Source organism: Camelus ferus, chromosome 6, assembly GCF_009834535.1.
Source record: "Camelus ferus isolate YT-003-E chromosome 6, BCGSAC_Cfer_1.0, whole genome shotgun sequence".
Taxonomy (NCBI): Eukaryota; Metazoa; Chordata; class Mammalia; order Artiodactyla; family Camelidae; genus Camelus; species Camelus ferus.
Window position 1 is genome coordinate 15,035,076 of NC_045701.1, and position 144,179 is coordinate 15,179,254.

A 144,179-nucleotide genomic window follows, 5' to 3' on the forward strand; every position below is an offset into this window, starting at 1 on the left:
CAATAATAGCCCAGATGTGGAAATAACCCAAGTGCCCATCAACAGATAACTGGCTTAAGAAGATGTGGTGTATATATAATGGACTATAACTCAACCATAAAAAGGAGTAAGATATTCCCATTTGCAGCAACATAGATGGACCTAGAGAAAATTATGCTTAGTGAAGTAAGTCAGACAGACAAAGACAAATACTATATGATATCACTCATATGTGGAATCTAAAAAATAATACAAATGAAAGCATATACAAAAGAGAAACAGACTCATAAACATGGAAATCAAATTTACAGTTACCAAAGAAAAGAGGGAGTGCAAGAGGAACAAATTTGGGGTATTGGATTAAGAAATACGATCTATTCTATACATAGAATAGATAAGCAACAAGGATTTACTGTATACCACAAAGAATTACCCAACATCTTGTAATAACCTATAATGGAATATAATCGGCAAAAAACCAAAAAAACACAGAATCACTATGTCATAACCTAAAACTAACACAATATTGTAAATCAACTATACTTCAATTTTTTTTTTAAAAATGGATGCTGGGACAATGATTGATTCATAAATAACTGCTCAGGGGGGATTCCTAAGGCCCAGAAAAACAACTGCCAAAATTAATTTAGGGAACTCAAATTTATTGAGGGCCTACCCTGTGCTACGCTGTGTGCTAAGGGTGCTATGTACCATTTCATTCATCCCTTGAATAGGCCCATGAAATTGTACCTTACTATTCCCACCTACAAGAGAAGAAAACAGGTGCTCAGAGAGGTTAAATAAGTTGCCCACAGCTGTACAGCTCTTAAAGGGTGGAGTCAGGATGTGCTCAGGTACAAGGTTTCTCTTGGGGATGATGAAAATGTTCTAAAATTAGATCATGGTCTTCAGATAATACTACAAAGCTACAGTAATCAAAACAGCATGGTACTAGCATAAAAACAGACATATGGATCAATGGAACAGAAAAGACAGTCCAGAAATAAACCCACACATCTATGGTCAATTAATCTTTGACAAAAGAGGGAATAACATACAGTGGAGAAAAGACAGTCTCTTTGACAATGGTGTTGGGAAAGCTGGACAGCCGCATGTAACTCAATGAAGTTATAACACACCCTTATACCATACACAAAAATAAACTCAAAATGGCTTAAAGTCTTAAGCGTAAAACAAGACATCATAAACCTCCTAAAAGAAAACATAGGCAAAACATTCTCTGATATAAATCTCAGCAATGTTCTTTTAGGGCAGTCTACCCGGGCAATAGGAATAAAAGCAAAAATAAACAAATGGGACCTAATTAAACTTACAAGCTTTTACACACCAAAGGAAACTATTCACAAAGCAAAAAAGAAAACCTACAGACTGGAAGAAAATATTTGCAAATGATATAACTGATGAGGGCTTAATATCCAGAATATACAAACAGATTATACAACTCAATAACAAAAAAATAAATAACCCAATCAAAAATGGGCAGAAGACCTAAACATTTATCCACTGAAGTCATAGCCAATAAGCACATGAAATAGGACAATGGTGAATAGGCACATGAAAAAATGCTCAATATTGCTAATTATCAGAGAAATGCAATAATGGCCATCATTAAAAAATCCACAAACAATAAATGCTGGAGAGGGTGTGCAGAAAAGGGAACCCTCATACTCTGTTTGTGGGAATGAAGTCTGGTGCAGCCATTATGGAAAACTGTGCAGAGATTCCTTAAAAAACTAAAAATAGACTTACCATACGATTCAACAATCCTACTTCTGGCCATATATCCAGAGGGAACTCTAATTCAAAAAGATACATGTACCCCAATGTTCAGAGCAGCACTATTTATAACAGCCAAGATATGAAAGCAACCTAAAGGCTCATTAATAGATGAGTGGATAAAGAAGTTGTGGTATATATATATTCAATGGAATACTCGATGGAACCATTAAAAAAGAATAAAGTAACACCATTGGCAGCAACATGGATGGACCTGGAGATTGTCATACTAAATGAAGTAAGCCAGAAAGAAAAAGAAAAATACCATATAATATCGCTTATATGTGGTATCTAAAAAAAAAAAAAGACACAAATGAACTTATTTACAAGATAGAAAAAGACTCACAGACATAGAAAACAAACTTATGGCTACCAGCGGGGGAAAGGGGTGGGGAGGGATAAACTGGGAGTTCAGTATTTGCAGATACTAAATAATATATAAAAAATACGTAAACAAGTTTATACTGTATAACACATGGAGCTATATTCAATACTTTGTAATAGCCTATAATGAAAAAGATTATGAAAAGGAATATATACGTACAACTGAATCACTGTGCTGTATACCAGAAATAAATACAATAGAGCTGTTTTTTAAAAAAAAAAAAAGTGCACCAGGTCTATCACACTCCCAAGCCAAACCTGTGTAAAATATTTTCCAGTTTAATAAGTGCTTTCACCTGCATCATCTTGTTAATGTTCAACCTACCCCCCTTCCCACTCCCAACACCACAATGTAGATGTGGAAATCCCACAGGCTTACAGGGAGGGGAGGGGTGGATAAACAAAGCCAAAACTCTTGTATGGGCTCTCAGGCCAGATGGTCAGCAAAACCATAGGAGCCAGAGTGGGTATCAAGGTCAGGTATCAGAGTAAGAATGTGAGGGAGAATGGGGCAGCCAGGGCAGCTGGTGCCTTCCGAGGCTCACCAGAACTTCCACAAAAATATCTTCAGTCCACTTACAATGCTGGCTGGCTAGCCTTTATTTAAAACTCAAATCTTATCTCATGGATCCCACTAAAAGCCCTCAGCTGTTCACCTCTGCCTTAGGATTACACGCCAAGACTTGAATGCAAATCCAAATCCTTTAAGACCCAAAGTCACACAACACCCTCCTCTCTAGCCACACCAAAGACAGCATGGTCAGTCCCTGGGTGCCAGTGAGAGCTCAAGTCTTCATGCTTCTGCCCATATTCCTCCGTGTCTGCCTGAAGGATCTCACTCAGCATCAGAGTCAATTTTAACTCTTCTCTGTGGGCCCCTCTGCCCTCCCTCCCCCACAGCCCACACCTTCCAGTTCTCTGCTTATATTTCCTTCATATCTTTGACAATTGAGCACACTCAGTTGTCACTATTTGTTTCTTGCCATCTTCCCCTCACTCCATAGTTTTATCACTACAGATCCATAAAGCCAGTTGCCCACTTACTCCACTTGGAAGGAGCACAAGGCATTGTTTTGGACTGAACTGTGTCCCCACAAAGAGGGGAAGTCCTAACCCCAGGTCCCTGTGAGTATGATCTTATTTGGAAATAGGGTCTTTGTAGATGCAATTAGTTAAGATGAGGTCATACTAATTAGAGTGGGCCAATCAATATGACTGATGTCCTTATAAAAAGAGAAGACACAGAGAGCCAGACACTCAGGGAGAATGCCATGTGATGATGAAGACAGAGATTGAAGTGATGAGGTTACATGCCAAGGAATACCAAATGTTACCAGAAACCACCAGAATCTAGGAAGAGGCAAAGAAGGACTTTCCCCTAGAGGCTTCAGAGGGAGCATGGCCCTGCCAACACCTTGATTTCAAACTTCTTGCCTCCAAAACCGTGAGAGAATATATTTCTATGGTTTTAAGCCACCCAGTTTGCAGTACTTTGTTACAACAGCTAACAAACTCATACCAAAATTTTAAATCCATCAAAGTGAAGGACAGCAGAATACGCCATCCAAAATATGCCACTCTGACATAAGGATTCATGAGCTGAAGGCAATTGAGGAGCAAATAAAAGTTTCTGCCCTCCATCTGTTTGCCTAAAAGCAGGACATAAATGGGTAAAGGTGTCCCCACACCCCTCTCTAACAGGAAGGACAGAAGTTAGTCACATGGGAAGGGATAAATTTCAGAGTTTGAGATTTGAAAATGTTAGCCACTATACATAAAAATAGATTAAAAAACAAATTTCTTCTGTATAGCACAGGGAACTATATTTGATATCTTATAATAATCCTTAATGAAAAAGAATATGAAAATGAATACATGTATACATATATGCATGACTGGGACATTGTGCTGTACACCAGAAATTGACACATGAAGTTAATCACCAGAGACAGCTCTAGACCATTATCAGCCCAGAGGAACACCAGAGGAGTCTACAAAGTTTACTAACTAGCCCTCATCTTGCATTAGTCCCCCATATATTTGCCTCCATAGGAAGGAAGATAGGCCAAAACAATATTCTTCTCTCACTTCAAAGAGACTTTCTAGGAGCTGCACAGGACACTTCCATTTATAGCTCATTGCCCAGAACTTAGTCATATGGTCACACCTAGATACAAGGGATAATGGAGAATGTATTTTTCACCCTGGTGAAAATGCAGCCAATTAAAAAGTAGAAGAGGAGAAGTGGCCTCTTCTTATACAATTATTCCAATAAATTAACGAAAATGAAATGATAGAATGTCACCATCTTACAACCTCCAACAAATTAATGGATCAAAGCATTGAACATCAATGACTGCTAACGTTAGAGAAAAAGAGTGAGAAGCAGACATTATGCGCCTCCTGATGAAAGAATACATAACACTAATAATCCAGTTAAACGATCAGTTATGAGTTTGATCAAACCTCTGATAATCGGCAAAATCAAGACTGAGAAACTCTACAGGTCAAATAAATCAGGTTCTTCAAAAGACAAACTGTAAAAAGAAAAAAAGGGATGGATAGAAATGTGCAGTTTAAAAGAGATTTAAGAGACAGATTAATTTTTTTAAGAGCAAAATTAAACCCTGGTATCTAAAGATGCACAATCGGGGTAATTAAACTGTAAAGCTATGCAAGTAAGTGATTACCATAAAAGCCATGACTGTACTTACTTTTGGAGAGATGGAGGAGTTTGTCATTGGGACAGGGTACATGGAAGGGCTCCTGGGGTAGCTGACAGAATTCTGACTTTACCTGGGTGGTGGTTGGAAGGATGTTTGCCTTTTAACAATCCACTAACCCATAATTTGTTTTGTGTGGTCTTTATATTTGTGTTTTGCTTTACAATGAAAGGGTTAAAATGAGCAAAGGAAATGTTTTTCATCAAAAGGCACCGCAGCCTTCAATTAAGGATACTGGAAGAAAATTTAGAAAGGCAGGGAGATACCCACTATTATCAAAGAAATAACTGAATAAATCTTTCCTAAACTGAAGGTGCTCTCAACAAGGCAATGGAAAGGATCTATAGGCTGCTACACAAGAGTACTCCTTACAGAAAACAATTTCTATAAGACCTTTCCGCTAAGAAGTCTGAGCCCTTAATTCATTGCCAGGGAGTTGCTCAGGGCAACCTCAACTCGAGCCAGGAAAGACTCTGTTTCCTAATAGAGAGGAGGTGGCCGCCTGGCGCAGCCAGTCGCCCTGTGAGTCAGGGAACATGAGTTCCCAGTTTAGCTCAGCCACTGCCTCCCCGTGTGACCTTGGGTGAGTCACCCGAACTCAGTGTCTCTGCCAAGCAAATGGGGAGTGAGTGTGGCATGAGGTAATCTAGAAGCCCTTCAGTCTCTACCTTCATGTACTTTCATGATTCTAAAGCAGAACCTCAGCCCCTCTTGCTCCCTCGTCTTCAGAGAGGGCCTGCACTCTACGGCGTGTGCATCTACTTCTACTTTAACCTGAGCACTCAACCCCGACACCTCGTGGCCTTTCTCTCGCCTTATGAAACAGCCTACACTCTATGTAGTATGTCTCTCTAAATAAATCTACCTTTACTAAAAAAAAACAAAAACAAAAACTAATAAAAGGCAGGATCTCTCAGAGGGCGGTTTATCAACCACCTGCATTAGAATCACGGGTTATTGAAAAGGCGCCTTCCAGACCTAGTGAGTCAGACTCACTGGGGATGGGGCACTGGAATCCATTTTTTCCCCAGGACCACACATGTTTCTTATACATATTAGTTTGAGGGCCGCTGTTCTAAGATATTGCTTACATAGAAAGAGAGTGGAAAGGATTTCACATCTCTTAAACTCCTCCTATATGCCAAGCACCCCGCCGAGGGCATTTTGATTACAGGAATACATGAAGAGGGTGGTATCCGCGTCCTACAGCTGAGGAAAGGGGACCGGGTGACTTCCGGTCACACAGCTAGTAAGTGATGGGTCTGTCTGACTTGCACGGCTTCTTCACAAAACTTTGGGAAGGGAGGGAGGGAAATAAATTCAAACTGAGGTGTCCCAAGACTGGAAAGATCCTAGTTAAGTGGCCCTGTTAAGCTTTTGTCACCGGCAAAGCCCATTAACAATTCCCCGAAAATTAAAAACACAATCTGGGTAATACCATGAAGTCTAACCTTTTGTCGTCCTTTGTGCTTCCTCTCGCTTCGCTTGTGCATGGGGTACCACGTGCAAGAGGTACTGTACCAGGCACTTCAAATGAGACTTCCTCACGGGAAATGACAGCAATAGCACCTCAGCTTGGCGTTCTGTGTGTAGAGACGCTGCTGACGCAGGAGACAGGGCAGCTGCAGCTCAAGATGGCGGCGGTGGCGGGCGTGTGAGGAGACGCTGCACGTGGCACCTCGCTGGGCTCCGCTCGGCGGGCCGTGTGCAGAAGCGCTGCACACGACACTGAAGCTCAAGATGGCGGCGACCACCCAGGGAGAACCCCGCGCTGCTGACAAGAACCGTTTAAAGCCGCCTTCTGGTAGAGAGCCTTTCTGGTGAATGTGTATCCCAGAGCGATAGCTCACATGTCTCTATTATTTGATCAAAGAATAAACTTATTTGCTTCCAAATCAAATTCAGTCTTGTTCTGTTGGTGTGAGGGACACATAGGGCAGGAAGACCCTTGTTGGGGACTGACTCAAAGGGGCCCTAACACTTTCAGCACAGGCACACACTATACAAAACTTTCTACCTTCCGTTTAATATTATAAAGGCGGCGGCGGCGGCGGGGGGGGGGGGTGTGAGTAACAGGAAGGATGAGTAAAGAAAGGCGCAGTAAAGTCTCTCCTTTGAACGAAATGGAAGCTGACAGAAGATACGTAAACACTTGATATTTGTGGTGCAGAAAAATAAGTAACCAGAAAGATCTTAAAGTGACCTAACCATAGGGAACAAAACAGCCAGGAATAGCTTTTGGTTACTGCATATAAAGGAGGGATTTGTAATAAAATAATATTCTGGCATATTGATTTCTTTAAAAGTTGCTATAAAATATGATCTTTAAGTATAAGGATTATTTAATATATTTAAATGTCTTAATAAAGAAAAATTATTATACAAAAAAGGCTGAAGATGCTATGATGGAAAGATCTCAAGCAGACTTTGCCTTATAGGACAGATCATGTGTTTGAGTTCCCAATGCCTGGGGTCAGCATACCCAAGATTTAGGGAGAGAAGATGGTAACTTTTTTTTTAATTTTATTTTCCTTTTTTTCTTTCTTTTATTGTATCAACATGAGAAGATGGATGTTAGCTGAAACTACAGTGGTAATCATTTCACAATATACACATGTAAATCAAACCATCATGCTGTACTCTTAAACTTATCAGAGATGTATGTCAATTATTTCTCAATAATTGGAAAATTAGTTTATTAAAACTTGGAAAATTGTTTTATTAAAAATGCAAAATTCCAAAAATAAGCAGAGATGATTTGGTCTTGCCATTTTTACTACTCCATTTTGATCCTGCTAATTTTTAAATTTTTTATTGAAGTATAGTTGATTTACAATGTTGTGTTAGTTTCTGGTGTACAGCAAAGTGATTCAGCTTATATATATATATATATACACACACACATACATACACACACACACACACACACACATACTCTTTCATATTCTTTTCGATTATGGTTTATTACAGGATATAGTTCCCTGTGCTATACAGTAGGATCTTGTTTTTTATTAATTTTATATATAGTAGTTTGTATCTGCTAATCCCAAACTCAATTTATTCCTCATCCCCCATCCCCTTTGGTAACCATAAGTTTGTTTCCTATGTTTGTGAGTCTGTTTCTGTTTTGTATCATATTTTAGATTACATATATCATATGATACTTGTCTTTTTCTGTTTGATTCATTTCACTTAGTATGAGAATCTCTAGATCCATCCATGTTGCTGCAAATGGCATTATTTCATTCTTTTTGTGGCTGAATAGTATTCCATTGTATGTAAACACCACATCTTCTTTATCCATTGATCTGTCGATGGATATTTAGGTTGCTTCCATGTCTTGGCTATTGTAAATTGTGCTGCCAGGAGCATTGGGGTGCATGTTAGATGATAACCTTCTTAAAGGTGAAATCTGCAAATATAACATGATCAAAGTCCTAGTCAATGACACAACCATGGGGAAAGGGAGTAGAAAGTGCTTTCAAATATTGGTTAAAATGTTCTAAAGTAAATCAAAGGGTGGAAGGGGATGCAGTGTAAGTAGCACCCAACTCTCTGGACAGGGAGAATTAGAGCTCAGAGAGCCTCTGGCTGCCAAAGTCGGGCAGTGGGAAGTGGTTTAGTCAAATGGGGCAGTCACTAAGATCATGGAAAGGTGTGACGCCCATTAGTGTCAGCCACTGAGGTAGCACTGTGGGGGAGGCACTTCTGCTGTGAGAGGTCAGTCACACACAGGACAAGGTAGCTAACAAGAAGAGATGGTAAAGTAAGAACTACAGAGCAAGATGAGCCAAGGAGTGCTGTAGGTACACAGAGAAGTGAGATACCCTCTCAAGCCTAGGGCTTCCAGGGGAGCCAGTTTTCAAAAAGAGAGACTTGTAAGCCAGACTCCAAGTGAGGGAGAGGTGAGAAAAGGCACAGTGTGCACAGCACACAGCTTAGTTGGGGGACAGTGAGTCTGTCAACTTAGTTAGAGAGGAGCATTCCTACAAGGGATGTAAGGTCACAAAGGGCCAGATTAGGGATGGAGTAAGGGGCTTGAATGATAAGATTAAAGAGTTTATAAGTTATTTTGTAGGCAAAAGGGAGCTGCTGAAAGGTTAGGAATAACATAACCCTTACCAATCCCAGATCCATGTGTCCAACCTCTATATGGAGTTACTATAAAAAAAAAAAAATCACAGTCCAAACAGTAAAGGTTAACAACAAAAAGAATTCCAGTCTTTTACTCCCCTCTCTCCCATTCATAACTCCCAGAAACATTTCTTAGATACTGTTTCTGTTCCTTCTCTTCCTCCAAACACACTACTTTAGAGTTCCATTTTCTGGTCAAGGTTCTTCCCCTTTTCCTCCAACCTCTCTGCCCCAATCTTTCTATATCGTAAAAGTCTCGGAACACTTCTGACAGATGGAAATTCTTCCTAAGCTTTGAGCTGGAGGCAGGGAGGCTGAGAATGAAACATAGGGAGCAAAAGTTGAGGCATAAAGACAGCATTCTCCTAATCAAGATGAAAGAAGGGAGTATTCAAATCTACATATTATTATACCATCACTGTACGACGGGGTGAGGATGAAATATGGAGTTTTAGGAAAATGTCCACAATTACTGATCCGACCCTGAAATGTTATAGATACACATCATGGTCAGGTAGATAGAATATACACAGTTTTTTTTTTGTTTGTTTGTTTTTTTTTTTTTTTTTTTTGATGTTTGGGAAGTCAGTGGATGGAAGGACTAATTCAATGAGAGGAGACTAAGCGTGGGAGAGAGTGGTGAGCTGATTGATTGTGTCACCGGAGCCGATCACGGAAGATGGTGAGTGATCTGCAACACTGACAAAGAAAGCTAAATTTCTGCGATTTTTCTGAAGATTAATGAATCATGAGTCAACCATTTCCAAGTAAACATTTCAGACTGCATATCTAGGTCTTTTGGCAGTAATAAAAATGAAAGAGTTATTTATAGTTTCATTCAAAAAAATTTTTTTTTTAGACATTGTTTCAGACTTACAGAAAAGTTGCAAGAGTAACTAGTTACTTTGTTAGAATATCCTCAGTTGGGTTTGTCTGGTATTTTGTCATCATTAGATTCAGAGTAATGTCTGTTTGGTAGGAATGCCGCAAAAGTGCTGCTGAGTTCTTCCAAATGTCTCGTATGAGGAGGCAGTGTGTCTTCATTTAAAAATAAAATATAACATATTATAAGGAGCGATTGTTCTGAGAATGATTCTGCAGAAACTATGTTTAACTATAAAAGTGAGAACAAACAGCTCCTAAAGGAACCATAGTAAGGAACAACTGTGAACAACAGAGTTGTTTCCCAAGAAGACACCAGAGCCTGTGGCTGATTTCTTTCTGTCTTCAGAAATGTTTATGTGTGCCTAGTCCTGAGTGGGTGTAACCCCAGTTGGCCCTTAAAACATTTAAAACCATGTAATTTAAGGTTACATGGAAATGTTTATGATGTATCCATAAAATGGAATTCTGTGCAGTCATTAAAATGATGAAAAGGTAGGAATCATGTGAATAGACATAAAAAGATGTCCAGAATTGGTTTTTAAAAGTAGGGGGCAAGGCAGTAGGCACAATCCCATTTTTGTAACAAAACCACAAGAGAGAGAAATGGAGATGGGGAGAGAGAGAGAGACAAACCTGAAAAGATACATACCTAATGGTGGTTATTTCTGGAATGTGAGCTCATAAGCAAATTTCAATTTTCACTATCATCTGTCTATTATTTTTGAATAATTAGGAATTTTATAAATATTATTCATGGTCAACACAAGCAATAAAGATGCTTCCACTTTGGGAAAAAAAAATCTGCTTGTAAAACAAGTGTTGGGAGCTTAGCGGTGTCTCTTCAGAAGCACCTCTCACACATCCCTTCTTCCTCTTGTGTCCTAACATATGCCCTCACTGTCTACACCCCTGAAAAGAAAGAGAACTCCCTCCATTTTCCTGCCTTGCATCTTACGATTTCTCTGCATTACTCCCAACATTGCCCGCTGCTCTCGTCTCAGAGAACATGGCTTCCTTTTCCCTCTCCCAGGCCCCTTTCTCTGGTGTCTTCTGTCTCCTTCTTACTCCTGGCCTCCTTCCCAACAGAGAGGTTCAGAACTCTCTCCCCTAAAATCCCCCCACCCCCTCCCATCCAGCCAAACCTCCCAGAGAGGTGTCCACCCTTTGCCAGCTATATTGCCTCTTTAAGCCTTGAAGTCAGTTCCCACTTCCCCACCCTATAACATTGTGCTCTTAAATGTAGATCAAATCCAATGGTGGCTTTTCTTTTCCTTTCCTAGAAGACTCCTCTGCAGCATTTAATACCTGCATTGGCCTTCTTGAAATGCATGTTTCCATGGCTTCTGGGACAGGCTGCAGCCCCAGCCCTTCTCCCTCCCCTCTGACTGCTCATTTCCAAGCCACACCAGATGCCACCTGGAGCCTTCTGCTCTGCTCTTTGACACATTTCCCCTAGATGATCTCACCTATGTCAGAGTGTCATCATCTTCCCTCCAAACCCCCAAGTTCTGTGTTTTATCTTTTCTGTCACATGAGATAGACAGTAGTGACATTTTCATTTCCACAGTCACCTACCTGCAAAGTCCAAGTAATTCTACTAATGAAATGTCTTGTTATGAACTGAATGTTTGTGTCCCCCCCAAAATTCGTACACTGAAGCCCTAACCTCCCACTGTGATGACATCGGAAGGTGAACCTTGGGGAGGTGATCAGATTTAGATGAGATCACTAGGGTGGAGCCCCCCTGATGAGATCAGTGTCCTTCTAGGAAGAGGAAGAGACACCAGAGCTCTCTCTCCGCTGTGTGAGGACACAGCAAGAAGGCGGCCATCTGCAAGCCAGAAAGAGAGTTCCCCAGAACACAGACCTGCCAGAATCTTGATCTTGGACTTCCCAGCCTCCCCAGCTGTGAAAAATAAATGCCTGTCATTTAAACTACCCAGCCTGCGGTATTTTGTTATGGCAGCTCGATCAGACTAAGACACGTGAAATCTCCAGTCCCTCTTCTCCCAGCCCCCTGCCACTGCCCTGGTTCAGGACCCTGTCCTTGTGACAAAACCCTCCTTCGTGAGTCACTTACCTTTACAAACCATCCCTCAAGCTGAGACCGGAATTCCCTTCCTGAAACACCAGTCAGACCACGTCATTTCTCTGCTCAAAACCAAGGTTCGGATTTCCCACTGGCCATTCCACAGGCACTTGTTCCATGGGATGCTAATAGCTGATAGGGCAAATAAAAAAGGGGGAGTGAGATGCCCAAATAGATCTGACTTATTGAGAAACACTAGGTTAAACAAAGTTCAGCAGGTTTCTTCACTTTAGAGCTCATCAGAGTCCTTCGTTTGTTAATGAAAACTTTGAATCTCCAAGAAAGAAGGTGTAAGTGCATTATTTCTCAAATTTACTTGATCCCAGAAGTCTTTTTTTTTTTAACAGAACATTCATACTCAGGAAGGATCTTTGTAGAGGTGCCACAAGATAGAAGGAACCCCTAGTCACTGCTTGGCACTACCCAGGAGAGCAACCCTACCAGAAACACCAGTGATGGACTATTGGGTGGGTGAGAAATAAGTTTTTATTGTGTTCAGCCACTTAAACTTCAGAGTTGTTTGTTACAGTACTTAGCCTATGCTGTCTAGTGCAGAATGCATGCAGGTTTTTAAGTTATCTGCTAAACAATCATCTTTTTCAGCCTGAGAAATTTTTGTCACAAACAGTAATAGGCCACATGGATTGCAGCCTTATTAACTGTCAGGTACTATAATAAGCACTTTACAAACATTACCTCATTTAATCCCTTGACCATCCAGTAGGGTAAATGCTCCTATTGCTCCATTTCACAGATGAGGAAACTAAAGCTTACAGAAGCTAATAGCTCAGAGGTAAGAGGGTCAAGATTTGAATCCAGGTCATTTGGCTTCTTGATCCTTGCTTTTAATCCTGCATCCTAAGCCCATGTTATAAGGTCAGAAAAACTGGATTTCAGGTTCAGTGTGTTAGTTACCCAGACCAACAGAGCATCTAGATGACTGACTGACTGCCAGTCTTTTTATTTAAACCAGTGGTTCTCAACCATGTGTCATTTTGCTTCCCCAGGGGACATTTGACAACATCTGGAGACATTTTGGGTTGTCACAACTGGGGAGGTGCTACTGGAATCTAACTGGTAGAGGCCAAGGATGCTACTAAAACAGCATATAATGCACAGGTCAGCCTCTCACAACAAAAGAACTATCTGGACTAAAATGTCATAGTGCCAAGGTTGAGAAAGGATGACCTAGACATCTCATATGCTTTACTGATAAAGCCCAAAATGTCCAGAATAAATCCACACTCGTGCTTGTAATAAGAAGTATGCTGGAAAACTTTCTGCCTTAATACCTAAAAGAGCAGGAAAGGCAGTAGCCAACAAATGCCTTTTGGCGCTCAATGGCCAAGACTCATTGTGGGAGGGAGTCCGGCCCAGAGAAGGCTGCCACAGATAAAGAATTTGGTTTTGCAAGACCCCAGGAAAAATATATATGGTGGCAGAATAGAAATTCTCTTGAAAGAATGCTGAACCTTTTTGGTTTCCTAGTAACGTGATTTTCCTGAGATCTCTCTTATACTTGAATTTGCAGCATCTCTACATCTATTTTAAATCAAGGCAACAAAAGAATTTTCTTTAATGACATAATAGAATTCAGAGCTTCGTGGAGAGGCAGGGAAACCTAAAAGACATCTGGCCCACCCCCTACCCACATCTCTGGGATGTGGGGCCTCTGTTTCAACATCATATGAGTTCAGGGAAGGGATGTCACCAGAATCCCATTCCATTTCCAGAATATTCTGTTAGAAGTTTCTCCCTCCCAGGCGCAGAAACCCGCTTCTCTGAACTCTCTGCTTCTTGTCTCTAATTCAATTCGTTGTCAGAGGTTGAGGGTTTGGGGGGAAGTTGGGTATAAAGAGGACAAGAGGGGATGGAAAGTGTCCTTCAGTGAAAGCTTACTGAGTCCCAGGTGCTGTGCTCTGGGCTTTACACACAGTATTTCTAATCCTCCAGCAATGTCTCAGAGCAACCTCAGGTAAATGACCATGCACACACACCCCTCCCCCCGCCTGTTGTCTCTGTTCCAGAAGAAACACCACGAGATCTATTTTCATATGGAAATACCGTTTTGGCACTCTGCTCATTTATTCATTCACTCATTTATTCAGCACATATTTACTGAGCACCTACTACGTGGCAAACCTGTGCCAGACATTAGGGATACAACTTTGGACAGGTTGGCCTTTCAGGACAGTGGGACTGCCACATACTGTCAGCAAGGGAAGCCCTCAATCTAAGTGTCAGCAAAAAATCCCTAAGCCAGCACCCTGTAGGTAGCCTATGACATGAGGGACCCATCCCAGAGAAAGTGATGTCTAACCAGGAGATTAAGCTGAGACACAGAGGGCTTCCCCAGGTGATGGGGATGGAGAACATTACAGACAGATGGAGTAGCCTGTGTGAATACCATGAGTGCATGCAGGGCACTAAACATAGGTCCCTGTGGCTCCAATGAAGAACAAGGACTTGGGAGCAGTGAGAGTGATGCTGGAGAGGTAGGCCCAGACTGGGGTCCCTGTGGGTCATGAAAAGGATTTGGGTCTTTAGCTGAAGGGCAGTGAGGACTAGTAAGCTGAGGAACAACTGGATTGAATTCAGCTTCCAGAAACCCAGTCCTAAAGGCTGTGTGGAGAATGGACCAGAAGGAGCAGAGGGACCGGGAATCTGGATGGGAGGCCATGCAGTTGTCCTGCGCCTTACAGTGGGGACAGTGGGGTGGAGATTAAGAAAAGTACCTGTGAAGACAAATGAACTTATTTACAAAACAGAAACAGACTCACAGACATAGAAAACAAATGGTTACCAGTTGGGGGAAGAGGGTGGGAAGGGATAAATTGGGAGTTTGAGATTTGCAGATACTAACTAACACATATAAAATAGATAAACAACCAGTTTATACTGTATAGCATAGGGAACTATATTCAATATCTTGTAACTTATGGTGAAAAAGAACATGAAAGTGAATATATGTATGTTCCTATATGACTGAAGCATTGTGCTATACACCAGAAATTGACACAACATTGTTAACTGACTATACTTCAATAAAAATATATTTTAATAAATAAATAAATATATAAAAAGAAAAGTAATTGTGGTGGTGAAGGGGTGGGGGTACTTTAGCCATTGCCCATAATCTCCATCAACTGACCTCCAAAAGTCACCCCAAGTAAGCAGATACTCAAATTTAACCCAGGATGTTGGCCATGCACCTATAGCTGGAAACAAGCCCCCAGTCCCACCAGTAGATTATTCCTACCTACCCCTACATAATGAATTCCATCCAGCCTGGAGAAATGGGGATATTCAGGGTAGACTAGACTTGGTATTTGGACATGAGACACAGAGAGGGAGGAGCAGCAAGGGTGACTCTGATCTTCTACTTGTGCAGCAGGAAGATGATGGAGTCTTTCTGGAAGCAGGAGGAGCATGTTCAGTGGGGGAGTGGACGATTCAGGGGGGCCAGCTGAACTGGGGCCATCAGTGGGTAATCTAAATGCAAGGAGAAGATTTTGGAGCCCCAGGAGAATCGGGGTGTGAGAGAAGACAGAGGACAAAGGGGTGAGCCTGACAGCAGAGTGAACTCCCCTTTGATCTCCACAAAATCTTAAGGGATGGCTGCAAAACTCATGAAACCCTTGCCATGATGGGCACCTGGTGGAAACTGGAGTGTGGCTGAGCTCTGCATCAGGATGGATGTGAGAGAAAATGGGGCACAGGAGCCAAAAGCTGAGGAGACCACAAGACTGTCACACCCAGGGCTTCATCAGGCTGCAGAAATAGGTAGCATGGCAAAGGGGGAATGTCTAGGGATGTCTAGAATGCAAAGTGAGGGAGCTCCCTAATGCACATCTGAGTTCTGGTCATCCAGGCCTTTGATACCAGAGTTAATTTGCAGAAAGAACTCCATTGCATTGCTCCATCACCCCCTCAAAAAAAGTTTGAAAACATCACCAAGGGGAATAAACACTTAGTGATGGAATTTTAGGTACAGGTTGTTGAGGCCACACTTGATGACAGAGGGGGATTCTGGGCACCTTCCAAATCACACTCCCCTCCAGAAGCTCACTCCTCCTTGTGCCCAAAGATGCCACCTGAAGAAATTATCTCCTCGAAGCACCCCTGGGGACGGCTGGACCCTCTCAGACTGGTCAGGAGCCTCACCAGCAATCCCTGAGGAAGTGGGGAGATCCGAACCACACAGCAACAGAAAACAAATTATACTGCGCCATCTCTAAAGGAACCGAGGGAACCTGTACAATTCTGTTTTTGCCATTACTCCTAGAAACAGGGTGTCTACTTTCCCTACGAGTTTTACATCTGGAGACAAACAAAAACAGACTTACAGAAAATCTCTCAAAGACCCATGTTAGATATATGTGGAAGTTTTCCAAAAAACAAAAACAAAAAAACAGTTTACTAAAGAATAATTTGCAGTTTGAATATTATATGAAAAAAATTTATATCATTTCAGACTCATCTTATTAACACTGTCTTTAACTTTTGCTTTATTTTTAAGCATATAGCTAAGCAAGAAGAAGCACTTTTTTGTCAGCTAGTAGCTTTTTGGGGCACTTATCTTCCATGTACGCTGCTTCTCCCTCCAGTCCCCAGTCTATCTAATTGATGCTTTAAGACTAAGGTCTCATTTCTCTCTATATTCTAAGTAGACCCAAGACCAAACCTCACAGGTAATAGGTGCGTAATAAGTATCTGCCGATCTGAAGGGAATCACGGGGCAAGACAGCAATGTGGGCTTTTCCTCAGGAAAACAGGGGTCAGGGCAGCCATCTCAAGACGTCCTCTCTTTGAGGTGCCTGTGACGGCAGAGACCAAGCCATAATTAGCTTTGTGTTCCCAAGTCTTGGTACCCCGAAGGCCAAAGTTTGATGTAAGAGGTCAGGTAGCAGGGCCAGGAAAAAGAACATTTACACATCAGAAGTACTACAAATGCAGGCTTTTTTCTCTTTGTGATCAGGGAACTCTGGGCCAGAGGAGCAGCAGCATTTTGGGCGCTGGCATAGCAGAGCTGTCACTGGTGAGGGACAGCAGGAGAGTTTCCAGGATCTCCATTCCTGGTGGGTGAACAATGTGGGCAAGATGCACAGATCAGCTCCTCCAGGCCTGGGTGGAGAGCATCCAGGACAGCAGAGCCAGCCCTGTTACAACTATCAATTCAAAACCTCTTTCTGAATACACTCAACTCTGATTGTTTTTCTGGGAGGGGCCTTGGGGAAAGACAGATTTGGTTTCAACCAAAACTTTACCACTTACCAGCCGTGTGACCTTGGGCAAATGTTTTAGCCTTTCTGGGCCTCCATTTCCTCATCTGTAAAATGGGGATTAGATTTAGTAAAACCTGTCTCATTGGGAAATCTTGTCACATGTAAAGCACAATGCCTAGCACATACCAAGCACTTAATGAATTTCCCAAGGGCAGGAGATGCTTACTCAGGGTAGGACCTGGACAAAACTGTGAGGTGGAAGGTGTTTGTTCACAAGCCCTTTCATAGCTCTTTTCCCCTGCAGTGATTCCATGCAAACAGGCCAACCCCAGGAATAGGGTCGGAGGATTGGCTGGGAACATGGGGAGTGCCACAGAAGTTGGGACTCAGCAGGGCTGGGGCTGAGGAGAACTAACCTGCAAGGTGACCTCCTCCCACCCTGGTGTCAGGGATGGGGATGAGGGGTGGCCAAGTGAGAGTGTTAGGGGCCATGGGGGGTGGGGGTGCTACTTGCAGAGGATGGTACTTGCTGATGCAGAGGGGAGGGGCAGTGTTAACAGCCCCAGGGGACCTGGCAGGCAGCTTCCAGGGCCTGGTTCAGGAAAGCTGGGGCTCTGGATAGAGCTCCCTGGCCCTCTGAGAGAGAGGCTGCAGCCTGGCAAGTGCTGTCTGCCAGGGTTTACGCCAAGCCTTCCAGGCACTCGGACAGGGAAGGAGGAGTGACTGCCTCCTGCCCACCACCTTCTCTGTTCTCCTCACCTACTGTTTCTACATGCCTCCCGGGGCCTCTAGGCCCCGGCACACCCTGTGCCCCAGCTGCTCCCTCTGCCTGGGATGCCTTTCCCCGTGTTCCTGGCTCACTGGCACACTCACTGCATACAGCTTGTCACCTCATTCAAGAGAACTTCGCTGTCTCCCCATGTGAAATATCACATACCTTCCCCCATCCCTTTCACTCTCTGGCTCCTTATTTTCTTCATAGCACTCATCACCATTGACCCAGGACACATTTACTGATGAACTTGTCTACCTCCTACACCACTATGTACACTGCACGAGGGCAGGGACCATGTTCACTCCAGCATCCCTGGGGTCAGCCAAATGTCTAGCATGTAGTTGCTCAATAAAAACTGGATGAATGAATGAGTGAATGAATAAATGAGGGAGTGAGTGAGTGAACTGCCAAACCCCATCTGCTGGTAGTGAAGGACACTAACATCTGAGCTGGCTCCAGAACTGACCAGGGCTGAGGACGCATGGCAAATGCAGGTCACACGTGCTAGTTGCTAGTGCACTGGGAGCGGGGAGGAGGGGCTGAGCACAGAGGAGGCAGCAGCTGAGCCTGGGGCTCCCGTGCACCTGCTGCAGGTATCCTTCCAGGGATGTTTTTATTAGGAGGCTCTCGTACACTGAACCCTTTTGGTTCAGTGGCCTGAATCTCTGACGGTGGGACTTTAGGCACCTTGGCCAGCAGGGCAGAAGGTGTCAAGCTGTTCGGCTTACCCAAATCACATCCCTTGAACCACATCATGCTTTCTCAGAAGGTCATTTATGCAGACAAGTCATTAGAGAAGTTTGAGGATTTAAGTCATAGTTTCAGTGGCATTACCCAGATAAACCACAGCAGGTGGCTAGGGCTTGGATGGAGTTCTTGCCCACAGGTCAGGGTTTCTTCTCTCTGGTGCTTGAAATCACCTCCTGGGAAAAGATGCAGCAGCAGGGTATCATTACCATGAATGATTCCTGATGTGAAACGCAAGGGTGTGCAGGCCCCACCCAGAAGCCCATGGGCATGACCCTTACCCCATCTCCTGGCTGAATCCATTGAGAGGAATCATTCCAATACCAAGAAGGCATTTCTCTAGTTTCCATCCATATGTGGGGAGAAATGGCAAATACCTCTCCGTGTAACAGTGCCCAGAAACAAGAGGGCTGCCACACTGGTGTGTGTGACAGAAACCTCACCCACGGCTGTGGCCAACATCGGAGAGGTCTTCCGGGGAGCCTCCTTGAAGAAGCAACAATATTTTCCTGAAGAGGGTGGAGCATGGTGGTGATAATATGGAAGGGGAAAAAGAAAATAAAACACCCGTTCTGAAAGTGTGGGCTCAGAAAGCAGGGATTGTATAAGAGGCTGTCCCTTGCAGGCATGTCACTGCTTCCTCTCCTCCAGCAGCTGGGCCTCTCCTGCCTGCTGTACCCCAGGACACTGGAGCCCTCCTCTGCCACGACCACTTGCAACAAAACCCCATACCCACGAAAGAGATGCGTCTGCACTGGAACAGGATTTGATTTATGCCTGGAGAAGTATCCTAACTCATGTGGGCCTCCAAGTTGTCCTCAACCCCCACTGTAACTGGAAAGGGAATGGAGTTTGAACCCTAGCTCTCTCACATGGCTGTGTGTCTGGGACAAGCTTACTAACCTCTCTGAGCCTCATTTTTTTTTTCATTTTCAACATGAGATAACCTTACGTCCATGGGGCTATCATGATTAAATGTGATTAAATTACATTCATAAAGGATCTAGAAAATGCCTGGGAGCTAGTGGGGGCTCAATAAATACACTTGCCTGTCTAAATGCCTCATTGTTTTGCTTAATAAATGATGCTATATTACTCTGTAGTGGATTAATATTTCTTTTAACTTCTGGTCTAGATGGCCCCTTTTGGCTCTTGTATTTTTGTTTTAGATAATGTAAGATGTTTGATTTTTTAGTTATAATGAAGCTATATGTTGGAACTAGCTCAGTCTAATAACGTAACACTTTCAAATACCAGAGTGATTTGAGGCACATTCATTCCCCCATTAATTCATTAATACCCCACCTTGTTCCAAAAGCATTGTTAGGGGGCTTACAAAAACAGATACAGCAGGATACAAAAAAATTAGATTAGGTATTACAGATTAGTCATGAAGTCAGTCCTGTACTTCCAAAGAAGCCAAAGCAAAAAGGGAAAACTGAGCAATAATAGTATTTGCAAGTGTTTGCAAGACACCACTTGTTTCCAGGAAACACCCTGCACTAAGCTCTAAGTGAACTCTGTCCCATCCTCAACAGTATCTCTGCAGAAGAGCTGCCTCTGATCCTGCCTGTTGGTACAAACGAGGACACCACACCTGAGGGCTGCTCAAGAAAGATCCAAACAAGGTGGGTTTTTATTGGTCTGGCTTGATCCGGGGGTGAGATTTTACTCACAAGAAACAATGAAATGTACATTTGTTCCAGTTACTATAGACGCATAACAAATTCCCCTAAAACTTAGTAACTTACAACTACAATTTTATTTTGCTTATAATTTTATGGGCCAGAAATTTGGACAGGGTACAACAGGGGTAGCTTGTTTCCATTCCACAATGTTGGGGACTCACCTAGGGGCAACTCAAAACCTGGAAAATGAAGGCATCTTCACTTACAAGTCTGGTGGTTGATCTGGTTATTGGCTGGGACAGGAGAGCTCACACACTGCCTCTTCACATGGCCAAGGCTTCCTCACTGCATGGAGTCCTCAAGGTAGTTGGAATTCTTACACAGCGACTCAGGGCTCTGAAGGGGAGAGTGCCAGAGAGCCAGACAGAAGCTGTATCTTTGCATACTTCTTGCTTAGCTTCAGAAGTATACAAAGTCCCTTTCACTGCATTCAGTTGGTTACCAGAAAGCCATAAGCCCACTCAAGCTGTGGGGAGAGGACAAAGACCCCACTTCTTCATAGGCGACCTGTTAAGGTCACATTGCTGATAAGCATGTGGATGGGAGATATTGTTGCTGCCATCTTAGGAAAATACAATCTGCTATAATATCCTTTATGGAATCACCCATAAATACTGTATCTGCAACCAAGCCTTTGATAAGGCTTTAGATCTACTAAAGTAGATCTAAAGGCCTTAAAGGGGTCTTTCTGATGCCAAATACCAAGTGAGGAAGTCTTGGCTTGGTCTAAATAGTATAGAGCAGGTTTGAGAGTCACAGTGACCATACACTAAATGGATTAACAGTTTTGGGTCCCCATGTGCTCAAGCCACATAACAAAATACCAGAAAATGGGTGTTTAAACAACAGAAATTTTATTTACTCACAGTTCAGGAGGCTGGAAGTCTGAGATCAAGGTGCCAGGATGGTCAGGTTCCAGTGAGAGTTCTCTAGGGTCGCAGATGGCCACCTTTTCACTGAGTGTTCACATGACCCCTTCTTTATGTGAGCACAGGGAGAAAAAGAGAGAAAGTTCTTTGGTGTTTCTTCCTACAAGGGCACTAATCCCATTATAAGGGCCCCACACCCATGACCTCACTAACCCTAATCACCTCCAGAAGAACTCGTCTCTAAATACCATCACATCAGAGGTTAGGGCTTCGGCACATGAATGGGGGCACAAACATTGAGTTTATAACACCATAGCTGCAGACATGCTAGCATTTAGTGGAAAATTATGTCAATTCCTGAATATTTTCAAATAACCAGAGTCTTTAATCAAGTAGACAAATCACCCACACATGTGAATTTTTCACTTTCTTTCCAATTTAGTCTTATAGTTAAAACTCAAACCAGAGACTATGACACAGATATAAATAGAGCATCATTATATATAATTTGGAAAGGATTTCACTGGTATACATCTGTAAGCAGTTCAGGAACACTTTCAAGCTGTGTTTACATGATATCAAACATCTGGATGAAAACTGAAAAAAATAATCAATTTGGATTGGAAACAAAACAGAAGTACAAATCTCAGTGCACTGGCCCTTGGAATACTGAACGCAGAGTGAATCCCCAAACCCCATGAATGAGACAATGGTGCACAAGAAAGGCCATTGAAATGGCCCAGGGGGGAATGGGGCTTCTGTGGGAAGGCAGATTTTTAAAAGAGAACTCCATTATGCAAACAGGGGATGGGAAGGGATGAAATCAAAGACTATGAAAAACATGAAGAATACAAATCTCAAAGAACCAAACTGCGGGAACCAGGAGCTTTGAAGCTTGAAAGCTATGATTTTAGTTCAACTGAAAACCCAATAAACCCTGGCTATCAGGGAAAGGGGCATCCGGGAAACTCAGGCATCTAGCGAGCCAATGAACTATTCCTTTCAGCATCACAACCTACTTTTACTATTTCAGGCAGAAACCTTTCTAAAGTGTTGTACTTACTTCCCCAGCCTCCAAGAGAGAATACACTATCCTCAGATCACCACTAGAGCCCTCAGTGTGGCATGCTCTTGTCCCAGCGGTCCCTGCTAAATGAACCCTGGACCCCAATACTTTAGTTTTTGCCTCTGCTTTTTCAAAGGTCTTCTATTTTCTCTTTCCATCATCTCTCGGCCATTTATACTTGCCACGTGATTTAGGGTAGCTTCCTGAGACATGGACCCTGAGAGGAGGATTTGAGAGCAAGTTGTTTATTTGGGAGGTGACTCCAGGAAGCTTCAGCAGGGGGCTGGGAGAGCAACAGGAAAGGGAAGGCAGCCCAGACAGGGGCGTTACTTACAGGTGAAAGTTACCCCAGTGGGCACCTGGGCCCTCTACAGGACTGTGCAGATCTGTCCCATACAAAGGGCGGAAGCCTAGGTTTTTGTTTCCAAATTCTGTCTACCATTCTTTGACGGTTGCTCCCATTAGGTCCCCTACCCTCCTAGAAGCCTGCAGGTGCTTGCAGTGGGGAGCCAGTAGGACAGAGGGGAAGTGAGTGCCCAGGGGATGTGGGTGAGGACAGAAGCTCCTCCACTCTGGCTCTGATGCTGCCTGGAGTGGCCACTCCCCACCACTTTTGTTCTCACACCTAACAGAATTTGGGGGTAAGGAAAGAAAACTAGACAATGAGTGAGAGCCTAAGGGACTCCCCTCTAAGTAAAAGACACCTTTTCTGATAGCTCAAGGGTCTTTACTTTCTGACTTCTCCTGGTCCTTGGTTATATTCTGGAAAGGTGCTGTAAGACAACTGATGGTTTTTAAAAAAAAAATTGGCCACTCAAAAATATCCAATCAAATTCACCTTGAAGCAAAGAGCCTACAAACGGCAGGTGGTACTAGGCAAATGTTCTAGAGATAAAAACTGCCTTGTTTGTGTCACCTCAAGTAATAGGAAATGGTCAGACCTCAGAGTCAGTGTCGAAGGTGGCGCGACCATCCCAAGAAGAACACGGGAGAGCAAGCTGGGAACCGAAGGCCAGACCCAAGTACACTGATTTACACAGTCTGTGAGGCAGAGCCAAAGGAGAAACCGTGGGTCAGTGAATCCACAGGGACCCAGGGCATGCTGGATGCCAGGTCACAAACAAGACTTGTGCCCTCCTTCACCTTATGAGGGGAAAGGGACTTGGTCAGGACAGGCTCAGGCATTAGCAAGGAAGTGGGGGGTATGTTCAAGGCATGCAGGATGGCAAGCTGAAGGTCCTCAGAATTGGCAACTGAAGAGGGCTGGGACAGACAGTCCTGACTTATTTAAAGTCACACATCAAGTTCACGAACAGCAAGGACAAAACTCCAGGTGTTTTCACTCCAACACGGCAGAAATTACCCAACATTTAGTGGTCCAGAGGCAAAGCCAAGAAAATGTCGGTTCCAGAAATACCAGGGCATGCTGGTCCAAAGTTCCCATGAGGGCAATTCTGGGGAGAAGTGCCTAAGGCCAAGCCAGAGAGTCAAAACATCCCCAGCCATCACAGCAAAGCATCCCAGCTGGCAGGAAGGAGACAGGCCTTATCCTGGGGATGGGGAGGAGGGAGCGGGATGCGAAGTGCCCAAACACCAAAGACAGAGCTGCAGCAAACAGAGAGCCAGAGAAATTAAGGCAGGAGGCATGGAAAGACTGAAATGGGGTGAACGTGGAACAAACACATCATTGCTTAGACTCTGGCTAGTTCTTTGTTTTGATACATACTCAAGGCTCTCCTGTGCGTAGGGAGCAGAGCGGGATGGTAAAGACGTAAGCTCTCAGATGAAAAAGAGTGATGGCTGAGGGACCTCAAGCTCTGGCTTGGGTAGAGGGGGATTTAGGCAAGGCTAGCAAAAGTGTTGTTCAGCAATCAAGACACAGGTGGAGAGCTGGGAGGAGGGAGACTGTGGATTTGTAAAGGAAAGGGTGAAATGAAGAGACTTGTGGACGAAATAGCATTAGAACTCAATAGGACTGTGGATGCCAAAGTAAAAGTAAGACAAAAATCACAGAACTAATTTAAAGACTACAAGTCTGGGGAACTGTTGACACCTTGGGTAACAATGGAGATTTTGGGAAAATGCAATTGTTTGGAACTGAGAGTCAGTGTTGTTCTGACCCCATCTCTACTCTGTATCCGGGAAAGGAGAGCAGGGTGGGGTTAGGATCCTGGTGTCCAAGGCTGCCCTCTTTCCTCTGGGCCACCTCCTATTCCTGTTAACTCCTGCAGCAGAACCTGCACTTGTTTTCTGAGACAGAAGCCCAATATTTGATCCTTGGCCTTATCAACTTCACCAAGAGAAAAAGTGTGAGTTACAGGAATGTGAAGGGTGAACTGAGTTCCTGGATTCTTGACAAGTATGTGACTTGACAAAATCCACACTGGAAGAAAGTAACACAAAATTTGGCAGGATAAAAGAGTATAATTAAGCCAACTGGAAATACGGTGTCAATGTGTCTGTTTGGGGATAGGATTAGTTCATTTGAACAAGGTCACTGTGACTCAAATATTGTACTGTAATGATGTTATCCTGAAAGACCCTCAATAAATCTAACCATTCATGCATGTCTAGATAACACAAATTTGGAAAGATCTAAAAACCAGCAAACATTGATACTGACAGCCAAAGGAAAAAGTTGACACTTTGGAAATCCCCATGGGATGAAACGTGTTAATGGTCTGAACTAAAATAAATGTTATGTTCTTGGCTATGGGAGGATTTCTCATCTATGCTATACTGTTTGAGGTGTTCAGATGATCATACCCACAATCAAAAGGCCAGGGAAGTAACCAGGACAGGCCCAGGAGTTCTGCCAAAAGATGACATGAATTTATATTTTTCCTCAGAGAATGATCAAAGGTTTTTGGCAACCAGAAATCAGATCCAGCGCTTGAAAGATTCCTCCCTTAGAAGTGCTGATGGCTTCAACTGGGCAGATTGGCTTTGAACACAAAAGGGAGGGACCAATTAAAGGACAATGCCAAGAGAAGACTTGGTGGGAAAGAAAATGTTGGCTAGAGAGGGGAGAAGAATAGAAAGTTTGAGAATCCAGAAAAGAAGGGGAAGGGGTAAGAGGGGAGGGAACCAAAGGAAGTTGTTCATGAGATAAAGAAATTTAAAAGAGGGGTTGGTAGAGTCCTGCTTTTGAGAATTCCATGCCAAGTAGAGATGGGCTACTAAAACACGGGTAACTAGGAGCTGCAAAGAGGGGAAAGATCAGCACTGGGGAAGAGATCTGGGAACTGAAGGCAGAAGCAGATTGAAAACTGGATGTAGTGAAGGAGAGTAATTGGCCCATAAAGGAGCATGGTGGTATGATGAGTGTCCTGAACTCAGTCCAGAGACCTGGGTTCCAGTCCCACTCCTGCCTCTAACATTGGGCAAACCACTCCATCTTTCTGAACCTGTTTCTTCATATCTAAAGTGATGGGGTTAGACTAGGTGACCTCAAACATTCCCTCCCTCTTCTACAGCCCTCGATTCAACACACATTATGAAATCAGAGACTTACATAAATGGAATCTTCCAGATTGGAACATGTATTTAGCTTTCTAAGTAGAAAATGCTTTGAAAGGAGGCAGAAAAGGTTCCACTCAACACTTGGCGAGCATTATTTGTTCTGTGAAATAATTAGCAAGTAAGCATTATTGAAATAGGCTGTCACATAATTATAAGATTTTTTTTTAAAAAGGATTTAGGAGACTCAATTTTCCCTCCCATAAATCAGAAGAGTGACTAATATAAACCCTGGGTGGATGTTTAATAAAGATATATGCAGGAGGAAGAGAGCTAACATCAAATGAAGAGTGCTGATCTAGGAGTCAGGAGCCTTGAATTCTAGTCTCAACTCTGAAAATGTATAATTTTCAAAGGAGTAACACAGAGAACTGGCTATAGAGGTGATGGAAGAGCTGAGAAGCCAGAGGACAGTAAGAGAACCTAGATATTAGTAACAGCAGGAAGCCACTGCCACCTTGGGCTGGAGGAACAAAAGGGGGGCAGTGCTGTTACTGGAACCCAGAGGCTGTGGTCATCTGATGGAAGCTGAAACTACAGTGGGTCCACCTGGTGGGAGCTGGAGCCATGGAGGAGAGACACCCACTGTCAGAGGTGCTGAGAACTGAGGGGTAGAGGATTGGAGAGAATATCCCGGCTCTCCCTTGCCCTGCCCTCCAATCTTCTGCCAGTGCCTCACATTGTCTGGATCCAGCTGGAAACCAGATTACAGGATGGCAAACACAGCCTGCAAGGGTCAGCCCCTCCTCTATTCAGAGTAGAGAACGGGAAAGGGTGGATCTGATGACAAGCAGGCCAGGACCGGCCCTAGATCCAAGTTCTATTTTCTTATAACATCTACCTATTAGTACTGCATCAGCCTAGGGTCTAGGTCTTCACACATTTGAATACACCCATCCAGTCATGTCTTGTTTTCTTTCTTTCTCAGCCTGAAACTCAAATGTCATACAGAATGTTTTTCAAGCCTTCTTCGTTGTTCTGGTTCCCTTCCTCTGGGAGCACTCTGATTTGTCTCCTTAAAATGTGGCACCAGATGTTCACAAGACCCCTGGTGTCCATAGTACCAGCTCAAATACAGAGGACTATTCCTGCCCTTCTTGTAGCAAGGCAGCTGTTATCCCACTGTTGACTCGTGGAGTTTACAGACAATCAAGACCCATGTCCCTTTTCTATGTGATTCCAAGTCTTCCCTGACCACTCCTAGAAGGGCAACTATATATCTGATAAGCACAACCAAATTCATCCTCTAAAACACTGACTTAAAGGGCAAAAAAAAAAAAAAAAAGAGTAGACTAGACCAGAGCCCAGGACAGAGCTCTGTGCCACTCAACGGGAGGCCTCCCTCCAAGTTGATTCAGAACCATGAATCAAAGCTCACCAGGTAGTGCTGTTCAACCAGTTCTAGATTAATCTACCAGCAAGGGAATTATGCAAGACTTCATCAGATTCTTTACTTAAACCATAACATACAGTATCCACGGCAGTCAGTTCCCTTCACTTTGTACCTGAAGCACAGAGGGTGCTTAACTAATACTTGCTGCCTTAAAGTTGAATAAAATTATCCTGATTTATATACCTAATGACCCTTTAAAAAGTTAACATGGTCATTTTAATGGGACATGATAATGAACCTATGTTGGTTGCTGGTGATCATCGCTTTCTTCTTTGAATGTTTATAAACATGTCTGCTCCAGATTTTTGCTAGAGAACGGCAATCTGTTATTCCTGAATTCCACTCCTTTCTTACTTTTGAAAACTGGGGCAATATTATCCCTATCCAATCTTTGGGCACTCTCTTATCTTCCTAAAACCTGTAGGGACTCTAGTTGCTGCTTAAGACTCGTGGGTCTTGACTTTCTCTTCTCCCCAGTGGGAATAAATTGCCCCTTTCCACATCACAGAGCTAAGGATCCAGGAAGATGGGAAGACAGAGAACACAACTAACACAGTCAACCAGGGTGCCCACAGAGGAGCCGTGGGTTGTTTAACAGCAGCTCCAATACAGCCCCGAAAGTGAATGCCACAGGTGGAACAAGACACCATATGCAACCGGGAAGACTCCCAGCGAGGCTGAACCTATGATCCTGGTCCAGCTGTGTAAAAGACTTACAGACAACCCCACAGGAAGCTGGGACAAACAGATATTGGGCCAGTAGAGTTTACTTCTCTCTCCCTCTTTGTCTTCTTCCTTCCTCTTTCTCAATTTCCCTCTCCCTCCAAATCAGTGCTTTAGAGACACTATTACTGCACTTGCTGCTCAGAAAGCTGTCCTGCAGACAGCTCATGAGCACAGAAGCTAAAAACCTGGGAGAACAGCCTGATATCCAAGTTTCCAGCCTCATCGACCTTTGCCTCCCACAGGGTGCCTGCACATGGATGGGCCTGTGCAGAAGACACAATGCCCACAAAGAAAATGTAGAAGGATGTCCATTCCTCTCCTCAACCTATAGGAACTCCCTGTGGGCTCAATCAATGCTTGATAAAGGCAAAAATGAACCCAACTAACCCACCCTCTGCCAAGAAGGATCATGCTCATTAAAATTCTTGATAAACTTCAAGTTTCAGGATATATAACAATTATTTTGTTAGCTATAATTTTCTGTCCTGTTTCTTTCTCCCAAGGACAAAGGAGGCTGCTGAAGGTTCACAGACACTGATTAAAGATGTATGCAAAGATGTGGACATGAGGATGTTCACTGATGCTGTCTATTTGAGCGGAAAATTGGAAACACCCTGTATGCCCAACAACAGGATTGTTTAAATACCTTATGGAACATCCATACAGTAGAATATTGTGCAGCTATTAAAAATCATATTGTCAGAGAGTAGATGGAATGATCACTATTGTTAAAAGAAAAAAGCAAGTTACAAAAGCAGAATGCTCTACACACAAAGAGGGAAATTTTTCAAAAGACATGTTAACAGTTATTGCAACTGGTGGAATTATGAATGGATTTTCAAATTTTCTTCTTTTTTGCTTTTAAGTGTTTTCCAATTTTTCTACAGTGATGCACATTGCTTTCAAAATAAGGTGGTAGAAGGGAATAAAACTTATTTTTGCTAGCCAGAAAAAAAAAATTTTAAAAAGCTCCCTCTCCCAAGGCTGTCTTCCAACATCTTGTTCTGCCAGATGGATATGAAGCCAGCTCAGACCCGACTGTCCAGCTTCCCTAGAGTCCCATGGAGGGCACCTTGGCTCTGGGCAGAAGCTTCCCTGGTGCCAGCATTTACCTTGAGACAAATTACTAAAAATTGGGCTGTCCTGGCCAAGATCTCATTCCAAAGTACTAAGGGCCACTTCAGCCCAGAGAAGCGAGGGTTCCAGAACCCTGTGGGTTTCTGAAGCAGAACAGCAACCCTGGCTTGTGAGAGGAACCTCCCTCCCTTCTCGAGGCTGCTTGCTGAAGGTTTGCAGACAGCTCCCTTTCCATCCCACAAAAGGAGACAGGCAGATGAGTCATAGCACTGGCTTGGCTTAAAGGAGTATTACTGTGTTAGCAGAAATGGATCTATTTTATTATCTGTTTCTTGACACCTTACAAATAGGTAAGGTATGCTTTTCCCACCAGACAGGCAAGTACCCTAAAAAGAGCCACCGATTTTGTTAGCTGAAGCTAAGAAATGACCCATAAGAGTTAGAAATTTTTGTGTCTAAAGAGTAGCCAGGCTGAAAAGATGTAGTGGAAACATTGAGGAAAGTGGTTTATAACTCTCAGACTCTAGATTCAAATCTGCAAAGTGATGCCATTTTTCTAAAAATACCCAGAGGGACTACAGAAGTCCTTTCCTCTTTTCTAAGAGCTTTCTCTTTCTTTTTTTCTTTTAAAGAAATATACTAGGGTTGGTCTATAAAGGAGATTCACCACCTCAGATTTCACTGTTTTTCTGGGGGTAATGGTTGAGGGATACTATTTTAAGGACTTCCTTCTCTTATACAGATTTTTCCACCCTGGGAGGACAGATAAGGTATGTTCCACTAATGTTCCTCATTAAATACACATGCGTGCCAGCAGTCATTTCCCTTTGTCTTGCTATCCCATGACAACAGATTGCATATCATAGGAAATTGGAATGGAGATCTTATTTAGTTTGGATCTCTCTTTTCCATTGTTTAATTCCACATTCAATATTTCATTCTGTCTGCCTCCTTTTGCAGAAATATACTCTGACTGAATATAGGGACAGATAAATGAATAGATGTAGTTTATTAAAGACTCACCTCATAGACCTTTCAGCCTCCATAGACCAGCCCACTGCCCTCCAGAATTTCATCTTAGGGCTGAAATGTACTAGGTACTCAGCAAAGATCGAATGACTGATGGATATATCTCTGTTGTAGATGTGCACTCCCAGTACGTTGTCTACTTTTGTTACGTTCCAGTAGTGTTTGTACTGAGATGCATAGATGTCTCAGTGGTATTTCTGTCTTCAACCCAGACCACCTGTCCATCAAAACAAACAAAAACAAAAAAAGCTTCCACCAAGTGCCAGGAAAGGAGGTCTAAGGGAACAGAGAAAGTTTCACATTTCCTGTTGTTGAATCTAGGCAAAGCCCTTAGAGGAAGCTGGATGCCTTTTCAATCCAACATGCTCCGTTCTCTGACTGCTATCATCATTGTTTTTCCTTCAGACTGCAAAGCTATGAAGCCAAACTTTATAAATGATCCCAGCTATTTGTTTTTTGAGTTTTATCCAAATGTTGCTGTTACTTTTTTCTCTTTGCTTAAAAATGTGATTTTAAAATATTTTGTGTTTCTAAACAGGATCCATTAGATCTCACTAGTGTTCTTTCCATTTATCAAACATCAGCTGGGTGCCAGGCATTGGGTGGTAGCTTCCACACTCACTGTTTTATTCACTCCCTTACAACCACCCCAAGGAGATGCCCGCACCTGAAGAAACTGAGGGAGGTTAAGCCATTTGCCTAAGATCACATTCCTAGTGTGGGATTCTTTTGACCCCCTCCATCGAAATCCATCCAGCTTTTACCAGCCAAAGTCTATCAGTTTGGCCATCCAGAAAACATTTTCTGAGAACACAAAGGAGAGCTGCATTTGCACTCTGTGAAGCCCATACCTTCACCAAAGGAGGTAGCCTCCAGGTAGCCAAGAGGCCAAACTCACATGTAACCTTAGTGGTCAGGAGTAGGTTCTGACTCAGAGAGCCCTGATTTCAGGTCCCAGTTCACCTATTTACTGGACCTGAGACCACAGGAAAGTTTCTACTCTGAGACTCAGTTTCCACATTTCGAAATGCAGATAACAATTTAGGTTAAATTCTATGAAACTGCCAACTTTCAACCGTTTTAGACCAAAAAAAAAATTTTTTTTTTCAAATGGTTGGACTTAAATTCTTCAATGGGTCGTTGTAGAGATTAAACGAGTGCAGGCAGGAAACAATAAATGGCGCTTTTTAGTAGACTTTTCTCTTCCCGATTTCATTTTGCTCAAGTCAGTAAAGTGAGTTTGTGGTCTCTCCTCACATTTTATGTGTAGAGAAGTCGGCCTGAGGTTATGTGAATGCTGGAGCTGATTATTCAGGGAGAAAATAAGACTGCGTGGATAATCAAGAATTAAACAACAAAGGATCCCTCAGGCCTTACAGTTCCGTGTGTTTTCACCCTCGTTTAGTCTCTCAATTATTAAGTAAATTCACAAACGCTTCCCTCTTTTTTTTCTTTTAGAAAGTGGAAGGAGGGGGATATTGAGGAAGTTTAGCACTGTATTAAAGACAAAGAAAGTTTTAAAATCTGTTCTCGCACCTCGAGTCAGGCCTCTAAGTGGCCTGGCTCCCTGACTGGCAAGTAGGGCGGTCCCGCCTTGGACGCGAGCAGAGCTCCCAGTCCCGGGAACCGGCTCCAGGGCGGCTCGCCCAGCCGGCCGCGCCCACGGCCAGGCCGGGAGCAGCAGCACCGCGGTTAGCACTACCTGCCGTGCGCTGTTTACTTCCTCGCTTGCTAGGTGCCAGGCCCTCCTCTTGGCCCCGCACACGCATTATTTTATTTACTCCTCTCACAGCATCCCGGACAAAATGGAACTCTCATTTTCTCCATTCTCCAAGTGAGGAAACAGACACAGAGAAGTTGAGTCACTTGCCCAAGGTCTCCAAACTGTGGAGTCGGACTCGAGCCTCGGCAGCCCGAAGACTCCCACTCAGAACCTCTCCTTTCCTACTTGTGTAGAGGAGCTTTTTCACCTAAGAAGCCTGCAAATTTAGCCACCCCCAAGGGTAGGGGCTCGGCCTCTCCGACTCGCACGACCTCGCCGTTCTCCCCAAGTCCAGGGTTCCGGGCGTCCGACGCGGGGCGCGGGTGGACGAGCGGCGCCGCCCGGGGGTATTTAACCCCTGTCTTGGAGCCCACAGGGCGCCGGACGTTCCCGCTCCTCCCCGCTCGCGCCTCCCCGCCCTCCTCCCCGCGCTCTCCCGGCGCGCCCCACCCTCCGCCCCGCGCTCGCCTCGCGCGCAGGCACCGGCCAGCGGGCGCGGGGAGCCAAGAGCGGAGCGCAGGCGGCGCTCGCTTCTGCGGAGCGGACCCCTGGCCCCGGCCGCGGCGCCCTGCCCGGACCGAGTGCGACGCGGCAGCCAGAGCCAGCACGCCAGCCCCGAGCGCCCCGCGGACTGGCGGGCAGCTGTGGACGCCCGGCCGGCAGCCCACAGCATGGATTCGGATTCCGGCGAGCAGAGCGAGGGCGAACCCGGGACAGCCGCAGGTACTAGGGGCCACGGCAGCCCAGCCGGGAGGGCTGGGGCGGAGAGGAGGGGAGGCCAGAGCGGGAAATCGCGAGTATTTACCGGAGCTGCCAGGCCGGAGGCCGATCCCCAGCAGCCCCATCCCTTCCAGGCCGGGACTGGGATGGCTCCGTGCCGTGAGTTGCTTTAGGGCTTTCTCCCTATGCACTTGGGCGCAGGAGGGAGAGTAGGTGCATTTGCGGGTGGCTCTCCGCGCTGCCGGGCTCCGGCGGTGAGCTCCGGTCGCTGGGCTGGGTGGGGGTGGGGCAGGGTTCGGGAAATCCGCGTCCTGTAGTTTGTTCCAGAGAATGTTGCAACACATCTGCCTTTTGAAATAACTTTCCAAGCGCCGGCCGGGTGCTCGAACCCCGGGCTCCAGGGACGCTGCGGAACAGGTGATCCGCTCCGAGGGCGTGACAGGAGACTCTGGGAAGGAAAGGCCCCGCGAGTGGGCGGGCAGAGTCAAACCACAGCTTGTGGCTGCGGTTCCCGAGGCTACTAGACGAGCCAGTGCAGAAGCGTTGGCCCATGGCTGCGCCGCACGCGCGGAGCAGGTCCCCGCCGAGGGTCTGGGAACACAGACGTGGGGGCACGCGGGGGACGGGCTTGGCCTTTAAGAGGCCCAGCCAGCTTTTGACAATCGATACTTATCGAAGAGATGGGTGGATGCTTACTTAGATTAAAACGAACGTCCTCCCCCGCCTCTCCCTGATACTGAGCAACAGGAGGAAGCCACCCACAGCCTTGGGTCGACTTACCGCTGGGCTCTGCCCACCTCCACCGGCCGGCTCCGCCCGCCGCCCACCTACACGGGCCCGAGACTCAGTCGCCCTCCCCCGTGCGCGTGGTTCCCTGCGGCCGCGTGGCCCTGCAAGCTAGCACTGGCCAACAGACCTGTGACCTGAGAGCAGGGACCCTCCTGGAACAGACTCAAAGTCCCCGAGTAGTCTCCACTCTACCCAGTGTCAGATCAGTGTCCTGAGGATGGGGACCAAATGACAGGAGGCACCATCAGCCCAGGAGTGGATGTTGGAAAGGTAGGCTCAGGAATCAGGCAGGACAGAGCCAGAAGCTGTGCCAAGAACCCTTCATCCTCACAGTACCTAGCCAGGTGGTTATTATCTCCATTTTATAGAGGTTCAGAAAGGCTCAATGGCTTAACCACGAATCACAGCCAGGGAGTAGTAGCCAAGGGCAGAGTGACTCCCTTTCTACTGCATCATACCCCTCAGCCTTTCACAGGGCGGCTGGCTATGTTCAATACCTTCAGCCAAGTGGGAAGGGATAAGGATGGTGGTAAAGAAAGGTGGCAACGCCAGGATGCCTGTGCGTAAGGATTTCTGTGTGTGTGCAAGGGCCACCTGCTTTGTGTAGGTATGTATGGTCATAATCAATAAACATGAGCCCTTTGCAAAGTTCTATGTTTCTGTGACTATAAAGCGCCAAGATTTTGTTTTACAGGTGGCTTGTGGATCTCTTCACATCATTTAAAAGTTCCAGTGGGTATTTTGTGTATATCTAAGTATATCTCCAGAGCTCAAAAGGAGGCAGGGGGAGCAGTACATTGACACTTACTCTCTCAAAATCCCGGGAACTAACATGCTCTCCCTGCACCCATCCTCAGATCTCTTACGCGGGTTGATGGAGAGGGGGAGGAGGATAAGGAGGCTTAGATGAAGAGGAGGGGAGGAGGAGAATGGAGGAGGGAGGAAACACTCTGAAAAGTTGATACTTGGATGAAAGGGAAGAGAAAGAGTTCTTAAGGGTCCCACAGCCTGCCCAGCAAGGAGTATTCCAGTGTGTGTTCATGTCAGTTTGTGGCAGAAGACCTTGCACAACTAACCACAAACGTGACCACTGAGGTCAGATGGGTGGGTCCAATGAAGAATCGGGCAGCCAGCTCTGTGAGCTGTCACCATTTGTTTGTGCCTTTCTGTTTTCTACAGCCATTTCTTCTTCTCTGTGCTTGAATCTCACAAACTGAATATTTATTTGAATGTCGCCAGCCATTCTGCTAAATGGCATTCAGACTCACTCATTATTTTCAGTGTTAAAGTATTCTTCGTGATAGAGCTTCAAAACTAGATGCTAATTCATCACCTTGCTGTGGCTGCATCCTATCAAATGAAAACTCTTGTTGCAGCCTCAGATACAGGTTAAATTATCCATAGGGCTTGACTGTTGTCCCTGTAAGGAACATGAGATTCATCTGTGGACCTGTATCTGTGCATGCTGGATGGGTTTGTAACTGAGAAGGACAGCAGGAAGCAGGAACTCTTGGAATATTCGTGTGTGTGTGTGCGTGTGTGTGTGTATATGTGTGTATGTATGTGTGTGTACCTACCTCATGGGGAGCTGAGATGAAGAGCTGCTTCATCTCCTCCACGCCCTCCCCTTCCTGAACCTGTGGAAAATCCCTGCCATAAGACAGACCTTATTAAGATCCAGAACCTGGACTGTTGAATCAGAAAGACCTGGGTCTCAGTCTCTACCTGATGGGCAAGTTACTTAACCTCTCTAAACCTCAGTGTCCCCCTCTGTAAAATGGTACCACAAGGGAGTGTGAGGATTAGATAAAATAAAGCATGAAAGGTGTTCTTCCTGGTAATCATTCAATAAATGGTAGCCGCTATTTTTATTATCACCTGATTGGATTACTTGTTGTAAGAATATTAGTAAATAATGTACCCCCGGTGCTTTGTAAAATGTGAATCACTAGTCACGTGTAAAACAGTTAGTGTTGTTGTCATTATTATCACATTAATGTAATTGCCTAAAGAGATTTGTTTTGAATTTTCTCCTTTTCACTCTCATTCTCTCTGGCATGTGAGTGTGTGTTTGCAGATGTGTTTGTTTGCTTGTTTATTTGGGGGAGGTTATTTTTAGGTTATTTCTTCTCATCCTCATCATCTTCTAGCTCAAGACATAAAGATGGGGACATTCAATACTCCTGCTTTCACTATCCTTTTTTTCCAGCTCTAGGGAAAGCTGCACAAACTAGAGAACCCCTTAGCCAGTCCCCCTGCTAACCTGGAGACTGGCCACTTTGTGCTACTTCTAATAGAAGAGCAGGTAGTCCCTCCACACACACTGGTGCACCTTTTCCCTTCAAGGTAACAAGGCACAGGAGGTACTCACCATTCTTCTCCATTTTTGCTCATCTCCTAGCCTTCCTGGTGAAAAATTAGCAGAGGAGCGAGGAAATCTCTGAGCACCACCTACTCTTCACCGTAGCCCTTTTAAGAGACTTTGCCAAAGATCTCCCCAGTAGCTGCTTCCCACCTCTCTCATCGAGCAACAGCCTGCATAGGAGGTGAAGGGAGGGGAGGTGGATGAGATTCGTCTTTGTCAGCATTTTCTGTTTTTCAGGAAGTTCAGGATGGTGCTTCTGTGTCATCCTGCTGCCCCTAGCTCTCCTCTGCTTTTCTGTCATTTTATGGTTCTTTCTATGATTAGGAAAGAGACAGGGTTTATGGAGCACTGGATTCTTTCCAGAGACCCAACTTGGCAGTCTCTCCTTTGACAAACCCACCATCCATCCCTCGGAAACCCCAGAGCTGGGTGTATTAACTCGGCGGTGATTGAGAGTCTTTTCTAAGAAGAAACAAGCGAGTAAACATTAGCAGCGTCAGCTTTTTCCCTTGCTGGCTTGTAAGACCGAGATGGTCTACCCAGCAGAAGGTAGACAAGCCCCTTCCACCCTCAGCTAGATAGTCCAGGGCAGTCAAGCTGATGGGACATCCTCGGGCTGGGTAGCTGCTGCAGAAAAGCACTTCCACACAATGGAGTCAAGATGTGGCGGGGAAACTTCAAGATAATAAAAGAAGTGAGAAAAGAGCAGGCCCCTGACTTTGCCCTTCCTGTCCTTCCCATCCCCTAGGTCCTAAGCTTGGTCCATGTGAACAGAGTGGCACGGAGTGAGTAGGATTCAATAGGTGGCCAAGAGGTGTTCCGGAAATCAGAAACCACTTGACGCCACAGATAAACAGGGAGGCCTCTGCAGAGGAGGGCTAGGGCGTACGAGGGAAATAAAGTTACATGAGTGTAGAGAGGGCCACTTACTAGGAAGTCTTAGTAACTCGGTCCTAATGGTGCTGAAGGAGCCCCCACTGAACTGACAGTACAGCAGTGACGTGACCGGCCGAGAGCTGGGTTTCCAGAAGCCCCATCTGACAGACACGATGTGCGGGCATGTCCTAGGCTTGGAGCCTCGGCTGCCAGGGTCTGGCCACAGAATCAGAAGGGGTGGTAGCACTCTGTGAGGCAGAAGAGGAAGGATGCAAATATCATTTCAGAGATACAAACAACGGACATTGGTGACAGATTGGACACAAGCAGTGAAAGGGGAGGGTGAGTGGAAGGAGGCTGGCTTGTGAGTTGGGCTGCGGGCAGGGGAAGGCAGGAGTCGGTCTTCCCCACCGCCCAGTGCTCCTCTCTTTCCGTCAGACACTTAGCAGTGATTGCTTGCTTTTGCTTAAAGGCGCTTCCCCCCCCCGTACACAATAAATCATGCTGGGGCATCGGTTCCAGGGGATCATGAGGTTCTAGTTTGTTGATTCTAATTATTAGGTTAATTGTGGAGGCCGCTCAGTACCTTTGTTGACTGACAGATTGACAATTGACGGACTGGCCTATGGAGGGCAGGGACTACCTGGGGATGACGTACTACTTGGTTATTCATCATAGTTCCAGGTCTTTTTCTTGTTTCTGGACATTTTCAGGGGCCTCTGCCTCTTCCACACAGTGGGCTATAACTACTGTGAGGGTCAGGACCTTGTCTTGTGCTTTCATGTTCCCAAGATTTTATGGACATAATAAATGAATGGGCACCTTCAGAAGCCTCCTGAGAACTCTGCACTAAAAGACCAGACAGGCAGCCAGAAACCTGTCCTATAAAGTAGAACTGCCAAAGCTTTCCTTCAGTTTTTTGTTTTGCTTTGGTGTTTTAGGATTTCTTGCACTGTCTGGGACGCTATGTTGGGAAGTATGGGGAGTGCAAGGAGAGATGAGGACCCAGTCCATTCTGTCTTCAGGGCTTGGGATCGGATGGGGAGATAGGATGCATGTGCTGATGGCCACAGCTTAAGGCGATGCAGGAAGACTCTGACCCCCCGTCCTGGGATTATACCCTGGCCATGTTTCTGTACTTATGTTCTCTCTTGACGCCAGCGACTGTGCATTGTGTGCTTTACGGTTATTCTGCACGTGTCTCGTCTCTTGTATTGGCCTTAGGTCCCTAGGGCAAGGACAGGGTCTTTTTTACCTGTGTCACCTCTCGCCAATACCATCCGTGTCCCCTAAACACAGTGGTAGGTTGATGGCTGGCTGGCTGGCTTGCTGGATGGATGTACAGATGATGTTGTAGGTTGGTTCCCCAGAAACGAGACTCTGAGATGGAGGTTAACATGCAGGGGGTTTATTTGGGGATACTCTTGGGATAAATACCTGGGGAAGAGAAGAGAAGGGGAGGGGAGGGACACTGAACTGGGCAGAGCAAGAAGCTGAGACCAACAACAGTCTCGAGCTCTGGAGCTGGAAAGCCCTTCAGAATTGAGTTGGGATGAGGGGCCAGGCCTTTATATCCCTCGACATAACAATCAGTCATTAGATGCAGGCCATCCCTGGATCTTGGGCGCAGCTGCTCCCTTCAGCTAAGGGGCAGCTTGCAAGTGCTTGGTCCTTCATTCCTGAAGGGGAACTTGGACAGCACATCACAGCATCCACCACGGGTGGCCTCCAAAGATCGTCAGGGATGTTTTGTGAGGGATGGCAGCCCTGTCTACTGGCAGAGTTCAGGGGATAGTTGTTGAGCTATAAACTTTATCTAGACCTCATTCGGGCAATTTAGATTGCCAGATGAAATGAGCCATTCTAGACCTCATAGCTCTACACGCAACTGTTCAGTCCATGCAGCCCAATAGATACTGGCTGATCATCTGTTTTGTGTTCAGTGCGTGCAGGGTGCTATGGTAGCAAACAGGAATGGAATTAGATGTGCCCCTGCCCTCCAGAGGCTTGCAGCCATGTTAGGGAGAGAAAACACCCACCTAAAGCAATCTGCCGGACTGGGTGTTATCAGCAATAAACAGTGTAGGATTTGGAGCAGGGGACATCATGGTTTGGGGTTCTGGTGGGAGGGCTTCATGGAGGAGGTGGGCCTTGAAGAGAGCCTTGAAGGCATGAAGGATTTAGAGGGAGGAGAGAAAGAGCCAGGGAAACAGAGACGGTGGCAAGGACTGGAGCCTATGAGAAGCCTAGCCGGGCCCAGTGGGGCCCCCTGACTCAGACGACTAAAAGGAGAAGACATACTCAACACGTAAAATTGGGTGTTGTCGTGGCTGTGGCCAAAAATCATGTAAGTTTCTGGAGATGAAGAGAGAATGCGTATGAGTATGTAAATATAAAGCTCTGTTTCCTATGTTATTTTTCTCCTGAAAAATATGGCACCTGCTTTTTTATTTGTCAGCAAAACCAAATTATAGTCACACTTTCCATTAGCGCTTATCACTAACTGGTTCATTTTCCTCCAGAGTTACCACTGGCTCCCATTTGAATTCACATGTAAATCTCTGTAAAGACACTATATACACAAATTTTGTTTTGTTTTTCAGTCACTTGGCTTCCAACTCTTTCTGTAAAATGCCTGTGTAGGTGGGTGTTTGGCCTGTATTTTGTACAAGTGTAGAAATAAAGGAGAGGGAAGAAGAATTAAAAAAAAATAGTAAGTTTCCTGTGACAACCCAATCTAAAAAAAATACAAGGAGAATAAATACCCTTTCCCCCTTACATATATTAAGACATGCCCCCCAAGTGTATATGTTTTTATAGATCAGAGAGGTTCTTTTTAGGCAACTAACTTCATGGCACAAATTCTGAAATTGCTTTAGAACAATCTTCATGTTCATATTGGGTTTCCTAAAACATCATTGCTTGGGAATAAATTTGAGCCTGTTCATGGAAAATCTAGTGTGCAGACTATAGAAGTGGAAGGCTTGGCGGCACAGAAAGTGCTAGACACACCCTAATAGAAACCAGTATTTTGTAATTCAGTTCTCCAGGAAAAAAAAAAGGAGACACTTTGGTGGTGTCCAAATACTGGTTTAAACAGTTGAAAAACCACAGAAGCAGCCACAACTTCTAGATTGTCTTCTCAAAAGTAAAATATGCTTTCTGAGAAACCATTCTAGCCCTGAAAGGAGGCATTTTGGTCGCTTTATGGAGACTCCCAGCTGATATTTTTATAGCAGAGGCATCCAGTTTCATGTGCGGGAGGAAATTCTGTAAAGGGGTGTTCTGGTGAGCACATACATCCCACATTCCTGATTTGGGGCCTGGAGGTTATGCTGGGAAGGTAAACAGATTTTCAGTGAAGAATATGGGAGGGAAATGGTGGGGGCCATCTGCAGGCAAGGCCTCTGCAGCTGCATTTTCCTACCATGTTTGAGTCTGGTTCCTTAGCTTCCTTGGAATAACATTAAGAAAGTCAGGGAGAGAAGACTGGGGTTTGGGTTACAGGGTAGAAAAAGTAGGTTTAAGAAGTTGTGGCAAATATCAAAGAAGATGAGAAATTGTGAGGATGGTCTTTGCCAACCGGAGTCCAGCCCCAAAGGGCTAGTACTGAAGGTAAAATAATAGTGATGTTTTGAATATTCACGTATTTATTTTATATTAAGCACATACAATGTATTTGAGAGTGGGTTAACTGGTTATAGTATTTAAGCCTTATACAGGCCTTCTGAGCTAGGTACTATAAATAGCCCCATTTTATAGACCAGGAAACTGAGGCACAGAGAGATTAAGTAACTTGCTCAAGGATGTGCAGCTTGTCAGTGGATATGAAGTCGGTCTAACTCCAAATATGGTGTTCTTGTACCAGGTAAACTATGTTGTTAGATTGCAGATGCCACATAACTTCACAACCCCTCCCACAGGGCCCTGTGACCACTGGGTTCCTTCATTAGGCAACTTCTGTTCGATTAGGACATCACATCTCCAGAAGGCCCTGTTTTAAGCTGCAGGCATTGCCGGCATCAGCCCAGTGGGCAATCATGGGCTCCAGAACAGGGGCTGGTGAGCGGTGGTGGTTCGGGAGGGAAGATGAGGAGAGCAGCACAAAGCAGCTGCCAGGGAGAGAAGGTTCTGGAAGGACCCTACAGCCACGTGCATGTCCAGGGTCCTGGGAACCTGGTGAGTGATGAACGTGGCAAACACTGAGAGGAGAGAAAGGTTGAAAAGCAGACTTAAGAGATGTGCCAAAGACACATCTAACAGAGTACACTTAAGCTGGGTCCTAAGCTACTTTTTTCCACACCAGCATTTAGAATCATTTCAGATATAGAGTCCCCAGGTCATGGTGACCAGTAGGATTCGAAGATGAGAGAAAACTCAAAGACAAGACTGTAGCCCGGTGACGAGGACTTGAGATTCTGAGTTAGAAGACCTGGGTTTGAGTTTCTGTCTCTTACTTATCGCTTTCTCGTAACATTATTTTCCAACCAAAGGAATGCAAGTTCATGGAAGTATATGTGAAAACAATACAAAGAAGAAAGTTAGATTGAGCCCTAAGAGTAGATGTGCTTTTCCAAAGGAACGAGTGTAGTGCAAAAACAATCCAGAAAAGATGCAAGAGAACTTAATTGGGGAGGGAGGGGGCCTTATAGAGAAAAAGAGTCCCCCTTCTGAAATGTTTTCTTGGGGACACTAAAAACATTGGCTACACTGCCAGGCAGCGTCAGAACTAGAATCGAAGGCCAGATTCTCTGGCTCCTCTATCATTCCCCCCAAACATATGTAATTTTTAAAGAGGATCAGAGTTATTCTGGGTGTTGGGATATCGAAGGGACGCCTGCTCTGTTCCTTCCTACGCCTTCCACGGTGTTCTTCCCGCCCCATCCCCCCTTTTCCTCTCCTGAGCTTTCTCCCTCCTGGCACAGCTGCCCACAGGTAGACACCACAGGCCCACCCTGAGCCCTTCCCTTGTGCCTGGCCCTACATGGAGCCCTCAGAAGGTCTGTACGTTTTTTAATACCCAGAGGAATTTGGTAGGTTTTACAGATGCACAGTGACAACTGCAAAGGCTAATTTGAGTTAATAAATTCCAGCTTCAGGAATAGATTTGTTCGCGTCTAGTTCTCCAATTATGTTTTTAGTCTTTGTTTAGATAGATTTTTCATTTTTGTAAGGAAAAGGGGAAACTTGTTTATCTGTGTTAGCCTCTCTTACTCTTAGGATTTAATCCAGTGATTCAATCTCAGTCAAACGAAGCAAGCAGAGCAAAGTTAACACAGAGTCAACTTTGAGAGAGCCCAGAGCAGTACCTGACGGGAATTAAACCTGAATTTTCCTGATTGTTTTTTTCCTCTTAACTTCTCTGACTGTACATAATCCTGGCTTTCCCGCATCCCTCCTCAATTTCTCCCATGCATCTCTCATTAATATCTTTTTCCTACCTGTGTCTCCTAAGGCTGAGCTCTTGGCCTTTTCTTTTCTGACAATACACCTTTCTCTGGAAAAGACCACCTATTTTTACAGCATGAAGCTGAAGATTCCCAAAGCTGTGGTCTAACCCAGTCCCCTCTCCGGAGCAAGAATCCTGCCTTTCAAAGGACCTCATCTCCTCACTGTCCAGGAGACACCCCAACTCAGCACAGCCACACCTGTTACCTTTCCATCACTTTCTCTCAGCTCTTCTGGTGGCCTCAACAGCCACCAAGTACTGAAAGTTAAACAACTGTGAAGTCATAAGAACAATGAAATATCCTACACACACGATCGCATAGCAAAACCAGGACATGGATAAAGCAGGCGTTAGTCACAGCTTACAGATAAAGAAACAGATTCACAGAGATTAGATTACCCCACATTACAAAGTAAGTGGTAATTTTCACTATTTAACGATGCCCCCACCAAAAGGGGGGCAGAAACAAAAATAAATATCCATCCTAAACAAATATTTAATTAAATGTTCAATTGAATAGTTATTGAATGATTAAATACGTAATGACATTTCCACACAAAGGAATATTTACTCAGCTGTTAAGAAAAATTAATTTGAAAAACATAATGATATAGGTGTTTACATTATAATGTATGAAGAAAACTTGATAATCTATGGTCCCAATTTTGCTATATACATGTATATTTATTTATTATAAATACATACAGACACACACCCTATATACACGTACACCCTTTTTTAATATAAAGAAGGTGAGGAAACTCCCTTCTTCACATTCACACGCATAAACTTTTGTTAAAATGCTGGAACAGAATTAATCACTCTATATGATGAGTTTATAGGTAATAATTTACTTCCTTGTACTTTCCTTCCAAATTTTTCCTCAATGAGTATGTATCACTTTCGCGGGCTGTTATTTTAAACACCACCACCAAATGAGATCCAGTGGCCCTGTCCTCTGCTCATCCTTCTACTTTCTTGCAGTTTTGTCCCAGGTTCCTCCACTTTCTTCCCTGAAGCTCGTTCTTCCCTCTGTTCCCCCGCGATCCTCTTCCCCACCGGACCAGACATGGGCTCCTGCTGACTCAATGGGGAGTCGGAGGAGCATGTTCCATGCTTCTCTCCTCAGTCCTCTTCCTGCTCACCCATTGCCCTGCCTTTGGCTTTGCCCTCCCTCTCGTGTCCACCCCATCACACCCTCCCCTCTGAGCCCACCCAGCCTGGGCCTCATGGGCTCTCATGCCAGGAAGAGGAAGTGTAAACAGTCGGGGCAGGTAATGAGCTGATCTATTTGAAGCCTACAGACAGGCCAAGGGCACCAGAGCCTCATGGGCCAAACGGAGCTGCGGGGTGAGCTGGCTGACTCAGCTGCTGGGGCTCTGGACTATGGCCTTGCTGTTGCTCGCTGACCAGCAGCGTGCGCAGCTGGCATCCCTGACCCTCACTCCCTCCTTGACCCCCATCCCAAACATGACTGACTTTCACTTTGCACTTGTTCACCTACACATTTTTGTGTCTTTATTACTTTTACAATTTTGAAAAAGAAGGGGGCATTTAAAATTATGTTATAAACAGGCTTGTTAGCTTTTAGGAGGTACTGGTCTGCCACCCCTATAATGGGTCTGCCTTTCCCAAAAAATCGTTATTGAAAAGTTGTATGACATTAAGTATTATATGTATCTGTTTCTAAAGGAATCAGACAGAAATGTATTGGAGATTTCTTGTGCATCTTGGAGCTGAAAAAGAGGTATCATGGCCCCAGTATTCTTTACTACCACCCTAGCTCTACCTTATTTTATTCCTGCCAGTCCGGATGCTGGCAGGAAACAGAAGTGCTCACCCTTCAGACTCACATTTATCAGAGTTTTTAATCCAGTTTTAAATTAGTCCCAACCACTCTTAATGACTGGTACTCCCCATCTGCCACGATTTTGTCTTTCTTGATCTACATTATGAAAACTGATTATTTTATCCCTTTTCAGGTATAAAAATATATGTATTATATTAACTACAAGTTTTCAACTTTCCAGAAAAGCTCCTCCTCCCACTGAAAAAAAGAAAAACACTCCAACTTTCTTAATTTTCAAGTGGAAAGCAGTATCAGTTTCCTTATTAAGCAGCCGTACCACCTTAATAATGGCAACTGAGTGAATATAACTGCTATGATTTTTAAAGGAGAGATCAGAGAATATGAGAGGCAGAATGACTGAGATAGAAGTGAATTCTTAGAGAAAGCAGGTGTTTATGCCAAGAATGATGAACGGTACATCCCAAGACCAGTAGGTGTTAGTACACACCCAGGCATCAAGTCCCAAGAGCTGTCACCCTGGCTTTCTCTTCCCCCCAGGAGGTAAGTCAGTGATGGGCTGAGGCTCATGGGTTGAGTGAAGGAGTCTGGTTTTCTTTGTTTCACTTTTGTTAAAAAAAATAAATAAATAAACCTCTTCACATAAAAAGAGCTCTGCCAAATTGTTATACCCCAGTGACAGTGGCTGAGGTCTGAGCCAAGTCTGAAGAGGGATGACAGTAGGTGGTCATAAGGGCCTGAGACTGTCATACAGACCAGATGGAGGCTGGGCAAGGACTAAGAGCAGCTGGTCAGGTGGTCAGGGAGTCAGGTCATGTGGCAGGAAAGCCAGAGGGGCGAGGGGCTGAAGGCCAGGCCTGTTCTCTCCAGAGTCACTTGACCTACAGCGGGTCTGCAGGGACAGCTGGCCTAGTCTTCTTGGTCTCCCACCTGGAGAGTAACCCCTTTTAAAATGAGTCCAAAACTTTGAGAATAGCCAGCTTCCAGCAGGGGCCCACTGACCTCTCACCTCTACCCGAGAAGCAAGTCCTGCTTCTGACCTCCCCTCCACTCTGTCTCCCTGGTCCCAGATCTCGGCCTCATCCTCGATGCTCCCCTTCCCTGCAGCCCCTCCCACCTGGTGCTCCTCTCAGTTTCCTCTGCCTTGGGGCCCCCCACCCACCCACCCCAAGCCCTCCTGGGTGCTAGAGAGATGAAGGCAGTGGAAACTCCGAGACTTGTGGCTATGCCTGGAGACAAGTCATGAAGTGAAAGCTTCCAGAGAGAAAAACCAGACCCTTAACAATGAACTAGTTTTCTAAATAGCAACGCCGAGGGCTCAACAACAGTGGTGCGATGTGTTTGAATTCTCAAGGTGGGTGATTTCTGATGTAGAGTTCTGAACCCAGTCACACCATCAGTCAAAGTGTGGGAGTGGACTAAAGTTATTGTAAGAGATTTCAAAAAAAATTGCCTCACCATGTTCCCTGCTTTTGGAGCTGCTAGATTAGGAGGCCCCCAGGCCAAGTCTGGCAGCCACTTGTTTTTGTATGTCCCACAAGCTAAAAGCATTTTTGATGGTTACGTTGTGAATGGTTATATAGGTACCCTTTGCTACTTTGGCTCTTTATTCTCTGGATCTTTAAGGTCGTTTGCTGACACTGTGCTAGATTAGATGTTCCCTGAAATGGGGAGTATGTTAAAATAGAGGAAGCTGTGAGATCCAAGAAGCAGGAGATGGGCACAGAAGAGAAGGGATGAAGGAGGAAGGGAGACCTGGGATGACAGCCTGGAGCAAGCTTAGAAGGAAATGCACCTGGATTTGAGCCAGGGCACAGAGCGCTCCCAGAAAAATCTCCAAGAAAGACAACTGAAGAGGTAGATTAGTTGATATGTTTGAACCTATTGAGGAGAATTTTATACTCTGCTAAGAACTTTGTGAAAACAGTGTGGGAGATTCCTTAAAAAACTGGACTTCATTGTCAAGGTTATGGAAACCCAGTCAGTGTTCTTACTGGCAGAGCAGCATCATCAAAGCCAGCTCTGAGCCCAGGGCAGGAAATAGAATGAAAGCTAGGGTAGAGAGATGAATGAGGAAACAGACAATACTGCCGATGAGAAATGGTGGGAGTCGGTACTAAGATGGTGTCAATGAGACAGAGAGAGGTGGATACGTTGGAAGATATTAAGGAAGCTGAATTGACAGTCTGATGCCCCATTAGGTAAAGAGGTGAAGGAGAAAAAGAAGGCAAGGATGGCCCCCAGGTTCTTGTCTGGACACAGGGCAGTAGCAGGGCCACACAGTACAAGAGGAGAGGGGAGGTAGGAAATGAGGGAAGTTTTGAACACGTGGAGGTGAGAGGTCTGGCCAGCAGTCATATGTGGGGGTGGGCCTCAGGAGAGGCTCCTGGGCTGGGGGGCATATCAAGAAGGGATCAGCACCTGGGCAAGGGGTGACATCTCACACACAGGGAGAGTGTGTCGCAAGAGAGAAGGGGGCCCTGAGTAAGCTCAGACATCAGGCTTGGACAGAGGGAAAGCAGCCCTGGAAGAGGCTGGGAAGGACCAAGAGGAGGGGATCAGGAAAGCAGAGATGGAGAGAGGCTCCCATGCTCCTAGAGGTCAGGTAAGCTGAGGATGAGGATGCCAGTGGCATCCCCTGTCCCAGAAATCACAGGATAGTTGGCATATCTGGCCGCACCCACTAATGCCTGTAGAACCCTCTACTCCCATGCTGTGACCACAAAAACACCCTCCCATGTTTCCAAACACTCCTCAGTAACAATCAGAAGGTCACTTGGTGACTTTGTGAGAGCTAGTGCCACTGAGTTTGGGGTGAAAGCAAGCAGAGACAGGACCACAGCTCCTCTGCCCTCCTGCAGCCATCCCTCCTCAAGCCTCTTCCTGGGCCCCCGAGCTCTCCTCTCCTCAGTCCCCATCCTCTCCCCCATGACCTCACTTCCTGGGCTGACCAGTCACTGTTGGGTTTTGAGGTTTAAATCTATTATTGAGTTCCTGTGTGCCAGTAGACACGGCAATCCAGGCCCTCCCTTTCCTGAAACTTGTGGTGAACAAACAGGTGACACCAGGGGGGACATCCTTGAACAGACTCCGTGTAGAGAGTCTGTTCTGGATAGAGGGAGGGCTCTGCGGAGGGAGGGCAGCAGGGGTGCTTAGATCTGGGGAGAAGATGCACCAAGCAAAACCTGGTGAGACTTGGGGAAAGGATGAGCCACTTTCTCTTGGAGGCAGAGAGGTGGGACGACAGGGATGCAAGGCCTGATGGGAAGAACTGGTCCTAGCTTTTGGATAGGACTCCCGTTTGCAGCTGCGTCAGCACAGGGCAGCCGGCTGGGGCTAGCTGTCTGCGGCTTGGTCTGTGGGAGCTGAGGTCAGCACAGGGAGAGGCCTTGGGGAGAGCCTGCTGACCGCTGCTCTGTGGCCAGCACAGGCTGACGTCTGACAGGAGTCGAGGGCCCCAGGAAATCGGGGGAGGGGGAGGAGGGGGAGGGGAAGGGAAGCCACAGAAAAGGAAAGCTGGAGGCTCCAAGGTCCATGCCCCAGGTTTTCCGAAGGAGGGAAAGCAGGAGGTATTCCACTGCTAAAGCACTGACAGCTGCAGAGCTGGGAGAGAGCCTGGTGGATGGAGGGTTAGAGCTGGAAAGCTGAGTCCCTCTCACCAGCATCAGCTCACATCTCGTGTATTCCCGGTGCTCTTTTTTTTTATGGATTTAAGAACTCCAGTTTCTGGTTCTGAAGATGTTATTATTAAATTGAGAATATAAAAGAAATTAGCAGAATCATTAGCCCAGCTCCCTCATATAATAGACGGAGAAACCAGGAAGGTGGAGACTTGGGCCCATGGCACACAGTGAGTGCCCTTGGGGGAGACTGGGCTCTCTCCTCTGTGCCTGCTGCAGGCTCAGTGTCTAGAGACAGGACCAGGGGTTGGCTCAGTGGTGTCCCCTGTATTGGGGTTTTCCCTGTATTTGGGGAGTAACTCCATTGCCACAGTCCTGACATCCTGACCCCTCCCAGACAGCCATCATCAGCATCTTAGAGTGACTGCACCCAGGGACTTGATTTGAAACCATGAAACTTTTCGGTGATACTGTCTTATATTACCATGAAGTGTAAATAACTTTATTTGGAGGCTTATACTGCCTTTGAGACAAGAATGGAGAATGTTTAATTTAGAAAGGAAGCCTCCAAGAAAGACACATTTATGAGTAAATTCCAGAAAGGCAAGTCTCCACAGCCACTCCCCCACTCACAGTGGTTCCATCGGAGTTAGGGGTCCCAGCAGAACTACAAGCCCAAGCTCAGTGGGCCTTGCCGGCCGGCAAGCTATCTGCCATCCCACCTCCCATCTGCAAACTACACCCCTCAACACCACCATTCCACTGGGCCAGATACCACCAGTGGATATCCAGAATGTGTCTTGACTCCCATCTCAGACCTCAAATCCATGGACAAAAAACCAGCTACTACAGAATACATGTAAGGGGTATTATAAATGATGTATCACAGAGGAAATGCCCCTTTCCTACTGTTTCACTCTCAGATTGACTGAAATCCAAAAATGTCATTGTACAAAATTCATAATTCACTAAAAAAAAATTAAGTAGAACATTGAGCAAGGCATAGTGCTGTCTGCCAAATCGTCTACAATCCAGAAATACCTTCTGGTTTCTTCTCCCTCATGTGTTCCGACCTCTCTAGTACAGCTAACCGTTTATCTTTTCTTTTAAGTTCACTAAACTGAAGGTTAACACATCAGTGTATTAATCTAATTACAGCACCTTCCCAGAGCCTCAGTTCTTTAGGCTTAAATACCCACTGTCTCAGGCCATATTTGGTTTATTTTTTTCCAAGACAGACTGGAGTTTGTTCCACTTTATTGCCTGCTTTTTTTAACGTTGTAGCCTTTATATCTATCCAAAAATTGGAGAATTCCAAAGACATTTTTATTGCATCGGTCGATTTACTAATTTCACATATTACCAAGCTGGCATCCTCCCACAGCTCTGAATGCGGCCTCCTACTGGTGTTCTTGTTAGCAGTCTGGTGGCCTGGGCCTGGGTTTTTTGAGCGCCTGCCACAGTGAACGGTTTGGGAGCTGCCAGCAGAGAGGATCACCCAGAGAGACAGACGTGGCCTGTGCTATTCTGATCCCCAGTAGCTCCCGAGTATTAAAATAGCTTGTGAGCATGAAGGGACGTGAATGGGGAGGCTCTGGGGGTGGCAGGAGGGACGGGTGCTGCTGCCATGGAGAGAGGGTTCCTGCTGGAACTGAACACTGAGCATGGTGGGGTGGTGCATCTGACCCCCCCAGGTGTTGCTGCTACCTGTGGGGCACAGTCAGAGCCTGACTGGGCCAAGCAGGCAGGAGATGGACCTCATGCTGAATTCAGTACTTTTTTTTTAGTACATTTGGTTCAGGCTGCATGCACTTGTTGAAAGAGCACCTCATTCCAGTATGCATCCCGAACAGACAGAATGCAGGCCTCCGAGAATGAGCAGGGACAAGCTAGCCCATTCATTCAGTCATTCATTTAACAAGACATTTACTGGACTACTCCCACATGGGGACACCACCCTAGTTGTGAGGGTTCACGAGTCCCGGGAGCACCGGTCCTGTAAGAACTCAGCACAGCATGGGGAAAGGACTGTGCTGGAGTCGGGTGCGAGGGCCATCTTCCCTGGGAAGAAGGATGTGAGGGTTGGCCAGGGGCTCACAGTGGGAGGGGGCCGTCAGCTGGGACAGACAAGCTGTCACCGTGCCTCTTCCACCTGGGCAAGGGTCTGTTGGATTCACCTGTGGGCATGAGAGGCCCAGGGCTCCACCCTTAGGGACAGCCATCTGCATTGCTGGTACTGTCTGGCTCTCATCTGCCTGACTATCTTCAGCCAGTTGGGCTAGGGCACAGCCATCCTTGTGAAGGGGTGAGCCGTCCTTTGGCTTCTGATTTCAGCATGACCTCTGACTGATGCGGACAAGCAGGCAGGCCTCTGATGGGATGGTTGGGGTGGGGGTAGATGGAGTTAAGGGGTCTGTTTGTGGGGCTCCCCCTCGTTGTCACCTGCCACCTCCTGGCTCAGAAAGGAGCAGTAAGAGGGAATACTGCCGTGTGCCAAGAAACACCTTTGGACATGCTTTCCCCCTACATGTAGCCTGGCGCTAGGCAATTTGTTACTTTCCACAGACTCTTCATAGCAAAAACTGGGAACAGATTGAAGTCTATCAAGAGAGGACTGGGAGAGGAAATGGTAGCACATTCTGTCATCAAAAAATGATGATGTAATCCATTTACTGACATGGAAAGATATCCTCAGAGTGTTGAGTGAAAATGCAGATTAGAAAATACTGTTCAAAAAAAAAAAAAAAGAAAAGACTGTTCATTGGTCCCATGTTTGTGAATATTAAAGTGCATATGCCTGGGAGAATGTCTGGAAGAATATATACATTCTAACCAGGACGCAGAGTGGGATTCTGGGGGACTCATTTTCTGACTTCAACTTATCTGTACTTTCTGACTATTCTCAGTGCTCATGTATCAGTTTTTATAATAGAATTATCAAAGAAAGCAAATATGTTGAGAAATAGCTCCTCAGTGTCCCCTTTTGAAATAAAACAAGGAGAATAGTATTGAAAATTATACCAGTGGATAGTGTTTGTCTCTTTATTCCTGACAGTGATCTGCCATTCAGAGCGACTACCTACTTTGTGGATGCTCTAGGGAAAGAAAGAAAAATCTAAAGTGCTTAAAACAAGTTGTTAAATTAAAAATTGTTAGGTATGTGTTGTTTTAGGGGATGACTGCTCTTCTGCACCTGAATAAACATTAAAGACATTGATTCTCCACTCATCCCCACTCTCAAAATACACACTGGTCACAAGTGGCTTTATGGGTGTGTTTTACTAAACCTTCAAAAAACTGTTAATCCTTGTCTGACACATACAGTCTCAGAGGATAGAAAAAGAGAAAGCAACCCGATTCATTTTATGAGACTAGTTTACTGTCACATCAAAATCAGACAAGGACTATCCCAGGAAAAAGTTATAGACCAATCTCACCTTTGAGCATAGTTGCAAAATGTTGGATATGATGTTTACTAGCAGAATTCCTCAGTATATTAAATACATATGCATCATGACTAAGCAGGACTTATCCTGGGAATGCAATGAAGCCTTAAATCAAAAAATCTTTTAATATTTGGTTAAATTCACATATTAAGAGAGGTAAACCATATGATCATCTCAATAGGTACAAAGAAAGTGTTTGATAAAATTAGACACACATTTTTACCTTAAAGCAAACAAAGCCTTAGCAAAATAGGAACAGAAGAAAGATTCCTTAACTTGGTAAGTGGTATCCATCAAAAATCCACAACAGACATTATATATGGTAGGGGGATTTTAGAAGCAACCCTATTAAAGTCAGGGACGAGACAGGGATAGCATCCGTTACTATTTCAAATATTGTACTGGAGTTTCCCACCAGTGCAATAAGGCAAGAAGAAGAAATGGGACGCAGAAGGAAACAATCATTTTGTGCAGGCAAGGCAGTTGTCCACATAAAAAAAAATCCAAGAGATGCTAAATAAAATAATTAGAACTAATAACAGAACTCAGGAAAATTTCTTAATTGGAGCTAAATCATACAGGAATCAGTGGGGTTCCTATACATCATTAATAACCATCTAGAAACGATAATAGAAAAAAAAATAACACTTACAGCAGCAACCAAAACCATACGGTAACTCGAAGTAAATCTAATGAAAGATATGCAGGAGCTTTACGGAGATGACGATAAAACATTATTGAGGGGGAGGTTATAGCTCAGTGGTAGAGTGCCTGCATAGCATGCACAAAGTCCGGGGCTCAATCCCCAGTACCTCCATAAATAAATAAATAAATAACCTGATATTTTAACCGAACTGAAGGACATAACTGAAGGACACAGAGGAACATCTCACTAAATGGAGAGATATATCATATTAAAGGATGGGAACTCACTATCATAAAGATACCAGTTTACCCTAGACTAATAGAGGGTGTTTGTGGCATTTAGGCAAATGATCTTAACATTCATTCAGAAGAGTAAAGGCAAGAATAGTCAAGACAATTTCTAAGAAGGATAAAAAAGGGGGAATGTCCCTATGGCTAATCAAGACTTATGAGTTATAGTAATTAAGACAGTGTGGTGTTGGTACTGAAGTAGACAAACTGATCAATAGAACAGGGTAAAAAAAACTCAGACACATGCAGTATGGAAACTTGATCAGATAAAGGTGGCCTAACAGATCAGTAGAATAAGGGTGAACTAGTAAATAAATTTAATTATGGGGAGAAAAATGTATTTCATACAATATCCACAAATAAATTCTGATGGGTTAAAGACCTAAATGTGAAAAGCAAAACCTTAAAACTTTTGGCAAATATATGAGATTCACTTATCACCTCATGGCAAGGAAGGATTTTTTTTTTAACACAAAATACAAAAAACCACTAACCATAAAGGAAAAGATTGATAAATTTAACTATAGTAAAAATTTTAATTTCTATACAGCTAAAGACACCATAAATAAAGTTAAAAGGTAATGCCTCATACTGGGAAAAGATTGTTGCAGCTCATGTGATCAGCAGAGGATTAGAATATATAAAAACCCCTACAAATTAACAAGAAAAAGACATACAATCCAATTGGGGGGGAAAATGAGTATATGAATAAGTAATTCACAAGTGAGAAAAACCTGAATGCTCAATATACACAAAAATATATTGAATCTCAATAGCACTCAGGGAAATGCATATTAAATAAAACAAGATACCATTTTGTACTTAGCAAGTTGGCAAAAATTTATAGACTGGATTATCTGAAGTGTTGATGAGGAAGTGGATCCACAGGAACTAATACACCACTGCTGGGAGTGAAAATTAGTGCAATCTCAAAGTAATTGGCAGCCTGTGGTACAAGCTGGCAGTGGTGTTCTACATATAGAACCCGGGAGACACTTGTGTGTGTGCGAGACACGTCTGCGGACTTGTTTGCAGAAAGTGGGAAGAATGTAAATGTCTGTCAACAGGAAACACGGATATATAATATATTCATATAAGCAACCACGCTGCTAATTCAATAAATCTTGTAAGAACGATGTTAAATGAAGAGATGCAGAAGTGCAATATGACACCTTTTTCTGAAGTTAAAAACAGTATGAACAATATAATGCTGATGCAAGCACACTCCTGAGGCAAACGTGTGAGAACAAGGATGAGACGAAGGCACATCAACTTCTGAAGTGCAGTTAGGTCTGAGGAAATGGAAGGGAAAGAGCGGGAGTTGAAAACAAAGAGGGCTTCACCCCACTCTGTCTCTGAGGACAGCATATTTAGATTTGTTCCATGTGGACAGTGACCACACAAGTAGTTTGTTATATTAGCTTCTGTTTTGTCTCTATATTTGAAATGCTTCGTGGTTTTTTTAAAAAAATTAACTCCTCTGAGGAAAAAAAAACCTGCTCGATCTCCATCTGAAAGTGGGCAGTAATTCAAAAAAGCATTTAAACTAATGGATGTTTATCATGTCGTGAATGGCAGTTTGGCATGGCAGGTTGAAGCACCCGGACTCCTGGGTCTGAGTCCTGCCTGGGTCTGAGTCCAGCTCTGCCACTCCCTAAACGGCAGCTTGAAGCAGGCTACTTAATCTCCCTTTGCCGTGGTTTCCTTGGATGTAAAATGCTGCTGCTGTTAATGATGGTGATGGTGGTGATATTAGTGCCTGCATATAGAGTTGTTGCAAAGAAAAAATGAGTTACTGTGCATAATTCACTACACACGTGGACTCTATTACTACTTTTTTGTTTGTTCGGTTTTTGGGGGGGGGTAATTATTTATTTGTTTAATGGAGGTACTGGGAATTGAACCCAGGACCTCATGCATGCTAACCACATGCTGTACCACTGAGCTATACCCCCCCCCTTACTCTGTTATTATTACGCCTGAGGATGAGCTACCATTCAGAGACCCGAGTTGTTTGTTAGATGCAAGGGAGAGTGGGGGAAGGGGCGAATAAGCTTTGTTTAAAGAAATCATGTGAGTAGATGTTGTTTTTAGTGATAGTTGCTCCTCTACTGCAGTGAGACAAAAATCTCTCTCAGAACTCCAAAATTAACCTGTTGAGTTGGAGATGATTCACCCCCCACCAGTGACTTCACAAGTATCTGCTTCAGTTCGCTCTGGTAAGTAAAATGATCACTCATTCACTTTTCAGAGCTGGCTGTAAAATCAATAAGAAAAACAAAACCAACATGTAACTCTGTTGAAATATATAGAATTCCCTCTAAAAAAATGAAAGCTACATCTACCTTCAAGTTGTGATGAATATGTGGTATTGTTCTATCCATCATGAGACTGGCTTTTTTTTGTATTAAAAAATGATGAGATGTAAATCTCGTTGCTAGCTGGGGATTTTAATTGAGGCCAGTTTAATGTCTCAAGTAAGTGAGAAATCACAGTCATTGGGGAGCCAGAGACAATTTTCTGAAACAGATGCAGGAAGGCAAAGATTGCAGGCTTTGTCTAGAGTTGATTTGAATTTGGGCCCAAGTGCTGCTCTTACTAGACTTGTAGCTTTGAATGAATTCCTTAAATCTGCTGTGCCTCAATTTCCTCATCTATAAAATAGGACTCAGTCTTTCTCTTACGGAACTTTTGTGAGGATCAAATACATGGTATACACTACCTTGAGTATATAATCTGTGCTCAGTAGTTGACATTATCTCTGACATGATTGTTGAGTTATGAATTCCTCAGTGCTAATGGATGAGTGGATTGGAGGAGTCTAAGACAAGATGAGATAATGAGCTGGAAGGTCTCGCAGCTGACCCTGCCAACGTTTCTTTTAATTTTTAAAAATTTTATTTTTATTTATTTTTGGGGAGGAGAGGCAATTAGGTTTATTTACTTATTTATCTTTAATGGAGGTACTGGGAATTGAACCCAGGGCCTTGTGCATGCTAGGCACACACTCTACAATTGAGCTACACTCTCCCCCCTAGATGTTTCTTTACTTCACCTGAAACAATAAGTTATTTCAAACTTAGTAATTTTTTTTGATCTGGTCTTCATCTTGAAGATCATCAAACGCTGCTTTTAAAGTGTAATTATTCACTGTGCGCTATTGCAACAATCTGAATCTGCTTTCCTGTAGGAGGCACCCTGTTTTGACTACCATTGCTTTTGATGCCCTTGCTTGGCACCCTAAAACGTCCAACATAGCTAGGAAATTTCATCATGCCTGGTCCCCCCAAAACACCCAAATCCTCATTCCTCGCTGTCGGATGAATGAATCTCTAGGGTTGAGCAGCTACCCAGGGCAAAACAAAACTCTGTCCCTGTTCCCAGGCCTGAGCCAAAAGCAGGACTTCGGGGGAAACAAGCCCGAGCTGGAGGCAGTATGACTGCCCACAAAAAGTGGGTGGCAGAGGCAGTGAATACTGGCCAATGCCACACCCCATCCTCTGCATTTGGTTGTCTCAGACAATTCAGCCCTTGCTCCTTCCACCCTCCAACCCAATCCTACTGTACTCAGCTAGCCTCTCACTTCCTCCTCTCATTTAAAATAATTCATTCTCTTGGTGGGGAAGGAGGGGCAGTTTGGTGGTGGGCCTCAAGAGGGAGAGAGAATCACTTGGAGTGATACAGTGAGTAGAGACTATGCTTTAACCAGCTAAACAGGAATTTGTATTTTAAAGGAAGAACCTGTTTATCCCTCAGGACCTTTAACTGGCTAATTATTTAGGCAAAGATGGGTCTTTTCACTGTCTCTTGCTTGATGGATATGGACAGGGTTTGGATGGGGAAATGGGAAGCTCAGGGTAGGACACGTTGAGTTGGAGGTGTCTACTGTATAGGCTCACGTGACCATCTCCACCCAGATACCCCCCTGGGCCCACTGAGCTCAGCGTGCTCGGGACTGAAGTCATCTTCCCCCCACACATGTTCCCAGATACCTATTTCAGTTGGTGGCACCTTACTGTCCTCCACCCCACCCATCCCCCAAGCTAGAGGAAGTACTCAGCGTCACCCCTGACTCATCCCTCTCCTGCAAAGTCACCAGGCTGTTCCTTATTGCCTCTTTCTATCACTCATAGGACAAGCTAAGATCAAAATCACAGTGCGTCTGTCTTGCTAATTGACATGGCTTCCGACTGCCTTGGCGACAATCCCAAGGCAAGTAAAAGTGTGTGAAATCTGTATTGCACATCATCTTATTAGAATTTTTGAAATGTCTACGGCCCATTTCTTGTCAGACATGATTAGATCATTACTTTTACCTTATAATTTGGCTGCAGAAAAGCTCTTACAACAAGGGGGCTAATCATCAGCTCTGCCATTTTCTTGCTATTCACTCGTGCTGGATGATTAGCGTATTGTCTTCAGGCCTCAGTTTGGTGTCTTGCAGGAATCTTTTGAAACCATTGGTCTATTTCATGAGGGTTAGTTTAGTTAGAACTAAGTAATATAATCAGTGAGTCTATTTAAGCAAGCACATATAAACATATGCCAAAATAAATCCGAACTGCTGAAAAGGAACAAATAAATGAGAGATACTCCCCCACCACCAGGGTGAGGGGGACCTTTCCCTCTTCCCTTGGAATGCCACAGGCCAGTGGGTCCCAAGGTCAGCCTGTATGTTAAAAATTAATAAAGCTTAGTCTATCTCATTAGAAAACAAGGAAACTGAAACAAAGGTTCTAATGTTTTCACTTTGCATATCCCCTCACGGTGCCGGGTAGAGGTTGCTGCCCTTAGTCTTGGTGACCCCCCCCAGCTATGGGACCCACAAGCTGCTTGCTTCTTATTGCAGGTGGTGGAAATTTGGGGACCTCAGGTCTTCTCAGCAGCCAGGGTGAGCCCAGGGGGTATGTCCTCAAGGCAGGTGGCTCTCTTGGAGGGTCGGGAAGGGGCCAGACCTAAGAAGGCCTCAAGGATGTGCCGGATTAACCTGCAGTCAGAAAAGTATTTCCTAGCCCTCCCAGGTCATCTAAATTTTACGGTGATGCCTTTAAAAGTATCTCAAAATACCTTTCTTAAGCCTCACAAATGCCATTTCATTCAAGTATGAAAGGGATTAGACCTAACGCATTTTTCATGAGCTGGTAAGCTTTGATCATTTTCTTTGGCAGGAGGAGAGGATCAAGATTTTTGTTAGTCTCTAACTCAAAAGGCCCCACCAACCCTTAACAATTTCATTTCAATGTACCAGTGACATTTTTTCCTTACTATTCCGGCAGTATACAAACCATACTTTTATACAAGGGAAGGAAAATTTTTTCCTGTTTGACTCCACTGGAGATGCAACAACTCAGTTAGTCTTTCTGAAAACTGTAAGAGTGTTAGGTTTGCATTTCAAAAACTACTTAAGGTTCCTCAATAGTTTTGTCCCCATAGCTGCACAGAGACCTAGAACTTCAGCAGAGGCAATGTCTTCTCTAGAAGGTGTTTTATCATTGCATGATTATCCCATCCTGCAGACCACCTCACCCCCCACAGCCAACCCCTTCCTTATCATTCACCCAGAGAACAGAAAAGGAAGCAGGAAGGGAGAGGGGAGGGTGTGAAGGATGGAGCATGAGGGTCATGACTGGTCCAATCAGCTTTTCTGAGTGCAAGTGCAGGTGAGCAGAAGGATGGGTGCTCATCATGAAAGTTCACATTCAAAACAGTTTTGTGAGGCTGCTCCATCTCCAGGAGGCTTGCTTGAACTTTTATTTCCAACAGTTAAGTGTAAGTGGTTGAGTGCCAGAAACTTGGACTACTGCAAATCACTCTCTGCTCAGATCTTACCCCTCCCCGTGCCCTGGGGACCCTCCTCTCACCTTCCTTGTGCTCTGGGCCTCCTACTTTGACAGATGATGGTGCTTATTAAGCACCACAGATTGTTTCTCTCAGGTTACCATCTCCACCCCTAACGTCTACTTAACATTTTTAGCTAACAGCCTTCCTTGCCATTTATCCTAAGCTGTTTACAGAAGGGAAGTGATACTGTGATAATTTTATAACTTTGACCCAGCTATCCATACTCATATACAAGTTTTCCACACACTCTTTAACTGGAGGTAGAGAAGTTACCAAGTCCTGAGAGTAAGGAGAGAAGAGCTGAGTCTGGCCCCAGTCCCTCTCCACCACAACACATCCTGGGTTGATGCTCCTAGCTCTTCTCTGGGCAGAAGCTGACAGCTGACAGCTGACAGCTCGTCATCTTTCATAGCCATCCTTTGTTTCTCCCAGAATGTATTACCTTGCTTTTCCCATGCAGAAGCTCATCTGCCTCTTTTCTGCCCACTCACCCTTGGCTTGGTAAGATCTTCCTGCTGGTTTTCACAACCAACTTGGCATTTCACCATCTGGGAGAGCTTAGTGTTTTCTAGAAACGTGGAAACATCACCTGTGCTATGGCTGAACATCATTATTGGAGGATCAGCTCGGACAGGCCCCAGCACTTTTCCACGCAGTGAAGGGCCCACTTAAATTAGCTCTCGCTTTCTTTTTCCAAACAAATTCTCTCCCACTATCACGCCATTTTCCCAACATAGTCCTGGTACTTCTTTTGTTGTAAATGTTCCAAGGGTGATTATTCTCAGAGCACTGACTTCATAATCCTTTCACTTGAGCTCCTATATCAATCTTGGTTTAAGGAAGCCCCTGCTTTTTTCTACAACGATGAACTTGCAGCTTCCTCGGTGCTAGTCAGGTGAGCTGAGTAATAACAGCTGCATAGTCATTTTTTTCCATTCTCGGAGAGTCTCAGGTACTGTAAACAATCCATTACTTTTCATGACGGGGGAATGGGAACTTTTGTTCAAACATGGTTAAGAGAATCCTTGCTTACTAAAGAGCCTTCTTAAGGCTTGTACATGGGGAAAAGAGAACAGTTTTTGCCACAACCTCTCCGAGATCTCTTGGTGTTTCTCCCAAACATGTGCACACTAGCTAGGCTTGTTTCCCCAGATATCCCCAGTGCACTCCTGACCTTGACTTCCAAAGCTCACACTTTCCCTCTCAGCCTGCAGTGTTCCTCCCTGGTGAGTCATCAACATGGTCCCTCTGCAGAAGGAGGAGACAGAAGGATGGATGGAAGGAAACAGGCCCAAGATTTCCATGTGCAAAAAGTCTGCTTCACCCAGGTCTCTCTCAGGGCACACACTCTCCCTTAAATCCTGCATGCATGTTGGAAAGAGCAGTGTCTCCCCAACCCTCCGCCACAGATCCCTGGGCCTTGTCAGAGCTGACCAGATGTGTCTTGATATTATTTCTCTTCATCCTGTCCCAGCACTTCCCATAATGTATACCATAGGATGTTGCAGGGAACATATATTTGTATGTATAAATAAACATGTGAGAACATATTTTCTAAGGTCCAGTAAGTTGGAGAAGTGGTAGACTGAACAAAACCACACAGGTATCTTTATAGCAGGACTACTCAAAGCCTTTTATAAGCTACCTGGTATGGCACATCATCAAAGGCCAGCCACAGTATATAGTCATCTACAAACTCATTTAACTGACCACAAAACCTTCTCGCCTGGAGCGCCTGATAAGACTACTATTCTATAAAATACACGCTGGGGCATGCCTTGATCAGTGGGTCCCACATTCAGCGTGTCAGCGTGGAGCTTGTGATTACTGCCCCGACTTCTAAAGATTTTAATACTGACAGACATGGGGTAGAGTGTGGGCATTTACTTGTTGGTTGTTTTTCCTTAAAGCTTCCCTTATAATTTCAGTGATCCGTAATTCCCCTGCTCTAGCCTCTTAAACGTTAAGGCTTCAGAGATCCAATACCTGTGACCCTCCTGAGCCCTCCCCATGGGAAGCTTGTACCACAAGTCCCTTTGTAGGTAAATAACACGTTCTTTTACAAGAGAGATGGATGGAAATCTATGAGGGAAACCACCCAAGGCCTTTGTGATTTGGGGAAAATTACTGGCCTGTTTCCATGCCTTTAGAAACCGCTTCCTAGCATTGTAGCCAGCCCCACCTAGCCACATACAAGTCCACCTTCGGAGCCCACAGAGCTTCCCCTAGCTGTTTGCACTCATGCCAGTTTGGGCTGTTTCACTTGTTTAAGTATTTTGTTTCATTTGTCTGTATCTTGCCTCCCTGCAGGATCATATTCAGAGTAGGACCCAATTAAATATTCAGGGGAGGGAGCAGGATTTCCCCCAAAGCACTGCCTGCAGAGTTGAACAAATAGTAAATGCTCAATAATTACAGAGAAAACCAAGAGAAAAAAAAGAAACCTTGGCCCAAAAGGGACAAAAAAAAGTGGGGGGAGGGGTTAAGATTGACTCTAGAATTAAAAAACAAGCAGAGAGGAGTGGTAAGCATAGCAACAAGAGTGTACAGCTCACCCTTCTGAGAGGGTACAACCTTCAATATTAGGGATGTAGCATCTTCCTCCTTCTGAAGTTTTCCTTTGGTACTCCCTCCTCCCTCCCTTTTTTTAGGTCAATGATATATGCATCACTTGTGGCTCGGGAATAGGATGACCAACTGTCCCAACTTGCTTGGACTTTTCCAATTTTAGCCCTGAAAGTCAGCCATACAGGAAACCCCTCAATCCTGGCAAATCAGGGCAGCTGGTCACTCTACTCAGAAGACAGAGTTCCCTGATGGGATAAAATTGGGAAATGCTTTACCACACTCTACTCACCTGGACTGGTTTCCTATAGCTGCTGTAACGAATTACCACCAACTCAGTGATTTGATTTAAGATAACTCAAATTTATCATCTCACGGCTCTAGAGACCAGAAATCCTAAATGGGTTTTACAGGGCTAAAAATCAGTGTTTTGGCAGGGCTGCACTTTTTCTGGAGGCTCTAGGGGAGAATGTTTGTTCCCTTGCCTTTTCCAGCTGCTAGGAGCCACCCACATTCCTTGGCTGATGGTTCCCTCCTTCATCTCTGAAGCCAGAGATTACAACCCTCCAACCCTCTGCTTCCATCATCACATCCCCTTTTCTGACTCTCACTCTCTCCCTGTCTCACTTATGAAGACCCTTGTGATTACATCGGACTCACTGGCTAATCCAGGGTAATTTCTCCATCCCCCAATCCTTAACTTAATCTTATCTGCAAAGTTTCTTTTACCAGGTAAGGTAACCCATGCACAGGTTCCAGGACTAGGATGTGGTCATCATGGCGGGGGTGGAAGGGGTCATTATTCTGCCTACCACACCCACTGCTCTCTGAGAGCTGATAAAACACTGAGTACTGAAGAAATATTTTTAAAGTCTCACAGGCAATGAATCTTTCTAATGTTTAACCCAGTGTTTTCCAAACTTATTTGATCAGGAAACTCTTAATTCCCACCCCCTGCAAAGAATACCACTTAACATTTCATAGAATGCTGCTGCTCTCACCAAAGAGCAGAACTCAAACTGGTGTGTGCACCATGGAGAGTCCGGAGACTTTCCACACGATAAGCAGAGGAGGAGAGTTTTGAGGGAATCGATTTATAGATCCAGTTCCTCTTACTCGCTCCAATATGCTTTTCTAAGCTCATCTTCCTGAGAAACAACCTGATGCCAAAGCGTGGTGGACCTCCCTTCTTTGCACTGTTTCAGTCATGGGCTTCCCACTCATAAAGAATCTTACCGGAACAAACACATTACCCTGGGATGCAAAACCTCCTGTTCAAACAAAGGGATGACGTGAAGCTCTGGGTGTTGGTGATGCCTCTTTTAATCAAAGCACCAATACCCACCCCTACCCATCTCATTTAGAGTTGCATTGCCAATAAAACTTTACCTTTTGTGCTTAGTAAGTTTCATCAAAAGTTTAATACTTTGTATTGTACTCAAAATAATTAGAATGATAACTCTCTCCAGAAGAAGTTTTTAGGGATTGGAGCTTTTGGTCACTGGAATCTTCTTTTAATTTAAATTTCAACTTGTATGGATCCTTTGGTTATAGAGAATTATGATGGATTGATCAAATAAAACATTTTCAAGCATAAAAACATATTTGAAGTTGAAGTTCTCTGGATGTCATAGAATAGAGATACAATTTCAAAGAGAAAAAAGAATAGTGTAACAGTTTTAATTTAGAAGAGCTTGCACCTGTCATTTTAAAATGGACAACAATGGATGTTATATCACTGTGGAATGTAGGGTACACAGAACACTTTTGAAAGAATAATTTATCAGGTTAATTTAAAAATATTAATATTTACAATATCTAGAAATTTTATCTACTTAGAAATTATAACTATTTAACCATAAAGTGAAAAATAATTGCTGTGAAGTTTAAAATTGTGCAAAGAGAAGATAATAACTACTATATATTAAATAGATAAACAAGTTTCTTCTGTAAAACACAGGGAACTATATTCAATATCTTATAGTAACCTATAATGAAAAGGAATATATGTATGTGTACGTATGACTGAAACATTATGTTCTACACCAGAAATTGTCACAACGTCGTAAACTGACCATACTTCAATAAATTAAAAGAAAATTTTTTTAAATAAAATTGTGCAAGGAGATAGCTTTCCAGAATTCTTATGGGGAGATAAGAGCAGCGTGTGATGACCACTGCTCTGGAGAAGACTGGTGGTGAAAAGAGCGGGGTTTGGAACCAGGCTAGCAGTGAAGCCTCGGTAAAAACACCAGCTTCACCCAGCTCGCAGGGTTAAAGCCATGAAGTGCCTCACACAGAGCCAGGGCTCCCTCATTCCACGACAGCTGCTGTGGGCCCCCCAGTGCACCGGGCTCGGGAAGTCCGGTGAGGCTTGGACACAAGTAGGTCCATTGCTTCTGTGTAAATGCATTTCTAGAGAGTCTCTCAGAATACCTTCTCCTCAGGCAATTTTGGGGAACTGTATCTACAAAGAAATGACTCATTTTTTGATATTCCAGAACAAATCATCTAGATTCTATTGTTCCTGTCAGAACAGTCACCTGACAAGGCATACACTTACTGTGCTGATAGGACCATTACTCAAAAGTCACTAAGTTTCTACTGTGGAAGAAGCACAGTCCTTTGAACATCCTTAATGCTGGTAAATATTTGTTTTGGAGGACACATTTGATGTTTTTAGAACAAAGGTTATTCACACAAAGGTCTGGTGACCATGGTAGATGATCAGACTGGGCAGGAATATCATTTGTCTGGAACTCGGGAAGGGCATAAATCAGGGTAAAGAAGAATCACTAGTTACCGTTTATTCCCATCACACTGAGGCTGAAGGGAGAACCACGGTTCTCCATGTTGCCGAGGGCACTGGTGAGGCAGCATTTCTTACAAGAGTACGTGTGACTTTTCTCCCAAGTCTCTGGCTCTTACTGTGTAAATTGATGTGCACACAGGTAAAGCAACCACAGCACAACTGTCTTCTGGCAATAGTGACTATAAGACACATCCCAATTTCCAAGATCTCAAATATGAAAATAAAATACACCTTAGACTCAATGGAATATAGATTCTGAGACTCAGTCAAAAACACGACTGTGATCAACCACCCAGGTCTGTCCTGGAAACAGGGTTGGCGTTGGTGCTGCATCCTTCTCATTAAGCAATCAATTCTTCCCATAAATTTGCAAAACTGTATGATTTCCAGTGCAATAATCATTGTAAGGCATTCTCTGAGTGTGAATAGAGTCAAGAAGGCTTTTTGCGTGAAGTAGGTCTAAAAAAGTGGGATTTAGTTTGGACATGAGGCGACCACATCCAGAGAGGAGAGAGCATAATTTAAAAGGTTTAAGAGGAAAAAATGTTTAAAAAAATAAAAGGTTCAAGAGGGTAAACAGGTATGTCATGTGGAGAGGACAGTTGGGTAACCAGGCTGGGGTGAGATTCATTAAGGAGTTGAAGGGGTATGAGGCATGAATTTTTGCTGTAAGAACATGAGGTAGTGTGTTTCACTTATAGAAACATTAAAGAGGTTCTCATATTTCTATAACTTTTATTTTTCTTATTATAGGTCCTGATGTTTTTAGTTCAAAGAACTTTGCCCTTCAAGCCCAGAAGAAGATTCTGAGCAAAATAGCCAGCAAAACTGTGGCCAACATGCTGATTGATGACACCAGCAGTGAGATCTTTGATGAGCTCTACAAAGTCACCAGAGAGCACACCCACAGCAAGAAGGAAGCTCACAAGATCATGAAAGACTTAATCAAGGTGGCGATCAAAATTGGGATCCTCTACCGGAACAACCAGTTCAGTCAAGAGGAGGTTGTTATTGTGGAGAAGTTCAGGAAGAAGCTCAACCAGACCGCCATGACCATTGTCAGCTTCTATGAGGTGGAGTACACCTTCGATAGGAACGTGCTCTCCACACTCCTACACGAGTGCAAGGAGCTGGTGCATGAACTGGTACAGCGACACCTGACGCCAAGGACCCACGGGCGCATCAACCACGTCTTCAACCACTTTGCCGATGTGGAGTTCCTCTCCACCCTTTATAGTCTGGATGGAGACTGTAGGCCCAACCTCAAGAGGATTTGTGAAGGAATCAATAAACTGCTAGATGAGAAAGTCCTCTGAACAGCCTTCTTTCCTTCGGGGCTTGGCTGTACTCAAGTTACAGCACCCAGTGTGTTCCCGGTGAGAATCAGGAAAAGAAGAAACCCTTATTGAAGATACCCATGTTCTATCCTGTTCACCCCTCTGAGGTTGATGCTGGATTGAGCGCAGGTGTGTTTATCTCCTGAACTCTCAATGAGGTCTGTACTTAAAATCCCCCTTGTTTGCAAGTCTAAAGGATACGCCATCTATTTTAAGCAGAAAAGCTGCCCTGCTCATCAAGGTGAGCCCAGTTCCTCTTGTGGAGAGGAAGGAGCCCTGGACCAGGAGTCAGGGGACATGGATTTGGTTCCCAGCTCCACCAGTTACAACTCCATCCTCTGGATCCTGGAACCATCTTGCCCGCCTGCCTACCTCCTCACAGGAGGACTGACTGAGATTATGTATGTTCACACTTTTAAAACTCCAGTGTAAATATGACAGGCATCAACCTGGATCTAGACTATTAAGCAGCAGAGAAAAGAACAATAGTTTCTAATGGGCTGGGTTTGCAATCTGTCTCTAGATGTGCTCTTTCAAACAAAATAAAAATGAATCCAAAGGTGTGAAAAAGTATACCTGCAAATTGGAAAAATGTTTTTCAAGACTTGTGTTTTTTAAAAGGTCTCAGGTTTATAGTCCTGCAGAGGGAAATTTTCCAGGGGGTGGGAGAGTGGAGAGAGGGTTTCCCACCTGTCATGCAGAAGCAGAGAACTGTGCTCCCTCTGTCCCTGCAGGACCGGCCTTCCCCCATCTGAGGGGCACCATCCATGAGACGTGGCGACGGTTTATTCCAGCGCGCACAGGAGAGTCGGGCAGAATGAACCCCTATCCATCTTTCTTGGTCTTTCAGTCATTTTGTGCTGTTTTCTCTGGTTTGTTAATAAATTGAAAGTACCCTTCAAACAAGATGTTTTGGAGTTGTCTCAAAAATCAAATTCCTGGGAGTGAGATACAGTGATAAGAAAAATGGGATTGAAAGGAAGAAGAGAACAAAGAGCGAGTGTTGCACTTAGACCCTAAGGGGGAATAGCCCCACAGGGAGTGTGAACGGGGAGGGGCCTGTGCCCCTGGCCAGAGGGGAGCTAGTTCATGGACACGTGACCCCCTCCTCGGAATGTCTCAAAGCCTTGCTTTCACACAATGTATTCAATATGCCTTCTAATGTTGTCTGGGGGCCACCACCTTAAGAGACTTGCCTTTCCTGCATTACCTCCTGTCCCGCTATGCTTGTCCTACATCTGATGGTAAAGTGAAAATACCACGTTAGCTCAGCTCCATCATTCATCCCACCCCATGGTCTCCCTCTAGCAGGAGCACTGAGAGATGGTTTGTGGGATGGTGTGAAATGACGCTCACTAAACCTACTGTGGCCTTTCAACCCCAGCTGGCTCCCATGTCAACATCAGTGCAAACCAACCAGTTAAGTTCTTTAGCCACCAGCACTCAAAATTAGTTCATTGGAAGGATGTCCAGTGGGAAATAGGGAAGAGTTAAGTCAGCCCCTGTCTCCATGTTTGACAAACATGGCCTCGCCCCTCCTCGCAGACCCCAGGACTGAACAGTGATGCCCTGTGTACATCTGGGCTGGGGAAGTTGCTGGTCATTTGGGCAGTGCCGGTGGGAGGTGCAGGCGGCACCTTCCTTCCCACCTGCCCGCTATGCAGCAAGCAGCCCAGCAGTAGCTGCATTTTTACATACAGAGTCCTCAGTGCCTGCCTTGGTGTACTCATCTGATTGAGGACTGCTTTCTAGTATGAAGAATGGTTCTAGAAACAGGTCCCTTTTTTTTTTTTTTTTACTAAGTAGGTGGACCTATCCAGAGAACTCAGCCCCAAAAGGAAGCAGGGAAGAAGGTGGGATCCCCAGCCAAAGAGGACCGTGGGTTCTCCCCTCTCTGCAGGCACATAGCACAAACCACAGTGACAGCAGAGGGGGGCTGAGCAGGTTCCTCTGAAGGATGGGGTCCTCGTTGTTCTCATCAGACAAGGATCAGCACTTCCACCAGCAGTTCTCAGCAAGTGCAGCACTGTGCCGACCGCAAGTTCTACAGCCTTAGGCGTCCCCAGTGAATCTCATTATTGGTTTGTCCTGAGGATTCTAACTACGTCACATAGTGCCCCTGAAAAGTGGTTTTGGTTGGAAAAAATGTGACAGAGGCCAACAGATGCTTTTAAAAACATGACTCTGTAGATGTACATTTGTGCTCAGAACTCTGTGCTAAATTTTCAGTAGCAAGAACCCACAAAAGCAAAATTAGGATATCTACACTTAGGGGGCACCCTAAAGAAAACTGATTTCAAAAGAAGCAACAGTACAGAAACTCTCACTTGATCAGGCCCCCCACACACTTTAGAGAGCAATGCCTGGCTCAGCAAGTCAAGGGCAGAGACAGGACTCAGCCTTTATTTAAGGGTGGGAGGTGGCAGGAGAAGTTTCATCTGGAAAAACCATCCCTGTTCAACCATCCCTGAGCACTCAGCTCTGTCCCCGGGAGAGGACACCAGGCACTTGTGCCGAAGTCCCTACTCCGCCCTGGTCGTGTCCGTTCTTCGTGTATCTGAACCCTGCAGAAACACATTCCCGGCCGCTGTGCCTGCCATGTGTCTGCATCACTCTTCCTCCCTGTGTTTGCATCTGTGAGTCTTGACACCCTCAGCATCTCCAGGTCTCTGCTCAGTGATAAACCAAAATGGAAAGACTTCTCCATCTGTGCTTCTCCTCCAAACTCCCATCTCCCCCATCTGCACATATTTCAGAAGCAAATCAGTACATTCACTGGCTGCTCCAGTGAACTTCTTGTATACATTATATTAAAAACAGAAAGGAGCTCAAATCAAGCCTACATGCCCTCTGCCCCAGTATCTTTGAGGGCTTTTTTTGTTTGTTTTAAATTCAGCATGGTCCCAGGTGTCAAGAGTAAAACCAAAAACCAAAACAATTTCCACTGGAAAATTCTGGATCAGCTAACTCTGGCTGCAAAGACACTGCATTAGCAGGAACTGTCCAGTAATGGACTGGGATGTTGACAGAGTCATGAATCAGATGGCCTTGAAAGAGAGGATTGTGAAGGAACTCCCAACTCAGAACTATATGGTCAGTGTGTTTCCTTTGTTTTGCCTGACCCTGCTATGGGGGCCACAGCCCAAACCAGGCCACCTGCTGCTGTTTCCTTAGAGGGAGGTCTTCCTTGATAGGGGAAAGACTCTTCCTCTGTGCCTCAAAATGGCATCTAGAAATCCCTGAAAGTTCTGGGGGGCAGGGGTGAGCTGGAGGGGGTCAAAGTCCATGAATTCTAAAAGGAATTTTTAGATTTTTGTTTCATTCTAACAAGTTAAAAAAAAAATCAAAATCAACATCAGCACCTTCTGAGTCATGTAGGGATGACTACCTTATAGCCAGGTGATGCAATCTGGCTTCAGGGTCTGGTATCTTTGTGTTTACAGTGTTGTTCATGCTAATTGATCAACTCAAGTGAAAGAAAAGAATTTAATTCTTTTCTGGGTCTGCAGGCATAGCTTGGGCATCCACGAGTTCTCAATTTTGAGAAATGCTACCACAACATACGAAAGTACAGGCTTGCAGAGAATGATTGTCACCCTAACCTTGAAGGGGCTCATTCATTTGTGGGGGCTCAAAGGCTGAGGGGTGAACCTGTGTCTGGGGGACATATAGGCCTTCTGCAGAAAAAGGCAAGATCCTACATGCCCTGCCTGCCCTTTGAAAATTGGCCAGGAAGAGCTACCATCTATAATCAAAGAACTGACCAACTTGTCCTGGCAATTCTAATAAAAAATCTCAAAGGCACAAGAAAGGCCATCACTGGACACACCAGGCACTGTTCCTCCTGAGAAAGGAAGTGTGGAGAAACCTTTCAAAGCCTCCTTGTGAAGAAGAGATGTCACCTGTACCTGCTGACACTCTCCTAGATCCAGCTGCACCTGCTGGTGTGCAGAGGCCCAGGTGTCAGGCACGGGGTCCCAGGATCCCAAGAGCTTATTCCTTGGCTCAACTTAAGGCTTGTGACACTGAGAACTCCTCCCAGTCCCAGAAGAAGGAGGGATCAGCAAGAGCAAGCTCTCTCTCACACTCCATACCCCACCCCCAGCAGTGGTATATTCTCATCACATTGGTATAGTGATACAGTCATATATATATATACCTCAGTGCCACTACTAACCTATGCTTTCCCTACCTTGTCCTTTCTTTGCTGAACTGGGGCAGGTCTCCACAGAGGAGGGGGTCCTGGCTGCACACCCAGGCAGCCAGAGCTTGGGCAGCCAGGGCCCCCTAGGCTGCGGTACAGAGCTCCTTCTTGCTGACTCTAAGGCCCTTCTGGATCAGGTCCTGGGACAAAGGAGTCTGGGGTTTGGCTTGATCTCAAGGAGGGGCTGGGTGGGAGCCAGAGCTTGGCACAGAGCAGGCACTGAGGCTAGCAGGGAAGCCGCAATTAGCCTATGTTATAGAGGAGACAGCACTCTTCCAGCCTCTGTCACTTGTAAAGGAAGAGCTTGTGGGTTGGTCCCTGGGGAGTAACTGGGCCCCCTTCCACCTCTCAGAGCAGGAGCTTCCCTGCCGAGAGGGTCATACTTCTCCATGATGGGATGGGGCTGCCCTTGCTGTGTGTTTCAGAAACATTTACAACTTGATTTTAGAAACACATTGTTGAGTTTGGATTTGGGGAGAAAGGGGAGATGGGTATTTTGGGTTTGTTTTCTTTTCAGCTTTCACAGGCAGCACAAAGTATGGAACATGGAACAACCCATGAGTCAGGAGGTTTAGTCTCAGCTTGTCCATTACCTGGCGATTTCCTTACACTTCACCTCTCTGGGCCTCAGTTTCCTCAACTGCGAAAGCAGACAGTTTTACAAGGTATCTAAGAATCCTTTCAGTTCCATAGTTCCATGTCCTGAGCATCACAGGAGGGCAGAAGCTCTGGGCATTTCTGCATTGTAAGTTTCTTAGAAGGGAAGCTATCCATTATTAAAACAAAGCAATACTTATAAATAGACTGAGAAATAACACCTCAATGATCTCCTTCAAGATTTTTTTTAACATTTAATAAAAGCTAGCATTTATTGTAGTCCTGCTAACAAGGTAAGGGTGCCAACACAATATGAATAAATGCTTCAGAATAACATCCCAGAGAAACACCATCTGCCAACATGAACTGTAATGCCCTCTCAACATCTCACGCCAAGTGATCGCTTCTAGTCGGAGACACTCTGGAGCAGAGTGTGTTTGTATTGCTCTTTCTCATTTTAGTTATCGTTTCTAGTTGGAGACACTTTGGAGCAGAGTAATATTATCTCCTTTTAGCATGATCCAACCCAGCTGTTTTCTTTACTTTGTTTTAGAATGAATCTCATCTGCATCATCTAATACAAGGTTCATATACTAATCAAAACCAATGATACAGCCTTCTATCCGCATATTTACTTGCTCATAAAGCCACACCAGAATCCGAGATCTATTTTGCAAGTATCTGAAGATGAGGTTGATAGGCTGCACCATCACCTTCTGCACTTTCTGGCCCTGGCCACGGTACGCCATGGTGGAAGCTCACAAAGACCGCTCTCCTTCAAGATTTTTGAATGTAGAAAGTTAAAAAAAAAAAAATCCTTTTTAAAATCACATAAAAAAAAAAAAAAAACCCTAAATATAAATTTAACTAAAAAGGTGAAAGACCCATACACTGAAAACTATAAAACACTGATAAAGGAAAGTGAAGATGATTCAAAGAAATGGAAAGACATCCCATGCTCTTGTACTGGAAGAATTAATATTGTTTCAAACGGCTATACTACCCAAAGCAATCTACAGATTTAATGCAATCCCTATCAAATCACCCATGACATTTTTCACAGAACTAGAATAAATAATCCTAAAATTTATATAGAACCACCAAAGGCCAAGAAATGCCAAAGCAATCCTGAGGAAAAAGAACAAAGCTGAAGGCATAACCCTTCCAGACTTAAGACAATACTACAAAGCTACAGAAATCAAAACAGCATGGTACTGGCACAAAAACAGACATATAGATTAATGGAACACAACAGAAACCCACAGACTTATGGTCAATTAATCTATGACAAAAGAGGCAAGAATATACAATGGAGAAAAAACAGTCTCTTTGGCAAGTGGTATTGGGAAAGCTGGACAGCCATATGTAAATCAATGAAGTCAGGACACTCCCTCACACCATACACAAAAATAAACTCCAAATGTTTTGAAGACTTAAATATAAAACATGACACCATAAAACTCCTAGAAGAGAACATAGGCAAAACATTCTCTGATATAAATAGTAGCAATATTTTCTTAGGTCAGTCCCTTAAGGCAAAAGAAATAAAAGCAAAAATAAACAAATAGGACATAATCAAGCTTAGAGGTTTTTGCAAAGCAAAGAAAGCCATCAATAAAACAAAAAGACAACCTATGCAATAGGAAAAAATATTTGCAAATGATGCAACTGACAAAGGATTAATATTCAAAATATACAAATGACTCATACAACTCAATATCAAAAAAACAAACAACCCAACCAAAAAGTAGGAAGAAGACCTAAACAGACATTTTTCCAAAGAATACATAGAGATGGCCAACAGGCACATGAAGAGATGCTCAGCATTGTTAATTATTAGAGAATTGCAAGTCAAATGATGTATCACCTCATCACCTCACACCTATCAGAATGGCCATCATTAAAAAGCCTACAAATAATAAATACTGGAGAGGGTGTGGAGAAAAGGGAACCTTCCTACACTGCTGGTAGGGATATATTATACACACACACACACACACACACACACACACACACACACACACATACACATGTATACGCATACACACAATGGAATATTATTCAGTCATAAAAAAGAATGAAATATTTGCAAATACTCCAATTGCAGCAACATGGATGGACCTAGAGAATATTATAATTAGTGAAGTAAGCCAAAAACAAATGCTATATGATATCACTTATATGTGGAATCTTAAAAAAAATACAAATGAATCGATATACAAAACAGAAACAGACTCACAGACATAGCAAACAAACTTAGGGTTACCAAGAGGGAGAGGGAAGGAGGGGAAAATTAGGAGTATGGGATTAACAGAGACAAGTTCCTATACATAAAATAGATAAGCAATAAGGATTTGCTGTATAATACAGAACAGGGAATTATTCATTCAATATCTTGTAATAACCTATAATGGAATATAATCTGAAAAAAAACAGAATCACTTTGCTGTAACACCTGAAACTAACACAATGTTGTAAATCAACTATACATATATTTAAAAAAAAAGATTTTTGAGTATAGATCTAAGTTCATGATTTCAGAAGGGAAAAGCCAGAAAATGCAAGGTAAAACCCATAAAGACCAGTGAACTGTGCAATGTACGCCCTGATAGTCTGCCAGTCACCAGCTTAGCAGGGGCCCACTGGGATCCAACGTTAGGACTGACTTTCTACTGAGACATATATTACAAATTGAAATGTGTCCACCTCCAGTAATGTATCTTTGTAGAGATTACAAGGTAATAAGCAAAGTCACTTTTATAATTGCCCATGTATTTACTGTCATTGAGATCTTTATGTCTTCGTACAGCTTCAACTTACTGCCTGGTGTCTTTTCATTTCACTGTGCATTGAGCACTCACTCCCTTGAGCATTTCTTGAAGGACAGGTCTAGTAAGGAGCTCCCTCGGCTTTTGTTTTTCTGGGAATGTCTTAATTTCTCCCTCAATTTTGAAGGACAGTTTTGTTGGATATAGGATTCTTGGCTGATGACTTCTTTCTTGAAAATTGGACATTTGAATCTAATAATGTGGTAATTCTGGAAATCAGATTCTCCCCCTTCTCAAGGTTTGCTGGGTTTTGTTATTGTTTTTTGTTGTTGTTTTATTGTCATAGGCTGTCTCTGTGCCAAGGATCAACCTGAGGTGTAAACCCAAGGTCTTCTCAGATCTTTTCTGAGCCTGCACTTTTCCCTGGGCATGCACAGTCACTTTCTAATTTTCCCTATATAGGCAGTTGCTTTTGAGTGCCCTCCTCTTTGAAATCTGGCTCCCAAAAAGGAAAATGGAGAAATATGAAGAGGGGAGGGTGCTGGCTCTTAAAATCCCATAGAATGTCACATCGGCTGGAAGGTGAGGCACTTGCAGCAATGGTGGGAGGTGTGACAATAATGATCACCTGCACCTCTGTGATCAGAAGCAGCAATCAGTGATCAGGACAGAGATTCCTGATATTTGGAAGAAACGGTCCTTTTTGCCCAGCTTGGTTCCTGCAAGCTGTGTGTTAAGATGCTCCAGGAACATGTGCACCACTGCACATGGGGATAGGGAATGGGTAGCTGATACTGTGCTAAGAGCTGAAATTGACCAAAATTAACCATCCAGGTCTTCCCCTGGAAGTTTTAAGCCTTATTAAACAAACTCCAGAGTTCCAAAATAGCTACATAAGACAAATTATGCCAGTGCAATTGTAGTTCTAGGTGGGGAGACTGACTTCCTGTTGCTTCTTACTCCATCATCTTCCCAGAATCCTTCTTGGTACATCTACGCTTGGGTTCCTGCCTACTCACTCCATGCCCTCTCACATCTATATATGTATGCTCCAGTTTTCCTGCTCCACCCCCTACTTGGGTGTTCAGCCCATTGAAGAGGTCACAAATTCTGTTCAACAAGGGTCATCAGCCACATGTTAGGACTCAAATCAGTCCAGGAGAACCAGGGACCCACCTCTTTAAATCTTTCAACCCCTCCCCTCACCTTCTTGCAATCATGTATCCTTCCACATTTTTGCCTAATTTTCTACCAATGTGATCAAAATCCCAAGAAAAAGAGAGGGATCTTCATGCTCTGTGTATGTGTACACACGTGTGGATGCACAAGAATCTCCTTTTCTAATTCCCAAAACTACAGCCAGTTTTTTTTTCCCTTTTTTTTTTTTAAGTTAAATTCTGTTGACAAATTTCCCCTAAGCTCTCTGGGTTAACTGCAAACAATAGGATTGCCTGAAAGATTCTTGGCAAAACTTATCATCTCCAAGAACTTGAACAAGGAAAACCAGCCCAGGAGCACATATGCTCGATGCCTCTGGGCCTGGAGCAGGTCCTCCCAACAGCACCAGTGGAGATAAGAAGTGGTGACATTCCCCTCTCGCCTCTCCTCTTGCTGCCTCTCACCCTGTTGGTTTATTTGTGGACTGATAAACACCAGGCTGATGGGAGGGGAGACTGTAGGCCTCTTACTCTGCAGAGAAGTGCAGCCTGACTGGGCTGCTGAACTGGGCCTTTGTAAGGAACGGGTTCCCCCCGGCTCTCCTCCCCCACCTTGTGAAAGCCCAGGGAGTAGAGGCCCACAGGGCAGCGGGTAACCCTCACAGTCGCAGCCGGCCAGCTCCTTGCTTGCCTGTGAGTTCCCAGAGGAAATGCAAACAAATCAGACCACATTGGCTGCTGGCCAATGAATCTTTGAACTTCTTCAATAAAAAGTCTTTAAAACTTTGATTCTGACCCAAATCTTTTGCTCCAACATAAAAACTGCTGGGCCGCAAGTCTCTATGTTGAGGGAAACAGTGTGTCTGTGGCATTTGAATAAGGATGTTTATCCCAGAAATGATTCCTTGAGTTCCACCAGGTTCTGTAATAAGCTCACTGTGCCTCACCTTCAGCTTTCAAAACTTTCTGAGTATCTGGTGTGTTTACCTGCAGCCCTCAGAACAGCTGCTGGGTGAATTTACTTGCAGATGTTCCTACCTTTGTCTTATTTCTTTGTAAGCCCCCAATTGTGCTTTGTAAGAGGACCCAGAGGTTGCTGAGTTTCCACTGAAACCAGGACAAGGGAGAACAAACTCTCAAGTGGGAGGCATTTAAAAGGTGTTGATCACTGGCATTCACTATGCAGTGTGATCCTGCAGCTACCACATTACAAAAAGTAAAAAATAAAAATAAATCTAAGAAATTGGTGAAATATAAGGTGTAGGCTTTTTTTTTTTTCTTTTAGACTAAATGGTACATTAGGGTTTTTGTTTTTTTTTTCATTCCCTCTTTGTTGCTGCTACTTCCAAAGTAATGATTATACGGAAGATAACCTGCTCTCCAAAGCCACATCTCCCATCCTAATAAACAGAAGTCTCAGAAAAAGGAAGAACCAAGTTTTCTAGACCTAGGCATTCCTGCTGGTCCCAAATCAATATCCTCATCACCTTCACTTCCACATCTTCCTGGAAATAATATCAGAGTTCACTGTAAACCTTTGAGAGGAAGTCAGTTGCCAGCAAATCACTAAGCAGTGGGTTTTAGTCCACCCTATCACCAATTTACCTATATACCATGGACATTCAAACAGCAGCTGAACCCTCCCATGTGTCTTCTGGGCACTGGTCTTGAACCTCCTCAACCTGAAACCTGCCAGCTTCAAACCTGCAGCACATCTGGGAATCAAAACCATCAGGAAAGTTCCCCCAGAGAGTCTCAAACAGCTGGAAAAGTAACTGTGAGCAGGAGAGGATTCTAAACTCAAGGAAAGAAGAGAAAACCACAGATCAGACCCTAGGCATATTTTTTCTCAGAAAACTGAAGTGAGCAATGATTGTTAACTCATTTGTATATTTGTTCCCTTAATTAACACTTCACGAGTCAGCCACAAACCGTTTTTTCACCAGAATGACTTTCAGTGACAATAAATGGGAACCAACTCCATTTCAGAATTAATTTCCTTTAATGGCACAGTTCCAGACATGTCACAGGGCACTGAGTGTTGTAAAGTAACATTTTTTGGTTACTCTCAAAGTGCTGGTTTAAATTTACATGTACATAAATGTCCTGAGTCTAGTATATTAGGTCACCGTCAAATCATTTATAAAGATGAACACCATTAACTAGAGGGAAAAAAGAAGTTCTAAAGATGCCTGCTCCTTGCATTCCCTATTTAGGCATCCTTTCTCTCCTTGTAGCCTGGTGGCTGTACACATCACCCCAGCCCCCACAACACACACACACACAAAGATTTACTTTAGCCACTCATGAAACAATTTCATTCTATCATAATATTTGTGGATTAAATGTGATACTTGACCTCATTTGTTCTGTTTTATCTTGTTACCATTATATTCATATATTTACATGGAAACTTCTAAAATTGGCCAGAACTCTGTAGGAGCAGACAAATTTGGACAGAAAATGAAATAACACATTCATAGATATTTATGATGCTACTCTCTAAAGCACTATGAAGTCAACTCCTCATATGAAGATAATATTGCTAATGCTGGTTATTTACGGCAAGTCACAAATGAAGGTGTTAGATGACTGTTTTGGGTAATGGCTGCTTTGGGGGCTTTGGAAGACTCCCTCACTGCGGGTCACTTTGTTGGACCTTCCTCTGGGGAATTTCTGGATGACTATTTAAGAGGAGGTTGATCCTGGAGGGAGGCAGCCAAGGCTGCATATAAAGGGGTGTGTGTGGAGGTGTGTGCCCAGGTGGAGTGGTGTATGTTGATCTCAGGTTGTAGCAGGCTGTATCACGGGCTGCCTTGAGGCAGTTGAGGATTCACTACGCTGCATGTCTGCTTATGCTTCTTTCCTCACCCTTTGCTTCCTCTGCTTCTCTCCTTGTTCTAGTTCTTCCTACAAGGACAAAAACCTGACTGCTTTGGAGTTCAAACACAATTACCTGCCCAGTCATTTCTCCATCTGTTCATAACTGCCCTCTTCCTGGCTATTAACCCAAATTCCTCCGCCATGCCACAATTTCACCCCTAGAGAATAGGACTTAGCTATTCTGTTATCGGCAGGCCTTGCCTGGAAGCCCACTTCAGAAAAACTAGTAACAAAAAACTTTCTGCTGTTTTCAATCCATGGTCTCTCTGAGCCCACCTTGTTTCATTTTTGGCCTCTCAAATTCTGGTCAGTTTGAGAAAATGATAATCTCTCAGCAGAAAGGATCAACTTAATGTAAGTATTACATACTTGGTGAGATTTTAGGAGTTCCTCGGAAAAGCCTAAAATTCTAACATTTGGATTCTTTCTTTTGAGTAAAGCATCATATTACCACACATTTCTTTGCAAAGTTCAAATATTCCTGGGAAGTATACACAACTGAATGTCAAATAGCTAGCTGTTTTCTTGAAAAACAATATAATGGGATACTGACATGGTAAGTTTTGATAGCAGATAGAAGATAGGGTGTACAAAATACAGAAAACCCAGTAAGAGATGGCTCAATATTCCAAAGTAGATCACTGTAATGGAAATGAAGTGGGCAACATTAAGCACCTATTGATTATGAAAAAAAGAAAATAGGGGAGAGCTCTCAATCAATCAAGGTTTGACCAAGAAAACAGAAAGCACACCAGACATTTTGAACAGAGAGAATCTGGGAAGGGAGTTGATTACAAAGTTGATAAATGCTGAGAAGTCTAACAGGGTACATTAATGCATCCCAGTGATCAGCAATAACCATGCGCACAAGCTGCTATCAATCCCTAGGGCTGGAGGAGCCACAAAAGGAGGCAACGTTACTAACTCTCAGGATCCAGGGTGTCCAGTTTGAATGAAAATTTGAAGTAGGTTTTAGGCATGTTCCCACCTCCATTTCTATGTAACCCCCTTTTTTAGGACTGGAGGGTGAATATCTATTCATAGATTACTTAAAGGTACTTCTGTACCCCCGTGGAACTCAGTCTAGATCCCATTAGGCATCAAAGAAATCTTGAGTTTTTCTAGATCTTGAATAAACATAAAGGAGAGAAATGAATTGAATCAATCCTCGCCCCTGCCCTTCCCTACCCCAGCCGGCTCCGTACCCCAGTCTGTCAGAGGTAGGGAGACCATATATCCTTGGCTTGCTAAGGACAATGTCAATATATACTTATCCTGGCATCCCATCTTTTTAGCATACATCCTGGGATGGTCATCTTTTAACAAAGTATCAGTAAGAGTACAAACTATAAAACTCTTAGAAGGAAATAGAGGTGAAAATCTGCATGACTTTAGATTAGGCAATGATTTCTTAGATATGACACCAAATGTACAAGCCAGTGAACAAAAATAGATAATCTGGATTCATCAAAATTAAAAACTTTTGAGCTGTCAAAGGAGACTGTTAAGAAAGTGAAAAGACAACCCACAGAATGGGGAAAATATCTGAAAATCATCTGAGAAGGGTCTTATGTCCATAATATATAAAGAACTCATAACCAAACAATAAGACAAGAAATAACCTAATTTTAAAACAGGCGAAAGGTTAATAGTCATTTCTCCAGAAAAGCTGTGATGTTAAGCACATGAAGATGCTCAAGATCATTAGAATTAGGGAAATGCAAATCAAAATCACAAGGAGATGTCAATTCACCCACTAGGAGAGATATAATAAAAATAATAGACAATAACAAGTGTTGATGAGGTTGTGGAGAAATGTGAGCTGCCATACATTGCTGTTGGGAATGTAAAATGCTGCAGCCACTATGGGAAACCATGTGGCAGTTCCTGAGAAAGTTCAACATAGAGTTACCATATAACTCAGCAATTATACTCCTGGATGTATACCCAGTAGACCTGAAAACATGCATTCATGCAAAAACTTATACACAAATGTTCATAATAGCCAAAAAGTGGAAACAATCCAAATGTCCACCAACTGGAGAGGATAAACAAAACGTACTATATCCATACAATGGAATACTATCTGGCCATAAAAAATAATGAATTATCGTTAAATGCTACAACATGGATGAACGTTTTGCTAAGTGAAAGTAGCCAGACGCAAAAGGCCACATGTGGTGTGATTCCATTTTTATAATATGTACAGGATAGGCAAATTCACAGAGATAAAATAACATTAGTAGTTGCTACAGGCTGGGGAGAAGGGGACATTGGTACTAACTGTTAATAGGCACAGGTTTTCCTTCTGGGTTGACAAAAATTAGATAGTGGTAATGATTATACAACATAGTTAATACACTAAAAAAACACTGAACTGTACATTTTTAAATGATGGATTTTACACTATGTAAATTATGTATCAATAAAAATGCTAAAATTTAACAAATATATATGGCCTTCAGAGAGTGATATCAAGAATTTCAAACGTATTAACTACAAAATGCAACTTTGAAGAAAATTATGAGCAATTTTGAGAAAAAAATTAATAAGATATATATTTCAATGCATTCTTCAGAAAAACATCTGTGACATGTTCTGGAACAGAAATGGCTATGAAATGGAAATATGTTCCAAGAAAAATAATTCTGCTTACATTATTTTTTAAATGATTGGCTAATCAATTTAAGACATTAACTTTTGCTTTGATGTACACAGATTTGTGTTATTTTTTTCCCCAAAATTTGTTGGAAATAGCTTTTTATTAATCTATGAATATAATAAAACCAATTTCTTCATCAATGAATATTTCAAAAATTATATAATTTAAATTATATTTAAAGCTCTTATTCACTTTCAAAAGTGTCTTAGTTTCCACCATAAATTATACAGTCCTGCTTAGAAAGAAATAATCTGGAGTAATAGGTAATGGTTCCTCTGTACCTGAGGAACCAGGAGACTGCACACTCTTAGTGAGGAGAAGGTCTCCTCCGAACACCTTGTGCAGTTCATGAAGTTACCCGTTTCCCTACCCGCACTACACTCTGTCATGTGGATAGTTCCCCCAAACTGAGAACTCCCTAAGGGCAAGGACCCGTTCTCATTCCCCAAGATCTAGCACATGACTGACCTATAAAAGGTGCTTAAACGATGAAAGGAAAGAAATAAGGGAAGAAGGAAGGGAAGGAGGGAAGACTACACCCACTTTCTCTATTCCTGCAGCCCCAATCCTCTGGGGGTCGTGAACTCCTCTAGTCTCTTGTGTGGGGTCTAGGAAGAACCATGAGACACCTGGCGTGACAACTGGCTCTTGCCCCCTCTCCTCTCTAGGCTCCTGGGACTGGCAGCAGCACCCCTCTCCTCAGCCTGACAGTAAAGCCTCACGTCCAGTCTCAGACAGACCCCCTTGCCCCAGATAGAGACGTGCATCCCTGACCTCCAATGCAGCCCTAGGCTTGCTCCCAGCACTCTGGACATGAGCTGTGGTCTGATGATTCTATATTATGCCCTGTTAAGAGCAGTCAGGGCACACTGGCTGAGAAATTTAATATTCAGAGCATCTCAAGTTGATGTGGCTGAAATAATTACTTCATTAAATAATTATATATGTACCTGTGTGTGTATGTATCTGTGGATGTATGCTGGAGTAATCTGCTTCTCTCTCAATTTTGGTGATAACTGTTCTAATACAAAACAAGACCAAAAAAATACCAGTGAATAATCAATCGTCAACAATTAGTTTGTTAAAAATAGTCTTCCTCTGGCTTCACAATTACCTGCTTCAATTAAATAAAATAATCACAGCATTATATAATCTCCTGACCCAACTGCCAAACTGAGCTAAAATAAAAAGAAATCATTGTAATTTCTCAATTTCCTTTAGACTAGCTGGACTTCCGTCACTCAGAATGGCTTCAAATCTGGAAGTAACCAAGAAAAGAAAAAGCAAAATATGTCTCTCCCCAGTAGAAAAAGAAGAACCCTCCCGGTGACAGGCTTGTCAATCTACACACAGAAGTTATGGCACCCTCTCATTGGCAGAACTCCCAAAGGGCCAGCTGTTCCTCACCAAAGGCAAGAGGTGTGGAAGAGAAAAAGGAAAAAGGAAATAAGAAAACAGACAGAGGATATTCAAGGACGATCATGAAGTCCCAGTCTAAGTTCTAACTCTGCTTCTAGATATCCGTGTGACCTTAGGCAAGTCACTTAAGCTCTCTGAGCCTCAGTTTCCTCATCAATAAAATACGAAAATAGTATCTGTCTTCAGGGGTTTGGGGAAATAAAGCCCATAATCGTATTTGGAACAAGCTTCTGATGTAGTGGCACTTAATAAATGTTTCCCTGCTGTTGTGATGACAAATCACTTCTCCTTGGAGGCCTTTTGGATTTAATTAGGGGTAGAGAGTCATTATAGATAGTAGATAAATTATATAGAGAGGTAAGGCTGAGAGGTGCTTGCAGAATACAAATTGGGAACCGCCTAATGTGAGGGAGGTTGATATCTTAAACCAGCTATGTACTCTTTAAGACAGAGGACAAATGAGTTTCATTTTTAGTGTCAATTCAGGCTAACTAGTAGTGGGTGCCTGACGTGCTATGGTAGAAGGAATTCTGAAGCTGAGTCCTGAATCCAGCGGCAGGAGGGATGTAATAGACTGAGACGTCTGCCCTGGCATCAGAAGAGGAAGTGGTAGCATGTACCATTCCTGATCTTCTGTGTACAAAGGACAAATCTGCAATGACTCTGGTAGCCATCTTGACAAGAGAAACTCAGACAAGTAATAGCATTTCTTAAACCAAGAGATATTTTTGTTGAGAATCACTCAATTGAAAAAAAACAAAAAAACCTAACAAAAATGCCAGCACCGGTAAGATCTATGGTATTACAGGGACAACTCTTCAGGGATATCCTACTTTACTGACTTATGCCTTTGAAACTGGAAAAGAGGCTGGGAAGGGATACTCTGTTGGACAGCCCAGGAGCTAGCAAACATTTTCAACATTTTTAAGTTTCATGTCCTTGGAAGGAAACTTTAAGAAACAATCACTCTCTCCCTCACCCCCCCAAAAAACTTACCATTCATGTTGAAAAACCACAGCATTCTCCCACAAAGAATATTCCCAAATACCACTGCCAATACTGGGGAGAGTTCAGCTCAGACTGGCCTACCAAGGAGTTTTTAGCCTGGAGCTGCTCCTGCAAAGGCCTCTGCTTGTGCCCTCCTGGCCTGTCTGGCTTGCTGACCCAAGTCTTCAGAGGCTTCATTCTGATGGGAAGATTTAAGAAGTTCTCTTCTACTTCACTCTGCCTTCTTAATCAACACTTAGCTGCCACAATATGGGGCTCTTCCTTTTGATGCTAAGTGCACTGCCTAATTGTAGGTTTATGATCTTGAATAACCCAGCCAAACCTAAAACATACAGAGGAGGGTTCTTTGTCTGCAGAGTGACACATGCCTCTTCCTTCCAAATGCTATGCTGAAATTGATCAAGTGCCTTAGGAATTCCAAATAGGGCAGGAATGTGTCCTTCATAAAATCAAAAACTGGTTAGGGCACTACCTTTTGGCCAAGAGTAACAAGGGTTTGATTTTACCCTTCTGCCTTAAACAACCAGGAAACTAGAGAAATTACATGAAATCATGATTTTTTTCAGACATCGAAAAACAACCAGCACAAGACTCTAATTTCCCTGAGAGAAGGGAAACAAAAGCAAGGCAAGCCCTGTGACTGTCCCACCCTACTACCTAGAAGCAGTTTCCAAAGCACAGGATAGGGAGGAAAAATTCTAAGAGCTCCAGGGAGGCCAGGATGGCTAGATTTGGGGATGAAAAAGTTCACGTTTCCACCAGCCAGAGTGCCCTCATGATACAGAGGTAGAATCCTCAGAAGACTGTTGCCTCAGGGGGGATAAATTAACCCTTAAGACTGCTCTGGACCTTAAAGGCAGGTCTTGAAAAGATCAGTCTGGTTCCAAGTAACTTAACCATGCACCAGAACAAACTCCAACACTACGTAAAAGAATACAGTAAAATTCAGCACCAGCAAGCTTTAATTCACAATGTCTGGCACCTAGTAAAACAATTACCAGGCATGCAAAAATGCAGAAAAGTATGACCAATTACAGGACAAAATACAATCAGTAGAAACAGACACAGGCCCCATGTGTAACTGTTTGCACTCTGGACTCTGAAACAAACACAGAAATGAGAGAGATGCCGGAATTATCCAAAAAAAGACATTACAACAGCTATTAAAAATATATACTTCGCCTTAGCTCTTAATTCTCTTCCTTTGGTTTGTTTTAAATCTCTTCACCTATGCCTATCTTTCTAACTGATCCTTTACTTCTATTCATCTAGAATGAGTACAGCTACTGTTTTATTGCATTTTACCTCTTCCAACTGCAGAGAAAAGCCACTGAAGTCACACTTAATTTGAATTCAAAAATACAAGTGAACAAGGTCATAAACCTTGATAAAATTTAGTTTCCACTTTGGAAAAAGGGAGAAATAAATATCTATCTCAAACATTGCTGGAAGGCTGAAAAGAAAAAGAAGTATTTCTTACTAGAGTGTTTCTTATGTAGTTTTCACTTTGGCATGGATTTATGTGACACTTATTATTTACAATGAGGGAATGCAGGTTCAAGTAGACTGATTATAGTTGTGGAGTTAGGATAAAGCCTAGATCTTTGATCTAATTTCTTTGCTATTATATCACCATGATGATATATCTCAAGTGATAACATTTTTTGGCAAAATTGACTTACAGAAATATTTGAATGTACAGAAAACCCCACAAAAATCCTATTTGCCCTAAATCCATGTGTTCAGAGACTATATATAAAACACTTTGATACATATATTCTTGGAAAATCCTTTGTATACTTTAAAAAAATACAGCTCTATGAAATAAAATTAAAATATTCCATATTTTAAGAAAGCAGAAGAAAACGTGAACAGAAAGAATATGAAGATACAAAAAAGGCCCAAATGAAACCGCTAGAGATGAATACTACATATGAAATTGAAAACCACATTAATTCCAGTTTAGAAAAGGTAAGTTAGAAACGGGAAGGAGACAAAGGCAAGGATGAATAGATAACAAACTCTTCCAGAAGTTGAGGAAAATTCTTTCTTTTAAGAAGACATAATTTCAGAATTGCCATTAAAGTTTAAGGATAATGGATTTAATATTAGGATTAGCAGCAAGGAAGGAACAGAATAACCGCTGATTGTTTTTTCTAGATTTGATCGTTGTAGGTCTGTAAATTGAGATCTTGGCTGAACATTAGTTCCAAGGCAGCACTGTCCAATAGAAATATAATGCAGTTATATCTGTAAGTTTAAATTTTCTAGTAACCAAATTAAAAATAAAAAGAAATTGCTGAAATCAATTTTAATAATGTATTTTCATCTAACATATTCAAAATATTTTAATTTCAATATTGTTAATATAAAATTTTAATATTTTACATCTTTGGTACTAAATCTTTAAAATCCAATGTTTATTTTATACTCAGAATACATCTCAGCTCTGACTAGTCACGTTGCAAGGGCTCAGTTACCACGTGTGGGTAGTGGCTAACATACTGGACAACACTAGTCTAAGCAGCTGCATCAGTCAGAGTAATGCTTGCTAGGTGTCATAACCCCCAAATCCCCGTGGCTTAACCACAACCCAAGACTTATTTTCAATTCAGCTTACAGTCAAAGGAGGTTGATAGGGAAAAGAACTCTGCCTCGTTCAGGGACTCAAGGTGTCTTTTAGCCAGTGGGTCTGCTGTCTCTTTTCTGGAGACTTTCGCTGGATTCTCTTTATCCACCCACCTAATGAGCAGGGAGTCAGGCCATGCCACAGAAGGAGCAGCAGCTATCGGCACACTCCCCTCATGGCAAGTCACTGTCATCCAAGAGCCCAACCAAACACATGCGCATTTAAGACCTCTGCTCATACTAGGTTTGCTAACATCCCACTGGCCATACCAACAAGAATGGAAGGAGAAAAGGAATGAGATGTGCTGGACAAAGAACTATCGTAACCTGTGGATGGTTCAACTTGAAAAGTCTTTGGAAAAGCGAGAAGTCAAAGCTGAGCAACTGATGGGTTTCCTGCTCCACAGATAGTGGTAGTGATGCTGCTTCCATATTCTCCAAGGAAGACATAGCATAGATGAATAATAAACAAAAATACAGCATGAAAACATCCATCATTATAGAAAACGGCTCAAACTTCATTACTGGAGGTCTCTTAATGACCTGCAACTTTTAGAAAACATTTTTTAAACTGTAAAATAAAACACAGATACAAGAAAACATGCTATACAAATGGATAACTTAATAAATTATTAATAAGGCGGAATCTGTTGTAATACAACACATGTTAAGAAATAGTACTTTGCCAACCACACAAGAAGCCCCTCAGTGTACCCAATTCCAATCACAATTTCCCCTGCCCCATAGTAACACTGCCCTGCACTTGTTACAATCACTTCCTTGCATTTCTTTCAGTTTTAATACTCAACTGTGCATCCCTAGACACTATAATGTTGTCTTGCCCATTTTTAAGAAACTTGGTATGTCTCTTTTAATCTGAAGACTTCATTCCATCTTTCTTTTCCTTATTTGTTGAAAGGCCTCTAGGGTTTTCCACAGTCTGGATTTTGCTGACTGCAAACTTGTGATGCAGTTTAACTTACTGCTCTCTCCTCTATATTTTGAGTTGCAAGCTGACAAGCAGATCCAGGGACTTAAATAAACTCAGATTATTCTATCACTTTGGTTAAGACCATAGGTGATCTGTATTCTTTCAGCAGGAGACACAAAACATCTGGTTGCCTTTCTTTGTGGTATTAGCAATCACTGGTGTTCAATACCCAGATCCATTAATTCACTGAAGATTGCAAAGGGTAGATATTCTAATTCTGTCATTTGTTTTTTCATTTATTAGCAGGAATAGTTTATTAAGAGATGCTTCTCTTCATCTACTATTTGGTTACTCAATGGTTTAATCTCTTTATTTGCTAGTTTTCAAGACAATGAATTCATTCCCTGCAATCCTCCAATGGTAAGCATTACGGACTCAAGGACTTAAGCATATTTGGATTTCAATGCATACCTGTATTGAAGCTCAAATTATCTCATTTTTGGCCAGTGGGAGCCTTTTCACGTTAGCTACTGTGCCCTTTGTTATGACTTTAGTGGTTTTTGATAGATTTTTTGCTACCTGGTATAAAAGATATTTCAGGTTCATCTTGTAGAATTTCTGCCCCAGACTGGAATCAATCATTTCTCCAAGGAGCCTTAGTTTCTATCTTTTTTTAAAAATTATTTATTTTTTAAATTGAAGTATAGTCAGTTTACAATGTTGTGTCAATTTCTGGTGTACAGCATGTTTCAGTCATACATATACATACGTATACTCCTTTTCATATTCTTTTCCATTATAGGTTACTGCAAGATATGTAGTATAGCTCCCTATGCTATACCGCAGAAACTTGTTGTTTATATATAGTAATTAGAATCTGCAACTCTCGAACTCCCAATTTATCCCTTCCTACCTCCTTTCCCCACTGGTAACCGTAAGTTTGTTTTCTATGTCTGTGAGTCTGTTTCTGTTTTGTAAATAAATTCATGTCTTTTTTTTTTTTTTTTAGATTCCACTTATGAGTGATATCATATGGTATTTTTCTTTCTCTTTCTGGCTTACTTCACCTAGAATGATGATCAGGTCCATCCATGTTGCTGCAAATGGCATTATTTTATTCTTTTTTATGGATGGGTAATATTTCATTGTATAAATATACCACAACTTCTTTATCCAGTCATCTCTCAATGGACATTTAAGTTGTTCCCATGTCTTGGCTATTGTAAATAGTGCTATGAACATCGGGGTGCGTGTATCTTTTCAAGTTAGAGTTCCCTCCGGATATATGCCCATGAGTGGGATTGCTGGATCATAGGTTAAGTCTACTTTAAGTTTTTTGAGGAATCTCCATACTGTTTTCTATAATGGCTGCACCAGACTACATTCCCAACAACAGTGTAGGAGGGTTCCTTTTTCTCCATACCCTCTGCAGCATTTACTGTTTGTGAACCTTTTAAATGATGGCCATTCTGACTGGCGTGAGGTGATACCTCACTGTAGTTTTGATTTGTGTCTCTCTAATAATTAATGATACTGAGCATCTTTTCATGTGTTTTTTGGCCATTTGTATGTCTTTTTTGGAGAGATGTTTATTTAGATCTTCTGCTAATTTTTGGATTGGGTTTCTTTGGTTATTAAGTTGTATGAGCTGTTTATATATTCTGGAAATTAAGCCCTTTTAGTGGGAAAGTGTTACATTTCAGGACCATAATCTGGGCAGTAGGGGTGCCGTATGTGTGTGTGTGTGTATCCTCAACACAAAATGAGAACTACAGAATTTGCTCACCCTCTTCTGTATTATGTATGTATTTATCTTCCTCTACTCTGAGGATTCTGGTCTCAAGGATACAGATTATGATAAAATTAAAGTATCCCATAATTACACATTTGTTTTACCCTACATTGCTCAAAGAGTCTCAGCTAATACTACAACTACTGATATAATTACAAAAGTATTAAATTTTGCATGTTTTTTCTGTCCCCTCCTTTTTCAGTTGTACTATATCTGCAATGTCAGTGCACATAGCCATTACATACTGTACCTTCTCCCTTTTAATCCTCACTTACCTCTAGTTCTACAAACAACCAAATACTTAATGCTTACAACCAGTCCTTGTGAGTCTTATTCTCTGGTAAACTTCTCAGGAAGAGTTCATAGGAACACTATTCCTTGACTATTTACATGGTGATAGCAGTTTGTGCTCTTTATACTTGAGGATCAGTTTTACTGAGCGTAAAATCCTTGGTTCATATCTTCTTCTTGAATATCTAAAATACATTATCCTATTTTCTTCTGGTATAAAGTATGTGTCAGAAAGTCCGATAATAATCTAACTTCTCTTCCTTATGAGTCACTTGCTACTTTTTCTTAGATGGCCAAAGAATTTTTTCTGTTTTAAAAACAGTTTAGTAATCTTACTAGAATGTCTTGTCTTGGTGTTTGTTGGTTGAGTCTCAGGTACACAGTGTACTCCCTCCAGTTTCAAATCATTTTTTTAATTGTACTTTCCAGAATGTTCCCTTGAATTATGACATTTGGTATTTGTTTTGGCCCTGTGCTTTGGATTTCTTCTTCAGGAACTCCTATAATCCATATGTTGGACCTTTTTTTTGGCCTATCTTCAATATTTGGCACTTTGTCTTGAATATTTACTACTATTTCATTTACTTTTAAAATATCTCCATTTTCACCCTCTACTTCTTCAAAGGCATTATTTTTTGTGTTTATTCATGTTTGTTTCTTCTAGTTTAGTTTTCAGTTCTGAAATTTTTTGAAAATTTCTATTTCTTCCCTAAGTTCTGTCACTTCATTTCTGAGTTTATATAGCTCTAATTTATGTTGTTATTTCACATCTTAAATCATTTTCCTAATTTCATTTAGCTTGTTTTGAAACAGCAGATTAACGGTTTTGATCTATTTTGAGAGCATGTTATACTAGTGTGCTTTTCTGTAGGAATATTATTCCACTTCTTAATCTCAATAGCTCTCCCTGTCTCTTTCTCTCATAAGTTTATATGGAATTTGACTATGGTATTCTTCTGATGTTTATATTTCTATAAAATTATTTTCCTAAATACTTAGGAGGCATGGTTGAGAAGAGCTTTTTTAATTTCACAAAGCTCTCTTTTTTCCATTTTTTCTACAATGTTAAAAAATATAGCAACTCGCTTTGTGATGTTTTCTTGCTGTTCTAAATTTCCTCAATTTTAACTGGACTCTCTCCTTCCTTCAACCTTACTGCCTCCTCCTATTTTTTCACTTTTTTTCCTTAATGACATTAATCAACTGATACAAGAAACCGATAGATCATGACTACATGAACCACTATGTGTATTCTCTCATTTCATGGTAATCCTGTAAGGTAGGTATTATCATCATCATTATACAGATGAAAAACTGGAGCACAGAGTATTTAAGTAATCTGTCTAAAGGCACAAATTAGCAATTAGTGGAGCAAGGAATTAAAACCTGACAATCTGATTTCAATCTGCAAGTTACCTAATGATTTCTACAGTACTTTACCACTCAGACTTGATGAGTCCTCATCTCTCAAATTCTACCATGCTATCATTTTAAGAGCAAGACTGTTGCTTTTAGTGTGTATTGCTTTGAGGTTGGGTTATGAAATGCAGAATAAGCAGTCCGGGCAATACTAAAAGAGGGGAAGTTGGAGAGACAGCCAGGCTTAGAATCAATCATTGTTCAACTTAACTATCAGTAACTTAAAAAAACAAAGCTCTTCAAGAACCACCAGCTAGTGTCTCTCATTGGCACCATGAAGGGATTCCAGAGAAAATCTGGTGACCACAGGAAAGCAACTGGGTCCCAAATGGTCTTGTTTGACTCTTGGTGCTTTTCTTTATTTTTTTTTTTAAAGCTGAGTTACCACTTCCATGAGGTACTAGAGTAGACAAATTCACAGAAATAGAAAGCAACAGAAAGGGGGTTGCCAGGGGCTAGGAGGAGGGATGGGGAATTAGTGTTTAATAGGCACAGAATTGCAGTTTTGCAAGATGAAGAGTTCTGGAGATCTGTATGAAAACATAAACATGCTTAATACTACTGAATTGTACACTTAAAAGTGGTTAAGATGGTAAAGTTTTATTATGTATATTTTCCCACAATTAAAAAAAAGAGAGGAAAAAAAAATGAGTCTGACAACAGAGCCTATGTATCCTGCTCAATTTTCATAACTCACCAGTTTCTCCTCTGTATGTTGCCCTATTCTGCAAGGGAGCCATGACCAGTTGCTTTCAAGAATTCATACCCACTAGATTGCTTCAGATCTTACTGTGCCCTACACTTACTTCCTGTGAATTGTGCAAAATCCCTTCCAGTTTCAGATGCTAATCTCAAACTGATCTACTGTGCTTTCCAGACCCCTATTGGCTAGTCTGGAGTTGTCCTGTTCTCAGGTCTAGTATACAATTGCTTCCTTTTGCTTTCTCCTGCAGAGTTCCAAGTAATATGTATATATTTTGGCTGTGGTGACTTGTCCCGACCTGCTTGTATGTTGGGACTCATAGGGATAACTTGTCACTTAAGTTTTGTTGTAAAATTTTTATGTGGATTTTGGTTTTGCTATCTAGTTTCTCTGCCCATTTTTATGTGGAGATTTAGGAAAATTCAAACACGAAGTTGCTACTGCCATAGGACCTACAACTTTTTATATACTCACACAGGATTCCTCCCCTGTACCTACCAAATCTTCCCAAATAATGCCATTACCTACCACCCAAACACTCAATAACTAATTACTTTTAATCAATCTCCACTGCAGGAGGGAATGTGGAGAAAACACAACCAAAAACAATCCCACTGAGAGTGGGGTGAGGTAGCATCTAAAACAGTGGTTCTCAAACTTGGTTCCATGCTGTTAATTACCTGTGGAGTTTAAAAATTACTAAGGCCTGGATTCAACCCCTCAGAAATTCTGACTATGGCCTAGGCTAAGGGATTTTAAAAATGTTCCCTGGTCTAACAGACACCATGGTGACTACAGTTAATAATAGCATTTTCTGTATTTGTGTTCCACACACACACTCACAAAAGTAATTGTGAAGTGATGGATGTATTAATTAACTTGATTGTGGTAATCATTTCACAATGGATATTATATCATGCCACACAACTTGAAAAAAACCACATTGTATAACCTAAATATATACAATCTTTATCTGTCAATTGATGCGGGGTTTTTCCATACCACCAAGCAATTTTCCAGTTCTGGGCAGACAAATGCTGGCTGTCCTACAAATTAATTCTGACACCATCAACCTGGAGATAGCATCAAATCTTACAAGTTAAAGGTTCAGTCCCACTTCAGATGCCAGTGGCAAGTCCAGATTGTCACCTGTGCTTCTGACCCACTGATTATAATTGGAGGGTCCCATGACCCACTTCTCAGGTTTAATTAATTTGCCAGATTGGCTCACAGAATTCAGAAAAACCTTTACTTATGCTTACCAACTTATTATAAAGAACATTATAAAGGATACAGATGAAAAACCAGATGAAGAGGTGCATTGCTGAGGAACAGAAGGGTGCCAAGCACAGGAACATCTGTCTCTGTCAACTAGGGTCTGTCACCCTCTCAGAATGTGGATGCATTCACCAACACAAAAGTTCAGTAAATCCCTTTGTTGAAGAGTTTTTACAGTTTAATCTCTAGCCCTCAAACCCTCCCCTTCCCTGAGGTCAGTGGGTAGGGCTGAAAGTTCTAACTCTCTAACTACTTGGTCTCTCAGGGGATCAGCCCCTTTCTGAGGCTCTGTCGGGGCCTTACTCTAAAGTTACCTCATTAGCATTAACTCAAGTGTGCTCAAAAAGGCTCCTTATGAATAACAAAAGATACTCCTATCACTTCGGTAGGTGAAGATTGGTACAATATTTGGGTTCAAGTAATTTCACCTTTCCTTTAGCTCACAAAAACTCTTCTATTTAATCCCATCAACCATTAATCAGTCAACTAAGATGAAAACATTAAATTCCTATCCCTTGATACATATCATCGAGGACCAGCTTGTTCCAGTCACTGGTTTTGCCCTTACTGTCATTAAATTATGTGGTAGCAAATCAGACCAAATGCCTCTCCCTAAGAATATTTATGCCTTGTCTCTGTTCCTACTTGTCACGTAATTTAAGGGGTGGAGAATATGTGCAATTAAACAGTTTTCTAATTATTTTTCTCTCAATGAAATACAAATAATCTATAGGCCCTAGACTCTATCCACTTGGCACACGTCCTGCCAGACCCCATCAGGGAAAATCTTTCTGAGATCAGCCATTTACTCACACTGGCAATTTAATGTTTTAAGGAAGGAAAAGTACTCATCCACTTAGGAAAATAGTTTAAAACAACTCAAAGAAATTGATCCCATCCCTTGGAAGGAAGCCCACAATCTAGCTGCAACCACTGACAAGGATCCACTATTTTTTCAGCATTACAGGTGTTCCAGTAAACTCACGTGTTTGACATCATCTGTACTTGCCCACACCCAGGCCCATCTTCTCTATATTCAGTTCATAAGCATTAATTCCTCATGGTACTCTGGGACTCATTTTGGGGGGTCTCCTCTTATCTTAGACCCATGTACCTACCATAGTTTCCCATGTGATGCAAATGAAACATATTTCCTTTTACTCCTTTTCCTGTGCTTTATCCCAGAGGGCCTGTTTTTCACCACTTTCCTGAAGCTATTGGCTTTATTAATGTCAATATAGTTGTCTCTCTTATTATCATTATTTTCTACCTCCAGTGCCCCAAAGATACTAATTTAGCTGGTAAGTCTGCCTTATCATATTCATTAGCTCCCTGTCTTTAATTACACTGATCAATTGCCTACTGCTTTCTGTCCTAGAACAAGTCCTTCTAGACCAATAAGACTTTATGGACATCTGTCATATTACAGAAAAGTCCCCCTTCTCCAAGTCATAATTTCTATCTGTAATGACATTGCACTGGCAGAGAGACCTCTAAAATGGCATGGCAAGTTCTCATGGGACTTAGCCTTAGGTTGGTAAGGGTCTCATCAAGCAGTCATATTTCCTCTCCCCCACGTGGTACAAACTGGCACAACCATAAAAACCTAGCCATAAAAAGCTCATAGTCTTTCATTATGTATGCACATGAACAAGTAACTTTCATACAATCACTAACCCCGATCTATTTGGCCGAAGGCCACCCCTCCCTTCAAGAGCCTCCTTTTTAATTACTGCAGTGAGTGTGGTACATTAAACTTATTTTACCTTCAATGCCCCAAAGATGAGGCTTCAAATCTCAGAACTTCTTTCCTGCTATACATTATAGGCAACAAGAGGAATAAATCAAGTGAGATTTAACACCATTTCTGGCCTAGCTTTATGTTTTAGGATACATGATGCAGAGATGGCCAGGAGACTCAGAGTCTTTGGACACTAAATCTCCATCTGACTTACCATGTTTCTTGCATCTTGAGGAAAGGCAATATAGAAACAAAACACTGCTCTGAATGCTCTGGTCAGGCTAGGACGAAAGCAGGGGATATGACAGGCACCTGAGGATCGATCCATGCTCTAACCTGTCGGAAGCCCACAAAGTTTTCTCTGAACATCATACAGAAACAGCAGTATCTTGACTTTTAACTAATTAAACTAGATTCTTTGGGGCTGTAATGAGTAAATTACTCTTTTCATCCCATTCCAATTGCTTTTGCTCTTTTAAGCTAATGCTTATCAAATTACTGAATAGTATTACTTATTATTCAGCTATTTGGCTAATAAAGAATGTATAGACCAAAAAGCAGCATACAACACTTTGTATTTATTTTATGTTTAAGTGAATTTTTTCAAATTACAGAATTCAGCTCCAAAATAAGTTAATTAATGCCTATTAAGTTGTTATTCACTTGTATTTTTCCATCCTAAAATTTTAACACAGCAAAACACCTTAAGACATGACGATAGGTTCAATGCGCTTTCAGTGGCTCACAATCATAAGACAAAGACCACGTTTACCCATTAAAAAAAGACAAATAGCTCAATTATCTTTAAATATTAGTGACAGGAAGAAAAATAAAGGAAAAAATAAAATACTAAATTTTCACCATAACTGTTTTGGTAGATGACAGAATATTTTTTAAAATAATGCTTCTCTGCAGAGCATATACTGTGCTTGGCATGCTTGGCACATTAGCACTTGGTAACTGCTCAGCTTCCATTTGCAGTTTTGTCAGAAGGACCCTTACTCAGGGCCCACAGTCCCCTGAGACTAATCTGCCTGATCCTACAGGGACTATGCCAGTGGAAGTCTGATTGTTCTTCCTCCATCTGCTCTTAAGACTTTCGTGTCTTCCCTTTATTGTCCCTCTGATTCAAACTTGTTGCGACCTGCATTCTCAGCAAAGATGTCTGGCACAGAATTCACACAGCTGAGTATCCTCCTCCCACAGCTCTTATCCGAGATACTGTCCCTTTACTTGACTAAATGATGACTATAAAATAAAGAGATGATCTACCCACAAAAATCTTTCTTCTCATTTCATAGTCGTATCTTCCACAATGCAAAAAAGGTTGGTGATGCCTGATCTAGAACTCAGAACATTGAATTAGTTCAGGCAGAACATATACTGCTTTCAAGTTCTTTAAAATCTGCTCTTTCCTATTATTATTTGTTTTTAAAACTATTAAAAATATATAAATGTAAACATTCTACTAAACATTTCAATAGAAATTCTGTTACTCTACTTTTTAATTAGTGGGTTCAGAAAGAACAAAAGTGACACCATGTTTCCTTTGGCAGAAGCAAAATCATGCTCCCAGCCCTAACCTACCACGTTTCTACCATTACACAGCACTGTAGGCCACCCATGAACACCTGTGTTTCAAAGCACAGTAGCTCATTGTAATCTCTCTCAGTCAGCTGTCCATCTGCCTGCTGGACCCCTTACTTCCACTGTGCCACACCTGAACCAGCCTCAATGACCATGCAAATCACAGAAATAAGGACACAAAAAACTGAAGCATCTCTTTTACCACATGGCACATTCCTCTGCCAAGTGAGAGGGCACTTCCCATCTCTTTGTCAGAATAAAGAATCAGGTGGGGTGGGGGGTGGGGGTGCTACTGACAGAGGTAGGAATAAAGAGAAAGCTGATGAGTCTAGCCACCAGTGTCCACCACACCCCAGAGAAAGCACATTCCCTTCAGCATGACACTGCTGGGAGCTTCAGATCAATCTGAACTTCTATTCAAAAGGAGAAACCTATGCAGGAAATTTCTAGTCACTTTTCATTGCTCTTGTAGCAAGGTTTTACTGCATGTTTTTAAAAAGCATGAAATTAATAAGGTGTTATTTTTTTAAATGAATAACTTAAAAATAATTTTAAAAACATTGCTTTTATTTTTAGGGAAAAACATGCTAAACACAAATGACTGATGAAATCTATCAGCTTTGGGGAATCACCTTAGCATCTTTATCAGCTATGATTAAAGAGATAACCTAAAACGAGAATTCCACACCTGGATGATGAATAGTACCAATTAACCAGCGTATTAACTGCAATGACTTAAAATTATATTACCTGAATAGTCTCCATGGTGAAGTGTCAAAAAAAGTGAAATAATAAATATTTTCCACAGCACCATAAAGTTTTATAAAACACTATTTTAGTTTTTAACATTAATGTACAATCTCAAGATTCTGGTCTATCAATCATACTAAGCTTAACTTTTTACCGATAATAGTTCTAACAGAGGCCATGAAATGATATATTTTATTGAAGAACCTGTATGGTATACTTAGACAGTTACTCTTTTTTTGTATCAATTGAGTACTAGTGGATTCAAAGGCCAGGAAAGATGGTTTTGCCATTTATACTCCAATTACAAATTTTAATTTGCCAAAAAAAACCTAAGTGGTGACTAAGATACTTACCATAACTAAAAAGTCCTTTTATATCTGTTTACTTTAGTACTGTGTGCTCTTACAGGTTTTGTTTCTATATGATAATATTTTGTAAATGGCTCTGAGTTTTTAAAACAAGAATACAGTGGTTCACTTAGAATTCTAAAAATAAACACAAATGGAGAACAAATTTTGTAACCAAATTATCTGCAATTATTTGTAACAAGTTACAACAAAAACTATATCACAGATTGGATCCTCCCAATAACCAACATGCTCATGGCTCTCCTGAACTGTCAGTGTGTGCTGTGCCAATTTAGTTCAACACTGATCTAAACAAAACATAATTCAAAGTAATCACTTGCCTACCAGAGAATACACACTGCATTCCAAAGCCAAATATGAATTAGGTTTGGGATTATCAGTTCCATGTCTCCCCTCCATTAATGCAGAGAACTGAGACTTGGCTTTACTAAAAATCAGCTAGCACTACAGTAAATTTGCTATAAAATTATTTGTAACAAAATAAATATTTTCAGTCCCTCTATACTAAGTGATATAGAAATCATTAGCAGTTTGTAACATTAGCTTAGGTCACTTTTTGGGGACCCAAACATACTGTACAATCCTGAGTAGAAGGTTAGGGAGATAGCTTCTTGGGGATCTTTCTTGATCAGGAACCATAAAGAAAATACATAAAACCACAACTTGTAATAATCCCCATTTTCATTAGAAGTACCGTGAGTTCTTTTTACTTTGGTAAATAAGTTTATCTATGTAAACCATTTATTTTGATGGAGTAAAACATAAGCAGAGCTTCTGCTAGGATCCCTCCATCACCTTTTGACACTGATAAAGTAAATAGTCAGGAAGAGTAGAGCAGGAGGATCTGAACCACAGGGCTAGTATGTCACCGTGAACTCGGAAATGCAGCAAGCAGGGGATGGTTGGGAGAAGCTGACAAGCCAATAGCCCTTCATTGCCTACAACAAAACAGAGTTAAAAGTTCTTTAATACAAAAGGACTTCAATAGACATTTCTCCAAAGAAGATCTACAACTGGCCAATAAGCACATGAAAAAGATATTCAACATCACTGATCGTTAATACAAGTCAAATACAAGAAATACAAGTCAAAACCACAAAGAGATACTCCTTCACACCCATTAGGATGGCAATTATTAAAATAAATAAATAAGTGTTGGTGAAGATGTGAAGGAACGGGAACCCTGTGCATTACTAGCAGAAATATGAATAATGTGGTTGCTGTGGAAAACAGTATCACAGTTTTTCAAAAATTGAATACAGAATTACCATATGATTCAGCAATTCTACTGGGAATATAATCAAAAGAAAGAAAGCAGGGACTCATATATTTGTACACCCATGTTCGAAGCAGCATTTCCATAATAGCCAAAAGCTGGGAGCAACCCAAGTATACAACAGCAGATAAATGGGTAAACAAAATGTTCATACAATGGAACAGTATTCGGGCTTAAAAAGGAAGGACATTTTGGCATATGCTATAACATGGATGAACCTTAAAGACATTATAAGTGAAATAAGCCAATCACAAAGGACAAATATTGTATGATTCCACCTAGATGAGGTACCTAGAGTAGTCAGATTCTATAGAGACAGAAAATAGAATGGTGGTTGTTAGGGGCTGTATACAGAGGGGCAATGGGGAGCTAGTGTTTAATGGGTACAGAGTATTAGTTAGGGAAGAGGAAAAAGTTCTGGGGATGATACTGGTGATGGTTGCACAAGATGAATGTACTTAATGCCACAAACCTGTGCACTTAAAAATGCTTAAAATGGTAAATTTTGTTATGTATACTTTACCATACACAAAAATTCTTTAATAAATTTTACCATACATAAAAATTCTTTAATAAATTCTTAAATAACAGTCATCTGAAAGATACTCATAACAGGAAATACAGCTCTAAGAAACCTGATACTTGTTAAGAGCTGATCTGTGTTCTGACTATGTGAAAGCCCCTATAAATACAAGATTCATTGCCTTTTCAGAGCTCTACGAACCTATAATGTCAACAACATGAAGTCTTAGTTCCTGCTGCAGGGTCTTCAGGGTAGAAGGCAGAGCAGCTTGAGATTCTGACATTTTTAAATTTTGCTTCACATCATTTGCGAAGGATAACCAGAGTTTGCCAAAGTCTTCAGTTGAGATTTTTAATGGTCTGAAAATAATTTTTTAAATTAGATTTATGTCCAAAAGAATGAAATAATTCTAAGCAAACAAATAGATTTCAAATGACTCATGGAAATAAAAAAGCCATTACAATTCTGGATCCCACAAAAGTTGTTTTTACACCAAATGTGATTAGAATGCTTACCATCTTCCTCCAATCTTAAAGAAAATACTGAAAGCAAAGATGTTATTAAAGAACAAAAGTCTTTTCAATAAATTATCCTTTTTTCTGATATTATTAGTCATTTCAGTAAGACTTTTACCAAGTAATTCATGAATCATTCAAATATAAAACTTTTCTTTCATGTATCCTTTAGACTTGGGGAAAATGAGATACTCTATCAAAGTTATATACAAGAGTATGAATACAAAGACCCAGCACCTTAAGCAAAATGGACCAGGAAAAAGGATTTTAACAAATATATTTTTTAAATGGTTCAAGAGACTAAAGATCAAATAGTAGTGGGTATCTCCGGTGGAATTATAGGAAACTTTTCTATTCTACTTAAATTTTTCTAGAAGCATTTCAATTTGTATAAGTACGTACTGATTTTATAATTAAGAAAATTTTTTTTCAGGTACAGAGGATTTTACTAATACATACAGAAGAACTGTTTGGGTCACATATACTGTGCTTCTTCATGTTACTAATGATCACCATGGGACATACCTTTATAGTCATAGACTAAGCTTTCTGAAGGCTGGATTCTGTCTTTTCAGCACCATGGACATAATTAAATACTCTATGACTAACTGATAAACATGTTCTTGCTAAAAGACTTTAAAGAATGGGCAAACATTATGGTAGTGTAACACAAGTAAACATGTGAAGCTTTAAAAAAAAATTTATAGATATTCATGGGTATTCTGCATCCTTGGTTCAGAGAGGACTCATTTTAAAAATGTTTGAATACAGTAGTACAATATATTCATAATACTAAAGGAGAGTAGAGGAATTAAAAGGCTGGTTTCAATTATTTGGGTAACACTACATAGTGTCTAGTGTTACTAAATATACTAAACAGTTACTGTATGTCCAATAAAAGTTCAATAACTTTGTTGAATAGTTTTCTTGAAGATCTCTAAGGCTTAATTAATGAACAGATTTTATGAAAGAATTGATCAAGTGAAATAAAAATGAGAGAAACTTTAAAAAGCTTTAAAAAAAATCTTTGAGATTTCAGTTTAAACATTACTTTAATATTACTTTCCCTCAGAAGTTTTCCAAGATCAATAACCAACCTGAATCTAAATCAGGTCTCATATTATAATCATTGATTATACATTTACCTTTTCTTTACAGCACAATTCACAATTATATATGCATTTATATGACTGTTTGATGACTCCTCCCTAGACTGAACACTCCCTAATGGTAGGGACTGTGTCTGGTTTTGAGTTGTTATAGTCCCAAGCATCTAGCATGGTGCTCTGTCCTGAGAAAAGGGCTAATAAGTATTTCCTGAATGAATGGATAACTTGAATTAACATTCCAGAAAATATTTACCTAATGAAATCTAACAGTGATAAATTTACTGAAAATTCCAGCTGAACAGAATGTGTATCCATCATTTGATAACTTATAAAACCAGAAAGATTCCCTTCTGTAAAAGGTTTTTCCATCTGCACACTATATTGAAAGTTTTGGGTACTTTCTGCTTCTATTACAGGCAAGCAGCATTCAAGTTGCTCAGTGATCTGTAAATAAAAATAATATAAGTATTGAAGCAGGGATCAATACATACTATCATATGAATACCAATTTTCTATTTAATTGAAGTGGTAAAACAGCATACTATTGTGAGATGTTAATAATGAACCACATTATGAAGATAACTGACAATTTCACTTGAGAAAAATTCACAAATACAGATAATCAAGAAATAATAGAACATAGGACAAAATTATGTAGTAAATGGCACTACAATGTAAACATCTATATAATTTAACAACAAAAAAAACCCATTAAATTCTAGTCTTATGGTTCTCAACACTAGCTAGCAACAGATTTTTAAAAAAAGGAAGAGTTTTTTTTAAATTCAGGTGTCTTCCCTTCTCATTCTCCACCCTTACTCAAGCTCTGGTAGTAAAGCTCAGGCAACTGAATTTGGGTTTGTTTTGTGTTTTTAAGTTCCACGGGTGGTTCTAATGCACATCTGGAGGCACGAATTTCTGCCCAGGTCAGGCCCAGGTAATATCCCACTCAATACATTCTAGCTCATAGGAAAAGCTGGGTCAGTTTTGTGGAATACTGATTACTGGTTAAATCTCATTATAACTCCACCAAGGACATTCACACAACAATGCAATTAGCATATTTCCAGATATCACAATGGCAGTATCTTGGAGCTAGGGAAGAAACAGAATTGATGCCTGAGCAGTCAGTAAAGTACATAGGCTCACATTATTAATATCTTCATTTTAAATGTGAGGAAACTGAGGTACAAAGTATTTATAAAACTTGACCATGTAACACAGCTAATGAGCTGCAGAAGCAAGATTCAAAGTCAAGAGTCTACATTCTTAACTACTGTGCTCCATTGAAGCTCACTTTATATTTAAGGGCTTCCCCAAAACAATCTTTACTATGTTTTGTTGTCTCTTTTGAATAATACATCCCTACTTAAAATAATTTTAAAAACTCTCACACCTTTTACTTTTTTTTGCTAAAGAAGAAAGAAAAGATGTGGGAGAAATTTATAAGCAACCAGAACAGACAACAGTAGAAACACTAATAAGAATTGCTGTTCATTTAAGGCAGAAATAATGAACCACTCATTGTCTTACCTTGAAATATTCTACAGGAGCAATTTCTAAGTTAGCATTTTTCAGTTCCAAACCACTCTTATTCGAAAGTGACCAGACCATCAACAAACAATCATCTTTCCAAATTTTGTAGGAAGACACTGATATGGTTTCATTATTACAGACTTCTGTAGGATCTGAATGCATGTGTTCAGTGGTTTCTTCCAACAAAGAAGAAGTTAAAGAGATTTCACTGGCAACCGAGGCTGCAGTGGATTGAGGAGGGTGAAAAACTTCCATGTTATCAGCAAACAAAGAGGGTGCAGACAGTCTGCAATTTGAGAGTTTCTCAACCAAGGGCAGTTCTGAGAGTGACTCAGAATCCAAAAGTTCTGAATTAAGAGAAATTTTCTTTAATTCTTTATCTCCTCTATCCTGAAAATTATCCAAATAATAATCTTCTTCATAAGCCATATTTGATGAAGAACTAAAGGAAGAACATGTCATATTATGAGTACTGGTTGTTTCCCCACTTTTCGTTTCCTTGACTTTTGATTTTCTTCTGAACTTGTGAGAGACAGTATCTACTTTTCCTAGCTGCAAAAATAAAGTATAATATAAAAAGAAATCATTCAAAGTCATGAGTTTTAAACATTTTCTGTAATTTCAAATGAGCAATTTACTAACTTGCTAAGGTTCTATCTATAAAGCATAGATTAACAAAGAATCAGAGATGAATAAAATGTTAAGTCCTAAAATTCTGACAGTTACATAACTTTGAACTATTAGCTAAAACATTTCTCACTAAAAACACATAAAACCAGAAAAAGAAATAAGGTCAAAAAGTTGATCATGAACAAGTCTAAAAACTTGTTAGACTTCAGAATACCAGAATATAGTACACAAAATGAGTGAGAAAGCTAGCCATTTCTTGAGTTTCCAGATGTCCTAAAGAAGCTAAGATACTCTCAAATATAGGTATGGCTCAAACTTTGGTTCAGTAATCTATAATAATCATGTTTTCACAACCTGTGAGTCAATAAACAGAGAATAAAAACTGATTTTACTTCAAGAATCAACTGGTAGTGGCCAACTAGAAGACACAGCAGGAAAGAATTCTGTAAGTGACTAGTGATGTTTGCTACTGACTCAGGAGGTGGAAACAGTTTATTTGTCATCCTTAAGCTAAACCTCTCAAGGAAATATCTGCAAATCTATGTAAGAAGAGTAATGGCCCAAGTGCCCCCTTGCCTCATAGTTCTCTCTGGAATCTATGCAGCAGACTGGCACTACTTTAAGTCCATCCTTCTGCGGCCTTTCACACTGTGTGGCCACCCCTCACATGATTCTAGTTAACTAGGATTCTAGTTTCCTTTTCATACCCTCTCATCCCCTCAAGTTCCAACATCTCTTCCAACTCTCAGAGATAAGTCTATCTTCTACCTTTCAATTCAGAAGTCATCAAACAAGAACATTGTATTAACATAAAAATGAAACCAAGCTGGGGAGGGTAGGGGGAATGGAGGACTTCCATTTCCAGTAGAGGGGCTGCTGGATACTGTTCCTCAGGTCGTTGATGCCCTGGGGTTTTTTGTTTGTTTTTTGTTTTATCTTTTCTTTCTGTGTTTCAGTTTGGATAATTTCTATTACTTTGTCTTCAAGTGTAATGATCTTTTCTTCTGTACTGTCTAATCGGCTGTTACAAGCAACACAAGTCAGAAGACAATGGAGTGACATCTTTGTTAAATTAAAGAAAAGAAACAGTCTACCTCAAATTCATGACTGATAGAAAATATTTTTTAAAATGAAGGTGAAATAAAAAGCAAAGATGGGAAAAAACATTGACCCTTACAGTGAACTATGTAAAAACAATTAATTCAAAGTGGAGCATAGACCTAAAAATAAAAGCTAGTTACAAGGAAATACTCAATACAGTCTTGATCTATGGAACTAAGGACTTTAAACATTAGAAAAATAAGAAGGGACTAGGATTGCTAGAGAAGAACAGCCATTCAAAAGGAGTTATGATACAGAGGGACTATAGCCAGTGCCAATCCTGCCTGCTTTGCCCTAGTGACAGAGGAAAAGTTAGGGTTGAGGGGTAAGAGGATACATGCTAATTTTACATAATTAATTGCTTCCCCTCCTTTCTACATGATGCCATCTGAGTTATAACACAGTTCCTGACAGAGTTCAGGGCCGCACAAAACAGGGAAATACACTCCTTTTTAAAAAAAAACAAAAACCTATTCTATTGATAGCTCAGGGGAAAAGAAAAGTGTTAAGGGGTAATCCAAAAAGGATTTAACCTAATTTAAATAGAAAAACATCCTAAATACATTTTTTATTTCAAGCCCACAAGAAAAAAGTCTGGTAATTAACTTGTCACTCTGAATGTTCTCCTGGGAAACTCCAACTGAAAGCTATGCACTTTGTACAAAAGGCAAGAAACTGTCAACACCAGCAATGAGGTACACAAATCAGGGCTCCATAAGCCTGGGTGCACTATGACCTTGAGGCACTCTGACCACTGAGAACTTGCCCTATCAGTGCCACATCATTCACTGGGACCCTCACCAGAGCCTGCTGGGACAGCTCAAAGACCCAAGATCAGTTACTTTGCTGCTAAACTGCAAATGCTGACTGAGACGTTACTTAAGGTATATTACTTAGTAACACTTTCAGGCTGAATTCATTTTTTCTTAGAAAGGAATATCAAGTCTGACAGAAATGGGGTCTGGAAAAGAAAGAGATACAGGCAAAAAGTGTAGCCTAGAGTCTATCCTAGTGTAGACAGATGGAAGGAAAATTTCACCAAGGAGAAGAAGGATGAAAGAACTGGCATGACTTAAAAGTGAAGAAAATGTAGCTCTCATCACAAGTTTTCACAAGGTAGGTTCACCTGCCCACCAAACAGAAAATTACACATGGAATTCTCAGATACTCAAAAATAGCACATGTCCTTCACTCCAATTTCTCATTCTTTTACTAAGACAATAATCTACCAGCATAAAAAGTTTTAGAAATCATCATCATCATAATGCCTGAATATAATTTTCATTTTTGTATAATTCCTTTCAATCTCAATACACTTTTATTTTCTTAAAAGTTATAAACAAGGTATAAGTAAAACTTCATATTCTGCTTTTTTGCTTAAAATGTATAAGTATTTTTCAATTTTACAATGCAGTATTTATCATCTTAATGATGAAAATATTTAGAGCTAATATGATTTATGTACCCACTCCCCTTGTTAGACATCTGATTCCTATTTTTCACTATTAAAAAGAACATTTTAAGAAGTATTTTTCCTATAGACATACCAATATTGTTGAACTACTATTACTGACAATATTTACATCAAGACCCTTTTCCATTGAGACCTGTCCTCTCTATCCATGGGGGTGAGAATACCTGTGGTCATGTTTGTAACTTAATTTGAACACTGATCCTTGCCCTTACTGACTAAAGGGAACAGCTAATTCAAGCCAAATAAACTAGATTTTTCTCTTTCTATATAAAAGGTATGTCACTGGTGACTCTGGAGGTGGGGAAGTCATTCCCACCATGTGTATAGATAACAGCCAAGAGCTTTTATAGAGCCAGTTTTTGTGTACAAAACAGGGGACACAGATTCTCATAACTACTTACCAAATTGACTGTACTTTCTGATCCTAGCCCAACAAATAATGATGATGCCAGCAGCTGCTTTTCTTTCTCCTCTTTAGATTGGGTAGGGACTTGAGACTGATCTTTTTTTGTCATAGTTTGATCTACATTTTCCATTATCATAGTTTCTTGAGGAACAGGTGGTGCTTCAGTTTCATCACCAGTTTTGCTTCCCTTCTTGGGAAGATAGCCCTCTTTCCCCCACAATTTCTTTATACCTTCCAGCTTTAAGCTATTTGTCCTAAGGAGATAGATAATGAAATCAAGTCAATTTAAATAATTGCTAAATAGTTACCTTCTTAAGGCATTTTTTCCTTAAAATTTACTAATTTGATCCATTGTTTAAAGGTAATTGAGGCATTTAAAAAAATACATCACTGCCATGATCTTTTAGAAACAGCTTTCAGAAAAATACCATATGATATCATTTACATGTAGAATCCAAAAAATGACACAAATGAACTTATTTACAAAAAAGAAGCAGAATCACAGACATAGAAAACAAATTTATGGTTACCAGGAGGTAAAGAACAGGGGGGAGGGATAAATTGGGAGTTCGAGACTTACAGACACTATTATATACAAAATAGATAAACAACAAGTTTCTACTGTATAGCACAGGGAACTCTATTCAATATCTTGTAGTAACCTATAATGAAAAAGAATATGAAAAGGAATATATGTATATACACGTATGATTGAAACATTATGCTGTACACCAGAAATTGACACAATACTGTAAACCTCAATAAAAAAATAGACAAAAAGTAAATAAAATAAAACAAAACTCTTGTGGGTAGCATTACCAGTTAAGAGAAAAAAAGGCTTCATTTCAAACTTGTATTATTTTTCTAAGTATGTTTTCTTTTAGGAAAGCAGCAAATACTGAAAAAGATGAAAGTACCCATTGCATTCATATTTTTAATAACTTACTTTGACTTAAAGAATTAATACTGGCACTGAGTTAATAAAGTATCACACTGTATTGAAAAAAAAAAGAAATAGCTTTCATATTCTATATGCCACAAGTAAAACCTAGATCTCAAGAGTATTTCAGTTATAGCCAACCTCCCCCAATCCTTCAGCCAAAGTATTTAACGCAACAGAACTCTAGACTTAGTTAAAAATTTAGATCATTTAATTTTCATGTAACTGCTTGAATAAGTTGTCTAAAAATAGAACTACTGTAAATCAGTTCCTTTCACCCATTGACTCATCAAAAATATATTTAATTCTGATGGGTTAAAGATCAGAAATGACTCAAGATTCATAGCTCTAATCACTGAGTGATGGAATTAACCCTTTATATATTCACTGCATAAAATCCTATTAAGAGCAAAAAAAAAAAAAAATCATTCAAATGTACTATGTGTAAACTTACACTTAAGCCAAAAGGTTTCTTTAATGTAAGCACTAGCTACATTTTTTGACTATTATAAATGTACATTTATAAAAATGAAATAAGGTTTGATCTATAAAAGAAAATAGTAATACTTTGGAAAAAGCCTGAAGGTCACAAGTTATTTTACACCTGAGTTAAAGAAGTATAAAATAGTGACTGGAATTTGGACTCACCTACTGTTGTCCCAAAAGCTGTAAGTGTGAATGTGGAGTGACTAAGACAGTCCTAAGAGCAGGCTGAAACAGCCAAAGACTGCCTCTATTGTTTTCATATAACAACTATGTGTCCTTGACACTGGTTCATTTAAGCACCCCTATCAAGACTCAAAACTACATTTTTAAAATTTTTACAGCAAGAGAGACAAATCATGAAATGAATCTAAAAGAAAGACTCAGAAATATTTGTACTGATTATTATTCCATTTTAATTTGTCAGAATCATGATCAGTGTGATTTTCTTTAGTATGCCAGAAACAAAAATATGTCATTATACTTCATATTGAGTGAAGAACTAATGCTATTAAGCACTAATTGGCTAAAAGAAAATCTAATAATAAAGAACGCCCTACAAGAAATTAGTCCATTCCTCCTCAATCAATTTTACTGCTGAATGTTCCCCTAGAAATATCTTCATTTCTCCCTTTCTTTCAAGTACCAAAAGAGTTTTCAAAAAAGTTTTTAAAAAGAGAACAAAAACTGTAAGTTATCTATCAAACCCTTTAGAAGAAAACTGGTTGATCTTATGTAAGCAGACAAAAAAAGTGGTCATGGGAACCAGTAAAATGACCCCCAGCATCTCTAAGATGCTCAACAGCAACTCAAAGGGATTCATGAATGCCCACAGCAGGATTATAGTGTTTCTGTAACCCTGTTTACCAAAATACATTCTTTCTTTTAAAAAACAGAAAAACAAAAGCAACTCCCACGTTTTACTAATAAATGATTCAAACATTAGGTTAACAACAACAACAAAAATATAGGCATGGTGGACACTGGGATGCTCCATTCAGATCCCCTTTCAGTGAAGGACTTCTTGCCCCAGCTGCTGGATCCTTTTAGGGATTTGCCTCAGCTGCAGAGAGTCACCTTACCAGAGATCATGCCCCTTTCCAGGGCAGCCCACATCCAGTGGTTGATGAATAGACATTTAGAATCCTGGCTACTCATTTTAGCCTAACTCAGGACAGCTCTGATGGGCTGGGGTTGGCAGACACTGTTGCTGGAAGTGTATCGCATCTTCTGCCCAAATCCTCTCCTTTCCCGTTCCTTCCAGTTGTTGATGCCAAGGGCACTCCTTAGTGTTCTGCACGCTAAATTCCATCTCAGAATGCTCTTCCCAGGGAATTCAGCCCACAATAACAGGCAAAACAGGAAAGGGGGGGGGGGGGAAGGAGCCTAAAAGGAGCCTGAAACTATTAAATTTTTCTGGCTTACAATCATTGCATCTGAGCCTATTATCAATATAAATTTTCTTTGTCATGAATTACACATAGAAAGTCAAAGAAGCAGGAAAATATATAAGAGGGCAGCATAAAACTATTTTAAACACAAAATATGCTTTTTATGATATGAAACATAATATAAAAGAATTTTTTAAACATGAGTCATCTTTGCCTGGATTTTGACAATAATAATATAATTTATGGTTTTATACGGTATACCTTTGTATTATGTTTAATCAGACCATTCAAACACATATGTAAATTATGGCCAAGCAACCTTCAAAAGATTAGGGATATACTTAGCTCTAGTAATTCCCATTTGAGGTACGGTGCTGCCCTGTATTAGGGCTTAAGGTAAGAAATTCTAAATTAGGCTTGCTACACTTTATTCTTAGGTTACCAGAGAACACAGAAAAATAATCATCTCATCTCTAAAGCGGATTCACCTTGTCAATTACCATATAGGTTACTAATCTGTGAGCTGCGGTCCTCTTTGGAAAGAAATTTTAAATTGATCCCTCACAATAATATAGCATATATAGAATTCCTCAAGCTTTGCCAGATGTCATTTTTCTGAGGGTAGTACATGTACACACACAGGATTTACAAGGCCCTGTCATGTTCTCCGGATCCTAGTTCAATACTACAAAAGCAGATGCTGTCATCTGTTGTGCAGGTAAAAGGGATGTTTCTCCCTTGGAGAGTTTCTGTCTCTCTTTCCCTTGCCCCTCTGTTCCCTGTTTGAGGCACTTAATTGCTACCACCACGACCATCACATGAACACAAACCATATCTGCTCCCCTTGTTTGGAATACCAAAATTAAAAGTCTGGGGGGAAAAAAAGGGTGCCAACAGAGCAGTTAAAAAAACTCTTTCCTGATAAGAGAACTGAACTTACGCCATTTCATTCAGCATATCATTCTACACTCCTCATTATGTGTCATTCTTCTGATAAATACTTCTTATAACCATCTCACTGGAAGACTGACAAATGCAAAGATGACATAAAATAAGGTGACTGACTCCTTAATGAACATGAGAACTCAACGTTCAAATGTCATCTTTCAAAGTTGTCACCTATGAAGCTTTACCACATGTATTCCAAAAATGCTGCCATTACTCAAACATTTTTGAACTCTTTTAGAAGCTCCTTTACAACAAGAAAGCCATTTTCTTACTTTATGTCATATCAGTACAGTGACCAAAGATATCCAAATTGACCACTAAAATTTAATGAAAAATCAAAATTTCAATAAAATTTTGTGTGGTAAACTCAGCTTCTGAATAATGGTAACAATGACAATTATTAATTATGGCAGCTACTATTTATTAATCACTTATTATACACTGGGTTGTATGAGACACTTTACATATATTATCTCATTTTATTAACTTAATCACATTTTCAGTAATTTATTAGTATTTCCAAAATCAAAATGTACCTAAAAAGGAGGAAGATTTGGCTCCACATTAAGATGTTTAGACAAATATATCACCAATTTTCAGGGTGGCTGGAAAGCTCTGAAAGAATTTTGAGCAAAGTATACAGCTTCCTAAAGTGAAGTCAGTCACCTCATTTTATGTTCATCTCTATATGTGTCAATCTTCCAATGAGATAGTTGCAAGAAGTAGATTATGAGGAATGCAGAATGATATGCTGAATTCACCTGGGTATATAAGTTGATATGCTTCTTTAAAGTGTGTGTGTGTGTGTGTGTGTGTGTGTGTGTGTGTGTGTGTGTGTGTAAGCAAGATATACAGTGATAATACACATCATTACTAGGTATAAAGCTAGTACACATCCTATTCTGTCTTGGAAGTAAGTAAGCTCTCTTAAAGTACAAGGACAGACTGTACACTATCAACACCTTGAGAGCGACAAATAGAAACAACTGAAACAACAGTCCATGCAGAATTAGCTTTCAGGAATCCTTCAACATCTAAAGACATTTAAACACTCCCATGTTCTCAATTTTAATAAGAAGGGAACTTACTCTTTTAGCCCTGTCTCGGTACTATTTCCAGACACATCTGAACCAAGAGAAATGCCAGCAGGAGACTGTCGTCCAGTGAAGCCAGATGAAGAAAAGGAGAGTCCATATGGTTCAAAATTGAGAACTGGAATTTTAAAACAATAACAGAGGCTCATATTTAAAACAAAGCAAAAGTTATGAAAAAAATTGTCAAAGTACCATTCACTACTGAAATAAAATAATTGAAGACTATAACCCAGTGATAATTTTTTAATTAGAAGGGACTTTGGAGATGATATAATCAAATACTTATAGTAATAATAATAAAGTACCTATGATTTATTGAATATCTACTACAGTCTCCATACAATTAGCTGATCAGAGGCAAACAGTCCTTTATTTTTATCTTTTTACCTCCCTTAAAAGGGAAAAAAGGAATTTAATTAAGAAAGACAATTGGTAAACTAGGTCTACTGAAAAGTTGGTGTTATTATGCAAAAATTAATGAGCTCTGAATGAAGAGATGACAGTGTTTTGTTTAACAAAATGCTCTTAGGTACATTCCTGTACCAAATGGACTGATGCCCTCAATGTGAAATCTCCCTTACAAAGAACAAGGTTTACCCAGGTTCAGATTCCTTTGAGTCTATATACCCAAATGAATTCAATTAGAGCCATGAAAATTTCTACTGCTACTGCAGATAGATACCTATTGTAGACAGGTAGAGCAGATGCCAAAGTCCACTCTCCTTTCTAAGTAACAGAACCCTTGATTCTTAGCTAGGTACATGGCTATCCAGAAAAGAGATGTCATTTCCAGACTCCTTTGCCATGTGACTGAATTCTGACCAATAAAATTATATACATATTTTGTGCACAACTTCTGGAAGGAATCCTCTTGGAAGAAAAAAAACCTCCTCTCTCCCTTCCTCTTTTATATTCATGAAGCTATCATCAATCCTAGGCTGCCTACTTCTGGGTTTCTTTAATAGGAAAGAGCAATAACCTTGTATAAGGCCCCACTTTGCTTACCTGTTTTCTAATATGCTATTTAGCTAAGCTTAATCATAACTGGCACATTATCTTTTTGGACTATCTGGACTGTAATACAAGGGACCTTCTTAAATCGTAAAAAAATATTAGAAAATAAAATGTGACCTTCCACAATTATTATCTTCATTTTATAAATGAAGAAACTGTGGCAAAGAGTTTGCCATGAACTCACCCAAGATTACAAAGACAGAAATGAAAGAGCCAGATAAGAAATCAGATACTCTGGTCCTAGAGCTACACTCTCAATCACAATATCATACTGTCTCCTCCAAAGGAAACAGCACCTAATCCAAAGAATACTAAATAAATTACCTTGTTTGTTAGCTAAATTAATGATATAGAAATGATTGTTCAGTAGGAAAAAAATGGGCTAACTAATAATCAGGAGAACTAGTTCTTGATGTAGGTTGGGTGTTAACAAGATATATGAACTAGAACTTAATTTCTTTTCTGTAAAGTGAAGGGATTGGACTAGATCAGCAGTTTCTAATTGCTGATTTGATAACCAGGATCAAACTGACTTCACAGAATCTCTCAACTATCTTTTTTTTTAAACTGAAGTATAGTTGATTTAAAATATTGTGCTAATTTCTGTTGTACAGCAAAGTGATTCAGGTATACATATACATGTACATATACATATTCTTTTCCAGACTCTTTTCCACTATAGGATATTACAAGATATTGAATACAGTTCCCTGTGCTATACAGTAGAACCTTGTTTATCTAACTTACATATAGTAGTATGTATCTGTTAATCCTAAACTCCTAATTTATCCCTCCCCCAGCTTTTCCCTCTGGTAACCATAAGTCTCTTTTCTATGTCTGTGAGTCTCTTTCCATTTTGTAAGTTCATTTGTATCATTTTTTCAGATTACACATAAGTGGTATCAAATGACATTTGTCTTTTCCTGTTTGACTTACTTCACTTGATATGGTAATAATCTCTAGGTCCATCCATGTTGCTGTGAATGGTATTATCTCATTCTTTTTTATACGTAAGCCAAGCTTTCAGACATTTAGATACAGAAGGTATAGGAGTAGAGCTCAAAAATCTGTATCATTTTTTTAAAGCTCTCTTTGTGATTCTGACTCATAATCATGTTTGGAAACCACTTGTCTAAATCTTTCTAAGGTCCTTCGCAGCTAGAATATCCTCTCACTTAAAGCTTTCCAATCATCTGGTTTAACCTTCTATCCCATATTGGCCTCTTTTAAGTAGCATATGTGACAGTCAGTCATCCAGCCTCTGCATTAACACTTCCAGTAACAGTGAAGAGCTCAAGAAATGTTTCAAGAGTTTAAGCCAAAGAGTAAGTAAATACGAAACGTTTAAGTAAAGAGCAGAAAGAATTCAAAATTTGAGATCGAGAGTTTGAGAACAGAGGAAAAGAAGACCAGACATGGAAGGGGACAGTATCTAGAAAATAGTCAAAATTCTGATCCTGAGACAAAGCAATTAAAGATTGTCATCTAATAAAGGTCTGGAAAGGCTCAATATTGAGAATGAAATTCAAACCACATTATTTTCATGTTTTAGTGAAAATTTCCCAAGATCTTTACAGAGGTGAAGGAGGGTCAAAAATTGGGGAAGTTAACTAGATGTACAAGACCTCATGTGCAACTAGGAAGCAAGGAGAGAATAATGGTATGCAGATAGAATCAGGAGAAGGAAGAAGGTAGCTGAATTGCAACTTAATGGATATGCAGAAGTTAACCAGATGAAGAATGAGAGCAAAGGACAATTTATCCAGAAGAGAAAGCACGAGCTAGAGGCAGAGAGAGTCCTTTGGGATTTGCGAGTTACTGAAGGTAATCCAAGTGAAAGAGAAAAATATAAACTATCCTGGGCATAAGTGAGTAATTCAAAACCCGTTTGTAACCTTCACAACTTTAGAGGCCTTGATTATATGCACACTCCTTTTTTATCTTACCTTGTATTGCAATTCTTTTATACTTTGATCACTTGGCTATACTTCTCTGACCATCCCCAGCTGTTATTATTTTATTTTTTGAGACTCTAACAATCTCTACTTCATGTGGTTTTCTAAAAGCCATTGTTCCACAGACAAAAGATTATACTGCCATTTCCCCTCACTATCTCTGGTTTTTGGTAACACTGGGGCTACAATATATTCAAATAATGTTTTAATAGAATAATCCACTCTGGTTCCAAAATGCTTTTCTTGGGTAGGAACTGGTAATAAAATTTTGTTCCCTACTATCCCACCTATTTTTGCCAATTCTTACTATATTACAATATTTTCCTTAAGTTTATTCTTATGGACTTGGTATTTTTCTATCTAAGAGAGCAAAGTACTGTATCATTCATAAAGTGACATTTAACTACTATTCTCTGCAAATGATTTATAAAAACTTCAAATAATATTAGTATCAGAACCAGCTGATACTTAAAGGATTCCAGAATTAATAACTTTTTAGGCAGAAAATACCTATTTTCCCCTACTCTTTATTTTCTGTCTTATGGCCATCCAAATATGAGACACATAACTTTACAACTTATTCCTCAAGTATTTATTAAATACTCACTATGCCCTGTCTTGCAACTGATTTCTATTTCCATGATATAAGTCTAAACTCATAAAATTTCAATTTTACTTTAGAGAACTTTTGAAAAAAAGATTTGGGAGGAGAGAGGAAGAGATTAATTTGACAGTTTAACCCCACTTATAATGATTCCATGGGAAGAAAAGTACTTGGCAAAGGAATGGATTAGACTGAGGAGTTTCAGGGTTATTATATTTGCATCAGCCACTTAACTTATTTTAAGGGAGAAGACAGGCAGTGCCAGGAATCAGGCTCCTTGTCCTACCTCCCCGTCCCTACCCTTCCCTTGAATTGCAGTAACAATGGCAACTGATGGCCCCCAGATATTTGAAAATAAGAAAATTAGGCAACTGGACCATGTCTCCCCTTCTGGAACTCCAGATTTTTACTCCATACCCTAGATATCAAGGCTTCTATACGCACTATAGGCAGAGGTTCAGCAATTGTAATTCAAACTTTACTCCCCACCCCCTCCTCATAGTCTATCAATATGTGAGGAGTTCAACAAGTAGGAAACTGATTACTTTTTGAAAGAAAACTGAATTTTCTAGGCCACTAGGTATCACTGTGCTAAATAATACGTCAAAAACCTTAAAAGAGCAAATACTTCTGCAAAAAAGATAAAATCAAGCCTATAGTTATTGTTTATACTTTTTGGTTTCATTTTAGGATCAACCATTTAGTTGTACTCAAATGCCTACGACAGAGCCTGGAAAATAATAAGTACTCAACAAAATCATTAAATAATAAGTAGGAAAAAAAAGACCTTTCAACACTGAACTTTTCAGTATTAACATTCTGAATTCCTATATAGATAATATTCAATATCTAATGGTCTCCCCTTATTCACATATATATGCCCATTCACCATCCAAATATCTCAATGATTTCCTCTTTACTAAAATCATGACAGAAGTCTTTCCCTGACAGGCTACACTTCTTAACTGTAAAGATATTCTTTCCTATCTTAGCTGTTCCTAAACTCACTGATCAGGTATTCTGTTGGAGGAAGCATTCTAACACGCTTAAGCTATACAAGATTGCTCAGAATGAAAATGAAACTCTCTAGTCAACAGTAACCAGTTTGTTCCTCAAACTTTTCTGTAGATATGCTCGCATTAGTATCTGTCAGCCCTCTAACATAGTGACCAACATGATAATTCTACCCTAAAGTCCTTTTAAAACTCTGGGATGGCTGCCGTATCTTAGGCACTTATGTACATGGAATCTATGACTTTGGGAATACCTCTCCAGGCTAACTTTTTTTTTCCTGTGTACCCCAAAAAAGATCAGGGTAAACAAGTAACAAGCAGATTTAAAGAAAGATAATATAAGTAAATATCCTCAGTTATTTACTTACATGACTATAATAGCAAGTGCATAAAAAATGATTTTTTTCATTTATATATTTTTTATTCAAGTTTTTAAAAATTAACACACACTTCTTCAACAGATTTTTTTTTTCTTTAAAGGAATGGATTTTGAAAAGAAAAAATATGGGGCAGACAGGTATGGACTAGAAAATAAATACAAATATAAGCTGTTTTGGTAATTGCTTTATCACCACAACAAATTAGTACAGAGAATGCCCTATACAACACAAACTGTTCAAAGATTGAGGTGTTTTCTTAGGCAAGGCTGAAGATTTCAGTCTCTGGTATTTGGAATTTAGGCTGCAGTCCTCATTTCTTGATGGACCACTGGGTGTGTGGCACAGTCACTACAATATAGCTCATTACAAACCCATGAAAAATTACCTTTTTCCTGAGAGAGCTTTTCCTCTTGCCGTTGGTGGTGAGGTTTATAAGGTGCTGCCCCCTGACTTAGTTCTTCAGCCACAAAACCATCCAGAAAAGATAACGAAGAATCCACCTATATTAATGTAAAGCAAACATTAGGAATTAAAAAAACTTACCCTAAACAGTAGGCTGTACATTCACATAAGTAATTTCAGCCCGTATTTCCTAAAAACAATTTTTAAGTGAAAAACAAAACTTCAATTCTAGAAGTGCTACTAAACTCTCTAGCTTTCTGAAACATCTATAATCAAATCACTCAGCTAAGAATCTAACAGTATAAGTCATTTGCACTTATTATTAACCTCACTGCATTGCAGAATACCTTTTTGAGCATCCAGCATGTTAAGGCATCATGTTAGGTACTATGATTGAGACAAAGGAAGATACAGGTCCTGCCTTCATGAGATTTGTAATCTACTAGAGAAGACACATACACTATGAGCTATAGTATCTGTATTAGTTTCCTCCTGCTAGGGGCTAAAAACAAAGTGTTGGCAAATGCTAGCTCCTTCCAGAGGCTCCAGAGGAGAATAAGATCCTTATCTCTTCCAGCTCCTAGAGGTTGCCAGCATTCCTCAGCTTGTGTCCACACCACTTCAGTCACTGCTACTATTGTTACTTTGCCTTCTCCTCTCTGACCCCTTGCCTCACTTTCATAAGGACCCTCGTGATTGTATCATGCCCACCCAGATAATCCAGGATAATCTCCCCATTATAAACCCTTAACTTAATCACATCTACAAAGTTCCCTTTACCATATAAAGTAACATATGCTCAGGTTCCAGGGATTAAGGTGTGAATCTTGGGGAGGTCCATTATTCAGCTTCCTACAGTACCTTTAACTATCCTATTCCCTTCTACCTAAAAACATTTTTCATAAATCTGTGAAAAATTACTTAATTTCAACAAATACATGAATAAAAAAGGTACAAGAGAATGATTAATAAAAAGAAATAAGAGATGAAGAAAGAGTAAGGGGGAAAAGAGAAAAGAAAAAGTGAGGAGAAAAAGAAAAATGAGATTCACAAGAGGATATAGCAGTGATGACTTGACAAACCACAGATTTGCTTTTCTTGGTTTAGCCAAGGGTATGCAAGCAGCTCAGATCATTGAGAACAGCAGATAATTCTCAAACATTTAACTGGCATATTACACTCTGAATTCGGAAAGGTTTCATTTCCATAAGATTCTTAAGAGCTAAAGCTATGTCATCATTATCTTCTATTGGAAGAAAGGAAAGTATAGTTACCTCCTAGTTTAATACTATGTATAGTACATTTATTCATATAGTCTCTGGAATACCTACCAAATGTCAAAGCAAGGCCTCTAGCCTTCAGGAGCTAATGAAAAAAATTAATGAACAAAGGTTCAAAATTAATACAAGCCATGAACATTTCAGTCAGAATTAGTGGACATCCTCTCTTCTTTCTTAACTGTATTACATCGAACATAAAAATTTGAACAAATCTGACTTTCTTTTGTAAGTTGTCAGATTTATACCAACATGAAGGAGAGACGGGTACAAATTCAGAGGTGAGCAGTAACTGAGCACTTTGGGTTAAAAGGGGCAGTGGCTGAAAGTAGGTGGGAGAAGGGAAGGTGGGCGATCAGGTTCCAAAGCGGTAAAGATTTTGATAGTAGATGGACAAAATAAAATGGAGAACTGTTTTTTTTCCCCTACAGTCTCAAACAAAAAAGAGTAATAATAAAATGGCATATTCAAGAAGTTCAAAGGGAATAAAAATTAAAAATTCTCAAATTACTATATACTAAAAGAGACTGTCAGAGAATATAAATCCCTTCACTGCATTTCTCCAGAAAAAATTAGTTATCCTGACTATTTAGAATCACTACTGAATGGAGCTCTCAAATTCTCTCTCATACTAATGTGAGAAAAACTCCAACCTTCATCTTAAGTGCTACAAAACTACATTCTGATATATTCCAGATACAACACAAATGCAAGAATTTTTCTGTTTAAAGATAATGGAATTTTTAAAAAGATGGAACACAAATGTCTCACCACCATATCTTCACAACTCTTATCAACTGGAAGCAAGCTCTTCATAAATTCCACATTTTCATTTAGATGTTTTAATTCAAACGCATGCTGTCTCAAACAAGTATCCAAAGATGTGGTAAATTCCTGGATTAATCTCTCAACTATATTAGAAGAGTGTGCTTGCGGTGTCAATTTGGTCACAGCAGCAATTAACCAGGCTTTTGTTTCTGAAGAAATGGAGTCACTCATAAGTAACCTGTAGAGCTTGGTTATAACTTCCTCTGGTGTTTCCTTACCTAAGAGGTAGGCATACTCCCCTAACACCTATGAGTAAAACAAAGAGATATGTATATATACACAAATATCAAGTTATACAGCATCCATATTCAGAAATCTACACAAAACCTACTGCTGGAGTAAATATAATCTAGATTAAACATATTCTCATGGTGAAGAAATTATTTAAGATACAATTGTACATTTTAGGACCAAAATTACACCAAGAATTGGAACTAAACACAAAAAGGTTTTCCACATCTTTATCGTTAACAATATATTGAAGCAGCATACCTTTACAAGTTAGCTTTCTTTTGAACTTCCAGGTTTAGATGTTGGTTTTTACAAGCACTTTCACATTCTGTTATTATTTTCCATTAAGCATTTAAGCAAGTGGTTCTCACATGCTAATATGCGTAAGAGCAACCTGAGGTGTTTCATAAAAATAGATTTCTAGGCTCTGCCCCCAGATAATCTGATTTAGTATGTCTGTGGTGGGGATCTACAAATATACATTCTGAACAAGCATCAGCTGATTCTGATGCAGATGATCCACAGAAGAAACTCTGAGGAACACTGATCTGTTATGTATTCTTTCCTACATCTAACTTACTCAAGTGATACATAACCCCATTGGTCTAAGAATCATTAATAAACTTAACAGTTTTAATTTATGGAGTATGAGATCTTTCCTAAATGGTATTTATAAAGCATTTTCATATCTTTAGTGTAATATTTGGACCAGCAAGAAAAAAACAGGGAGGTAAGGTGATAGGCAAGAGGAGATCTATAGTTAGTAACAAGAAGAGGGAAAAAAAAGAAATAGGAAAATAGGACTACATAAGTTCAGTCCTCAAATAATTAGGTAATTTTTTGAGTGGTTTAATAAAAGATGGGAGATAGCTTTAGAAGAGCAGGTAACCTAAAACTCAGTTCAAAAATCAATGGACTTAAGCTTTTGAAAAGATAGAGTAGATGCATTTCCCCCCTAATCTTCCTGCTAAGTATACTGAAAAACACTTGATATTATACATACAACACACATAAAAAGACTTTGAAAGGTAGAGAAAAGAAGGCAGATCACAAAGGACCATGGTACCTAAGGAACAATACAGTGGCTTATCTGTTGCCTCATATACCCTTATCTGTTGCCTCATATACCCTAGCTTAACTGTTGCCTTATATACTCTAGATGCTGGAGAGCCAGCATCTAGAAACACCAATAGGCACAGACAAAAAAGTCCCAAGAAAAGTCTGCCCTCCAGCCAAAGAGCCACGAAGACAGAAACTTTTAGACAAAAATCTTTCTACCCCAGTCAAGCACCCCACAGAAAAAACTAGTCCCTCCCACAGCAGCAAAAGTGAAATGGAGAGGAGAGCCAAGACTTTCACCCCTCCAGGCTGTTAGAGGCACTCCAACTTCCCAACATGGGTGATTACAGAGAGAGCGAGTGGAAGCCAGGACTTTCATCCTCATCAGGCTGTAAAAAAGGCCCACTCCTCTGCAGTGTCTGTGAAGACCACATAGGAAGCCTGTACTTCACCTCCACCTAAGTATAAAGAGGTAGCCCTCCCCCTCTCTGCTGGGGTGATGTAAGGGGAAGCCTAATAGAAAGTAAGGTGGCTCAGATAATGAGGCCACCCCTTCAGTATCAGTGGTGGCCACACAGTTACGGATCTCTACACGCTGTTTCAATACCATCACCAAAAGAATTTAATCGACATTTATAGAACACATATCTCAACAATAAGCAGAATACCCATTCTTTTCAGGCACTCACAGAACATGTAACAAGACAGACTATATCTTAGGCCATAAAATAAACCTCAACAAACTTAAAGAACTGAAATTATAGAGTATTTTCTCTATTGACAATGGAAACCATCTAGAAATCTGCAACAGGAAAAATAACAGGAAATTTTCGAAACACTTAAAAAAATGAAACAACATCATTCTACACAACCTTTCCAGAAAATAGAAGCGGAAAGACCACTCTCAACTCATTTTATGAAGCCAGTATTATCCTGATACCAAAACCAAACAGATAGAGTAGGAAAAAATTTGAAAACTACAGACCAATACACTTCATGAACAGAGATGCAAAAATTTTTTAACATGGTCTCAAGAAACCTACAAAAAAATTTCTAGATTAATAAGTGAGTTCAGCAAGATTGCAGGGTACAAGATCAAAATGTAGGAATTAACCCATGCACTTATGGTCCATTAATCTACAACAAAGGAGACAAGAATACACAATGGAGAAAAGCTAGTCTCTTCAGTAAGTGGTGCTGGAAAACTAGACAGCTAAATATAAAACAATGAGATTAGAATATTTCCTCACACTATATATAAAAATGAACTCAAAATGGATTAAAAACCTAAATGTAAGACCTGAAACCATAAAATTCCTAGAAGAAAATAAAGGCAGAACACTTCGACATAAATCATAGCAGTATTTTTTTTGGATCTGTCTCCTAAGGCAAAAGAAGTAAAAGCAAAAATAAGCAAATGGGACATAATCAAACTTAAAAGCTTTTGTACAGCAAAGGAAGTCATCAACAAAATGAAAAGACAACCTATGGAATAGGAAAAAATATTTGTAAATGATGTGACCACCAAGGGGTCCAAAATTTACAAATAACTCATACAACTCAATATCAAAAAAACAAATAACCCAATCAAAAAATAGGCAGAAGACCTAAACAGACATTTTTCCAAAGAAGATATACAGAAGGCCAACAAGGACATGAAAAGATGCTGAACATCGGTAATTATTAGAGAAATGCAAATCAAAACAGCAATGAGATTATCACCTCATACCTGTGAGAATGACTATTATAAAAAACCTCTACAAGTAATAAATGCTGGCAAGGATATCAGAAAAAGCAAACTGATTTTGCCAACAACCACATGTAAGTTTGGAAGCAGATTCTTTACTAGTCAAGCTTCAGATGAAAGAGCAGCCCCAAGTGACACCTTAATTACAACCCTGAAAGACCCTAAGCAGAGAACCCAGCTAAGCCATGCCTGGACTCCTCACCCACAGAAACTGTGAGATAACACAAGTATGTTGTTTTAAGCACTAATTTTGTGGTAACATTACTATGCAACATAGAAAACTAACATAACACAGATACATGAGTATTCACATATTCAAATATAGATTCACATAGAAAACACAACAGATGTATTGCAGAAACAGACAGACATGCAAATAAGTACCCATATATAAAAGACCAGCCAAGTGAGATGGCAGTGAGAATGAATAGACAATTAAATAGTTAAGTGACAGAAGGTGGCCACTGGGGAAGAAAACTGACAGCTGAAAGAGTTAGCTGAGTAGAACTGAATGATTTCTGAAGAAATAATGCTGTTAGCATTTGGTTTTATAAAAAATAATGTTATAAACATTTACAATTTAATGTACTCTGCTCACCCAGCTCATAACTTGAAGAAACCTCTGTGGATAGAACACATTTTCCACATCTAGTAAAGTGAGATAAGACTGAACTGCATAAAGCCTTAATTGTTGATTTTCTGTTTCATCATCAAAACCTACAAAGAAATTGAGACATATTTTAATTTCCTCTAAATTCTCTAAGGACTCTGTAATAAAAGCACTTAATTTTAAAATCTTTACATTGCAGAACACAATAGTTTACTAACCTTCTGCTAACAGTCTGAGAAAGTTATTGGGAATATCAGGATGCATTACATCTCCTCCCACTGAAAACACAGCATTCATTGTCTGAATAAACCACGCATTATCAGGAGCATATGTGTCCACAGTGTTAAGAACAAGTACACTTCCAAATGCCACTTACTAAAATTATCCTTTCTGTATCAACCTTTAAAAAAAATAACCCTCAAAACAAACAAACAAAAAACACTTCAATTCATCCTAGTTCAGCATTTATACCTTTAACCTCTATCAATAAACTGTTTTGGACTCCAGCTTAATGTAAAATAGGTGCTCAGTAAAAGTTCATTTAATAACCCTAATAAACCAAGTTCATGTTGCTTTATTTAGCATACTATCTTGCACGTAATAGGTATCCAATAAACAAAAGTGAAATAATTTAAAGAAATGTTTCAGCTAACTATGGACAAATACATAAAGGAAAATGATATATACTTCAGGGAGGCTAAACGTTGTGGCACATCTATCTGAACAAGTTGTTTATTCTCTTTTCTAATTTGGTCCTCTTAAGTTCTAAAGTTCTATCACTCTGCTGGCCAGAACTATAGCACTGGCAGGACAAAACTATACTTAGGCAATTTCCAAGATAATTTGATCAACATTATTCATTCATTCAATCTCAGATTTAAACAGCAGACATCTTAAAAAGAATGGAATATCCTTGTGATCTGTAAAGTTCCTCTGACTCAAGGAAAGTCACATGTGAATAGAGTTCCCAACTACTTTATTGTGACAATTTCCAGTTTAAACAATAAAGGATAAATGTTAGCATCCTGATCCTCTGTGCCCCACGTATCTCCCCAAAACAGTATGAACTTTTACTCAGAAAAGAAACTGAGTAGGAAGTAAAGTCAAAGACAAGAAGGGACTGAAAGACGGATCACACAGAGATTCTGGTATCTTCCTGCTGATAATACCAATGGAATGAAAAGAACCAGGAAAAAAGTCATCCCCTAAGAAGTCTACACAAATTCAATTTTCTTTTTTTGACAACAAGAAAGGCCTCAATATCAGGAATGGAAGTTATTGCTGTGTCTCTGAACTCAACCTGCTAGTAACCATGTCTATAAAATCATTATGTAACTAAAGGTATTGAATGACTTGTGGTCCAAACAAAGGATATTTCTCAGCCAGCTCAGCTATTTTGCCAACCAAATTGACAATAATATATTCTTCTTTGCTTTGATGTAAATATTCAAGCATCTTCTGGACAATCACTGTTATATTCTGTGCATTAGTAATTCTGTAAAGAAGTTCCAGAGTCTATTCAAGAAACAGAAATAAAAACAGTATTATGACACTATGCATGACAACACCAATAAATACAGTAATATATAGGCTTATAACGGTTCATTCTTTTACTTTTTTGTAAATCAACTGTCAGTTAATAGGCGCTCAAGAAATGCACATTTCAACCGGAATAGAAGTTAAGAAAGGTAAAACTATTGTCCAAAAAAAAGTCCCAATTATGATTAATTCCAAAGTCTAAAAGCATTCTATTGATGTAATTATGATTTGACATCTCTACATTAAAGGCCATGTGAAGACTAAAAAATTAAAAGGTTTATGTTTTCTAAAAACATAACAGCTTCTTAAATCTACATTACTTATCCCTGTGTGCTGTACATGTGCATATACATACACACACTCACACATATATATAAAAATCCTGCCTTGCAAACTGCTTTTTCCACACTACCCAAATGACAAAAAACAGCACTTGCATGGGTTTGTCTGCTAAGGGCAAATGGTCTTTAATGTATGGACAAAGCTCAAGTGTTTCAAAGCCCAGCAGGGCCTATATTCAGAATCTCAGATTTCAAAGAAGTTTTATAGCTACTTTCTCAGGGCTGAGGAATATATCTCTTGGTGCCTCAAGCAAGACGAAGAAAGACCAGTACCAGAATAAGCCCCCATTTGGCTGGCTTTCTAAGGCCCTACATTAAAGTTCTAAAAATATCATAGTTCCCAGAAATCAGTATGAGACAAGGACAATAATGAGAAAGTATCATTTACTGGCATTTCAGGATCAACAGTACAAACTGCAAGAAAATTTCTACATATCATACTTGTCAAATGCATTCAAAATATTTTTAGGGTTCTTTCTAATTTTTCAATCCTAACACCCAGGACTTCAAGTACAAAGGATAACAGATTTTGAATTTTTTTTAAAACTGTTCCAGTTAATCCTTAACACCATTTAAAATCTATAAATACACAGGTCCCTCCATCAGTAGTTTTCAACTTTTGAAGATGCTTCAGACATGCTTCCTGTAGACTCTAAACTGTATGTTCTGTATTTTTAGATAATCTATACTAAATTTACTTCCTACTCTAAGACCATGAAATTTAACATTCCCAGGACTAAATGGGCTATAAGGATTTGCATGGCTAGAGGTCTTTTCTGTTAGCTCCTTCTTGCCTTTTTTTTCCTTGAAGAAAAAGAAAGGTAATAAAATAAGGTAAAGGGGACTCACAGCCCCAAACAACAGGTCACTCCAATACCCAAGGACCAAAGTTCTTGCCATATAATTGCTGATAGAGGTTAGTGAGAGTGGCATTGAGGAGACGGTACTGAAGTGCCTTCTTGGGGTACCTCTGATAGCACCTTCTCCAAAGAATTCAAACTACTCTTCTCACTGCAGGTAATGCACCAAACAGGTCAGACTTGATAAATTTAAAAGTTGTCTAATTTCCCTTTGACTCTCATTTTAAAATGAGAGCCCAGTAATTAAATATAGCAATAAGAAAACTGTACCTAAGTCAACACTGTTCAATTTAGTAGTTAACCACACAAAGAAAATGCATGCTCTATATCTGTTCAAAGTGGAAGAGCCATGTAATTATTTGTTACTGTCCCATGGTACCTTGTCATTTTCCACAATGTCTACACATAACAATTAGTACATTTGTAAACTTCCTGGATTCAGTCAAGGCAGGTAACAGTTTTCAGAAGACAATAAATATGAATGTAAAACATATATATATACATGCATATACATGTAGATATATATATTTATAAATACGTACTTTGTTTTAAAACTAGTACCTTTTAAAATTCAAAACTCATCTTATCTTTTAAAAATTACAACTATTTAATGCAATACAGTGTTCTCTCAACTTTTAATTCATTGCTTTTAAGTAATTTAGGTGTTTAGTAGATTCTTTTTATTATTTTTAAAATCAAAAATAAAAGTATCCACTCTTGTTAACTAGATCCCATATACCATTTTAAATGAAGAGATTTCTCTACATGAGAATTAATAGATATATATACATAGACACTCAAGCAGATACTGAAGCAATTTTGTCTAAGGAAAAAGTTGGAAAAAAAAAAAGTAAATTATACACCTTTCTTTCCAATAAGTTCAAATAATTTTAGGGATATCTTTATTAATTCTTTCAACATTCCTACATATTTAATAGGAGATGTATTACCCATTTTATAGATGTCAAAGAAAATAACAAAAATTTTTTAATCATCACAAATTACATCTTAAAATTGTACTAATATGAAGATCTGGGAATGGAATTCAGATCTTCTACTGATACAGTTCTTGGACCAAAAAGATATTAATGAATCCTATACAGGTAACTGGACCTAACTCCTCCAACTTGTAACTTAAAACCATTCTTGTGGATACTGACACAAATACTTTTTAGAGAAGTTCCATAAACTTTAGTAGAAAGAACAAAATGCACTCGAAAGTTAAAATACATGACATATACATATACACATACACACACATACACACTGCCTACTTTACTCTCTCTCCATAATACCAACAAAAAGTTTAAAAACTATAACACTTGATGTACACTACTCATGATGCCAGTTTACCTCTCTTTTAATAATGGGATCAGGATGGTCTAAGCATTCAATTATTGTCATCTGGTGTTGAAGAGCCAGAGTAGGATCCTGTTGGATAACATAGGTAAGAGCCTTCAGTCCTAGAAACAAAGATTACATTATGGAAAGTGACTTAAAACAAATAGCTAGCAAATTTCAAAAAGCTCTCTTTGTAATTTCCATCAAAAGGACCAACCATCTTACCTAAATATTTGAGATTTATTTTAGGTGACAAAACAAATTTTCCAATGCACTTGGCAGCCTTCTCAAGTAATTCTGATTTGGGATAAATAGAATAAACTGTATGCACACATTCAAACAGAATAGCTAGAGAAATAAAATATAAAAATATCAGGGATCTTATTAAGGCATAATAAAAGAACATATTTGTATAGAACTCATAACAAAACAAACTAATCAAAAGGTCAGTTTTAGTCAAAAATCTTATTTACGGAAATTTTTCAAAGACATAAAATTTACTATTTTCAGGCTTACACAGTTATTAGGATTACATCACCACAGTACAACTTAAAAAGAGTTATATATATATTAAAGGATAAGAATGACATATTCATTCATGCAACAAGTATTTTCTGAACCCTCCTATGAACCAGACATTGTTCTACTAGTATGGATACAGCAGTGACAAAAACCTCTGCCCCCAAGGAACTCACATTCTAATGGACACAAAGTAATGTATTCATTGTTCCTATGTAAATAGGTATTTCCAATACTCCTTGAATTCTTCAAAATAATTTATTCCCAGACAGTTTTACCACTTATACACAGAAACCGTATATGGAATTTATTTCAAAGTGGTTTATTTTAATATAATCATTTTAGTGTGCTCTAGCATTTATTTCAAAATAGAGTCACTACTCAAATAGGTCACTTTTTAAAAATTAACCTTCAAGGATACAGAAGATCTACTGAACATCCTGATAGTGTTCAAATTTGATTTTCTTATATTGTCAAAGATCTGATAACTATAATAGAGGATCAAAGTAGACACAAAAAAAATTTTAAACTCTCTTAAAGAGCATGAGTCAAAGAGCTGGAGCTTTGCCATCATAAAGAACAATCACTGAGGCACCTTCACGTCCTGTGGAATCACAGTATGAGAAGTGAGACAGAATCAGCAGACTTAAAGACAGTTCTACTACAAGTTGAAGCATATCATATCTTTGATAGAATCACTCCTGCTCCATTTCTAAAAGCTTAAAACATTTTCTTCCTATACAAGATATAAGGTAGATCCTGAATATTCAACTAGCTATGATTTTACACTGCTAAGGTGCCTATCAATTGATACACACATAAGTTTTGAGTCAAAAACTTTACAAAAACAAACACCTCCTAAAGGAGAGGAAAAAAATCAGAAATAAACATTTTAAAGAAATAAACCTCTCTTTAAAAAGGGAACTGACTTTGATTAAAGGAAAATCTACATAGTAAGTCAAATGAACCTAAAAAGATACTTTATATATTCAGATGTTATGCTGTAAAATGTCTTTACTCTGTGCTATGAAAAAGCTGACTTAATGACTTAATGAACTAAATAAAGAGAGCCTTTAGGCAACTGACTAATCAACTCAGCCAGGAGCAGAAAAACTACCAATAAATCCAGCCCTGAGCCTATTTCTATGAACTAAGAATGATTTTACATTTTTTGAGATGTAAGTGATATATAACGTTATTAGCTTTAGGTGTACAATTACATTTTTAAATGTTGTTTTTAAAAAAAAGGCAAATGTATGACAGAAACCTATATAATCTACACAAAGCCTAAAATATTTACTATCTGGTCCCCTTTTCAGAAAAAGTATGCCAAACCTTGAAGCTATGTGAAAGTCCTAAGAAAGATTAAAAATGATGATGCTTCATTTTCTATCATAACTGACATATTTTTCCTTTATGGATTTCTGCTATTCAGAGCTCTCCTGCTATCAAAATGTTTTACTAACAAAAGCTTCTCATTATCCACCTAAAATTTAAACTTTTATATTCAGATGCTCATAAGATTTCTAAAACCTAGTTTAATATTCAAAAAATGCATTTATTAGTCAACAGGCATAAATAAGCTGAAAATGAACTTAATAGGTTTTTATTACTTTTAAATAATTTAGAGGCCAAGTCCCTTTATTCTCCATCTCTGCAAAAATCTGAGTATAAGTCCATAAATGAAAAAGCAGTCACTCTGCTGTCTTTTCACTGCAGTGGTTAAAAGAAAAGCACCTCTAAGGATTTCTAAATGAAAAAACGCAACAGGGAGCTTTGTTTACTCCTCCGGTGCAACCCAAGTCCTAACAAAAACACCATCAAGTAAAAATTACCAAATTAAAAATTAGTAATGTCCTAACATTTGTGACACTGTGACTTTATCATAGATATCTGGGGTTGGATTACGCACAAAATTTGAAGAACTTCTACTGGCACCTTATCCTTCAGACCAGACTTCAGTTTTAAGTGAGTTATCTACCGTTACCACTCTGGCAAGGAGATGGGGGTACCGCCCAGTGAGGGTAGTAGTCCAGATTCTCCACTCTGCCTCCTTAGAGAGGGAGGGAATCCTGGTTCCTTCTGGGTGGGGGATGGGAGTATCTCGCTTGGTAGAGAGGGAGGGGCACCCCATTACTGCTCCCTATGTGGTCTCTACTGAGATTAATGGGGTTGGCCCCAATATGTGTGACCAGTGGTAAAAGCCTTGACTCTTTTAATAAGCTGCTTCTAACACCACTTCAGTAAAGATGGGAGGGGTACCTCATTATCCCCTACTCCTGGATAATGCGAAATCCAGCCTTCCCACATCTCCACTAACAGAAGGGCCCCCCTTAAAACCTGGCAGAGATGAAACTGCAGCTCCCCTCTTGGGCTTCTCCACCACCAGCCCCATAGGAGGGTTGGGGCACCTCATTATATCTGGTGAGGGTGGAAACCTTGACTCTCTACTCAGTCTTTGCTGCTGTGGGTGGTCCATAGCTTTTCCTGTGTGGTGCTTGATTGCCATAGAGGGGCTACTGTCTAAAAGTTTTCTATCTTGCTAGTCTGCCCTTCTTTTCTTAGCCCTTTGACTGGAGAGCAGACTTTTTTTGGTGCATTTTTATCTGTGCCTGTTGGCATTTCCAGACTGCTGGCTCTCCAGTACCCAGTCTGGGGTATATGAGGCAAAAAGAAAACCCAGGGTACTCACCTTGCTGTCATTCCTTGCATGCCAAGGTCGTTCCTTACAAGACAAGGTTCCTAACTACTCTACCTTCTTCATCCACCTTTCAGAGTCTTGTGTACTTAGTGGGAAAAACAAGGAAAATACTTCTATCTTCTTTTGATGGTTCTATCCCTTGAACTTCATTTTATATAATTCTTCCAATTCACTACATAGTTGACTAAGGTCATTCTCATCTTATCTTTACCCTGCCCAAAACTATTCCATACCTCTGTATTTATACAGTATGAAGTCCAAACTCACTTGGCTGCTATGAGAGGACCTCCACAATATGGCCTTTCCACTGCTCCCACTACAAATCGTCCAATGAGGGTGGTGAGTCACTGTTCTCTGAAACTGTTCTAAACATTCTCCATTCTACACAATCTTTCATGTTCCCTCTGCTTAGAACTCCCTTCAGTCTCCCTTCTGGCTATTTTAATCCTACCTACCTTTCAGAGTCCTATTATATCAAAAAATCCTTCTGTGCCCTGAAGGCCACAGAGATCTTTACCACCTCTGGACTCCTGTAATATTTATTCCCTGCACCTCCCCTTCACATTCTGCCTTATACTGGCATTATGACCGCATAAATAATCTTTTCCATTATACTGTAAATTCCTTGAAGGCAAAGATTACATTTTCACTTCTTCAAATCACTTTATACAATGCCTGGCACATAGCAGATACTCAATAAATGCCCCTGATGTGATTTATTTCTTGATTTGGCACTAAGGTAATTTATAAGAATGGAACTTCCACAAAAATATGGTTTAGAAAGTATTAAAGCTGAAACCTAATAATGTAACTGATAAAAGTAAAATAACTTTCTCTTCTTTTAATTCAATTAAAACATATTACTCACTGATTAATCCAGTGCCAGATACTGGGACATTCTCATCAATAAGACAGACACAGTCCCTGCCCTTATGAAGTTTATAATTTAAAATACACATTCTTAAGCAATCAAATATTTATATCAAGGTTACAAGAGAATATTCTACCATTCATAAAGGCAATGTAAGCTATAAACTGTATCAATACAAATATGGGGAAAATGCAGAACAATGCAAAGATGAATAAAGGAAATAAACAAAACAACAGAAACTAAGTTTCTGTGGCAAGGTGAAACACTGGACTGACAGCCTACAAAGAAATAAATTGTTGGTGTTGGTCCCAGCAATCTTAATAAAAGGATGTCCTAATGGAGAACATGAAAAAAAACTTCCTCAGGTATACAGTATTCTCTAAATCGAAAGGAATAGGTAACAGTGGTTATCTCCAGGAAGGGGAACTTGGTGGTGAGTGATAAGGGTCAAAAGGACACTTACTGTTCACTGTATACCCTTTTGTACCTTTTGAATTTTGAACCATGTGCATATATTACCTATTCAAAAAAATAAAAAAATTAAAGCTGAAATGTCAATTACCAAAAAAAAAAATCTCTACAAGAAAAAAAGCATATTCTTAACTGATTTTAAGCAGAATTCCTTGAGAGCCTTTCAAACCCTACCCTAGACCATGATTATATCTCAAGCGAAACTTTCTAACTTAACTTTAGCTATCTACAAAGATTCTGACACTTCTCTGGACCTTCCTACAGCTCCTAGACAAACCACCTGACTCAGTAAGGGTCATCCTTATCTCTGGTCCCTTATTCTTTCTATTACATAGTAGGATCCTAGATAATATCAATGGTTCATTACACTATACATTCGTAAGGGCAGGGCCTGTGTCTACCTTATTCTTCCTTTAATCTTCCACACTTAGCATGGAGGAATATGTAAGTCAATCAACTCTTCCCTCAATCTGTAGCTAGTTTACAAATCAAGTTTTTGTTTTGTAGGCATTCAATAAATATTGATTGGACAAATGAATAAACCCATCTTATTGCCTTAACTACCATTTATACATGCAAAACAAAACATGTATCTATCCTTCAAAATTTCCTATCCCAATTCACTACCATGTGCATTATTTTTCCTGTACTAGTCTTATGCATGCAATCTTTTCTTCTTATTCCTACTGCATTTTTGTCAAGCACTTTTATTACAGTAAACTAGTTCAATGTTTGCCCTCTAGTTTACCCTAAACTTCTACAACAACTGTTCTTAAAGATCCAGAGTTTACCACTGTCTGGAAGAAAAAGTAACGCTCTTCATCCCCTCCTTCATGGTATTTTACTAGGTTAATATATGACTTCTCATTTGAGTTATATCTTTCAATGCCTCTTCTACTGCTCTTCCCCATAGCATGCAAAATTCAAAGTGCTTTACTTCTATCTTTTAAATATCTCCAAATATGTCAATTTCTTCAATGAGTGTTCTCAGACCGATCAATAAAGAACAGTTCCTCCCTCTGGCTATTAAGACTAAAGGTTTCTTTTTTGGTTACTTTTCTTATTTCTCCTACCTTTTCCCCAACATCTTACTCTTGTCTCCTATCACTAAATTACTTTTTAAAATTGTATTTAACGTAAACAGCTATTGTCTCCTCACAAAATAATGTTATTATTCCATATCCTTATCTATATTATACTCAGCCTTCAGTTGTCTTCTCAAATATCACTTTTTCAGAAAAGCCTCCCTTGTTCTTCCCTCATCTAAGACTAGCTGCTATGCTCTGCACAGTAACTTGTAATTCTTCTCTGTAATGTTTATAGTACCTGCCCCTATCCATCTATCTAGGCTGTGAGCTCAGTGATAACATTGTTTTCTTCACAGTTGTATTCCAAGCATTTTGCACAGGGCCTGATAAATAACAAAAACTTAAGAAATATTTGACTAGTTGACTGATTGGTTTAAGAACTGTCTGCAGTATGGAATAGATCTACTGGGTTATCTTCACAGTCAATTAGATGCTTGATGAATATTTTCAATAAAGAGAAAATTTTTCTTTAAAATAAAGTCTTAAAATAAAAAGAGAGACAATTATAATAATAAATTTAGGTCAACATTTGAAACAATGCTGTAATTTCAAATTATTTCTATTAGTTATTCAATGCTTCCAGTGAAAAATAATAACCCAGAAACCCCCTTAAAAATTAACATTTAAAATTCTATTGGAATTTACAGTATTCTAACACAGATTTAGCTTTAATAATGAAAACACTATTAGTCATTAGAACAGCATTTACATATGTTACCTACCATATGTGACATTGTGATTTAACTCAGCTCTTCGTAAGGATTCATCAAGAACATCATACATTAGTTCACTTGTCCTGTTTAAAAGATATTTTATTTGCAGCAGAATTATAGTATTATAACCCAATAAAACATAGTTTTTCAAACTTCTCTCTCTTTAAAACTGAGGATCTACAGAAAAGAAGTGAAAGAAATTCATTTTATGAAGTTATGGGAATTTCACTTCTTAAAGATTCCATTCACTCTTTTTCATGAGTGTTATAATTTCCTGCTTAATCAAAGCTGACTAGTCAATGAAAAGAAGTCAATCAACTCTTTCCTTAACCTGTACCTAATTTACAAATCAGGTTTTTCTTTGGTTGAACATACTATCTTTTATATTTTCTTTGTAGTGAATTATTTGTTTCAAGTTACTACAGTAATACTTCATATATCCAGATTATTCCAGACAGTATATTATCTATATTTTAAATACTGATTTTAAAAAGTATTCAAATACTAGTCTTTCTTTGAGCAGCACCAGGTTCTTCAGAGAGAAAATTTTAACTTTCATTTAAATATAAAGAAATTATATTCTGTGGAACTAACAGATTTGTACCATCCTCAAGTAACTGATTATAGTTACAGTAACTAGGGTGAAGTACATACTGTACAAACATGCAGTACTTTATACAGCCCTAGCACTGTGCCTGCAAGCCTCTTCTCCAAAGAAAAGTCTTCTCCAAGAGGCCAATGTGAAACTATGGCTTCTCAGCTGATACTTTTGTATGGTTTATAAACTAAAAAAGCACTAATAGAAAAAAAACCATCATCAACATAGAATATAGACAATAGTGCCCTGCAGAGAAACTATACTGTAAAACAAACAGAACTACCAAAATAATTTGAGGCTATACAAATTACATATCATGTATGTTACATCTTTCTCAGAAAATTTTTTTCCCAAATATACAGCTGTAAAATTCAATTTGAAGTGCATGTACTTTTATTCCATCTTAACTGAAGTATAAATACCCAGGGAGAATCCAGAACCATATTCTAAAATTCCTCATTTTATTACGTAAGCATTTCTTCCACAGACAACAACCATATAACAGACATTACAAATCCCTCCCCACCAAATCTGGTAATACTACACCTAGATTACAGTCTAGTTTCTCAGTTTTAAAAGCCAATGTCTGGCATCCATAATTAACCACATGAAATGTGGAAACATTTGCAGACATGGTTGAGTTAAATGTTAATAACCTAAGAAGACATAAAACACAGGAAAATATTCAAACAACAGATATAAAAGACCATAAGTATAAGAGAATTTCCAGTAAATTACTTCTTTCAATAAAATGCATTAGAATCCTATAATAAAAGAACTTAACATTTTCACTTTGCCACATTGATCTAAGCATGTCTTAAGAAATCTATGTTAAGAAAACATCTCATTAGAGTTGGGACAACAAAGGATAAAATATTTTAAAGTTCCATAACATTATAAAAGAGTTCCACTCTTTATTCATTTAATTAAGCCTAATTTCTATTCAGCTGAGCTCCCTAAACTCTATTCAACATACTGATCTTTGAAGTTTCCACATTCACCCATGAAAAAGGAAGGAAGGTAATGAGTTAATGAATTTAGTAAATTCACTAAATGCCTCCAAAGTTATTTCCTGACAACAAATGATGGCATTAAATCTTTTTAGACCAGTGAGGTCTGGATGCATTACTATGAAATTTGTGATTTTAAAACAAAATTCCAGCAAAATCCATCTAGAGCTCCACAATAAGACAAACATTTCTAATATGCGAGTCTGCTCCATCACCTCCAGGTTTTCACCCTAGGTTTCAATCAAAGTTGAGATTCATCAGCAGAAAAAAGTAAAACAGCAATACCAAGAGTGATACAACCCAGTTAGTGCTCAACAGGAGCTCACTGAAGACGCATGCTGACATGACTCTGAGGAGGCTTTATTACCAGGAGCAATAGTCTAGAGGACAATCTTTTGATAAAGCAAGGCTAAAGAATTAGCATGTAAATGCATCCTACTGCATAAAACAGAACCGCATCTCTGAAGTCAGAACCTGACTGCAAATATCTTCTCAAGACAGAAACACAGCAGGGACTCAAGCCACGCTCCTTGCTATCAAAGGGAGTAAAATCTAGTTGGACTTGCTCTCTAACAGTTCAGAAAAAAACAATTTTAATTAAAAAGAATATGTGTGCACATATGCACATACAGAGAGAGAAAGAATGATAAAGATAAATAATTGATGAATCTAGGTAAAGGGAGCTCCTTGTACTACTCCTGAAACTTTTAAGTTTGAAAAACTATGGCAAAATTAAAAGTTAGAAAAAATACATACATATGTTCATGTATAACTGAAAAATTGTGCTCTACACTGGAATTTGACACAACATTGTAAAATGACTATAACTCAATAAAAAAAGTTTATATAAAAAAATACATACAATTGGAAAGACACTCAAAGAGTTTAATAAAATTATTGCCTAAAAGAGTAATTCAGGCAAATGAGCTGCTCCAACTAGAGCAACAGGGTCAGCAAACTATAGTGAGCATGCCTAACTTGGCCAGATGTCTGTTTTCATATGGCTTCAGACTAAGAATTGTCTTTGCATTTTTAAATGGTTGGGGGAAAAAAAATCAAAAGAATGGGGGGCGGGTAATAGCTCAGTGGCAGAGCACATGCTCAGCATGCACGAGGTCCTCGGTTCAATCACCAGTACTTCTACTAAAAAATAAAATAGATAAATAAATTTAAAAATGAAAAGAAAAAATATCAAAATAGAATTTCATGACACAAAGATTATATGAAATTCAAATTTTAATGTCTATAAAAAGGTTTTTTGGAACACAGCTGTGCTCATTTATATACTGTTTATGGCTGCTTTTGAGCTATATCCGACAGCAGAGTTGAAAGGCTGTCATAGGCAACATACAGCTTAAAATAGTTATTACCTGTCTACAGAAAACGTTTCCTAACCTCCAAACTAGAATGATTAAGAAAGTTTCGAAGAAGATAAGGAACTTCAAAGTACCTTTCCCTAGGAGTAGGATTTAGATAAGCAGAGACACAGGATTATCCCAGCAACCTGAATTTACAGACTACTTACAGTGGTTTAAGTATCACTATTAAGCCAATGAAGCAATGGGAAAATCTGGTTTATCATGAAACCTCTAGATGACTAAAACTTAAAACTCAAATTTACTTAGAATAGTTTACCTTTGATCATCTTTCCCTAGAAGTCCTAATATCCTCAACAGCTGAATCTGTAACCACGGTGCTGGTACGCTGTGGTAATTGAAATCTACCGGAAGCTTTCCTCCAACTACTTGCTTCAAAATTGTTACAAAACTCCCAGTCAAGTCTTTATATGCAGATGAATTCTCCTACATCCAAAAACAAAACAAAATAAAATAAAAACAAAAAACTTTCTGTTAATAATACTGTCTTAAAAATAAAAGAGACCTAGTTGAAATGCCATATGTAATCTAACTGAATACATGCTCACTTAGAAGATTAATGTTCACAGTTAATGAAACAGTCCTCTAATTTGCATAATTTCTTCCATGATGAAACTCCTCTGGCTACCAGATCTGAAGCTGAGTCATCCCCAAAAAACTCCCACCACTCTCTTACTTGTCCCCACACACAGTTTAATCACATTTCAAATGTTCTATAATTACATCTTAGAAACTTTAATAGCTAGTATCAGCAATTAAAGCAAAAACTGAAAAGAACTGGCATACTGAAAAAAAGAAGTAATACCTCTGCTTCTGATGAAAATCAAGGCCTGTTTACCATCTCTAAACTTTGTTTGCAAAAGGCTTATCATGTAATTGAACTAAAGACGTCCTAAGTGGAAGAGCACAGCCTACAATAACATCCAAAATCCCAAAAATCAGTAAGGCTGCTTATTAAAAATTAATTAACCCTACAATATTTGAAGATATTTGTGATTCTGAATGAGTGTGCCTTGATTCCCTGACTAATCTCTTAGACCGGAGAAATTTTTTTTCATCTTTTTTTTTTAACTGAAGTATAGTTGTTACACAGTATTATATTAGTTTCAGGTGTACAACATAGTGATTTGACATTTATATACATTACAAATTGATCACCACTATAAGTAACTGTAAGTAACCATCTGTCTGGACTGGGGAAATTAAATACACATTCCTCAAAATGAATGTTAGATTCTTCATTGTAATTTTTATTATGTATCAAGGACAAATTTTTGGAAGAGAGGTAATAGCTCTTTCAAAGTTTAATAAATGTTAGAGGAAAATTAAGATTTAATATCTATTTATACCCCACTATTTTGGAACACACAATGCATAAAAGAGAAGATAATCTTCAGTTCTTTAATTTTAAATTGGTATCAAAAGCATATTTCATTTCATTATGAGGCATGACGAAATCTCTCACAAATATATACTTTCAGACACAAAGGATTTCAGGCAATACACAGGGGCTGAATTAGTATAAGCCCATATCATCATTTAGAAAAATGTTTTACTGTACCATTCAACCCTCCTTCCTCCTCTAACACAGAGTCAATGTATGGAGTTAACACTGCAGTCTATGCCTTGTACATCCTCCATCAATTCTCCTCATTTCTATAAGCTATTATATACATCCCATGAAGTTGTATAAAGGGAGTCACTGCTCGAAAAACCACAAATCTGCAAATTTCAACCACCTTCTAGAGCTACCATTTTTCCATATTTCTTTAGTAACACGAAAATATTTCAGGCGTTAAAAAACAGACTAAATCTATAACATGTCTACTACTCATGCTATCAACAATGTGCAAAACTTACTATTAAAATGTCAATAATAAAATTTTAAAATGTTAATTAAACATTTTACTGAAAAAATTTGGTAAGTTGAGTATTCTTTTAATTCCACAATTGTATTTTTCTAATGGTACCTACTCAGTACCTGCTCAAAGTTGCAACTTACCTTTATCATCTTAAGGTATATGTGCAAGGAAGCAGCCATGACCCCAACATCTCTGTCACAAAGTGCTTTCCGAAACTTAATATGGATATGCTGCACTTGATTAGGAGCGATGAGGTGGAATTTATATAACGCCAGGACAGCTTTTCTTCGTATAATCTCCCTAAAGATAAAAAATAAAAACTAAATAAACCATCTGAACTGTCAGGCATTCAATTTGAGAAGACTATGGACCAGATGATTTCAAAATACAAGCTACTACCTTAATCTAAAAAGAAAAAAAGAATTATACATTTACTATTAATTCTTTATTCTAATTCATCAAACTATAAAAAGTGGTTATCTCAAGGGGGTAAGACCTCAAGAGACTTTAACTGCCCATGTTATATATTTTTCTAGTTATAAAATTTTTTGGTAATAAGCATATTACTTTCGAAAACCAGTACAAACAGAAACATTCCTTAATTCCCTAATTCCACTTCTGAAAGCCGTTATCTCTAGAAATTGGGGAAAGAATCCACAGTAAGTTTAAATTTGTAAAAGGTCATTTTGACTGGTAATATTAAACAGTCTTTTTATTAAATTAAAAGTCTCCTTAACATTCTAGCTTTTCATATTTCTTTATATCATGGGCAAACATACTCCAAATACTTTAGGGGGCAGGGGAGTATAGGGGGGACTTACATTAAAAGATGTTACTCCTCTCCTTGCCCAGCTCATGTTTCAAAAACCTCATTACAATGAAGAGGAAAGTATACACAAGTCTTGCACTTCATTTGTAACAGATAATGTCTAGCACACAAGAAGCAAAAATAAACAGTTGCTATCCTACGAACATAATGCAGTTTCCAAGGAAGTAAATTCCTTGTTTTTCTCTCTCATGCCTATTTCTGCGCACCTCATATTGGCAGACCATGCTGCCAGTTCACAATAGCAGCAGTGAAGTATTTACTTTTAGGGTTCCTTAATAAGTATTTCTGTTACCTAAAATCATGGAATCTCAAAAATGAGATTATTCAATGCAATCCTGGGTGTTCTACTCAAGAATACCTTTCATAAGATTCTTAACAAATGGTCATCCAGCTTCTGCATAAACAAGCAACCCATCATCTTCCCAGGGAAACTATGTCATGATGGAAAATTCTTTTCACATAGAAAGAAAAGCAGATTAACAACACATTTGCCATTAGTGTTAATACTGTAAATGTAAACTACATCCCAATGTACTGCTGCTGGGTGTTATCCAATATGAGTGCTGGGAGAGAGTAGGTAAAAGTGAGGTGAAGAAAATGAATACAAACTCTGAACATGCTCAGGAATCCTGAGGCCTGGCCCTAAGTGCTGGCACTAACACAAGATATCAAAAGACCTGGCCTGCAGAAATATAGCTAGGGATTCAAAAGTTAGGTCTAAGCCCTGTCTCACATCTTGTGATATCCACTGGCCCACCTGGAGCTCTGTCCCACCTTCTTTAGCTCTTTACTCCATAGCATGGAGTTACGCACGGCCATAATGGCAAGAGCAGGGTTTCAAAAAGTCTAAACTCTAACTAGCAGAAGACAGGAGAGGCCAAGATTTGAGATTAGAGAATATGGGAAACAATAAGCAAAAATTCAATTCTCAGAAGGATTTCACACAAAGAGTAAATATGACTACGAAACAGTGGTGGCATGGAAAAATTTCATAAAAATATGCTCTGCTATGATCAGATCAACCTGCAATTATCTAAGCAAAGCTAACCTTTCATTTCTAGTAACTAATTGTCCATACCTGTCATTTGTTCTATTTGACATAAATAAAACATTGTAACAAGCTTGAAAAACCTATGAAGTTATTCTACAATTCTTAGTAAAAGTTACCATTTTAGCTGAAAAATGTATGGTCCAAGATTTCTTAAAGAATACAAACCATAAGACATTTTATAATCTCAGACACTAAAAATACTGACTTAAAGAAGTATACAAAATAAAGAAGTATTAAGAGTAACAAAAAAAAAAAAAATCTTTCTCAAAAACGTACATTTAACTAAAACACGACAATCACAGAGGAAAAATGGCAAGTGATTGTAAACTTATTCCTAGCTTTCAAGGTTATGAAGTTAAGACACTTGGTCAAAAACAAAATAATTCCAAGTGTGATGAAAAAGTAATCAAGTTGATAAGGAGAAAGTTAAGAAATTTTACAAGAGAAGACTAGCAAGATACAAGTTAAGGGTTATTTATCGGCTATACAATAGACTTTGAATGCTTTAATTTTGATCTAAGAGCATTCCAAATACATAGAAGTTCTGTATTCATAGCATATGACCCATTTCCAGTGGTTTTTCATTACTTCACTTTATCTTCAAAACAACTTTGTGAAAACTAAGGGGCATTAACCAACCTCATCTAGCCAAGGGGAAAACAGGACCACTGAAAGCCAAAAATTCCTGATACTAAGCCTCACTGTCTCTGGGTTTAACTTTAGAAAGCTGCCTAACATTTTTCTAAACCCACATGAAAAACAAAGGATGATGATACTGGGGATTTTCGCATTATATCAGGCAGTCAAAGAATGTCCTCTATCCTGGTAGTATTAAGTTAAAGTTATAATAAATTTCTGATTATAAATTTTTCTTTTGAAATACATAGTGTAGACACCTAACCAAAAATAATTTACTTACTTAGAATGTTGAAGTTTATCTTCTATTAATGGAAGAACAGCTGGAATCATTTCTCGAGGGAAAATCTGGCTGACGATAGTAAGTGCCATGCATACTTCTACCAGGTTTGTGCTCTGCAAGTCCTGACAGAATTATTAAGCAAAGAAAACATTCAGTGCAAATTCTAAACTAGGGATAGTGAGCTCAACATTGCAATGGTCCTACATATTTAATAGTTTTCTACTGACTATTTATAATTAATTTGTACATTCAGGCTCACCTCATACTTTACAGGAATGTCCCTGGTCCATTTGCCTTAATAGAGTCAACAGATAAATACAGCCCAAAAGCAACCGATCCAAAGGAAACGGTATTTCTATTCTGACACTGACCAAAGTAGTTTCCTTTATTATAGCCTTTAAAACTTTTCTAAACTAACAAAAAATGAATTTTCCTTGTTAATAATATAAGTCAAAGTTTAAAAGGAAGTAATTCTCATGCATACAATAAAATGCATGCACTCATATATACTTATACATGCAGTTTATAAACAATTCTAATATAAACTGAAAATGTATTTTTGAAAGTTTGGAAAAATGTATGCTACTAGTAACCTTAACAGAGTATATGACTTAAAATTCAGAAAGTATTACACTTACACACACACACACACACACACACACACACACACAAGCATATGAAAAAACTGACACAAGATAAACATGAAAAAGCTCAACAATTCAATTGTACCTCAGTACCAATTTTGTTTAAAATTTAACAGGAAAAGATATTGTGAATGTGAATTAACTTGTTTATTATTATCTGTACATTTCAATTACCTAATTATACTGTTTGCCTTTAAAATGATTCCTAGAATTTAAAAGACTTTAATTATTCAGGTTATATCCCTTTAGAACAGATCCTAGAGAAAAAAACAGCAGCATGGAAAGTGAATCTAACTAAAAGTCTGGATATCTGAGTTATAACTCTTAATTCTGCCTTTTTTAAAATGAAACAATAATAACAGTAGCAGTAGCAACTACTACTCTCTGTAGTGTTTCATTTAACCCTCACAACTTGGCTAAGTTCTATTATTTATCCTAATCTTACAGATGAAGAAACTGATCCAAATAAAAGATCTTTCTAAGCCCATTCTGTAAGCCTACCTTTTTGCAAAAATACCTAATTCAATTTGATTGAAGAGAAATGTCAGATGCCTGAAGGGATAATTTAAGATGTCATATTAGCCAATATATAATACATACCTTTACAACTGTATTCACAAGGAGAAGCAACAGCTCATGATTTTCATGTAGAAATAAAGAAACAGCTAAATAACCTATAAAATTTGAGAGGAAAAGTCTTATTATTACCTCCCCAAAATTAGCTTTTCCCAAGAAGTTAAGACAATAATATACTCCAAAATTTAAGTGCCAAAAATACCAGTTACAGATAAATATAAAAACACAGAGCAAAACATAAAGTTCAAAAATTTTAGTAAATTAGATTTCAGGTATTCTTCATCCTGAAAATATGTATTTCACAGGATATACCTGAAGTGGAAAAGAAGCTAGGTGACATTTGAAATATCTGCCTTCTGTTTTCTGTGTAAATCTCTCTGCAATCAATCAAAATTCTCTGTCTTGCAGCAAAACAATTATTAAAAACTAATAGCTACTGTAGTTAATAAACAGAGTGACTAGCGGGGAGGGTAGAGCTCAATGGTTAGAGTACATGCTTAGCATGCTCGAGGTCCTGGGTTCAATCCCCAGTATCTCCATTAAAATAACTAACTAAATAAATAAACCTAATTACCCTCCCAAAAAAACCACAAAAACAAACAAACAAAAAAAAATCAATGAGTTACTAGCTATTTGTATTATTGAATGAGCTACCTAACACCAATCCATATGATGTAAATCATGTATTAGGCAATAAACAATTCTTATTTTCTCAATTTAAAGATACACTATTGAATAAATAATAATTGTTGAGGAAAGAAACACTGTCTACCACATTAAATGTACTCACTGACTTTAGCACTTTAATTTTAATATCAAAACATTAAAAAGTATAACTTAAAATTGAGGAAGTACATTAATACAGTGACAAATACCATGCACATGGAATATACAGATGCCCCCTGTCATTTTTCTGTCACCCCTCATATTGATAATATTTGTTAGACAGGTCTTATGGGTCAAAAATGTTGCAAGTCTCACCTCACTTAATCCTCACAACAGCTCTATGAGGTAGGTATTATTATTATCCCCAATATAATAATGAGGCCCGAAAGGGCTAGCTGCCTGAGGTCTATGGCTACTCCACCAATCCAGGCAGTAGGAGCTAGTTCATGTTCTTAACCTCTATGAGGGGACCTCTACGCTGTAATACTGTCTGTCTACACAGTGTATGTTGAGACCCTATTCCCTGACTCCCATTCTCATTGTTTTTCATTCTTCTCAATTCTACCAGCCCTTTTATTAGAGATTCTAAATGTTAACTATCCCCATCATTACCTAACATCCATAATTTCTGTGTCTGTTGGGGAAGATAGGAAAACTGCCAGAAACATCCTATTCTCATAACCAAGGAATAGCAGCATGACCCCCTGAAACATCTTCATGGAATGTGAGAAGAGCAGAGCTATTATGCCCACCATCACTAGAGAGAAAAAAAGAACAAACTAAGGCCAAGAAAGAGAAGAGAAACACCCTAGAGAACATTTAAAGCAGGAATTAGGTGTTAACAGATTGCTGAGAACAGATTACATCTGTTCAGCTAAGATATCACTCACATTCAAGTCACCAATACCAAGATACAAGAAGATCAACAAACTAATCCAAGGGCCATCTCAATGAAACTTCAATTCTATCTGTTACAAAGAATATCCTGTTTTGACAATCAGGGAAACTTTTGACACTAGGGAAACAGGGGAAAAGATATTCTGTGACTCAAAAAAAGAAAAAGGTTATTTTAAAAACAAAGAATAACAATTATGAATACAGAGTACATTTGATATGACTAAGAGTGAGATATTGGATAAGAATACATGCTTTGACTCATAGAAACTGGTTTGTAGTCTAGCTCCACCATTTAGTAGCTCTATGACCTTAGACAAGTGACCTGACCTTTCTGAGCCTCAGTTTTCTCCTCTGTAAAATGAAATACCATCTCTCAAGATTAAAGTACCTAACATAATGCCTGACTTAATGAATACTGAAATGTATTTACTTAACAATATTCATGTACAAAATAAGAAGGCATTATCCATCAAAGAAAGTACCAAAGCTAGCCTTAGGAATCTCAGGAGAGTAGGTGAGGCCATAGTACCAGACTAAAGATAAAAGGTTTAAAAAAAAACTTCCACTAGTTTGCACACATGAAGAATATCTGATACACAGAGATATACCTCTCTCTACGTGGCAATAAATTATCTTCCTAAGGAAGGTCAGGAATCTTAATAAAAATGACTCAGCTACTATAACTATGAAAAACACATGTACAAGGTCATTCACTGCAACATTATTTATGAGAGCAAAAAGTAAAAACAACCCATATGCCCAGAAATAGGGACCTGGCTGAAAATACCATGGTATACCCAACCACCCAATGAAAACTGTACAGAAATATAAAGATGTCAAAACAAGGTGTAGAATAATCTCTATCACACACTCTGTTTTGCGTAAGAAAGAGGATATGAGTGCACACCCATGCATTTGCTTGTCTTTTCAAAAAGAAACAGTGGAAAGATTAATCAGAAACTAATCAAGACAGGTATCCATGGGGGTAGGGGCAAACCTGGTAGAGGGGCTAGAGATGAAAGTAAGACTTCTCTGATTGTACCTTTCTACCAGGTCTTAACTTCTGAACCATGTAACACATGTAATTTTTACATACTTTAAAAATGAAGTTTAAATGAAAATGAAAAATTACATTAAAGTCGAAGAAGCACAATATAGCAACAGTTGCACAAAGTACTATCAATTGTTTTCAAAATTTCCCACATTAGGGATCTTAGAATTAGTTTGGAAAAAGACGTGAAAAGATAACAGATGGTAGGATCCAAATGAGTGATGACAGAAGAGTTAAAACTTGGTTTGGAATACGGAAAGGGAGAGACGGGATGCCACGGGACATTCCACTTGGAAGGAAGAATACAACAAATAAAAGATACAGGGGTGGAGGGTATAGCTCAGTGGTACAGTATGTGCCTAGCATGCATGAGGTCCTGGGTTCAATCCCCAGTACTTCCATTAAATAAATAAACCTAATTACCTACCCCCCCCAAAAAATGGGGGGTGGGAAGGGAAAGACTGGGATTTCAAAATTGTAGATACTGACAGGCATATGCAGAATAGATAAACAAGATTATACTGTATAGCACAGGGAAATATATACAAGATATTGTGGTGGCTCACAGTGAAAAAAATGTGACCATAAATATATGTATGTTCATGTATAACTAAAAAATTGTGCTCTACACTGGAATTTGACACAACATTGTAAAATGACTATAACTCAATTAAAAAGAAGTTAAAAAAATAAAAGATAGAAGAGTATTTTGGGTGGAGTGAAGCTCAACAAGTGGAATACTGTGCACAAAAAGTCTCAAAATCTTTACCAAGACATCTCCCAACCCCACCAACATCTAACAGCACAGGTCATTGTAACTTAAGAGGAATGCTGGTTCCTAACATGACACTATGAACTTCTTAGAATAAATAACATGTTCTACTCCTATTATTCTAAACTGCTTCCTTCTTAAACTTTCTGATATAAAGCTGAAACTATGAACACAAGATTTAAGTCCTTGAAAGAATTTTTTTCCTAATAGCCCTGAAGGTTGATTATAAAATTTTAAAAAATACCTTTAATCTTCATAGCTAACATCTGTGAAACTGAGAACAGTATATTTTAAATTACTCAAGTCAATTTCAGTTTTATTCTATTAAAAAAAAACATTTCTGATTATTAAACTGATGAGACTAGACAGACTTTAAAATCAGCTTTATTGGGGTATAATTACAAATAAGAAAATCACCCTTTTAAGTGTATAGTTCAATAAGTTTTAACAAATATATAAAGTCATCTAACCACCATCACAAGAACAAGTAACTTTCCATCTTCTCCAAAATGCTATGAATCAGGAAAACTGATTTCACTTATAGACAGTGAGTTTTTGAAGTGTTATCTTATAAAGCTTTGGAATTTACAAGGCAGTGTTCTGAAAACATACTACATATCTACATCATTCATTTTATGTAAGAGCCAGAACTTTAAGGACAACATTAAGTATAAAAGTCTTAAATACATACATACCTACTCTTTTTTCTAAAAGGTTCCCTTGTTGTGCCAACTTAATTGCATGTATATAGCCAAAGGAAGCATCATATCCAAGCATTTCACAATAAATAAGTCTCACCATACATTCCTTCATCATTTTCTGAAAAGCAAAATATCCAGTAACTGTACAAATAATTAGAATGCTTTAATTTTTTTATTATGTTGTAATCATTTATCAGGGGAATCCTGACACTGAAGAGATATCATATATATCATAAATTAATCACCCAAAGTCAGATTTTATAAATAAAAGCTACTCCCAAATTTAACTAACAATAATACTCATTTTAGTAAAATTATTTCAATATTTTGTTAGTGGCAACTGTAGAAAATAAATCAACTGTAGCTATCTTTAATTCTAGGCTTCCCTCATGTAAAATTTAGTTATAATGTGAGACACGTGGTCCTCACAAAATTTCATCCATGGTAATCTGACCTGGCTTTTAGGATGTAGCACATCATTTTAATATATTTTGTCAAATGAAAACATCTATAGAACTTCGACAAGTTGGCAATAATTTCTGTAACAAAAATATTTTTCACGTTTAAAGATCAAACTGCACCTGGAGTTTCTTCAGAATTATTATGCTGTATATAATAGGCAATAGTTTGTTTTATAAGCATTCAACAACTCTCCCAATTATTATGATTTCATTAATAGTATAGCCATTCCAATTATTTAATTTAACTAGTTCTTTCAATATTTACAATTCAAGCTAATAAGTTGCTTTAGGAGAGTCTATAAAATTGCTTTATTCGTATGAAAATCTTACATTCTCAATATTTATACAACTTATAATTAAAAATAAAAAATACAAGTGTTTCTAAATCAGAAAAGTTGACTATTTTTATATTTAAAAATTAGTTAATATATTACAAAGTTACTTAATCACAAAATGCTTAGGAAATGCTAAAATAAAACATTTTAAATTAAGGATAACATTTAATATTTGATAAATGTGTGTGTGTATATATATATATATACATACATGTAAAAATGAAGTAACTTTAAAAAGAAACCATAATAAAATCTTAAGGGAATAAGATTTAATTCAGGTCACTTGTATTTAAAGTAATAAAAGTTAATTCATTAGCTCACTGATTAAAACTACTACATACTGAAAAAATAAGCTTAAAAGATACCGGAAGCCCCTCTTCAAAGGCTTCTGCATCAGTGAGGAGTGAAAGTGTTCATTTAAGCCATTAAGTATTAACCCTGATTTTGTAATATTTTATCTCTTAGTTTTTTAAAAGTCATTATGAACTTTAAGTAAAATTCTATTGCATACATTATTATTCTCTTATTTTTGGAGAAAAAAGTGTATTTCCCCAATGCAGGAATTCTTTTGCAATTGCTCTAACAAATTGTCATCCAGCCTCTACCTGACCAACTTACAGCCTGTTCTGTAAAATATGCTCAGAGTTGGATGGCCATAATTATTATAAAATCTTCCTTCAAACTCTGGCTCCCTAACTTCTACCTACTTATCTTAGTTCTGCCAACACCAGGTTAATGCATGGTAGCAAGAAAAACTTTATTTACTAATACTAATTACAGAAAATTGAAATCAAGCCAAATAAAAAGAGAGAAACCACTTCTACT

At 39.9% G+C, this 144,179-nt stretch overlaps 2 protein-coding genes, 2 long non-coding RNA genes and 1 pseudogene across 12 annotated transcripts in view; 2 read left to right on the forward strand and 3 right to left on the reverse strand.

Moving 5' to 3' along the window:
* Positions 1-8,141: 8,141 nt before the first annotated feature.
* LOC106729184 lies at positions 8,142-33,489 on the reverse strand. 8 transcript variants are annotated; one of them, XR_004320455.1, is made up of 11 exons: positions 32,673-33,489; positions 30,100-30,322; positions 21,293-21,404; positions 20,633-20,762; positions 19,020-19,247; positions 18,826-18,914; positions 17,266-17,320; positions 15,255-15,483; positions 11,983-12,123; positions 9,006-9,044; positions 8,142-8,295 (listed from the first exon to the last, which is right to left on the reverse strand). It is a non-coding gene; the product is annotated as an uncharacterized LOC106729184 (long non-coding RNA). The 8 variants fall into 8 exon arrangements; XR_004320451.1 differs by lacking the exon at positions 15,255-15,483 and having other exon boundaries at positions 18,720-18,914; positions 32,673-33,476; XR_004320453.1 differs by lacking the exon at positions 15,255-15,483 and having other exon boundaries at positions 32,673-33,361.
* Positions 32,460-65,336, forward strand: TNFAIP8L3 (TNF alpha induced protein 8 like 3). Its single transcript, XM_032481210.1, has 3 exons — positions 32,460-32,590; positions 53,993-54,094; positions 63,847-65,336. Exons 2-3 carry the CDS (start codon positions 54,043-54,045, stop codon positions 64,407-64,409), a joined length of 615 nt encoding a protein of 204 aa, XP_032337101.1. The 5' UTR covers positions 32,460-32,590; positions 53,993-54,042; the 3' UTR covers positions 64,410-65,336.
* Positions 65,337-69,484: 4,148 nt separating this feature from the next.
* On the reverse strand, positions 69,485-70,001 carry LOC106729185 (annotated as a pseudogene).
* A 22,473-nt stretch (positions 70,002-92,474) lies between these two features.
* The window catches only part of AP4E1 (adaptor related protein complex 4 subunit epsilon 1), a 54,742-nt gene continuing 3,037 nt past the window's right edge, over positions 92,475-144,179 (reverse strand). For both annotated transcript variants that reach the window (XM_032481204.1, XM_006181311.3), the window contains exons 3-21: positions 142,553-142,676; positions 138,496-138,569; positions 137,252-137,373; positions 134,593-134,752; positions 132,850-133,016; positions 129,616-129,689; positions 123,469-123,591; positions 123,256-123,365; positions 120,538-120,677; positions 119,381-119,493; positions 119,151-119,269; positions 115,459-115,761; positions 113,394-113,508; positions 108,037-108,160; positions 103,182-103,440; positions 99,573-100,127; positions 98,293-98,483; positions 96,617-96,774; positions 92,475-95,554 (exon numbers count right to left, since the gene is read on the reverse strand). In XM_032481204.1, the coding sequence (XP_032337095.1) occupies positions 95,394-95,554; positions 96,617-96,774; positions 98,293-98,483; positions 99,573-100,127; positions 103,182-103,440; positions 108,037-108,160; positions 113,394-113,508; positions 115,459-115,761; positions 119,151-119,269; positions 119,381-119,493; positions 120,538-120,677; positions 123,256-123,365; positions 123,469-123,591; positions 129,616-129,689; positions 132,850-133,016; positions 134,593-134,752; positions 137,252-137,373; positions 138,496-138,569; positions 142,553-142,676 (3,192 nt within the window). In that variant the 3' untranslated portion in view covers positions 92,475-95,393. The remainder of the gene's footprint in view (positions 95,555-96,616; positions 96,775-98,292; positions 98,484-99,572; positions 100,128-103,181; positions 103,441-108,036; positions 108,161-113,393; positions 113,509-115,458; positions 115,762-119,150; positions 119,270-119,380; positions 119,494-120,537; positions 120,678-123,255; positions 123,366-123,468; positions 123,592-129,615; positions 129,690-132,849; positions 133,017-134,592; positions 134,753-137,251; positions 137,374-138,495; positions 138,570-142,552; positions 142,677-144,179) is intronic.
* LOC116664110 lies at positions 114,238-133,498 on the forward strand. Its single transcript, XR_004320458.1, has 3 exons — positions 114,238-114,523; positions 127,662-127,664; positions 133,488-133,498. It is a non-coding gene; the product is annotated as an uncharacterized LOC116664110 (long non-coding RNA).

Coding starts and splice junctions, on each gene's coding strand:
- TNFAIP8L3 (XM_032481210.1), top strand. CDS start 54,043: ATGATTCACCCCCCACCAGTGACTTCACAAGTATCTGCTTCAGTTCGC. Junction 54,095..63,846: donor ATCTGCTTCAGTTCGCTCTG/GTAAGTAAAATG, acceptor TTCTTATTATAG/GTCCTGATGTTTTTAGTTCA.